The sequence below is a fragment of the Lutjanus erythropterus genome, chromosome 16, assembly GCF_056507025.1.
Source record: "Lutjanus erythropterus isolate fLutEry1 chromosome 16, fLutEry1.hap2, whole genome shotgun sequence".
In the NCBI taxonomy this organism is placed as follows: Eukaryota; Metazoa; Chordata; class Actinopteri; order Lutjaniformes; family Lutjanidae; genus Lutjanus; species Lutjanus erythropterus.
Genome location: NC_139332.1, coordinates 2,870,694 through 3,014,872, shown reverse-complemented (window position 1 = coordinate 3,014,872; position 144,179 = coordinate 2,870,694). Strand labels below are relative to the sequence as shown.

Here is a 144,179-nt window from a genome sequence, read left to right as displayed (position 1 = left end):
GTAGAAAGGGTTAGGAATAAGGTTTTGGTTTGCATATTGAGAAGAAGAATTGCAACTAAAAATGCTGAGGTGTTAGTCAAAGAGCCTATCTGGATGTGCAAGATGCCAGTTGTAGAAACGGCCGGAAGTCACCATGGAAAAGAGCAGGAAGCCCCAGTCATAACACTTCCATCTCTCTCTGCTGCTCCAGAGAGGCATAAATCAACACCGACACACTCAGCTATCCATGACCACATCCTCTCAGCTTAATGGGCCCTCACAGCAAGGGATGGCCCCCTACCACCGCTGTAGCCATTCCTGGAGAGCCCGTCAGGGGCAACAAGAGGGTCGTTCCAATGACCCTTCACAATGGATGGACAATCTCATATGAGAGTGATGTTTTTGATGTTTTTGACAGTGGAGAAAAGATGCAGTCAAGGATTTTTGCATCAGCCCATAACATTCAAACTGTGGCAGAGTTTTCCATTTGTATTGTAAACTCAGCACCACTTTCAAACTAATATGTTATCTACTGTTGTTCTCAGTCCACAGTAAAGTTAACAGTACTACATATACAGTGTCCAGTTATATTTCCAACATAAGGTCTTGGGTAAGTTTAGGTAAAAAACTACTTAGTTATTTTAACTTAACCATGATCTTTTCCTAAATCATACTACCTCCAGTCAACATTGACTAATTGGTTTCACACAGGAATCAAACTTGTGTGGTTGACAAATCCACTCCGACTGCCTCCTTACATGGACTTTCTTGCTCTTTCTACCACCATCATCCTCTTTACTTTGAAAGTTGTCCTGTCACAAAAAAATTTGACCATCCATGTCCATGTAAAAGAATCTTTAGATTACATTTCATGGCTGTTTCACAAACTGGTGTGACACTGGCCTGGATATGTAGAAGGAAGATTCACTGATGTGATTGTATTTAGGTATTGCTTCAAGGTTAACTTGCCAGTTTGCTCCAACCAAAGAGTTTCTAAGATGGTCGCAATGCTGTCAGCGACCCACAGCTTGCAAATATGCGAAGACTGTGCTTTTTGTGTTTCAAAACAAAGGGAAGTTCCTCCATGGTACCAAGAACAACCTGCCAAACCCTCTAATGGAACCACTTACAGTTAAGGGCCAGGAGGTGGAGTAAGTGAGCTCCATTAAGTACCTGAGGGCTGTTAGACCAGACTTTTACCTTTACAGATCATGTGGAATGCATTTAAAAAAAACACAGCGAAGACTGTTCCTGCTGAGTAAACTAAGAACATTTGAAGGCAGCCAATGCACTTTAAACAGAGACTACCTATCCCTAATTAAAGGTATACTCACTTTTAATATTGTGTCCTGGTTTGAGCATCTGAGTGTCAAAAGGAAGACAAAGATTTCCAAAATAGTTCAACTTGGCAGTACAATTACAGGCTGCAAACAAATCCAACTATCACCATGGCAAAGCAGTCCAACACCTAAGTCCTAGATGACCACCACCGTCCTCTAAATCAGTGGTTCCCAACCTTTATTCCCATACATGTATGGAAGAAAAGTTGAGTCCTCCCAGCCTGCACATATGCACTCACATCAAAAGAATAATGATTCGTTCCAAAGCTTTGTTGTCAAAAATGAATATCAAGTAAAACTGCAATTATAATCACAGAGCTTTTACCTTTAGTAAATGTCTCTTCTTTGGTATAAGCTTCACATTATTTCTTTTAACAACCCAACATAGTATGCTTATACACACTCACCCTTAGCAGAATAATTATCATTATCACAGAGCTTGACGTCACAGAGGTATAGCTTTCTAAGTAGCCTACTATGTATGGACCGAAAACAAAAGGATTCAGATAAACACTAAATATGACTAAGAACCCAGATAACAACTCTAGAAATGGTTAAGAACAGAGATGCCAAAAAAAACCCAGAAAGGACCCAGACGTGAATACGAAAACTGGCTAATAACCGAGATATCAAAGCTAAAAATGATTAAGACCCAGATATCAGTGCAATAAATCAGAAAGGACCCAGATATCAATGCTAAAAATGGTTAAGACAGGAGATGGCAATGCAAAAAATTGTAAAGGACTGATATATCAGCACTAAAATTGTCAAGAACCCAGATATCATTGCTAAAAATCATCTTTTTATACAAACATACAATGTACACAGACTTTGGTACAAATTGTGATTTTTTTAATATGTGCTATTCATATTTTGACATCCTCAGACCAGAAAAAGCCATGGGAACACTCACTGTGCAAAGAAAAACACCAACAGAAGGTATTTTCTATGACATTCTTCTATTCTGTGGTCAAAGCTTTTGTTTTAACATCAGAACTGGATTATGTCTGACAATTGTTGAGTTTCTCTCTCAGGCTTTTTTTAATCTTTACGCAACCAATTTTTTACTTTTTGTTTATACAAATGTATGCAACACTGTGAATGTGCATATCCCCATATTTGAGCTTGTCTTGCTCGTCTCTATGACAACAGCCTTTCTCCCTGTATTGAGCATGGCCACTTGGAACAGCTATAAACAAAGTTTGCCTCAAACATGGTCAGACAACATGACAGACACCCCCATACCCTTTACCCTTTTTCTTTCTTTGCTCATTATTGACAAATGCCTGGCAATGCCCAAAAACACATTTATCATCACTGAGAAGTTTTTTGTGTTTGGCCTGTGTTTGGCCTTCTCAGAGTCCGTCATTAACCTAAACACTCAGAGAGATGAGGTTGACTGATTCCCATAAGGCCGAACCACTGAAGGCATCATCCCTACGTTCTGCTCAATGAACTGAAGTGCTTTCTGTGAAAAACCTGACACTATTTTTCCTGGAAAGGAAACACTAGAGCCATTAATTGTGGTTTAACGTTTTTAGAGTTGTAATTAAACGGTGATGATATACAACCTTCAGAAGTATGCACAGGGGTAAAAAAAAAAAAAAAAAAACTGCCAGCAACACCATAAACAGAATGAAACAGCAACATGAGTTTAAGCTTTCCACATCCTGACACCCATTAGTCAAAACTGTGTGTCAGTTCGACCTGGAAAGGTGTGACATAAATCAGCTAATAGTTGCTTCAGATATAAACCAATTAATCATGGCCACTTAATTTAACAGCACCAGTCTGGGACTCGGGTCTGAAGGTCTTTACAAAGATTCTCAGGTTTCCTGGATAGCTTTGAATGGTCCTGTACAAGATTCCAGCAGATGCTTGAGTTGTGAAAGAGGCCTTCAGAGAATTCTAGAGGTCTTTGTAACTTTAAAAGGTCTTTGATCAGGTTTTAGGGGTGCTTGCAAGGCTTCCTAGGTGTTTGTGATCCTCAGACTGCTAACTGCAGCTCATGAAATAAAAAGTTTTATCTATAGGTTCCTGTACATGGACACAAATTTGCTATACATTGCTAATACATTTTCTGGTCTTCCTCACACCCTGCAGTGGCTCCACGCCCCAGGTTGAGTTCCACTGGGTTAAAGCAACTGCTTCCTTAAAGCAAAGGACTCTGACTAAGTGGTCTCACACAAGAACTGAACCCTGGTCTCCTGGGTGAAAGTCTTGTCGCTTTTTATTCTGTGTTCATCATTATTAGTTTAAAAGTTGTGCTATCACAAAAAAAGGACAATTCATGTCCATGTACCCAAACCTTTAAACTACATTCTGTAACTATTTCACAGACTGTCATGGCTGAGCTGAGCTGCTCAGATGATTCTATATTTCTATATTCTATATATATATATATATTCACAATTAATCATTATTATATGTTACCTTTCCGGATCTGCCACTCTGAACGATTTTGCTGTTGATGTTGTTTTAATTTCCTTAAGCCTGGCTCTTAACTAGCTTTTCACGGTCCGGATCTATCTGGGGTGAAGAACGCAGGAAGACACGATAAAAACTTGATTTTTCTCTTCTGTTACTATTATGCTACAACCTGCACACACTTCACAGCTGACCAAAGTAAACTACCCCTAATGTGCAGATGCTTCTTTCACACACTTCCCACAACAAACCTGCTAGACCACGTCACTCACACAGGTTACCCACAAGACCGGGGGGCAATGCATCATGTAAATTCCAAGTGTATGCTCTGACTTTATTTGTGGTTCATTCAAATGCAAATTGAATTTATTAATCTCTGGCAATATAACTGCCCTGCATTAGGATTGCGGCGGGCATCTACCTCATCTTTATTTTTGTTTAGATGGGGTGGGGGCGTTAACCTGACATGACAGATGGTTTGATAAACAGAAACATCCAGGAAGCCAACCATAGAAATGGTTTGGATGAGGGCGGGCACTTTTGAAAACACCTCTGGCATGTGATTGAATGAACCATCTGTCATGTCTAACACGGGCTACCTCAACCAATCAGATCAACTCATCGAACCAAAGCAGAAGTCGGCCAGGAGAAGAGTGAAGACTATAAGAACACTTAAGAGTTGTTGATAATTCTCTGGGCATCTGTCACTACAAACTACATCTATCAAACAAACAAATCTTCACATCACTTGACTTTGTGCAAAATTTTCACTACTATTATATCTGAACTTTAATCGGGCCTGAAAAAACAAGTCAGAAAAGGCCCAAGTCCAACAAAATTTTGTCTGAAACCAACCCGAACCTGTCTTTTGTTAGCCCCAACCCCAATTAAAGCCTGATGCTTTGCCTAACAAGCTTCCCTCCATGTACCAAACAGTGCAGCCCAAACCCGACATAAGACTGTGAAATATGTGAGAAATAAGGCCCTACCTGACCCAAACCCATCGGGTCCCGTCGGATTCAGGCACAGATCTATATAATAGAAAGTCAGGTCTAAAACCAAGTAATGAAAACATCTAGAATCTATTATTGGATTGTTTGGGGCTTACATAAAAGTATTTGAGATGTCCAGCCGTTAAGTGTCAGTATGAAAGGCAGGCAGGTGGGTTTTTATTGGCTCAGCTCCTTGTGGTGGTAGTGGTGGTGGTGACCTCACTGGTGGGACTCAGCCAGACACCATCAGCCTCACTGGGTAATTACTACAGGACGTGCTCAGCCATCAAATGTCCCACACCAGGCCAGGTGTTACATCATTACACACACATATATATAAACACAGTGCAGGCACACACACACACCTTCAACCACACATTCTGCACTTCCTCAATATTCATATCTGGAAGAGAACTAGTGAGATATTCATTTTAAACATATAAGAGAGCACATTTGACACATGAATGTTCCACCACTGTAATAATCCAGCACCAGATGTCTGTCACAGTTTTAACAGTCCAGACGCACAGCTTTCCTGAAGCAGACTGTTAAGTGGCCTACATCTAAAGACAGCTGTATGTTACTGTACATGAAGCAGCCATACATACAACATAAGAGCATGGAATTTATTCACCTTCCCACACTTTTCACTCTTTTTCCTGTATAATGAACAGCATTACATTCTGTTTTCTAAGTCTTAGCCACAGCTAGCTGGCAACTGATCAAAACACCCCCCATAAAGAAGGCGGTACCATACATAGATGATGGATTGGTACAAATTTTTGTCCAGACATTTATGATTCTTAGAGGATGTTTCCAAAATGACTTAAGTGGGCCTCTTACTTTTCTTCTCATGCCACTCTGAGGTCAATTTTTTTATGTTACACTCATATCTCAGGAGGAAATGTAACGCCTATGATGATCCTATGACTTTTCATCTAGCATCATGTCCAAGCTAAAATTTTAAGTTTTCTATTTTGTGTTCCAAAATGCATGTTACATTTTGTTAGCATTTTAATGTACATTTGCTACTAATGTGTTAACTATTAACAATTATATGTGCACAGCAGCATCTTTAAAAACCTTTAAATCTGCCTCACACATTTACCTCAGTCAACCTAAGTTACTACAGCATTCAAAGGAAAATCAGAGAATTGACAGAAATCAGTAGAAGTAGAAAGGACATTTGGTCTCACTGGTTTCAACAGGACATTAATGTATAAACCTGCTACAGGTGATGTGGACATTATGGACTACAAACAAATAAACATGAGACACTTTAAACTACACTAAAAATAAACTAAATGACACTAGACATTAGAGTATGATGAAGTCTGTCATGTGCAGGCTGGACAAACGCTTTAAATACAAATGTGAGCCCCAGTAATATTTGGGAAAGCTCCAAAAGTGAAATAAGTTGTCCTCCATTTGTCACCTCTAACATTAACACTGAAACATTTCATACAATAAATTAATTCTTGAACATACCTGTGAGTCCATAAAAAGTCTCTTTCATGGAGCAGCTGTCTCTGTGGCTGAGGAAGGAACACACTGTTGTGGAAGCAGCAGTGAACATATATAGTGACCAAGTCAAACCAAATAACACACAAGGGGAAAACAAGATGGACGCCAACTACAACTAATACAAGGCAAAAACTAACTAAAGCCTGATTCCCCCTCTGACTTGGCAGCACATGGTTTAGTCTGATGAACTGGCTTTCAGATTTAAGAGGCTCCACCCCTTAGACACACCTTTTGCTCAACCAGGAAGTGAACCACCCCCAACAACCACAGTAAGTCAAAGACGAAGAAACACCACTCATACAGAGCAACAAAATATTCTTTGCATCTCCAACCATGTACAGAACTAAACCATGAACTAAAAATGGTAAAACTCCTGGTGTTAAAATGTTTAAAGGGACATTGATCCTCAAGCCCATTTCTTTTCTCTCATCTGATTATCCATGTAGACAGTTTTGGTGAGTTACAGGGTTTTGGAAATGTCTGTCTTCTCTCTAATATAATGGAACTAACTTACACTTGACTTGTGGTAAAAAAAATAAAAACTAAGTTTAGCAGCAGTTTGTTAAAATACAATGCATGGAAAACACCAAAATTGACCACTAAATTAAAAATGGCCTACTTCCTGTTAGGTTTAGGCTGTGGGTCCCTACAGACCTTTTTGTACGTCTGGGCATGATACATGTATGTTCTGATTTTCATGCATGTTGGTGGAACGTGCTGCAGGGATTGCTGTTTAGAACAAAAGCTATATCAGACAAAATTTTTCACCATGCACCATCTAGCATGTTCAGCCCATCAAATATGCGACTGAAGAGGATGAAAAAGAAGAAGAATCAGAGCAAATCCTCACACCATTCAATGCTTGGGCCCTAATAATAATAACCCGATGAAATGTTCGAAAGGAACCAATTTTGGGTCAAAATAACCTGAATTTCAAAATAATGACTCAGCAGGTTGGGTCATTCTTTGCAACCCAGTTGTGCTGGATAAGAAAGACTAAGTGCTGGGTAGGTTCCAGACCGACCCAGCGTTGGTTTTCCCACATAACCCAAACTGGGTCTGTTTTGACACAGTATTTTTTAGTGTCTAGAAAGGCATTATGCTAGAGGAGGACAAACATCGGCCAAGGATATTTTCACAACCAGATAACCCAATAGCATAAATGCTTAACTGGTTGATTATTAAGCATTAATAAAACCTTTAAACTTTTCTCTGCTCAGGCATGGATCTTTAAAATCACATTTCAAAATAAAAGACCAGTAGACTTTTTCCAGCCAGATGTTCTCCTATCTTTATTTGGCTGTATGTAATAATAATCCTGACAAGAGGGAGACTCCTCTCTGGTGAATTACCACCTGAGCTTGCAGATGTGCTGTGATGTAATAAGCGACGCCCTACACATGCACACGTGAATCCCATCAGCTCTCTCTAGTTAGCAGCAAACACTAAAATAGTTCCATATGGCTGATGGTAATGAAGGAGGCCGGGTAATTGCCTGCCCATGACCCACAGATGGCCGCCACCATCATGTCACTACAATGGCTTCTGCTTTATTCTTCGGGGACATAAACCCTGGTCCTGTACAGAATTAATCTGAAATAAATAGCATTTTATTTGTCATTTTGACTCAACACTTCAATCCAGACAGTCCTATCAAATTAAGTTGCCAGTGGCTGCTGTTTTGCTCACTGATCAATGTACAGAACCGGGGGCAGTCTGCAGGAACAAATCAAGTCTTATCATTCAGTTTTGACCAGTGTTCACGTGCAGCTGTACAGCTGGACATTCAGTTCAAAGATTTAATGACTGATCCCATGTAGAAGCAGCTGGATAAACTGATCCAGAAGAATGAGTGAAATGTGCTAAGTGTACAGTTGGACAGTTGTGATGTGACATGATATGAATGAACAGGCAACTGTTTTAAAGTTGTACATTTATTTTGACTGTACTTGCTTAAGGTAATCCATATTTTACAGTGAAACAAATAGAACTGAACAGTGAGGTTCCTGAAGTGAAAATCCTATTCATATTTCGAAGAGAGTATTTAGATTACTAGTCGTAATTTTGTAATTATTCAAAACAGATTTACTGCGAGCTATGAGATTGTGAATTATTGACAGCGGCCATTTGTGAGATGGTTTACGCTCCTGCAGAAGTCACAAGTCTGTCTGATATCCATTTTGTTTTAAGAAAAATATGTTTTATTGGCAATTTCATGGTGAAGCACTGCAGTATCTTAAAGTTTAACAGCGACGTCTCTGATGGGCAGAGCTTGCTGTTACCATGGAAATGGACAGGTGGACTAGCAGGCTAGGTAGTGTGGTTATTAACATGAATCCAGATAGATAGATAGATAGATAGATAGATAGATAGATAGATAGATAGATAGATAGATAGATAGATAGATAGCTTTATTAATCCCTGGGAGGAAATTAAGTTGTCATAGCAGCAAGTACATGCAATAGATATAATAATAATAGAATATAATTTCTGTACACACAAGATGCAAACTACAACATCTTACATAACTGTTAACAACACTATTATATTTAAGTGGTATCATTAACAATGGTTTATGATGAATAATTCCTTCATTCTTAAAATAATTATGTACACAGTCTTGTACCTTTGCCTTTTTTTCCCATTTTCCAATCTTTTTTTTTTTCAAAATAAAATGTTTTGTGGTCATGATTTATGTCATAGTTGTTTGGCTTTAAACTCTTTAGATAAGGATTTTTTGAAACGTCTATGGAGTGAAAAAATTACTTTTGGAACCAGAGTCACTAAAAAAGTTTTCAGTCACTGTTGAGTTCTACTGTATAGCTCCGTTAAGTGTTGCTTAATATGATGATCCACAGGAGGATTATCGCCAAACTACAGATTTCCTCAGCTCCGCAGAGCAGTTTGGCATCTTTCAGCCCATAGTTTTTGGTCTTCACTCTGATAAACCCACTGTACACTACCAGACAAACACAAAACGGCAGACAGACAAAGTTACAGACTAGCTGGGGGACACAGTGGAGCATTTAGCAGCTAAAAGTCATACCAAATTTCATCAGTTAGACACAAACATGGCTGAAAGTGAATGCTAATGCCAGTGTTGTGTGATTGTTCTACAGCTAAGTGGACTAAAAATGACTGGGGGAGAAACCAGGCAGCTGATGCCGGAGAGTAAAAAAAAAAAAAAGTTTAAAAACGAAGGAAAACAAAATAAAATAAAACAATATTATGTTATTATCTATTGTCTGTATCTTAACAGATACAGCAGCAACAAGATGGTTTTGATAATATGGTCGACATTTTCACATAAAAAAACATTATCCAGCCATCACCTGGTCCTGCTGGAGACCAGAACTAATCCGCCAAAGTGCAACAGCTTGATCCAGGATGCTGTTGAGCAGGTCGCTGTAAGATGTGAGTACAATGGTCTCTGATTTCCCATCGCTCAGCCATCCTGAGTCCCATTCTGTCTGTAGCCAGTTCTAGCTGGGTTAGCAGGGCTTTATCCAACGTGCCAGATGTACTTGGATTATCTTATATTGCTGATGCTATACCAGCAACTTATAACGACAGCCATGCTTTCTTTGTGAACAACCCTGAAGTCATGAAGTTTTCTGTCAGAATTTTGAAATAAATTTGAGAAAGCATTGATGTAACTTTCTTCATCAACATCCTCAAGCCATATAAATTTCCTGTCAGCATTTGACATGAATCATCATGTAACTTGGCAGGCTAATGTTGGCTAACATTAGCACAGTGCAGATTTGTTGGACACAGTCAATGGATAAAACACAAGAAAAATAAACTTACCAATGGACCAATATGTTGGTTTGAACTTGATGTGTCCCCAGGACAAATGGCTTGAACAGCGTCGGGCTTCAATATCAGTATTGTGGGAACCCCATCTGTTTTTGTGTAAAATTTTCAAATCAGTTGTGTGAAAAACGCCGCCAGCAAGTTTGACTTGGTGTCCGAGTTTTCCAAGTAAACTACACCCATTTCTCTCGGCTTTTCAGATCAGAGATTTGGTAATACATTAAGGCTCACCATTTCCCCTTTTGCAACTTTGCAGTGAAGACAGACCACATCTGTGCCGTCATTTTGAAAATAGTCAAATTTAGCTTGCATGATACTAATGCATAGCTACTGCTTCTGCTCATTCCACCTCATACCACCTGTTACATGGAAAGACCCACCCACACTGCTGTCTACTCCGGCTGCCTGAGTCCATGTTTTTGACACTGTCATTGGTATACTTAAGTTCCAAAGCGGCCATGATGTGTTTTCTAGCACTGAAAAAACACCATGTGAACAAGTTAACAAGGTCAAGAATCATGAAATATCAGTGAAACCTGTTTGACTTGTTCACAGTGAAGTATCATTGAAAAAAGCAATTGATTTTTGATCCAACTCATTTTGACTAACTTAAGTACCATAGAATTATATGGGTCATATTGAGGGGAAGTGGGAAACATAATCGCCAATCACACAAGAAGCGATTTTCTCTTGCTCTAAACCAACATAATCACCTTCAAACTACTGCAAAGAAACTAATGATGCACTCGTTACATAATACAACCTTAACATTGATAGTATTTATACACCATCGCAGTAAAATTTTACTGGCTGACTAGCAACCAATGTCGAAATATATTAGTTAATTTATTTCCATTATGAACCACGGCGGGAGCAACTCGACAAACCCCCAAAATGCTTCTCAGTAGCAGATTATGGAGAACATATCTATTGTGCCAGCTTTATAGTTTTTCCCGACTCTACCATACACCTGGAATAAGAATGATTTAGGAATTATACCAGCTAAACATTTCATAATCACAACATTACATCCATAATTGAAAATACAGGAAAACATAAATTTTATCCAGTAAACTTCTCAACTACTGCAGTTATGATTAATATTATGAAAAGCATCTTGCATGATAAAGCTCAGGCAGTAAATCCTAAGCAGCTCTCTGAGCCAAGAAACAAAGTGTAAAAACAGATACAGACACCCACTTAAAGGAAAGAGTACACTCAACTTCTCTGTGTAACAATAAAAGCCTTATTGTGTTAATGTTACCAGAGACACTGGTCTCACCACAGCCCAGTGGCTGTTGAGACTCCCAGCAGATTCATTCAGGGGTGTTCACTTCCAAACCTCTGCTTCCCAACTATCCACACAGGAAATGTCTGCAACTCTAGCTGTGGCCTTTAAACATGGATGTGTTGAGGGATATTTGGACTGCAGTGCTCTGATAAAAATTCTGCAATTTCATAATATCTATTAATTCTGTATATTTCCTGTCATGCCACATTGGCCTTATGGCAGCTTTTTATGATCTTTACATATAATTTGCTGATATACATTACAAAATCTGTTAGTCGAAATATGTGGATTATATTCCCTTTTATCAAAGATCACAAGAGGCCACTGTGTTATTTACCTCCAAAGCTGACGATATATATAATCCTGGATTAAAAATAGTTTTTGCACTCTGATAACATTATGGTCATGATTAAGGTATTAACAAATTCAAAAGTCTAAAGCCATGCTGGAAGTAAAAGCTGGCAGCAAAGTGGAGACATCAGTAGAGACTGGAGAGAGACCTCATCCAAAGATACATGGCAGGCGATCCAGAACATCACTGGCTTCTAAAGTTGGAGGGCCTCCATCATGTGTAAAGTTATGTTGACAGATGAACTAAACACATTTTATGCTTGCTTTGAGCGCCTTGACAAAGAATCAGCAGTAAAGTGGTCATGTACTAAAAACATGTAAAAAAAAAAAAAATAGCATCCCATTCAGCCTGGACCCTCACCAGTTTGCATTCGCAACCAACAGATCCACACTGAATGCCATCTCTCACCATGCGGAAAACAACGTCCAGATCAGAATGCTGTCTGGTGATTTCAACTCAGCATTGAACATAAATACAAACATAAAACTGAACCCTCTGGCCTTGGGTACCGCACTGTGCAACTGGATATTGGACTTCTTCACAAACAGACCCAAGGCAGTTTGGAATTGGTGGTCACACCTCCTCCACTCAGTCTGCTCAATACAGGAGCCCCCTGAGCTGTGTGCTCAGCCCACCCTGTTCACACTGTACAATGCCGCAGTCCCCAACATGGAGACTTCCAGAAAGCACTCAGAAATTCAAATAAGTGTAAGAAGGTGCTCCTTAATAGGGAACAAGACAAAAGATCCAAGGCAATCTTCTGGCAAAATGCTCAAACACCTTCATTCAGATGGCTATTTCATAGTGAAATTCTAAAAACAAGACAGTGCTTGTACATATTAAAAATATAGCTGGGTCACAACCCATGTGTAGAGGCAAAAACAGCCTTCTTCCCTAAGGAAGGAAAAGTGCCTTGGATCTTTTTTTCTTTTATAGAGAGAACACTGTTATGAAGTTGATGGATGACACCACCATCATCAGCCAGATTTTAGGTTCCTGGGATTCAACATCCTAGAGAACTTGCCTGGTTGAGAAAGCTCAGTATTTCTTAAAGAAATGTAAGAAGGCATAATTTCCATGCATAGCTCTTGTTAAATTTTACAGTGACTGGAAACTTGCTACACACTGACCAAGCATCAGTGATGTCTAGGAAGCACGGTGCCTGAGCAGAGCCCAAAGGATACTAAACGGCAATACCCACCCTCAATATCCACAAATTGGTTGACTTAACTGTATGTGATGTGTCAAGGAAGCTGAAATTATTTTGTTGATGATCAAGGGTCTACTATTTTAACCTCTAGGGGACTGCTAGCAGAGCATTAGCCTTGTTCTCTAGGTGATACTAGTAGTAAAATTAGATTTAAACTGGACAGCATTAACTGGCTTAGCATTGTGGCTTTTATCCTTCTCTGTAGCGTCATGATGCAAACATCCTGGCAGGCTCGCTGCACCCTCAGGATGGCCATAGAATTGAAGAAAATGATGGATTCAGACCACCCATTCATCTCTCTGCAGCAGCTCTGGCAGCTGCACATCCCATGCAGCACCAACAGGTTATCTCGTCACCAGGCCACACACACAAGAGGCTGAGCTCTGTTTAAAGTCATCTGCGGTTAAAGTCAACGTATTCAGCTTTTATTTTGATTATAACATAAGTGCAGAATTTATGTCATTGTTGAAATTATTTCACTCCTCTGACAGGGTGTTTCAGTCGGAGAAGGATGGAAGGTCGCGTGCCAAGTGAAATACACAGCGGAGTGGCTGCCAACCAAACAGAGCGGCAGTATGTGAAAGTGTATTTGAAATATGTTTGCTGAGTGTTGTGTAAGTTGGCTGCCTTAAATGTTTTATGGGGCAGGAAAAGCCTTAATACTGCAGGAAAAACATTGTCTTCAGTGGTTTTATCATTTGTGTTACTGACATGCTAATGATATCTTTGCTTTATCAGATGTGATCTTGAGCTTCCATTAGGCCTGTAGTCAGACATTGTTTTTGTTTTATAATCACTCCTCTATTTGGAAGTCTGTCTTGACACTAGGGTTGAGGTCTGAATGCATTTTATTGAAGCCAAATCCAGTAATGAATCTGAATTCTTTTGAATCCCTTGCTGATCCCTTATAGCTTTCCATATTTGCAAAGGACTTAAGTAATAAATAACTTAAGACAAATATCTGTAATCACACTGTTTAAAGTAAAAAAAATTGCAGTTTTTAGTGGTATCCTATTTAATGCTGACAAACTGTGGCTACAACCTCAAAATTCTTCTTCTTTCTATGAATAATGGGGTTATACAACACATAATACTTATGTGCCGAAGGTTAGAGGTGGAAAAGTCCACACATTCTTTAATTGAGTAGAAGTACAGTACTTGTTTAAAAGAGACTCTAGTGAAACTACTCTGAAATGGTACCAAAAATATAGAAGTAAAAAGTCGTCCTCTGAAGAACATTTCTACTGACTGTCTCTGTGTCTCTCTAACCGTCTTTGTCCACAGCCAAGTGTCCCTCTCTGTCTGTCTCTGTCGTTTTTCATCAATGATTTTGTCTTGTTGCATCTTTTATGCCTTTCACATCTTTTTTGCCTTGTCTTACACTTCTTACATCATTTTATCTTTTACGTTGTTTTCATCTTGTTACACATTTTTTGCTGTTTTTGTCTTGTCTTTTTTTCTTCATCTCGTTACATCTCATTATGTCATTTTCAACGAAATGCACTGATAGATAGATCATCTTTCATATGTATTATTGTCCCATCCATTTAGGTTGAAATCAGTTGATGTTGGGACAGCAGCCCAAAATGATGCTCAGTAAAAAATAATCAATAATTCCCCTTAAATGAATTAAATTTAAAGTAATGAGTCTGTTTTTATCATGTAAGAAGCAGAAAGTACACATTTGTTCAAATGGAGGGAGTAAAATTAAAAAAAAAAGTAAAGTAGAGATACCTGAAAACTCTACTTAAGTACAGTAACTATTTGTACTTAGTTACTTCCCCCCATGCCAAAGACAAAACAGTTTTTGTTATCTCACATAAGAGATGACACATACCTGTACTAACATGTTCTCACTCCCAGAAACTAGAGCATTTATTCCTGTATGACAGCACATGCTACTATAATACTGATATGAGACAGTGGACATGGCTGTTGATAAGAGACCTGCAGTCTTTGTGTAGCAACATCCTGTCAGCCATTAACTACAGCAGACTATGCTTCAAACTATCATGCTGTAAGTACAACTCCATTGTCAGCTTTGCGCGTGCAGGGCTTCACAGTCAAGTTAGCAAAAGTATGCAAAGCCTTAGACTTTCAAAATAAAAGCACAAAATTACTTGTTTACATATAGGTTAGGTACAGAAACTGCTTGGTTAGAAAACGTAACATACATAAATTAAGCTGTGTATCATACATAAATTAGGTTATTTAATAACTGACACACTTATTTTAACCCAAACTTTTAACATTACATAATACTATGGGTTAAAATAAGTACATTAAGTGAACATATGAAATGCTAACTTTCGGCAGGTGCGTAACTTAAAAGAAGTCAATGTGGACTATCAATTTCAGATGTAATACAATTCTTGGCAATTCCACCCCACCACCACCTGATGTGGACTTCGCTTTTTATACTACATCACCTGACCTGTTGGCACATCAAAACATAATGCTAACCATGACCTAACTAAAGCCCTCATCACATTTGAGGGTATGGGAAATACATTGAGTAACAGTCTTTGAAAGGGAAACAGACTTTGATACAAGACTTGGAATTATTGTCAGTTATATACAGTTTATATAATCTGCTGTCTGTGATGTTTGTCATCAAAACTGGCCAAAGCATCACTCAATGCCAACTAAAAATCAGAAGCCTGGTAACATTACTTGAATGTGTTGAAGAATTCTCTTCGCTAATAAACATAAGTAGAGTTTTGAGGGTTAATAAGAGATTTATTAGCATTGTGTGTAGCAAACCTGGATATTTTTTCCAGCCAGTCACTGGATCAAAGGAGCAAATGCTTAATCTCTGAACCCAGCACCACTTGAAACCAAGGAAACCTGCTGCTAGGTTCAAACATCAATGACAGGAAGTTTGAGTCATTGCTGATTTTCTTTTTTCCTGTTTCTTTAGAGGGTTTTGAACAAATGATTGATGTGGAGTGTCACAGAGTGGTAAAGTCATAGCTCTGCATGTCATTTTGTCTGCGATACTGCACAGCACCGCACAGTATGGCTACAGATAACATGGATGGGTGAGCAGGAGGAATTCACTGCCGCAGGAATATGATGAAATATGCTGAACCGCTCACCAGGACTCACATTTGTGTCCAGTCATACACACACACACACACACACACACACACACACACATAAAGGCAGTAAGAACATACAGTATCTGCAAGTGACAGAAATGAAGCGTACTCACTAATCATGGTAAGATGTGGCCCTTCTGCAGCCATCAGTGGTGTCAAACGAGGCATTGATTTGCAGTGTGCACAGTAACTGGATGCCCTGTCAGTCACGTTATCGATGGGGTGTGAGAGGTTTTGGTATTTGGCACATGAGATCTTCTCACAGGACGCCAAGTCAAACAGCAGCTTAAGCCCCAGGACGCAGGACAAACCGTTCTCTGTCATCACAATACTTGACACTGCTCAGTCCCAGGCTCTCATCGCAAAAAGCCAACAAGCTGCTCTGAGGTTCCAGACAGAAGGAGGATCTACGTTATTAATCAGAATGATGGACCACTTAAGCTAAAAAGGATAAAATGGGCTTTTGATTCTTTTGAGAATTTATTAGGACAAAATAAAGCAAATTGGTTTCAGTAAAGATACACTGGGCTTGTTCAGCAGTCTTAAAGAATCCACTAGGATTTAGTGGCATCTAGTGGTTGCAGATTACAACCAACTGACCACCCCTGACCTCATCCTCCAATGTGGCTATGACAATCACCAAAATGCAAAAAGCCTTAGAGCTACTGTTTGGTTTGCCTGTTTTAGGCTACTGTAGAAACATGGTGGTGTAACTCTGTGGAAGAGGACCCAATCCCTCTGTATGGCAATGAAAACGCAATCATTTTTTTTTGTTGTTCAAGTGATTATACATTAATGAAAATGTATTCATGAAACTTAGAGTCAGTTTCTGCCAGTAGATCCTTAGAGAAGGACTTTTAGCCATTTCAGTTATCTTTTTTCTTTTCTTTTTAAATGAACCAAAAGCTTACAAAAGGTAGATAATATTATAGGCTACTTTAAACACTAGATATGAGACAAAAAGTAGCAAAAGTCCAAAAATAAGTCTCTTCACACAAATATCACTAGATGGCAAATCAACTTTCAATACTCACTTTGACCTTGTTTAAATGAATGGAAGGTGCAACTTTATGTGCAAATTTCACTGCCAGAGGCTTGTTTTTGAACAATAACCTAAAGAAACTATGGGCAGTTTTCTTGTCAGTTATGCACAGAGCTGGACTCAGGATGTAGTTAGCCTAGCTTAGCATAAAGGCTGGAATCAGGGGAAAACAGCTTCTCTGGCCCTGTGCAGAATTCAAAAATATACCAATAAACAACTTTGAAATAACACGTCCTGTATGTTTAATCTCTACATAAACAGAAATTATAATTTCTTGTGTTAGGTATGTCCTGCAACTTTTTTTTAAGGGACAACAGTACTTCAGCCCGTCCAATCCCAGTATGTCTGTGTTCCTGGCTATATTACGGGTTGCCAGATACAGTCTATGAATACAGATTTTTGTTTTGGTTATTGAAAAGGAATGATGGGACCAAACCTGGCAACTTCACCATAGCTGCTAATTGTCAGTGCACAGTGATTGTTGTTTGCCAAGAAATGCCCATACATATCCATCGGTCAATTTTACATTTCTGTTGTGTGTACACATTTAATGAGATACAGCATGTTAATTAGTGTGCTTTAGAGGTGGTGGTTGGCATACTTTTCAGTGGATAGATTAAGTGCTTACATTAGATGTAACTCCCCCTAAAATTAGAAATTGTTGTTTTTACTCTAAGAATAAAAGTTCATGTAAAGCAACAATAAATGTGTGTTTGTCACACCATAGACATGTTATTAACCACCCAGCTAAATTTGAATGATTAAAGAAAGACATTAGGTCTCAAAATCATTAAAAAATCATTGGGCATCTCCACTCTGTCCCAATGTCAAACTACACTATGACCTGAAAAGACCTGCAACATGGACAGTCCAACAGCAGCTTTATTGGACATGTCCAGACATGTCTGAGCCACCAGAGCCAGAGGACGATGAGAGGATGTATTTTTTATTCTTCTCTGTCAGGTTGTTGGAACTGTAGTAAGCTGAAGCGAACTGCTGGACTGATTTGGATAAACAGAGTTGCTGAAGGTACATTCATAACTGACTGTTAGGGATGGTGAGCGGTCCAGTGGTGTTGTTCGTGTGTAAGTTCATGTGGGCTTATTTTTACTTTTGGGGTGTCATGGCTTCTGCATGTCACAGAGCTATGTTTCAGGTCTGCCCAAAAAATCCTGAACACAGAAGTCATGAAAAAAACACAAATTTTATGTATCTTTGAGCTTTGAAGTCTAGACTAGTTGTTTCCCTCTGCTTCCAGTCTTTATCCTAAGTTAGGCTAACCACCTCCTCAATCCAACTCTGTACTTAACAAACAAACATAGCTGATATGTCTATATGTTAATACTGACCTATTGATATTGATCTTCATCGTTTCACTCTTGGCTGAATACGTATATTTCACAAAATATAAAACAAACTATTGTTTTTGGTTTCAGTTGAAATTCCAGCAAGAACATTAGGCTCGAGTAGCTCTGATGATCCTCTTTCCATTTTCAGTGCAACATTACTTGGAAAAGCTGCTGCTTTGGCTCAATCCACTGAATTACGCCGGCCAATGTTACCTCTGAGACCTGTTTGTAGAACTAAAAGTCCAGTCAGCTGTGGATCTACCATCAGCAGCACACCACAGTATAGTCACACAGACAGACAGCAGCATGTTTCATTTTTCACACCGTCCCATCCATGTCATCCACACATGTCACACCACCCCTCCTGACCTCTTTGGCCCCCGTGGCCGAGGCCAGTGTTGATGTTATTTTACGTCCCCTCGGGTGCAGCTGCAGTGCAGTTTCCTGAGCATTTTGGTGCTTTTGTCCGCCCTCCAACCTGCACAGCCAGGAACTTCCAGTCACAGTGAAGATTTATGAAGCCCTCGCTGTCGGGGGTGAACCTCCTGAGCAGCGCGCAAAGGGTTTGTTCTTTAAACAATAACATCCAGAGGCAGAGCATCAGCTCCACTGCTCTGGATCAGAGTACAGTGTGGAGCCTGGCACTGGTTTTCCTTGAATGGCAGCTGCCAGTAAACATTCACATTCACACATGCATGCTTTCCTGAAATTCCAAATAACAAATTCTAAAGTATTTAGCGTTCAAATAGTTCTTAATCGTTAGACTGTGGACCACAGTACTGTAAGATACAAACTCTTCCTTCAGCAGTAACTACTATATACCTAGTGGAAGAAGTATTAAAAAAATGTATACTTCAAGATTGTTTAACCAAAGCAAAGGAAAATTACTCTGTCACAGTTTAAGTCATTCAAAATTTGACCATTGTAAAGATGAAGATTGAGACTGAACCAGAAAGTAAACTTGTGGCCCAATAAACCAAAACAAAGAGCTGAAAGAGGTTAAAATGCTTCACTCTCTCTTTGGAAAAGGGCAGGCGCTTTTGAGAAAACCTCTAGTAGGTCATTGGATGAACCACCTGTCATGTCTGACATGGGCTAACTTCAACCAACCAACCTTCAACTCCCCAAATCGAAGCCAAAGCTGGTTGGAAGAAAAGCGAAAACTTTTCCATCAATAAAAGCCTTCCGTGCCATTCTTTGCTCTTCTTTCATTCAAGAAACACTGTCCAGTTCTGATATAACTGATGCTATCACAGTATCTATGCTAACCTTTTCAGGAGCCGCCATTGCTTGTTCGAGATGGGTCATTTCCATGGAAGCTTCTCACTGTCCGCACACCTAAAACCATGCCCCTGGCTGCCAGTAGTCCCTCCGAGGACGCTGATTGGCTCGCACCACTTCTGGTGCAGACACAAACAGATTGCTTGGAGGCTGGCAAGATGGATTCTCGTGTGATCTCGTTATGTCGCAAATCCAGCTGCCTCACAAGGCAAGTGGAATGCAGAGTTGGTCCTAATTATCTGTGGGTCTGAACAACACCTTTCACATTTTATACAGTCATTTGAGTCAACCACTTTACCTCTGTGGCTAACCGTTCATTGACAATATGAAGGGGGCGTGGCTAAGGTTTTGGAGATGGGCAAAACATCACCAATAAAAAATTAACTCTGCTTAGTCCAATAATGACACACACAAATATCTGAAACAAACAGGCAAGTTATGGAGGGGGCGTGGCTAAAGTATTTGAGCAGGACAAACTTGCACCATTGAAATACTCTCTGCTGAGACCAATGATGCCTCCCACAAGAGTCTACAACAAACAGTTCATTAGATATGAAAGACGGTGGGACGGTGGGAAATAGGAACTCTGCAGATTGCAACAATGCCACTGACAGGAGTCTGATAATTAATGAGAAATGAAAGGTACGGTGGCCGACAAGTGCAAACGCGCTGCATATACAGACAGGCGCTACAAATACAGAAACGCGCTGCATATAAGAAAACAGATGCAAAAGGAAATCGCTGCAAATACAGAAACGCGCTGCATAAACAGAAACGTGCTGCAAATACAGAAACGCGCTGCATATAGGAAAACAGATGCAAAACGAAATCGCTGCAAATACAGAAACGCGCTGCATAAACAGAAACGTGCTGCAAATACAGAAACGCGCTGCATAAACAGAAACGTGCTGCAAATACAGAAACGCGCTGCATATAGGAAAACAGATGCAAAACGAAATCGCTGCAAATACAGAAACGCGCTGCATAAACAGAAACGTGCTGCAAATACAGAAACGCGCTGCATAAACAGAAACGTGCTGCAAATACAGAAACGCGCTGCATATAGGAAAACAGATGCAAAACGAAAACGCTGCAAATACAGAAACGCGCTGCAAATGAGAAAACAAATGCAAAAAGAAAACGCTGCATATACAGTCACACAACAGAAGTGCTCCAGGCCTCTAGGGGCAGTGCTGAGCTTTCCCCCGAGAGACAGAAAACGGACGAATCAACCTGCGGAGGAGTTTTCCTATATGCAGCGCGTTTCTGTATTTGCAGCACGTTTCTGTTTATGCAGCGCGTTTCTGTATTTGCAGCGATTTCCTTTTGCATCTGTTTTCTTATATGCAGCGTTTCTGTATTTGTAGCACGTTTGCACTTGTCGGCCACCGTAGAAAGGGGATTGGCTAACATGTAGGGGACAGGGCATAACTCACTATTAAAATAGGAACTCCCTGCTGAGTGCAACGATGCCTTCCACAAGAATCTAAGACAAATGGTTCATTAGTCTGGATATGTTTCATCAATCCACTCCTTTGGCTCATGACCAACTTTCACACAAAATCTTGTGTTAGTCTGTCAATTTATTTTAAAGTTATGCACCTTTTTGTGATAGGACACTCCCATTGCCATGCTGTTTTAGCAAACTGGCATCAGCACAAACACACACACATTTAACATCTATGCCAAATTTAACCTCCTAGGATTAAAATTGTGGTCACCAGGAGCTGGGGATCTTTGGTGGACTGAACAAAAAACTTAAAAAAATAAAAAATCAAGAATAGCACAGCTGTAAGTAATCAACCAAAAAACAAGCGGACATATTTTTCCTCCTCCCTGTAGTACTATTAATCCATCTAGGTAGTTTTGATACGAGTTACTGTAGAGATGTCTGCCTTCTCTCCAACATAATGGAACTAGATGACACTCAGCTTGTGGTGCTCAAACTGCCAAAAATACATTTTAAAAGCTCAACAGCAGTCTCTCTTTCCAGAAATCATGAACCAGTTACTCAGGGTAATCCACAGACCTTGTTGTGAGACAGTTCCATGTAGGAACTACTTTCTTTCCACTGAATTACACCCACAACCTCATAGAGGAGGCATGCATCTGCTTGTGGATGAGGGGCTCATGTGATGTAAACATTGATGGCATCCTCCTCCACTGAGCTGTCATGTTAGAACCACTGAGGTAGTTGGTGCAGTAATATAGATGGGAAGTGTAGTAGATTTCATGTTTAATAGTAGCCATTGTAGTCCAGAACAGATGAACGAACACTGACTCCAGACACAGCCTTTAGCATTTTTCACATTTCAAGGTCAGAGTACATTCTCCTTGATCATTTTAAGGGGAGAGTGAGGTGAGGTGTTTGCAGTCTGCAAGCTCACCACTAGATGCAACTCAATCCAACACACTGGTGCTTTACTCTGTAAGTGAAATGTGTAGTTGAGTAGAAGCATAAAGAAGCATAATATGGACATTACTGGCAAAACTTTATATTAATGTGCTTGTAATCAGTGTTAGTTAATAGGTAATAAGGCCCTTATAAGATGCTTATTAACAAATATATCAATTAATAAAACTATATAAGTATTAATAATTGCATAATAAGCATGGCTACTGTAAGCTTACATTTTAGTTAGAAGAAACTTGTTAATAGTTCATAGACTGCTTAAGAATGTTAAGAAAAGCCTTATGAGTTTCTTATAATAGCATAACAATACATTTATTGAGTTTAACTAATTTACCTACTATGTCACTGTTAAAACTTTAGTAAGAATTATGCACTCTGTTATGCAATGCATTTTGGGGTTGACAGATCTAAAGAGTGAACAATGCTTATTGAGGTTAATTAATTCTTTATTATACACTTATTGACAGGTAATTATGAATTTTGGGGGTATCAGATTTTAAGTTTGAATAATGTTTATTAGGGTTAATTATTCTTAACTATTCTATTCTTACAGCAGGAGAGTTAGAGGTGCAGTCCCAAGTTGGATCTGAACCCAGCTCGAATCCATGCTATTTTACTATTGACATTGATTAAGTATTAATGTTAATAAGCATCTCATAAGGGTCTTATTACCTATTACCTATTAACTGACGCTTATTACAGTCATCTTTATATAGAGTTTTGCCACCTGTGTCTAATCTTCTAACTGTAAGCATTGAGAATAAAATGTGGGACCAGGATCAGTTAGTCTATTTAACATGGCTAATTTTTGATCCACCTTGAATATCCATCCAGTCTGAATGGGTCTTGACTAAAGTCTTAACAGACAACATGGGTCTTAATTTCCTTGGCAAAGTTCTTGTAATGAATTTGTCCTCAAAGCCCAGCTGTAATCACAGCATCCTAACCCAGCAGAGCAACCCCTGCAACCACACACACCTACGAGCATGCGGGCTCCAACCCTGACACTCTTTGTAGTTTATTATCCTCTGTTGACCATGGCGTTTGAATACAGGCTTCAAAGTGAGCGCAATACTTTGACTAACACTGGGAAGGTTTTATTAATGCTGCTTTAATCTGTATGTGCTTTCTCTGCCTCCCGTTTCTTCTTTCTTCTCCAGCCTCCCACCCACCATGGGCCACATTCACTCTCTCCTCCTCGTATTCTGGACAGCTTAACACATGCCAGACCTCTTCTGAAATGTGTACAGGGGAAAAAAGAGGCGGTGATGAAAGACGGGTTTAAACATGTGCAAGAGACAGCTGTTGGCACATGTGCTTCTCGCGTATATATTTTCTATTTGGGTTTTCGATATTAAAATTTGAGAGGAAGGGCCTCAGTTTATTTAATCATCAGCTGTGGCTCTCGAAGGTTGAGGACATTGTGGAGAAAGTTTGTTTTGGACCGGATTGATATTAATGTTTGGTCATAATTTGTTTGGAACTTGTGGTATATTTGAAAGTAGGTAAACGCAGACTTGCAAGGTTAGCGGTTTGAATATGGAGACAAAAAGACGGCTACATGGGTCAATTGTTCAAATGCTGAAAAGAACAACGGTTGAAAATGTTCTAGATGTATTGGCTATCAAGAGAGTGGCCTCACAAGGTCATGAAGAAGGATTGGAAGGACCATGGACGTTGGTGAATAACTTAAGTCAAGTCTGAGACAAATCCAGGTTCAAGATTGAGCCAAATAGTGTCAAGTCCAAGTCAAGTCAAATGGGCTTGAGACAGTCCAGAGTGAGACCAGATAATCAAAACCTTATTCATTTGATATTCATACAATATTATCTTATTGTCAGCTTGTCAAATATGGCAGCTTGGTCAGTGACTCTGTGCTTCAAACTAGGTACCACTCTAGTGTCAGTTTTGCATTTGCATGACTGCAGTCCAGTGAGCCAGAATAAATAAAGACAAAACAAAAATAATTTTATTATGTTCAAAAGTACTTGGTTAGGTTTAGGAGAAGATCATGGTTTGAGCTAAAAGACGCAGAAGGTTCATGTACAGAACGTAAAAAGATGTTGACTATTGGCTTCACATATGACACAAACTTAGGTCTCCTGTGTGAAAGTCCTGCATTTGTTTGAGTCATCCATCCAGCTCCTCTACATGCAGATTTTCTTGCTCTTTCTACTATGACACCTGATTTTGACGGCACATCAGAGGATTGTGCTCATAGAGCACCTCCAGGAATGATGCTAGCACTTACAGCTAGGGATATTCCGATACCACTTTTTACCAAACCGAGTACAACAACTTACATTTAGGTACTTGCAGATACCAAGTACAGATATGAGTACTTAACAATTCCATTAAAGTTCTTACAAAAACTTTTAAAAACGTTTTATTTTAATTAGATGGTCACGTTCTAAATGTAAAAATCATCTAAATCATTGTTGCTGTTTCGTGCTACGAGTGTAACCATAGTTTACTGTGCGCATTACATTTTTAGGTTATTTGTAGTAAGTTACTTTACTGATTTTGTGTTCCTTATTAAGCTGTGCAGTTTACTGTCTATATTTCAGTATAATAATTTCACATTATTCTTGACTTGCAGAATTAAGTTTACTATTAAAAATGATGTTACGTATGATAATTATTTCAACTATTTTATACCCGCTAGGACTTATTGGACAGCGGCTGGCTGCGGTCTACAGCTGCACTATGTGCAGTATTTCAGTTTTATATGGATTTACATGGAATTTGACGTACAGTTTCCAAGGTGGTCATTAGTGGATGATGTTGAGGACAGTGAGTCTCTCGCTGATGATGACGACGCATCCAAAAAGAGGGTAAGCATCAGAAAACGTCTTGAACTCTGCATCATGGTGGTTCTTTAGATGTTTACTTGTATCAAGCAGCTACTTTTCATGACGTGGTATCGGGTGTGGGGTATCAGAGTTAGAAATGAACATAATTTCCTGTATCAGTACTTTGTACGCACCCATTCCCCAACACAGAAGCAATTTCTATACCCTAAAATGCCTTTAAATACGGTTTCTGCAGGTTTCAATGAGTTACATGCATAGCTAGCATTAGTGGTTACAGGTTCTGCATTGGTTTCATTTTGTAGTTGTTACAGCTTGAACAATAGCCTACAATTTTTTCCCAAAAACCACTACAAAGCAAGACTCATTCATTGCCATTACAGGAACTTAAAATATAACTTTTTAAGACCTGTCAAAATCATATTCAAAACATTTTGAGGATTTTTTTCAGATTATTGGATTTTAGATTGTTCCTCCTGGATCCAAGGTTTGACTATCGGCTGAGGTGGCTTGGGCATCTATATCGGATGCCTCCTGGGCATGCCCCACTGGGAGGAGGCCCCGGGGAAGACCCAGGACACGCTGGAGTGACTATGTCGCTCAGCTGGCCTGGGAACGCCTTGGGGTCCCTCCGGAACACCTGGAGGAAGTGTCCAGGGAGAGGGAAGTCTGGGTGTCCCTGCTCAGACTGCTGCCCCCGCGACCCGGCCCCGGATAAGCGGAAGATAATGGATGGATGGATGGATTTTAGATTTTTTTAAGAATTTTTATGGACCTGTAGAAACACTTTTTTCATTGTTGATTGATGCCTAATTGCCTAGTAAGCTACCCATTGCCTTCATTGTGTGACACTCAGCTAAAATTACACACAGGCAAACTTCAATGACGAAGCAAACAGTCAGTGTGGGTCAAAATGCTGTAACAGGCTATTTTATTATGGTGGAGGGTCGCCAACATCAATTTAAAAAGGTTAAAAAGTCAAATATCTTGCTGCAGGTGGTGGTGGCACACCGGTCAGTAGGCTGGTGCACTGGCAGTATACTACATGTGAACAAAACAAAGACATAATTAAATGCCGAAACTAGAAAACAAAATAAACCCTCTTTACCCCAACAGAAACACACCCAAACTAATACCAGTGCCACAGCAAACCTTAAAGGATAACACCACAAATCAACAGGTGAACTTCCACTGCACCAGCTACTCCTGTGACCAAAGGCCAACACCAGCTGCAGCACTACAACAGAAAAACAGAGCTACAAGTTAGCCATGTACTAATAGTAGGCCGTAAATGGCAACCAGCACTTTCCCTTGCCCCTGGCACTACTGTAGGATTGTTAAGACCCAGAGGAGCATGTGCACCGGAGTGATTTCAGGAGCATGGGTGAGGCTTACACACCTGTGCTTCATGGGCCTCTTAACAACTGCAGTGCTCTCCTCCTGATTGGCCCATTGTACCTGACTCCAGTGCTCTCCTCCTGATTGGCCAATTGTGCCTGACTCTCTCTATTCCCCCTGCTACAATTGTTTGGTTGGTTAATGAGGCTATTTTAAATGAATGTAGGTGTGCCTTGTGATTTTGGCTTACTTTTTGGTGTGCCTTGGACACAATAAGTTTGCAAGCCACAGGTTTACAGAGTCAGAAAGAGAAGAGAAGCCAAGAATGTACAAGAATGTACAAGAATGGCACAATTCCAAGTCAAAATACCCATGAGACCAAGACTAGACTAGTGGTCTGTCTGAAACAAAGGTTGAAGTGTAGCATCGGTATCAGTGCCACAAAACCTTCTTTGGAGGAAGCTGTGGTGGATGGATGTGATTTAATAAAGCATATTAACCCATTCTTTCCAACTTTCTTGTGGTGATTTGTCCCTAACTTTAACCAAGTCAGTGGCAGACTCTGTATGAGGGACAGAGGTGAAAAAAAATATAATTCGTTCTGCAACTTAAAGTACAACTAACAAGTTGTGTCACTGAAAGGGCACACTAGAGGGAGCATTAACCACTTTTGTCTACTTGAAGGTGCCCTAGAGGACATTTAAATGCATTTTGTCCACTTGAAGGGCACCCTAGGACACTTTAGAGGACACTTTAACAAGTTTTGTTGACTGGAAGGCACCCTAGAGGACACTTTAACAGTTTATTTGTTTTCAGATGGAATGGCATGTTAGAGAACAACAAGTTTTGTCCACTGGAAGGGCACCCTAGAGGACACTTTATGAAGTTTTGTACAGTGGAAGGCATCATAGAGGACACTTTAACAACTTTTGTCTACTGGATGGCACCCTAGAGGACACGTTATCATGTTTTATCTATCATAGGAGCAACCAAGAGGACACTTAAATGAGTTTTGTCCAGTGGATTGCGCCCTATAGGACACATTAACAAATTCTGTCTACTGAAAGGCAATGTAGAGGACACTTTATCATGTCATAGGAGCAACCAAGAGAGCAAATTTGCTACTTTTTTCAAACATGGGGAAGCAATTGCCTCCTTTGCTCTCTATTCACCAGTGAACCAAGTAGTTTAATAAGTCTTTGTTCTACTAGTTCTACTTCCAGCATTTTCTCTTGTTAAACTACTCATGAGGTCAAAATTAATGTTAAAGTGTTTTTACCATGTGTATTATGCTGTACGTCACCTATACACCAGCATCTGACCCAACAATGACAAAAAAGTCATTTTTGTAGATATTGTCGGGTATTTAAGAGTTTGTCATTTCCTGGAAAGCTATTAAAACTGCTGATGACTCTTCCTGCACTCTGGAGCGAACACTAAATTTGTGTCCTATGAAATGCTTTCTCACTTATGGCGCCTGAGCTTATGAGCATGGAGCAAGGATACATCCTTTCACCAAAGTGGACTGGAGTGTTTCTGGGGGGCAAACCTCTTTAACAAGAGAAAAACTTCATAACTTGTTTTACTGCTAGCCATTTCTTGGAAATTATAAAACCACAATTTGTCAAATTTAAATCAGTCAGTCTTTATGCTAAGCTAGGCTCAATATGTCCTGATTCCAGCTCTGTACTTAACACACTGACATGAGACTGATCTCCATCTTCTCACCTCACTCTGAAAGTAAATAAGCCTGTTTCCCAAAACGTTGAACTATTCCTTTGTGTCGACTATTCCTAGTCCTCTTTTTCTTGAAAGGAAAAATAGATACTCTATCGGTCTTTGGAATCAGTATAGCTCATGCTGCAGTGAGACACTTGGAGATTTGGATCTCTGGCGGGACTCTAGACTCCCCAGGATGGTGATGGCCAGAATGAAGGTTCATCTGTCAACAACCTGCTCTCTTTCACTTCCCTCCTTTTCCTTCTTCAGCTTTATTTAGCCCCCAAGGACCAGCCAGCACCTCACCGCAAGTCTCCACTTCAGCAAAAGCCTTTTATTTAGCCTTTCTGTCAGTCCCCTCTCTCTGCGTCTCATGTTCCTTTTGCTTTTTTCTGCTATTTCTGTACATTTCCTGAACGTTCTACTGAGATCAGTTCTATTAATTAGGTGCCGTGCACCTTCACCATAAGAAGAAAAAGGGAAAAAGGAGGAAATGTCCTCTTCCATGCAGTCTGGTTATTTGTGGTTGCGTGGAACGTTGACTGAAGCTCCAGAGCAGGAGGTTTAATGAAGGACTGGTGTGGTGTCAGGAGCCAGCGGTTGGAAAAAGCCAGCAGGGCAATGACAGCATGTGGCACTTTGGCAGCCGAGGAGACTGGATCAGTAGTGGTAAAACGTCCTGATGACTGGAAAACAAAACCCTGGAAAATTGCACAGAAGAACAGAGTGAGCTGAATGAAGGATGGAGGAGAAATTAGATCTCTGGAAGAGGGAAGACCCTGGAAATCCCCAGGAAAATAACAGCAGAGACAGAACCAAAGGAAAATGTGGATGACATAGTTGTCTATAACTATGTCACAGTTCATTGAAATGACACTCACTTATACTCAGCTGCACCACATTTCTGTCTGAAGACCATAAAGAAGCTGGTTTTTGATTTTAAAAATAAATGATAGTATGGTTTGTACACAGATAGCAACACAGTTACTGCTGCATTTTTCAGAACCACTAACCATTATATTAATGTATCAGTTCTTCAGCTCCTGTCTGTAATGTGGTGCAGGTATAGCAGGGATATGCAACTTACTTTGACCTGGGCCCACTTTTGCAAAATGACGGGAGGCCAGAGGCCAGGTAATAAAGGATATGAAGGATGTAAGGATTAACTGATAAATCAGAGATTGTACTGTATATAAGAACTGCAACTGCATTTTAGTTGTAAATGCTTTGGTTACATTTGAAAACAATTTATGCAACATTAAACAGCTGAACCCTTTTATTAAATTGAAAATCAACTAAAATGATCTTTCAGTTTCAATAATCAAATCCAAAAGGTACAATCAGTTTAGCTTGGAGCTCATGCAAGAATCCATCTTCCCAGGCTTTAAGTTATCTGTTTGTCATGCCAATCAGTACCGAGGAGGGACTACTGCCAGCTACAGACATGACTTTTGGTGTGACAACAGCGAGACGCTTCCATGGCAGCAACTCATCTTCAACAAACAATGGCAGCTCCTGCAGAGGTCAGCATAGATACAGTGATAGCATCAGTTATAGCAGAACTGGAGAATATTTCTCCATTGAAAAAAGAGCAAAGAACAGTACTGAAGGCTTTCCTTCATGGAAAAGATGTTTTCATTCCTGTCCTGACCAGCTTTGGTTACAGAGAACTGAAGGATTCTCATGTGATCTCGCAAATCCAGCGCGCTTGATACCAAATCTTTTTAAAGAAGGATTTGAAAATGTAAATTGCAGTTGTCAGAGCACAAGACCAATGATCTGTTGATCTTTACAAATCAAGACTCTGTACACTGTAAGAATATAAAAGTGGATAAAAGTCAAAATTTCAAGTTTGCGCATTTTTGAGTTTAACACCCAATTGAAAGTCTGAAGTTTTCAAAAAGTTACCAACTACTAATCTTTTGTTGAGACGATTTACTTTTCTGAAAGTGAATAATGATTACAATTTTAATAATTTAATTAAAAACATTTAATTTTCAGGCACCAAAATAATGACAAATCAGGTCAACAGCTAAATTTTTTAAATACAGTTTTCAAGTTTATCTACATAAATTATCTCAACTAAAAATTTTAGATTGGCAAAACCTTTTCAGGTTTATTTCAAAACTTCCTAGTTTGAGTTTGGCTCAAAACTCAAACATCTATCTACAGTTCATTGTCTTGAAATTTTGAGTTGTCTCAACTATCTTTCACAGTGTAGTCTAACAATGGCATAGCCATCTATGCTAAAGAATATGTTTGCGTCAAAAACGAATAATGACCCACAAAAATAAATAGCTCCTACCAGGAAGAGAATGAACAGCAAATTCAATCTCTTTTCATATGAATTACACGTTAATGAGATCTTTTTTTTCATATTTTGGGGGGCTTTTAATACCTTTAATTTATAGGACAGCTGAAGTGAGGAAAAGAAAGAAGAAGAGGTAGTGGGTGGATGATGATATATGACAAAAGGCTACAGGTGGGAGTCCAACCCACAGCGGCTACAGAGGACTACCTGGACATCTCTGTGATTATAATTAAAATCATATGACTTTTGCTCCTCTTCATCTAACAGTTGTCTTCCCCTGCAGAGCTCACTGTCTGATCCTCTTGCACTCTACATAGCCTGATAGATGGACAGTATAATTTATCCCACCACATAAAATGTCCATATCTGTCCACCTTCCTGGAAAAAAAAGCAGTTAATTTATTTTATTGTGAATTAGAAAATGGTCATAGTCCCACCCAGCACCCTATCAGAGACCGTATCTGGTCCATGGGCCACAGGTTGAGTATCACTGAGGTAGAGCAACAGTGCAAACACTCACAAGACAGCATCAGGAGCCTCTAAACCAGCTGCTTAAGGCCTATAAATCTGTTTCCTTTAGTAAATCCATACATTTTCCTCTTGAGAGCGTTCAGCTTACAGACCGAGGCTCTCTGCCAAAGCACGGCTGCACTTGCACGGCTGTGATCAGCCTGTGATATTGAAGGTGAGAGTGGAGTTTGAAGGTCACACAAACATTTTAGGTGGAATAACAGAGGATGGACCTCACCCGCTCTAGCTGCCACATGCAGCTCTCAGGTGTGTAATCTACTGCACACACACACACACACACACACAGATCTTTGATTGTCGAGCAAAGCTAAAAATCACATGTGAGGTAAAAGCTTTTTTCAGGTGTTCCTATTTTATTTTAGGAAATGTAAATTGCTGAATCTGATTCATCATTGTCAACTGACTATTGCAGTTGGGGAAACCTCATCTAAAATTCAAAAATCTCAAATGTTCATTCAACCTAATTATCCCTGCTAGGCCTACGCCAGGAGGAGATCATGTTATTGCTTCCATGAGTGCGTGCATAATCAACAAGCCTGCATTCTGACCAGAGCTAATCTCAAATACCACTGGACCATTTGTGGGCAGTCATGACTGAATGCTGAAGGACCTCTGTGGATCTTTATTTTCACTTTTATGCCTTTATGTTTTTATGGCTAGAGACGTTATGTTTTTAGGTCACCCCATTCTTGTGAACGTGATATCTCAAGAATGCCTTGAGGGAATTTCTTCAAACTTTGCACAAATATTCACTTGGACTCCAAGATGAACTGGATTTAGGATTTTGGTCAAAGGTCACAGTGACCTCATTAAACACATTTTTTGCCATTACTCAAGATTTGATGCACTAATTGTGACAGGATAAAATGATGAGGTGATGACATTTTATATCAAAATGGTGGAGGATCAACTTCACTGTGATATCATAATGTTCAGCTCTCTAGCAGTCTTCCTGTGTAAAGTTCCTGTGTAGTCCCTAAGTGAAGACAGAATGTTTCTACCTGGAAAATATTCACTGGAATCACACATGTATGGTGAAAACTTCCATTTTGCCAAAAAATACACTTAACATCCTTTATCAAAATCTTCACTACAGCCATTATATGAGTGTGGACAGACATGGATGTAAACTGTAACTTGACTGGTTGGTGAAGACAAACAACTGTAAGGCAGTAATTCTATTTGTTGACTCCACTGTTTTATACGACCATTGACAGCTGACTTCTCACTCTTCTTAACCGACCACTAGAGGCCGCAAGTGACCAACAACTGCTTCAGTCTGAAATTTTGTTTCAGTTCTGGAGGTCATGTTAATGTTGGTGGAACTTTACAAATCTTCACTGGTTGCATCTGGCAGTTGTGGTGACATTGCAGTAGGTGCTTCACCATCTGTTGCCTACTATTCTTGTTGTTACCCATCTACATACCACGACAAATTCCTTGAATGTGAAAATGTAGTTGGCAATAAAACCAAATTTGATTATGAGAGCGGATTCTTGAAGCCACTGGTGTTTCGTCACCTGAGAGAGTTGCAGCCAGCTGCCTTATTGTCCTGCCTGCTCTCTGTAGAGAAACATGGACATGGAAGGAATTATTAAAAATCCTTTCACAAACAGCTCATCAGTCATGCGACACTTAAGTTGCTCAACATCCTCCCAGATCCATATGTTACACAATCCACTTTTGTATTTAATTTTGTCATTCTGATTTTCCACACAGAAATTTTACTATATGTGTTTATTCTCTATATGCAACATCTGTTGCATGTCTGTCCAGCCTGAAGATTTTTCTTTATTAAAGAGGAGTTTTGGGGAGTTTTTCCTCATCGAGGGACTAAGGACAGAGGGTGTCATATGTTGATCATATTGTAAAGCCCCTTGATTTGTGATTTGTGATACTGAGCTGTATAAATAACACTGACACAACCTGACAGGGGATACAGTCAGTGATACAACAGGAACAGAGAGTGCAGGTGTGTGGGCACTCAGCCCAGATATGGGAGGACTGATCTGCACTGTAAAGGTCATCTCTGACCACAGAGTGTATGGACACACTGTTTTCACTGTGATTTGTGCAATGAGGAAAATATGTGCAACTCCTGACCACACAGATCAGTCAGAATTTGAGAGAAAAGAAAGACAATCAGGTCTGAGTTAACTGTATAATTATGTGTTTTAATTTTGCCATGTTGGTGTTAGGGGCCTGAAGATGATGCCAGTCCAAATCTGAATACATGTTTTGGGAAAGTACAAATAACGCATGCATGATTTCCTCTATTTGAATTGGATTTTGTATACTTACTGTAAAAAGTCTGGATTTCCATTGCAAAACAAAATTTTTCAGTTCATGAAACATTCTTTTCAGTTTCCTGTTCAGTTCATAAAACTTAGTTTAGTTAAAAACAAAAATAAAACAGAGAGAGATGAAAAGTACAATAAGAGAAATAAGGGGGTCAGGGGAGAAATAAAGAGTCAAACAAAGCTGAATTAATATGATCTATGTAGGGGAAATAAACAAACAACAGTTGCCTGCTAACCCTTATTTCTTTGAAATTCAACTTTTGATTCCTTTTTTATCAGCTCCATCTCCTATTATTGTTAATGACTGATAAAAAAAAATGTGGAATGGGGGGGTGCTACTGTGCTACACAATAGGCATTTCTTATAGCAGACATGCTGACATGTTACATTAGGAATAGCACTGGCTGAATGGTATTGTGCTGTCACACTCTCATGGTTTACTGGTATACTGCTATTAACTACATGAAGTATGTATGTTTTAGTGTCAAAATGCTATTTTCCAAAGTGCACTATGACAGTGTCATATTTTGCCCTGCCTATGCATGAAAAGTACATGTGTTCTCATTGTGCATAAAAGTTAACAGTAACACATACACCGATCAGGCATTACATTATGACCACCTGCCTAATATTGTGTTGGTCCCCCTTTTGCTGCCAAAACAGTCCTGACCCGTCGAGGCATGGACTCCACTAGACCCCTGAAGGTGTGCTGTGGTATCTGACACCAAGATGTTAGCAGCAGATCCTTTAAGTCCTGTAAGTTGTGAGGTGGGGCCTCCATGGATCAGACTTGTTTGTTCAGCACATCCCACAGATGCTCAATTGGATTGAGATCTGGTGAATTTGGAGGCCAAGTCAACACCTCAAACTCACTGACATATTTTTGCTTTGTGGCACAGAGCATTATCCTGCTGAAAGAGTCCACAGCCATCAGGGAAAACTGTTTCCATGAAAGGGTGTACATGGTTTGCAACAATGCTTAGGTAGGTGGTACAAGTCAAAGTAACATCTACATGGATGGCAGGACCCAAGGTTTCCCAGCAGAACATTGTCCAAAGCATCACACTGCCTTCCCATAGTGCATCCTGGTGCCATGTGTTCCCCAGGTAAGTGACTCACACACACCCAGCCATCCACATGATGTAAAAGAAAACGTGATTCATCAGACCAGGCCACCTTCTTCCATTGCTCTGTGGTCCAGTTCTGATGCTTTCAGTGGTGCACAGGGGTCAACATGGACACCCTGACTGTTCTGCAGCTATGCAGCTCCATACACAACAAACTGTTGATGCACTGTGTATTCTGACACCTTTCTATCAGAACCAGCATTAACTTCTTCAGCAATTTGAGCAACAGTAGCTTGTCTGTTGGATCAGATCACACGGACCGGCCTTCACTCCCCATGTGCATCAGTGCACCATGATCCTGTCACCAGTTCACCACTGTTCCTTCCTTGGACCACTTTTGATAGATACTGACCACTGCAGACCATGAACACCCCACAAGAGCTGCAGGAGATGCTCTGACCCCTTGTCAAACTCGCTCAATCCTTTCCTGCTCCTAAAACATCAACTTTGAGAACAAAATGTTCACTTGCTGCCTAATATATCCCAACCACTAACAGGTGCCATGATGAAGAGATAATCAGTGTTATTCACTTCACCTGTCAGGTCAGAATGTGCAGCATCTGGTTAAACTTTGAAAATAAAGCTTGCTGAGAAAAATTTCAGATGACAGTAAAAGAAGTTTGGTCAGAAAACCACTTGGTTAGATTTAGGAAAACTTAATATCTTCATGAATGTAAAGTTGAGTGGTAAGTAAATTTTACTTGATACTGGCAAGTGAGTTGTACTTAACATTTTACAGCAGTAAAATTTAAAATGTGAGTACGAATTGTTACAGGGATTTTTAGAAGTTTTAGCAGAAAACCCTCTGAGTGTGTTGAACTGAGCAATTTTTATTTTATTGCTTAAGAATTTAACGTTTTACTTGTAAAGGGAGAATGTGTGAGAATGTGTTTTTTGCTTCCTTAAAAAGTTACCTACTTGTAGTAAATACATTTAATAGTATTTACAATATAGCCTTCTCTCTTAAAGTTACTACACACTCACTCTTTGTTTCTACTGACCTGTTATTTTCCACCAAACCCTGTTGCAGTTACCATTTATTTTTTGTCACTTTCTCACTTGGCCAACTTAGACAGGAAGAGAAATCGTGAAATTAAATGATTGTTTGAAAAAAGACAGTGATTTAGTCTACTCTTTATTCATTTTAATTCAGAAATTTCACTTGTGTTTGTGGAAAAAAAGATCATTCACCAATTTATTTCACGCAGTTTTAATGAACACTTGTTCAGTATGAAATATGTCTCAGTATTTGAGCCTTCCAGGTGTGGAGTCACTTTGTGTTTGTGCACCTTCGTTTCTCAGTCCCGGCGGCCAATTCCCTCGCACCACAAATAGTCAAAGTGGATCTCAGTCCAACAACTGGAGCTCTAAATGGGTAAAACAGCTGTCAGTCAGGGTCCCCTGCCAGTTTATTGGAGGGCTTGTGGTTTCCTGTGTTTCGTCATTCGGTCTCATTCAGCCATAATCTGCAGAATCTGAACAACTTCCTGAGCACAAGAGAATTCCTTGGCCCCACATCCCTCTTTCCACTGTCACACTGTGGTATAAGACTGACAAAGGTTACCATCACATTATTACACACATTTAACCAGAACTGAACAAATAACAATCTGAATGATTTTGACTGTTCTCTCTCAGTTTCTATGGAGGATTGGATTCTTTTTTCTCTTCCATTAAAAGACAATGAGATCCACAACCTGCCTTAAAAGATTCAACATGACCTTCCAGTTCTGATAATTATTTGAATAAACATGTAGATTTTTCACAGATGGTCATTTTTAATATTTTTCAGATGAACAGCATGGAAACATCCCAAAGTATCTGTCAAATCTATGAGAAATCCAGTGCAGACACATCCACAGTCAGAGCTGAGTCACTGAGGAAAATTTGAGACTCTGCTTTAAATTTCAATATCTCTTCATTTTCTGCCCTCACGAAAGATCACATTTCTCAGCCTTGCAGCTCGGACTCACCAGCTTCGTTGAAACATTCACAAAAGTTTGAAGAATCCCACCTCAGTGTGCAGCGCCTATCAACACCAGTGCCGTGCTGTAAATCTCACTAAATGGTTTGGTTGGGAAACCGAAGCAGGCACTCCAGTGGAGTGAGGAAAAGTCTTCAGCTGGCTGTGTTGATCTTGGCATGGCACGCTGTAATGACAACATGACCCTTCCTGCTGAAGGAAAGCTGCTCCCTCAGGGGTCAAGGTACGAGGTTCATCCAAGATCAGGCGTGACACTGGCCAGATGCATTCCACAATCCCCAGCTTTTATCCTCCTCTGAGGGAAAACACAAACCTGGATCATCATTCAGATGGAAATATAACAGGAGCAGAGCTAGTTTTCATCTGGAGCAACTTTTCTCACCGGCTAATTTAAGAGGGCATCCTGAAATCTAAGATGCTGTATGATTGCAGCCTTACTTCCACTTGTCATTTCAAGTCTTTTGTATCTACTTGTGAGGAAGCTTCACAGGAATCCTTCTTGCCTGGCTTCAGGTTTTCTGCTTGTATCCACACCAAAAGTGGTGTCCTAGGAAGGACTACTGGGAGCTACGGGTGTGGTTTTAGGTGTGACAACAGTGAGAAGCATCCATGGAACCAACAATGTCAGCTCCTGAAAAGTTTAGTGTAGATACAGTGAAACACTGAAGTTTTTTCTCAATGTCTTCATTTTTTCTCTCAACTGGCTTTGGTGAGAGTTTGATCTGAATGGTTGATGTTAGCCCATGATAGACAGATGGTTCATCCAATCACCTGCCAAGTGCCTGCCCTTTTCCAAATAGTTTCTAAGGACGACTTTGGTTGTGTAGCAAACCATCTGGTATGTCAGGTTCATCTGAATGATGATCCAGATGAGATTTAAGAGACTTTGATTTACACTTAGCTACACATCTGCATCTCTGCTGGTCAGATCACAAATCTGATCGCAATCCATCTTTGTTTTCCCAGCTACACTAAATCAGAATCTGCTCTCCTCCAGTCCAGAGGGAGGTGATCGTGCACCTAAAACACAAGAAGGGGCTTTTCATGCTGAATATTCCCAGCCCAGGGCTATTCTTAAGACTTAACCCTGGGATAATTTAGCCCCTTTTCACACACACATTGTTAACCCAGGGCTGTACAATTAATACTTCACTTTTACTATCCCTGAGTTATGTGTCCATTACAACAGCAACTAATGTGAACATTAGAAAATTTCGTGAGTACTCCACTGAGCTGTTAGTCTTGTTTCACATTGGCACCTTTAAGCCCTGGATTCGTAGATTTTCAGGGAATAACCCTGCAAACTTCCACAGCAGGGTCAGCAAGCCCTGACTAAAGATGGGGTTAGCCTACTTTGTAATGTGCCAGGATTGTGTCAGTGTCAGTGAATGTTTTCATAGCCCCAGGCTAACAGCCTAGGTGCAGTGTGAAAACCCCTATTGAAGAACTTCTACACTCATCTCTTTAGTACCTAGTGATGAAAAGACTGATGCTTTTTAGTAACCTGGTTTGCTGTGTTCATCGACTGCTAGCAAACCAACCCATGGTCTGCACATGTGGTTCTGTTTGTTAATACCACCCCTCCCCCTCAGACAGTTCCACCCAGCGACTCATTCTTTGGCTCAGTGGGTGCATGCTTTGTGCTTGATAGCTCACTGACCTAGAGTCTGTTGCTGACAGCGTTGCCAGGTTTGTGTGACAAAGCCAATAAAACTGGCGCCGGCAGACAGAGAACGAAAGCCTGTCGTATTTGTGTGTTTATGTGGGTGTGCATGTGCCGTGCGCCAGGCCCATGAGTATATCCTGATCTGGAGTAAGTTTGGTAGGATTTAAGTATATATAAATCATTTCACTTTAAATATGAATGTGTATTTATAGATATTATTAATGTAAGCTTCATGTAAAATGGGTCCACCCAACCAGCAGACAAAAAATTCATCCCGCAGGCAGCGCTTCAAAAATAGCTCAATTCCATGAGAAAAGCACAGACCTGGCAACCCTGGTCACTGAGCAGCAGCTCTCACTCATTATTTTCCTCGGGGGATGTGTCCAGAATGAATGACTTCACCTGGCTCTTGAGGACAACTGCATATGCATCATACAGAATCAAGATTCTGGAATATCTTCCCCATGTGAATCTCATTCAAAAAGACATAAGATGAAAAAAAGAAAAAATGATTCAGACATGAATCTAACATCACTATTAGTTAAAAGAATAACAGTTTAACTAACATTAGTTACCAACAGGTGTTGTCAAAAATATTTATATATTGATAAATATCAATACTGAATATTTAAAATGCTTTCATTACTCATTTTTTTTGCAGCATCTGTTACCAGCTGTACTTTCCTGCTCGTCTTTCCAAAAGCGAGTTGACACACATACACACACACAGCTACAGTGTTCCCATAACCCAGCCTCCTCTCACGGATTGTCTTCTTTTATCACTTGACTTTTTTCCTCCTGTTAAATGACTGTCATGTTATAGCTTTGTTATATTTATCTTAAAGTAAATAAAGATAGTAGATATAGATCAAAAGTTTTATATCAAAATGCTGAGTCAGTTTGTCTGCATGGCATCAAAAATGGTATTAAATAACTATGGTTTTCAAGTTATTGCATTGCTAACAACTATCTAAGTTGGATGCTTGTGGCTAACATGCTGATCCACAGCTAAGTAGTTAATGCTACATTCCTGCAGGGATGATTGGAAATAACGCCTTCCTGAGTCAAGTTAAATTTATTTTTATAACTTTAGCTCAAACATATTTTGCATCCAGGTGCTCTCAGGTTCATGTCATGTCACTAGAGCAAGAGTCAAGGGCTACAAAGACAGCTTAAATTTTAAACACTGAGCACAAAAATTAAACAGTATTGAGTCAGAAAAATATGAAATATCATTAAATGCCAAAATACACTGGAGTGAGGGTTTAAAGACTGAAGGAATATTATTGATGTATTCCAAAAGTTGTCCAGATAGTGAGTTAGAGTCGTAGACTGTATATTAAATAGGTTGTAATCCTGTTCTGATCTATATGATCTGTGGTTGAAGCGAGTTGCTTCTCCTGCCGCCTCCCCTGACACAGCAGAGACAGGCGGACTGCAGGAGCTCTGCAGAAGTGCAGGCTGTACACAACCTTGCAAAACAGACAATAATAATAAGCAACAATGAATCCACCACTGTAAGTTGATCAGCTGTTTATAACTGTCAGTTGTCCATTAAACTAAACTTAACTAAAGTTAAGCCTGTTATCCTGAAAACAAAAGCCCACTGCTCTGAAATAACACACTCTGGATGATGAGTTCAGTGGCTGCCAAATTCCATTCACATTTTGCCCAATTTAATGGTTATAAACATCTATGCCTCCAAAAAGATTAATTAATGATTTCTTACACATAACTCATTTGATGAAAATTCAGCATTAATTTGAACTTTGATTAATGTGAAACATACATACAAAACAGTTACTCCAGTCCTGAAAAGAAAAATCAAAGGGGGGCACCGTGGCTGCAGCGTTCATGTCAAGTGAAACCAGTATTTCAACTTAACATGTTGCCTTGATCTCTGATGACACATCGTGGTCATTTCATGATTTGTTATAGATTTCTCCTTTAATAAAATAGATTTACAGTAAATTTAAAAATCACTTTGACTTTAAAAGGGAAGTTTGTTGTTTTTGATTAAAGACATGATTGTAAGTTGGCTCTGTAATATTCACATTTTGGACAGCAGTAGTTTAACCATGCCTCCAGATGGGACAAACAGCCCTCATGAATGAACATCTCTTATTCATTCCCATACGAGGAGCCGTGTCGTGTACTGCTTCTATCAAACAATGACACGCAGTAATGAAACACATGCACAGAGAGAAAACACTGGGTACAACATTCAACCACAAGTCAGCTCCAAGACGCGTCTGAGGGAAGTGGAAGCCGCAGAGCAGCTGAAGGCCTGAGCTGAATCAAGTGAGTGAATCACCAGCTGCTTTTTCATGGCCACATGAATTAGAATGCACACTCACATACTGCAGACGACACAAAAATACACTCATCAATCAAGACATCTTCTCATGGACTCATATCCAGGGGCGAATTTGGTGATTTGGAGCCGACAGACTCAGGCATGGGACCTCATAGTGCCTTATTTTTACTTCTTTAATTGATAATATTACTATTGGCAGTGATAAAAGGACTATTCCCATTAAAGTAAAACAATTAATTCCATTCTGAGAAAACTGTGTTTTTACAAAAGCCCTGTGTTCAAAAAGAAGAATTATTACCAACAAAATGCACTTATATTTACCTAAAGGGATAGTTCAGCCAAAAATGAAAATTCAGTCGTTCTTTACTCACACTAATGAAGGTTGGTTTTAGTTCTTTAGTGTGTAAAGTTTGACAGGAAAACAGTGTTGTAGAATCTCCCAAACAATGGAAGTGAATGGTGACCAGTTTTCAAACATAAAAAACAACAGAATAAAAACATAAAATGCCTCCATACTGCTCATCTGGTGTAATCCAAATCTCCTAAAGTCCCAACATACCAAGTTCACTAAAAAATGTTCTTTACACCATGTTTCTATGCTGAATCTTAACTGTAGATCCTTAACTTGGAGCTACGTTCACATGCACACTGTCTGAACTGGGTGTGTGTGGTGTGATGGTGTGTAAATGGTATGTCGGGACTTTAGGAGACTTGGATAGGACCAGACAAGTAATATGTAGGAATTATTATTTATTATTTTTTCCTTTTTTTCCCCAGTTCTTTTTTAAGTTTGAAAACTGGTCACCATTCACTGCAATGCAGTTATCTTGTGAAACTCCAGCAGTGTTTTGTGGACTAACAAGATAAACCCAACCTTCAATCAGCATGAGGGTGAGTAGATATGAACTGAATTGTCATTTATGGATGAATTATCCCTTTAAGACTGAAGAAGAGATGTTGGACTTCTCTCCAATATAATAGAACTAATGGGGCACTACTCCTGTGGTGCCGAAAGCACCAAAGAATACATACATTTCCATCAGTCATGACCTGGTTACATAGAACAAAGGAACACTTAGCACATCTGTTAGATGAGACAGGTATGTAGGCGAGACGTGTATGGACCAAAAAGTTGCAAAAGGACTCCTTGCAATATAACATTTATTTCCAACATTTTAGTACTAGACCTTCACCAGGCACAGTTGTCCCATCTTAAATAGGGAGTGACTGTCAGTCTGCAACCAATGATTATCCTCATGTGCAAAAAAAGGGAAAATATTATCAATTGGTTACTAAAACATACTAAAATATCCAAAACAGCTGTAAAAATGCGTACTCAAGTTTTCTGTTCATATGACATGTTGTCAACTTCTTTCTTTCTTCAAATTAAAACAAATTAATTGTGTTCACGCAACATTAGCGTTATTACAGCATTATTACAGCAAGAATTGCAGTGTCATGCTGAACACATTTCTTAAGCTGAATTTATGCTTGTCATGGTGTGTCCAGCACATGACAAAAATGACATCATATCCTGTGTGGGACTGGGCACAAGGGCTCCAAAGAGTGTCATGTCGCTTGGTCATGCACGTCTGTATCTTTGTAACGTGTCGACCCTGGCGCGAGCCGCAACTCTCATTTCAACATGGAGGAAGACTGGGAAGGATCGCATGTACAAATATCATATTTAAGACCACTATGACTGGACACTGTGTCTCAGCTACAGAAAGATTTAGATGTCTGCACTCTTACATATAGTGTTAAATCTACATCTGTTTGAACAAGATAGATCACAAAACACCTGTGATGTATTAAGTCCCCTCCTCAAAAATCATTATTATCATGAAATAGTCCATTATTCAATCTGTTTTACGTGTCTTTAGTCTTCACCAATTCATCCTTATAAAATTATAAAGCTTTCTAGCTGTTTCATGTAGCTGTAGCTGCATTTCCTTGTCGATAGGGTGCATTGGCCTCAAAATACAGCTGTGTTCTCCACTGAAACATGTCTCTGCATGTAAGTAAGTCAGAGCATGTCATTTTGCATGGACTTAGTCATTTTTTAACAGTTCTAAGCAGATAAATTCTTCTCAGCCGTGAGAATTTTTTGTTCCTTTGAGCACCACAAGCCAAGTGCCATTTAGTGCCATTCAACTGGAGTGAAGACAGACATCTGTATGGCCGATATCTCCAAAACTCTGCAACCCACACCTGAAAATTTAGATGGATAAACAGCACTACACATGAGAGAAAATATATATATTTATATTTGCTTTTGGCGTGAATTATCCTTTTAAGTAAAGTACAGTACCTCATAATTCACCACAAACCCACCCTCATCCACACAAATGTCAAAAAGACATGAAAACTCAAATTTCACTAGAAACAAACACACTGTGAATTTGACATTTTTGATGTGAAATCAACAAGTTTTGATTTTTGAGTTCATTTTACTAAAATGTATAATATATAGTGTAATTATTTAAAGAATTAACAGCACATACATTGAGCACTTATCATATATTTTGATAGCTGAATGAACTAAAGAATGTTATAAAGGTATGTACCCTGTGTTTTTTTCTATCTTTATATAACATGCAGTTACTTGACTTGCAGTGTTACGCTGAATAGAAAAATGTTTTCGCCTTTCTTTACACAAAACTGCATCAATTTCCTGTTTTTCACCAACTTGCCTGAGTGTTTTGTACACATGCTAATAAACTGCCATAAACACATTCAGATTTTTGCAATTTATTTGCATTGTAAATCCAGGTTTTTGCAGGTAAAAGCATGTAAACTTTCAGAAGGGAGAAGCAAAACAAGAGAATAAGCATATTTTTACCAGTTACATTATTTTAGAATGCAAAAAATAACTTGAGAAGTTTGGGTTTATGGTGGTTGCAGTCTTGGAACCTCCTTGATTTTTGATAAATTATTAAAATTGAAAAAGCATGAGTGCTTTCACTTCAGTTCATTGTACACACAACATAAACATTTCCATACTGATTGCTCAAAGAAGTACAGTAGAATTTGACTGAAACAAATCCTCGACAGTGCAAAATCCAAATGCAAAGCATCTCTGGAATGTTCTCTGAGTCTCTTTTGATTGTCTGTTGGGAGGCTTTGCTCACAGCAAGCTGTACGCATGTGGTTTTATAAACATCTCACCCGTGGGTCTGGTTTGTGTCCTGTCATAGGTGAGGGTGCTCCGAGCTCTGGTCGCTGTCGTGGCTGTCCTCTTCGGTCGCCGGCCGCGGCGAGCTGGCAGAGCGCTGCAGTCCTACTATCCCTGAATACTCTGACGGCAGTAGCATCCCCTTTTTCACATTCACCAGTTCTTTCTCCCGAGCTGCTGCACCCTGCTGGCCTCCCTTCACACGCTTCCACTTCATCCTCCTGTTCTGGAACCACACCTTCACCTGAGAGCAGACACACAGCAGTGAGACACTGAGGCGGACTCTTCAGACTCTACAGAGCAAACCAGCAGGAAAAGGACAAAGTCTGTCCTCGACTGCACAACTTACACACAATATCCTCTCTTACACAGCTATAGGACAGATTTGTATTTTTTCATAGGTACTTTAATAGAATACTCCAGTGCTGGACTCAAGCTGTCTGAGAAGCATGGGGCAAAAGAAGGTGAAAAAGTTCCACCTCCTGGTTTGGATCAAAATTGTTCTATTGTACAACAACTACTACAATTCTGTAATTAAAAGAACCACAGAGAACTACTGAAATATTTAGTATACAGGGCGGCCTAGATAGCACTTCATCACAACTTCTGGATGTGCACCTTAGAGAGCACTTTACCCCATTTTGTCCACTGGAATGGACTCCACAGAGGACATTTTGTCATGTTTTGTCCCCTAGAAGAACACTCTAGGGGGTACTTCATCACTTTTTATCAACCAGAGGGGCATCCCTGACAGTACGTTTGTGTTGTTTTTTAGAACATGGGGGCATCAGGGGAACAAACTCCACCATCAACAGTCTGACTTAGCTGAAGTGAGGTTATCTTTGTCCTGGCAATCACATGTAGTTTTTTTTTTTTTTTTTTTTTTACCAGTGCTGTCTCAATATAGAACAACAGAACAATCCTGAAAATGAATCCTGAAAATGTCATGGTGATGAGAAGACGAATCCTGATAACTTTGGAAACCTTGGAGCCACCATCAGGAAAACAAATTTCTCCTTGATTATAAGTTATACTTAAAGTTAGTTAAGCTGAGCATATTCTGTACAATTTGAGCCCATTCTGACCTGACGTTTGGACTCATTTTAGAGTCAGACAGAATTTAAACTTTGTCAGCCATCATTTGATCTGCAGTGTATTTGTGGGAGCGAGGACAGATCAGCTGCTCCCAAACGGCCATCGGACTTTTGAATGAATTTCTGAAATGAAATGTTGGTCAGTTGTTGTCACTCTCATACAGTTGAAGCAGAGCCACGAGTCGATTCCCCAAGGTCAGAGCTTTTTTTTTTTCTCACTGCATCTGCACAATGTGGCAAATATAGCATCTCAAAGTGCCATGGCGACTATGCATCATGTGGATGGAAAATACGGACGGTATAGATGATTTTTTTTTTTTTTAAGGCAGAGAAGATGGCACAGATGATCATTTCTGCCATGTTAGCATTATTGCTAGCAAACAAACTTCTTCCCACCTCAGAGCTTTGAGACAGATCTTTATTGCAACTCACTGTCATACCTAAATGCCAGAATAGGTTGACTGTCGATTACTTGCAAAATGACACATATTATCGGTGAACAGTACAGGCAGCAACAGGTTTAACAGAACATAACTACATTACGTGACACACCTTACATAACATCACGAATGTGGTTTACCAAAACAACTTGGTTAGATTTAGGCACAAAAACTACTTGGTTAGGTTTAGGAAAAGATTGTGGTTTGGATTAAAATAACTTTGTTATGTATAGCACATAATAGAAGTGACATCACTCGCGCAACAGATGTAACACAATGACCATCAAGACCACAATGATATTTTAGGTTACGCAAAACTCTGAATAACTCTGCTTTTGTTTGTTATTTCACACAGGACTGGAATCTTGGTCTCCTGGGTGAAGGTTTTGTACTTGTTTGATCCATCCATCCATCCATCCGCCCCACCTCCTCCCTCCAAATGCAGACTTTCTCACTCCTTATGCCTCTCCTGTCATACTTACTATGTCCACTAGGGGGCGCCACCTCATAATAAACAGGGCCCGACAGGCCGTTTTATTTTCTATTTTACACATAGGGTGTGAGCGCATAAATCATGAACTTTGGCTTTACATCACAGATGATTGATTCGTGCAGTAGGAGCTAAAATTAAAAAACACACATTTCTAAAATTGTAGCCTACAGTGTAAGCCCAGCTTTACTGATCACAACCACGAGGCTAACAGACAATTTTTTTTTTTTTTTGGTATGGACATTCATAGTCTCCTAGGAGGACATATAATGATTCTCATGACTTCCTGACCTTTCCTCTGGCACCATCATCTGTTCACTAGATATTGTATATCAGCATCTACTGGGCAGATTTTCAAGAAATACACTGAGTACATTTATGCTCCCTGGATAAACCCTTTACACGTGCAGAGAAGGTTTGCCAATTAGGGGACACACACAGAGACAGAAACCTTTAGTTACCCCTGCGAACATTCAAGAATGAAGAATATTAAGACAAAGATGCAGAGAAAAAGCAGGTACAGTCCTGTCAGCACCACTGAAATGGAGCAGAAATGTGAAGACATAGTTGTGAGTGTAGCTGGCAGCCATCTTGGCTAATTTTTATTGTCCTCTGGGTGTGAGTGTAATGGTGCGAGCCAGTGATTGGAGTGTTGCGGTTCATATCACAGCGCCGTACTGTATTTCCACATATGCAGATATTTGCTGATGCATGAGTCACGCTGGTCTGCTGGCTCGCTCCTCCCTGACTCCACAGCTTATTGAGTATCTGCGTCTCTCATAGTGATGAATAAGCTGCTGCCTTAAACGGGGACATCCAATCTGGACCAATGAGGTGCACCCCCCAGTCCTCTCCTGACTCCCTGTCCTGTCCCGCCTCCTGTTACCCTCTCCCTGCAGCCCCTCCAGCACCCACCAGTCTGCACCCATTGCACCCCCACTCTCATATATTAACAGACATAAACACACACACAGACACACACACATCTTTTAACTCCCGCTGGGCATTTTGCTCTCCCAGCAGTCTTTTCCTGTAGGATTTATTTTAGGTGGTGCAGTGTAGTGACCAGCCACTTAGTCACTGGGAGTTAAGTTTACAGAGTAAACACTCGTACGTACGGCTCATTCTCTCATAAACAGCTTGGTGCTGACCCAAACACCCATATAGTCTGCAGTTTTTAAGAGGCATTTAGGCAATTTATATCCTATCTGTCACCAAGAAACTGCAAGGTCACCGCTCAGCTTACAGAGGCCTGGAAGTGACGTCACAAAATAAAGAAATATCATTTAGTAAAAAATAGTAGGCTAAGAGAAAATCCTATTTTCATAATGAGAAGCTAGTTTATGAGATCAGATCAATGCTCCACATCCACAAAATGTATTGCCTATACACCAGATATTTTTTTTTTTTAATATTTTGTGAACTGGACGTGTTTTCCTTTAAATTTTGATGGTGGCTAGTCTTGAGTTTCTCAGGACTAGCTGTGGATGCCAAATCCCAAAAAGAAAAAGTCTCAGAGCAGAGGAAAATAGAGAATTTAATGGGCAATGTACCGATATTATATTTTATTGCAATTTGAGACTAGATATTGTGATAGATTTTGGATATTGTTACATTGTGATATGGAATAAAAGTGTTGTCTTTTCCTGATGTTAAAGGCTGCATTACAGTAAAATAATGTTATTTTCTCAACTTACCGGACTTTTCTAGCTGTTTTATTATTTCCCTTTATCCAGTAAGTCCACCCTCCTGATGATTATTTATCAAGAAATCTCATTGGGTAATATTCTTTGAAAGTACCAAACATCCTTACAATATTGTCATAGTATCGAGGTATTTGGTAAAAAATATTGTGATTTTTACTAATTTTATCATCTTAGCCGCTTCCACCCCTTGAATTACACAACATGTCATCATTCACAACCTACATGATCAATAATTATCAATATCGACCGATTTGAAACTTCACTGTTGTTAAAGTTTTTTCAGCTATATATTGTCCAGGCTTGGCTGGGGGGAGGTAACAGAAGTTCAACTCAAATGTACATGAAGCATGTGCAGAGATGGGAAGTATTTTAATTAAATGTATTTAAAATATGTATTTAATTACTTTTGAGTATTATGTCAATTGAATTTTGCTGAGCAGAAAATAATGAGATGTAATTTGTAATAACATGATATCAAATAAAGAGCTGGTATTTATTGATTTTAAATATTTATCATATATTGTTAAATATGCCATTTTATTCTCAGGCTTATTTATGTGCAGTTTTCTCCTAAACCTAAAAGAAATATTATTGAAAATGTATCTTATTTAACTACAATTGAATCACTGTCAGGTCAGGCAACATGCTCACTGTAAACTAGTGTATTTACTGTTTACCAGCAGTCTGAGATAAGAGGCTGCACTGGTGCAAAACTCCCCTTAGATCAGGGTCTGGAATCGGTGTATGTATCGTGATACATGCTGTGATGTATGTGTGGCGATATATGATATATATGTTACTATGATACTATATATATGTATATATATATATATATATATATATATATATATATATACATATATATATGTGTGTGTGTGTGTGTGTGTGTGTGTATTGTGCCTTCCATGTCTCATGTATTGTGGTTTTATGATGTTTGAAGCTTTATATTTTAATAAGACTGTGGGTCTACGTATAAAAGCCCAGTTAGGGATAAGAGTTGAAAATAAACAATAGTTATAAACTCTCTGTGCAACACATCAATGTCATATTGTGTGGGAATGATGTCAAATTGCATTGTCTCTATCAATTAAAACAAAATACATATTGCAGCCAAGGCAGACTTACTAAATGACACTGAAATAACAGAGGAAAAGAGCAACTATCAAACATGTGCTCTAGAACTGGTAAATATACTGACTGGTTAGAAACCACCCAGCATGCACCCCCGAATTCACAGCCTCCCACCTGATTGGCCAGCCTGTTCCACTGCCACCAAGCCAAAAGAAAGCTGCTTAATGCTCAACTATTTTTATCATATAGTCCTGACTATTACTATTTTATGTTTTGTTTTACCGTCTGATGTTAGGCAGATAGTGTAGAGTATCAAAGCTTTGACAACTCCAGATGCACCAGACTTTCCTAACCACATAAACCTGCTCAGCCCAGATGTGCCGACTGATGAATCCCACTTGATCATGAATTGGAGGGTGTGGTCTGTTGTTTGTTATTAGCATAGGTAATGTCCCCTAAACTCTATATAAAGACAGGCATTTTGTCTTCTGAAGCAGTAAAGACATGTCGTATCAGCAGAGAGACACACGGTAACTGAAGTGAGAGAATGAAGGAATTTAAAAGTAAGATAATTTGTTTTATTATTTACTTTTTATCAAATGCTTGGTGAAGGAAAAGAAATTAAGTGTTTTTTTAGTCAGTAAAAACAAACAATTTCTTTTCATCAGATCAGATCAGATTACATCAGAGCTTTAAAAAAGCTGTATATATTCTTTTTACACTTTTATTTAAAATATAAAAAAAACACATTATTAAATTATGAATGTGGTTATATTTTTGACATAACTGATAACTTTGTATTACATTTTGTCAGTTTAGTGGCTCCATAGACTTTTACTTGTTTTGTCCGACCAACCCTCAAACTATTGTACACCAGATGATATAAAATAGATAAAAGCAGTATATTTCTGAGGCAGGAAAAAAAATGTGAGAAGACAATTAAAGACATTTCACCAGGTGAAACACTGAATATTTTTTGATTACTATATAACTATAGATATGTTAATTATAACATATAATTATGAACAATAATTTACACTATTATAATTCATAATTAGAAATATTAAGTTAACTAATAACAGATACTCAAATTACTTTAATTAAATAGCTTTTTTGGGTATTTGTACTTTTCTGAGTAGATTTTTAAGTCTTTACTTTTACTTGTACTTAGGTATATGTTACACTATTTATTCTACTTAGTTACTTTTAAAATCAAGATTAAGTACTGAGTGAAATTTGAATGAATATCCAAACCATTCATTTTGTATTTTTGTAGCCAATGAGGTGATCTGATCACAAACAGACCAATGAAAACCAGGATATATGGACAATAAACTAAACAGTGCAGCAGTACAGGTTTGATAGAAGGATGTTAATGATTAACTATTAATCAATGAATCGCCCATACGAATTTAATCAATTCAAAATGTGTTGGTCAATATTTAATTAATAGGCTAGAAATAGCAGTATTTCAATGATGTACTCTCGTAAAATGTTCTCTACCTAAGAGGACCAAAATAAGAAGACCATGGTGAAGCCAAAAAATCAGAGTACTAACAAAATAAAAAGAAACTGTGGATATGAACAAAAATAAGAGAAAATATCTGTCAGTAGTTTGTAGCATGCGGTCCATTATTTTGTTCAAATACAAAAACTATGAGATGGTCAACAAAAAATGAATTATAGCACATTTGGTCAAGAGTTCAAACTCAGTTTAGGATGAAGAAGTTTAGTCTTGAGACTTGCTTGTGACTTGCAAAGCACTAACTTAGTCCCACCTCTGCCTTTCACATTACAAATATTCATTTCATCAACTGTTTACATAAACTTGCAGCTTTAAGGTTTGGTCATGAACAGGCCATATGAAGAGGATGTATTTTATGACAATAATAGTCTGTTGTTAAAGAAACAAGCCAATTTAACAGAGGTATAAATCAGTACAGTAGGTGGGAAGCAGAAGCTTTAGGATGACAGCAAAGACGTTGAGCATCCAGAATCAACTCTCTCATGAACAGATTTATTGGACCACTGTTGGGGGCGTTTGGAGAAGCAGCCAACATGAGGGGGAGTGTTGAGGGACTTGGCTCCAGACAGGAAGACCTAAATCCTGGGTGAGTTGTCCTGGCTGCTGCCCGAGCCAAAACACTGATTGGTTCTAGCCAGCAGACCTCCACATGCACTGTACTTGTGGGGGTGCTAAGACTGCGGGGTTGTTGTTGGACAGAAGTGCTGGACTGTCTTCAGACCTATACAAAGACATTTACAGGACAATGTAAAGCTGAAGCAGTTACAATTTAGATAACAGCCTACTCATCCTTTCAAGTCACTGGAAGTGACAAATCTTCACTTTAAAAGATTTTTCCATACAGATCCAGCCAGACTGAATAACAGAGTGAGGCAGGGATAATGAGGTCTGATCATCTGTCACTGACTAACCACATTCTCTATATTCCCACACAATTAAACAACCATAGTAGTATTTTTTTTGCATGTATTTTTTATATTAGAATCCAGTTTTTGCCAGTGGAGTTTGGTTGGTTTGAAGAGAGTGATATTTGAGATATACAACAGCAGTTTCCCAGCAGAGAAATCTGTCTGACAGTAAGGTAAAGCTGTGATATACAGTATTCTAAATGCAGCGTACAGGTACCTCATATAACCTCACTTAAGAAAATACAAACCATCCCTTTAAAATCTTGTTCATTCTCACACGAGACACAGTGCTGCAGGCACCAGCAGATGACGTGTGACCAATGTGCAGACAGGCAACATGCAATCAAAGTTATTATGAAGAGCGGGTAAAATTAAGTGACAATATTTCTGTGGGTATAAAATAATTTGTAATTTTATTTATGACAATTTAGATGTGATGATAAAGGCTTTGAGAATCTGGAAATTTTTGGTGTAGGTACCTTTAAGTGTTTTTTTATGCTTAAAAAGCTGTGTGAACATGCGTGTTGGTATTTCATCATAATAATTATTTTTAATTGCTGGTGTTTTGTGATTTATCTTGCTTGAACACATGCAGTTTTAACACTCCATCCTGTGGGCAAGAGTGCATGTGTTTTCAAATCTTTCTTTAGCCTTCACTTAGTGTCCACTCACCACACAATGGTCTTTATGAATAATATTCGTACAGGCGATCCCGGGCTTGTGTCAGGGTCAAATTCAGAGGTATGCAGCCAAGAGCCGCAACAGCTTTCACAGCCTTTGCGCTCAACGCAACACAGGATATGGTGCTTTTAGTCACGTGCTGAGCGCACTAAGTCAAGCATAAATCCAGCTTCAGTTGCAGTTGTTTAGGAATCATCCACTGCCATATATAAAGCACTAGTGTCAGTCCTTCAGGTATCCATTGCCTGAATATGAGCAGTATTACTGTTAAGCTGAATGTGAAAAGCTAAGCCTGCACTGCTGACAGTTGATTTCAGATAAATACACTACCCTGGCTGTAGTCGTACTGAACCATTTTATTGACTTTACGTTATGTGTCAGAATCTTTTATAAAAATGCATCACTGACACACTGACTTTGTTTTACTGACTGTCTGCCAATGTTTGAGGCATAGTTTACAGTATGAACATGGCATCCAAAATATCATCTTATTTTCTTCTTTTGTTGTCAGTGCTGTCCCAAAAAAGTACTAAACCATGTTCTGTACTACAGATGATAACAATCAATTGATGAAGAATTTATCGGTTGTTGAGAATTTGGTCAATCAAATAAAACTGAATCAATCTAAACTATCGAATAAAGATCTGAAATATAATATAAGGTAAATATAAGATTATTTTTATGAACACCCTCCACAAATCATCCAGTATTAAAGTGTGTACATTCAATATGTTGGCCTTTATGTCTTTATATATTTCATAAATTGTAATGCTGTCAGAGAATAAGCAGTATGGAGCTGTGGAAATATAAAGCTAGAGGAGGAAAAAAACACATATTATAGTATATAAGCAATTTTTTAAAATAATGATTAACTGATTAATTGATTATTGATGTTACCAATGATTGATTAAGGACAGTGCTTGCAATTGACAACTCTAGTATGTACTGTTGTGTACCATCACACAACTACTACGTATACCAGTGGTTCCCAAAAAATTTTTCAGCTCGAGACCCAAAAGAGAAATTTGGTGTCTCCCCGGGACCCCAACTTAAAACAACACATCATGAACTCCCAAAACATCTACATTTCTGAAAATGCAACAGACCATGAATTTAAAATGTATCTGAAATATATTGTGTAGATCACAGCAACAATCAGATTTGCTGAGTGTAATGTTAAGTTTCTCACCATCTCATTAATGAACTCGCATTTGTCCACTGAAACTCTAGAGAGCTTTTAATTTGAATCAGATGAAGGAAGTGTTGTATTTACAGTGTAATGCAGTCATCTTAATGAGGCAAACAGGGGCCACATTTCCCATCATGTCAAGCACTGGACTGAGCGGTTTGTTAAGTTTGCTGTTTTATGTTACGAAATGCAAACCACAATATTTATGTGACACATGAATGCCCACCTCAGAGTCTACTTCAAATGAAGGCCTGTATATGATGTGTGTACTCTGCTAATTGGTGAGCCAATGAAAACAGGTACATGGAGTTGCACTTTTTAGCACACACACATTTCGTACACTAATGGCAGAGGCTGCCATGTAAAGCAGCTCAGCTCAGAACCGATGACTGTGTGGTTCTGTGTCTTTCCCCAAAGACAATTCAACATGCAGACTTTAGGGAGCCAGGGATCTTCCAATTAGCAAACAAACCACTCTGCCCACTGAGCCACAGCTGGCCGTCTGTGACCCATTTGGGGTTGTGACCTTAAGTTTGGGAAACACTGCCATACACAACAATGGTTTTCTGGAAGATGAGTAAAATACATTTAAAATCTAAAACAGTGTGGTTTTTACAAATTGGTCAGCACTGAACCGTGTGCTTGCAGAAACACTGGTGTGACCTTTTCCATTCTGTTGCCTAAATACAATAAACTGATGCTCTATTCAGAGGAAGAAGTTCATCATCCTTTCCTATTTTTTCAATTCATATTTTTTTCTGTAAAGCATGACAGCCTGCTCAGGGTTCAACTAATAAGACTTGATCAAGTCCTTAGAATTCAATGTGTAATAATAATCAGTGTTGTGCATAAACATGCTAAAAGAGCAGCATTCATTGAACAGGCTCATATTTTAGGTGAACTGAACTGAATGGATCAGTTTGCAATGAATGAACAATGAAGACAGAGTGTTACTATTGCCCTCTTCATGGGGCAGTTGAAACACTAATCACTAATAAAAGCACACTTCAAAGTAATCACATTACTGCTGTATCTAATAATGTTACTTAAAGTTGTTGTTTTTTTCTATGTGGTTTGAATTCTCTTCAATGTCAGATTAGGTGACCATTCCAAGATTTTAATTCTTTGAATTGAGTTAAAATAATTTTACATTTACAAATAAAATGAATTTAAATTGTGTCCTTGGCAGGAGGAAGCTCTATGAAGAAGGAAGATAGGAATGAAAGGACTTTAAGGACTGTGAACTTAGTTCAAAATAAAAAGAAAAGTGAACATGAACCAGTTTTAATCTCTGTGAACTGAACTTTGAGTTTTTATTACTGTGGTCCACGCCTGTGGAACAGCCTGAAGACCTGAGAGCCACAGAGAGTGTTGATATTTTTAAAAGCAAACTAAATACCCACCTAACTGAGCTTAATTGACTTATTTTTTGTGTTTATTATTATTGCTTATTCATTTAATTTATAATAATATTAATATTTTATTCACCCTGTTTTCCTCGCTGGCACATCCTTGTATTTTATCCACTGATTATTATTATCTTATGTATTTACTTATTTGTTGATTGATTTTTAGTTATTTGCTATTTTGAGTTTTTATCCTGCCAGTGTTGTTTCCTTACCTATGATAGTGTTTCCTCAGTTCCTGTTTTTAATGAGCACAGTTCTTATTTTAATCTTTACCATTTCAAAGTCTTTTCTTTGTGTGTGTGTGTTTATGTTTATTAGGGAGGGGTCATGATTTTCGAATAGTCATTAAATGATAAAAAAAAATTGAAGAGTTCATGTGACTATTGTCTTTTAAAATCTATTTCCACTGGTTTGTTTCCCTTATTTTACCAGAGCCTGGAAATAATGCACTACTACCAGCTCTCACATTATTACAGGCCCAGGTTGTATCTACAGATGGTGATGTATTTCATTTCAGTGACAGGCTGTTTACTGAACATTTACATGCTGAAATCTAACTGAAACCATGTCAGAGAAGCAGCATAAATTGTTACATCTGCCCCCAGCCTCAGAGGACAGAAGACTTGGGTGGACAACGTGTGGATTTTACTCCAACTGACTGCTTTCTTAATAAAGACCTGCAAGTATCAGTTCAAGCTCAGTGATGGATAAATACTGTAACTTATCCTGTTGAATTTGGTGCTACTATGTTGCTAAAATGGTTATTGCCAGAGGCTTGGGTACTGTTGGACTAAATTGTGTAATAAATAATAAATAAAGCCTGATTGATTGAGCATGACAGCCTGCTCAGGGTTCGTCTTATGAATCTTAGAATTCAAATAATGACCACATGTAATTGCAGTGACTTGTCTGTCATCATTTCCCTACAAACTAAACAATATCAGTATCAATGAGTAATATCTCCCCTATGTCATATCAGCTCAGTGTGCTAAGACTACGAGCAGAAACCCATGCAGTGGACACCCTGTTCCTTCTACTCGCCAGAAATACTCTGAAGCAGCCATCTGACTCTTTTCACAATAACTGTTCACACACAACTGTTTCCAAACACTTTTATCCCCCAGAATGATGATCAGCAGCAGCAGCAGCAGCAGCAGGCCGTGCTGATGTCCACATCACAGCACCGCTAACTTCATACAAATGTTTCTTTGTGAGCGTTAAGAAAACCATCTGGACTGTGACACACAGCATCACACAGTCACTTCACACACACTGAGAGCAGCACGCTGACATTTCAAAGAGTCTGTGCGGTTTGGAATCGATTAGCCTCAGAGCATTAGTATGACATGTCCAACCGTTTGCTAATGTCAAAACACTGAGGGATTTTTTTTTTTTTCTCCTGTGAAGTCTTGTACAGTTCTTTAATGGGAGCCATATATCAACTGCCTTCATCCACAGGGTGATGGATGTCTGTGTGTTTGAGGAGTCTTTTAGATTACTGTTGGAACATTTATTATTACTCTTAGTGTTTGACATTATGCATGAAAAGGTTTTTGAAATATTTAGATTTTTTTTTTTCTTTTTTGAAGTTTCCACTCATTTTGTTCCATGCACAAATTAAAAATGCATGTAAAAACAGGTGTATGGAAGTGACATTTTCCATTAGCCCTCTGGTAACTGTATTGGACCTTTAAGGGTGGCATAACTTGTACCTGTATGATCTTGGGTTCATGAATTTTGGTCTCAAAAAATTTCCGACCTAAATCTCCCTCAATTTCAACCAGAAGAAGAATTAAGAATAACTGCAAACACCAGTGTGGGTGTGCAGGAGCTTTAAACAAGCAGGCAAACAGTTTACAGTAAGAAGTATTTATTTGTTGTCTTAGCCAGAGTCAGGTCAGTGTTATGTTTGTGTGTACAGAGATATGTCCAGGATGGATTTAGTCTAGCTTAATGCAAAGTTTGGACAAAGACTGCTAGCCTGACTGTAGGGCTGTACCGAATGTATTCAATTCTCAAAGCTGTGTTTGTTGCCATGGTATTCTGGTGTACTATTCAACTATACGTTTATGTTTGTTATTCTTCACTGGCCACCTCTGTGTTGCTCATGCTGCCCATATTTTGCCAGTCAAGCTTGTGCTGAAGTTGCTGTTGCTGCTGCTGCACCGGCGCACCTGCTTCTCTGTCTGTCCCTAATGGAGAGACAGAGACATGAAGTGCTGCTGCTGCAGTAGCTTCAGCACAAGCTGGACACACTACACCTTCTTCAGACTCTTACTCTCCCACTGCCTCGTCCTCTCAGACCACAGCTTCTCAGACAGAGAGCGACGGCAGCTTCAGGGTGAGGTGGATGCAGATCGATAAAACCCCAGAAGCACAAGTGACACAGAGGCAGACAGACTGAGAGAGGAGGAGGCACACTCACCATGACTTGTTCTTCCCTGGTGCATCCACTGTCTCTTGGACAAACTCCTCTATGGCCTTTATGAAACCTAGCAATGATGTTTCCTATCAACTGTTTTGGTTTAAAAAGTCATCTGTAGGCTTAACAGACTTGCATGTTGGGCAATTTGAGTAATTAGCATAATAAGCTAATTAACCACACAAAACTCAGTACATAGACTATAATTTTGCTCCTTGTTAACATAACTCTTTTCCTGCCATTGACAAGATATTCCATCTATTGTTGTTTTCACTGCCGGTGGTGGGGGGCATTGTGACGGATCAACTGACAAAAAACTGTCACTTGAGGAAGAAGAAAACAACCAGCAGATAAAGAGGATGATGTGAGTATGAAAACATCGGTGCTCTGCTGGACACAGCCCGGGCAAATAGCAGGTTTGCTCACCCTGTGTCCCCAGATGTCCACAGCAGCTGGGACACAGAAACACACCACAGCCCCTGGGACTCACACTGCAGCTGGGGCAGAGAGAGCACACTGGCTCCTGCACCTCTCAGACAGTGTTTTGGTGACAGTGATGTCACACACGTAATATTAAGTGATAAAAAAAAAACAAAATAAAAATCTCTCCCACACAAAAATGCTGTTTTCTCAGGTTTTTTTGTCTGAAAAGTGGATTTTTTGCTGCAACCAACCAAGATTCAAGTGCTTATAAAATGACGGAAGCTAAGATATGTAATATATATATATATATATATATATATATATATATATATATATATATATATATATTTTACTTTTGTAAAAAGTGCTGGAGGGAAAAGAGTTAAAATGTTCACAAGAGTCTAAGTCCATGTCCATGCCATTGGTTGATAACATGTTGTAAAAAAAAAATAAATAAAAAATAAACATTTTACGAGCAATGATGTGCACCCCTAGGATAAAGGTAAGGAACTGTATGTCAGTTAATTTAAGTGCAGCCTAGATAATGTTAGCTACCTGATGTGTTTTCCATTGGGAATCACTTGGGTTTGTTACTAATTGCTTACGTATGATTGCAACTGCAAGAATCATTGAACCTCAATGCACTGCAGTTCATTAACATTAAAATAAACTTACTCTGGGAAGTCTGTTTATCTTTTGTTTATTTTACCTAATAATAAGCTACTTATGCTAATTATGCAAATGCCCCAACATGCAACTCTTAGCAACCAAGTCGTATTTTATCCACTAGCCCTATAGATGACACTTCAGTCATAAAAACCATAGGAAACACTATTACCGGTCCAATAGATTATAGTGAAGTTTCCAATGGGACAGGCCTACCTGGCTGTATCTTTAATCACCAGTACTTTCACAAGCCTCATCAACTTGGTTTCTACTCGGCTTATGATATTGTTCACACTTTGCAAAGCAGTCACTGGTTAAGAAACAACTTAGAAACTATATATTTTTTGCATTTTTATATCTCCAAGCAAAATGCTCAGCTTTCAGACTTTTTGAGGTGAACTGTTAATACGTTTTCATGGAGTAACGCAGTGGTTTCTCTATGCTCTGCTCACCTAAACACAACCCAGACACACACGTCTGTACTGGACACACAGAGATGAAACTGATATTAATCATTTCATCTGACCCTGAGTAAGACAGCAATTTTCCATGAGTCCAAATGTAGGCCTGCTGCCTGAAGAGATTAATGGAACAAGGACTCAAAGCCAAAAACTATAGGCTTCTGCTGCCTTTAATGTAACTCTACATTTACTTAAAGTTTTAAAAAACAAATTTCCCTCTTATGATAATCTTAAAGTAAAGAAACTTTTTTTTTTACATAACAAGATTAGGAAAGTGCTTTCTTTCCCTTTTCTTTTCTTATGAAGACTAAAAGTGTGAAATCAATGAGACAAAGAGTGATTGCAGTATTACAGTGGTGATTTATCACCTCCCTAGATGTGTCTTTTGGATCTTTGCTTAAAAAAATAATTTTCAGTGTCAAACTATGATTCAAGTGTTTATCAGCAAGACTTGTCGATTTTGTTGCAGAACCTAATGAATGCCAGTGGATGTTAATAAAAGTCATGGCCCATTTATTTCCCCTTTATTGTGTTTCATGACTTGGATCACATTAGCTAGTAAGATTTTGATGACTGTTTATGGTGCTGCTCCTGTTTCGTCCCTCTCTCTGCCCTCACACTGATCCACAGCCATGCAGCAGGTACCGTACTTGTCGTTCCGTGAGGTCGAGGTTGACAGCTATTTCGTAGCGTCTCAGTCTGGTCAAATAGTTGTGGTGTGCAAACTCGGACTCCAGTTCCCGGATCTGTTCTTTGGTGAAGGCTGTGCGCTCCTTCCTGGGCTTGCTGTTCATGTCTGACTTATAGCTCCCGTCCTGGGACTCTGAAATGAAAAACAGAACATTTTCCAGCCACAGCTGAGTCTCCAAAAGAGAGAGGGGGAGGAAGAACAAAAAAGGGGGTTGAAAAAAAATTAAAGGGGGTTTGATAAAGTGCAGGGGCCCGTCTGAAACCAAAATAAAATGAAAGCGAGACGATTAAGAGTGCCAATCACCTTTTATTGTGCAGATATTGGTGTTGCATCTGTGTTATTTAACCCAGGCAGGGAGTTTGCTCCCACATGGCTCCATTCAGTATTTTATGGTCACTTAAAACTCAGACTATTTAGTCACACCAGTGTTTGGGATTAACACTTTCATTTTAATGCCTACAGTACAAATAAAAACAAATAGGAGGGATTTTCAGAGGAAATATTCAGTAGAGGAAAATTCCAGTTTACTACAACTAGGATCTAATTTTTGTAGTTTTAAGCCTCATTTTGATTGGATATCATACCTCTGTATTCATCAAGGTAATTGCTAAGATCTGGGAGTGCAAAGCAACTGCAATGAAGTCAAACAAGACAAGAAATACAAGCAGTCAGATGAGCAAACAGTCAGCCAGGTTTACATATAAGTTTACAAGTACTCAACCCCAGTACTTGAGTCAAAGTATAAATACTCCAGGTCAAATATTACTCAACTCAAGTGAAAGTTGCTCAGTCCAAATTTTACTGAAGTTAAAGTACTACAGTACGTGCTTTTAAAAACACTTAAGTATTCAAAAGTACAAATTACAAAGTACATTTTCTAAAATCAATACATTTCTGTATTGAAACTGTAACTCTGAAACCACCTGATGATGCACTGACTTACATTTAGAACCACTTTGCTACACAAAGTCTATAGAAACACCTATAAAAACTTCAACATAGAAATACAATCAAAAACAAAAAGGACAGCCATTGTCAATTTCTGATGTAACCATATTGATATCACTGCATAAAATTAGATTGAAGCTGACTGTAAGGAGTTCTCCAAGTCTGTTAAATAATTTCTGTCTTCAGAGGCAGTATATACATTAATTATGCTGTATTTTTCACTCCAATAAAAACAATTTAACTTTAAAAGCCTCCCTGAAATAATGAATAATTATAATAACATCTTGAGATTTAATTTTGTCTTTATCCTGCCATCAACATTGCCACTTTTGTTAGAATGAAAGAGGGAGAGCTTGTTTGTTCTTGTTACAGAGCACACCTGGATAACTATTTCTGCTTTTACATCAGTCCCAGTTGAAAGCGGGTATTGTGATTGGTTCTCTTCTGTGAGGAACACAGCATGTGACCAATTGCATAGAAAAAACAGCAACAGCTGACTTGAAAGCTGTGCTTACGAGTAACAACAACCTTCCTAGCAATGTAGTGGAGTACAGATACTCAAAAAATGTACTTAAGTACAATACTCAAGTAAATCTACTTCATTACTGTCCACCACTGGTTATCTAAACCATTAAAGGAGAAATCTGTAATATATTTACTGTAATTTATCATAAAATGACCATGTTAAGTTGAAATACTCACTTCACTTGATATGAATGCTACAGCAACAGAGCCTCCTTTGACATTTGTATGTCTGTTTCCCATTTGTCAGAGTTCAAATTAATGTTGAATTTTCTCCAAAATGAGTAAGTTTGTGTTTATGAGTCATAAGAAATCGTTAATAAACTTGTTGAAGGCATAGTTGTTTATAAAAGTTAAATTGAGCAAAATGTTAATGGAGTTTGTTATTTCAGAGCAGTGGGCTTTTGTTTTCAGGACAACAGGCTTTACTTTACAATGGCAGACAAGTGACAGTTAAAAACAGCTGATCAACTTACAGTGGAGGGATAGTCCTCACTTGTTATTCTCAGTTTATGAGGATGAGCACATAAGTTCTATACCACAATAAGAATGAGTGAAAGTTTTTCCCAATGCCATCAATTAGCTCACATTAAAGAGGCAGGCTAGAAACCAATGTCATGAGAATTCCTGCAGCATTATTTTGTAGAACAGTGTCGACAACATTAAGCTAATTGATGAACGACCACATTTCCCATCCAAGGCAATGCAGTAAGTGGATGACTGGATTGATTTTGATTGGCTGTCAGTGTTTCCAACATTCATCAATCAAACTATATAGTTTGCCACTGTCATTGTTGCAATAGTTGTGGTGGGGATGAACAATATTTCAAAAAGCCACTGTGATTTTTTTTTATTAGGAGTAAACAACATGTTTCACCTGTGGCTTCTTCAGATTCACTCAACACGATCTGTTGATTCTACCTAAGATGTACCTGCGACCGACCGGCACCTGATCCCTGAGACTGGTTGTGCAGAGGGAGCTCTATTTATTTTAAAAAATATATGTATAGTTATAGTTATCATACTCAGTGTGGATGACCCTTTACATGTAGTGCTAACATGGAGGCATTCAGGGGACTGTGATAGCAAGTGAAGTGTTCATGTCACAATATAACAGTTAAAGCTGCTTGTGAAAGCACTTTTGGATTGATTTGAGTCATGTTTTGTAGTTAGCTGTCTTCTTCTTCTTGACTATTGTTGGTGTGTTGCTATTTGCATTAGTGCCACCTATTGAGCAGTATAATATATGAAATAATACATTTAATATTAAGTTGAAAACCAATCAGAATGAGATTTCAATTTCAAGAATTGAATCAAAAGGCAGACTCAACAATTCTCCCCTTATTTTTGTTTCCCACCCCCACCTAACTGTAGCTTTCTATGCATCAAAGACAAAACAGTGTAGCTGACTGGCTGTTTTATTAAACTTGATACCATCTAGACTTTTTAACGAATTTATAAAACGTAAATGACAGTTGCTGGGGCATAAAATTCAATAATCTGTTTCACAAATCAAGACCTGATATTCTGACACTGGTATAACCATCAGTGCAAAATGAAAAAATGTTAAAATCAGAAAATCAAAAAATCAAAAGTCATGTCGAAATGTAGATTTGGAGAATCGTGACAACAAGAGATCAGAATCCTACAAAACAGTCTCACAGCAGTTTGTGAAATACAGCTCTGCAGAAATGAACCTTAAAACCATTTTTTTTAGTGGGCTATTAGTTAGATGCCTGAAATAAGTTCTGTGGTTAAACACGAGCTTTAGAAATGTTCACTTTTTTTCTAGGTCATAAAATACACCAGTATTTACAGTATTTTCACCAGTACAGTCGCACCAATTAATTCTGAACCTTTTACATGTCTTTATAAAGGCAGTTGCTAACAAGTGGCTAAATGAGACTACAGAGGTTGTTGGGGACATTAAATCATCACATGGGTGGCCTGGTAGTAATTTGAAGAGCATTTGCTCGCTGCACCGAGGCTGTGAGTCATCTGCACTGGCCCCCACTCTGTCCCCCTATCCTGTCTTCACTTTAGCTGTGCTGACTAAAATAAAGGCATTAAAGAAAAGATGTTTTTAAAAAATCATATATAAAATATCATCACGTCAAACACTGGTCACTTATTGGTTGTGACATGAATTCCAGTGACTGTGGTGTAATTGTTTATAGCCTAATGTTAGCTTTTTACTTCTGGCGATTGCATTTATGCTCTAGAAATCATAAAAGTGGTGTTCACTTATGAATATTATCTTATTGAGCAAAGTGTTTCAGAATCATAAACTTTTATTTGCCACAGTACATCTGCCAAAAATCCAATGGAAAATCTTTTTGACTTTAACGGAGAGAACCGAGGTGATGCTAACTTCTGGGTTGGACTATAAAAATACATCATCCCTGCAGCACCCCATACTCAAGAATTTTGAACAATAGATTTGTGTACGCCATCGTTTCATACTGTGGTCAAGTTAGCAATGATAAACATCCAATGTCTGTATAGACTTTCAAAATAAAACTTGCTGAGAAACAATTCACCGGTGCTTAGGTTTAGGTTTAGGCACCAAAACTATTTGGTTGGGTTTAGATGGATTAAAGTAGCTACTTCCTTAAAGCAATCAATGTTTGCTATTGGTTTCTCATAGGAAACAAATCTTGCTGTCCTGTATTAAAGTGCTTGACCCACCCATCCACCTCGTCCTCCTCCACACACGTATCTTCTTGCTTATTATACTACATTCGTCCTTTAGTTTAAAAGTCATTACTTTGCGAGGCACGCAAGAATCCAGCTACAGGCATGGTTTTAAGTGTAACGACAGCGAGAAGCGCCCATGTAAGGGTTGATCTGATGGTTGAAGTTAGCCTGTGTTACACGTGTTAGACAGATGGTTTATCCAATCACTTGCCAAGTAATTGAAAGTGCCTGCCCTTTTCCAAACAGTTTCTGAGGACAACTTCCCAGATGGTTCTGTGTAACAAACCATCTGACATGTCAGGTTAGAAAAAAAAGAAGAAAATTTGTGTCCACTTGTGACTATTTCATAAACCGCCATGACTCTTAGATTAAATTCCACAGGGTACCTTTAATGTTTGGTTTTCTTCCCCTAACCTTAAGGGTTTCAGTTGCCTCACCTTAATTACATCATAACATTTTTTTTGCCACAACCATCTGTTCTCATTCTCATCCAAACTGTAGTGTCAGTGCACCGATATTGTAGAAATAAAGAATTTTAAAAACATTGGTTTTGGATGTAATTCAGTAACTTGATGAGTACAGTCCTGTTATTATTGGTGAGAATGAAAGTAAGAGAACTATATATTATATCTTTTAGGTGACATATACGAAGGCCTTATAGAAAACCAAGAAAATATTCTCATCTGGATGTTTCAGAATAAAGGGAAAAGCCACATGTTAATATAAAATTTAAGAGTCCTACTCGACAATACTTATTGCATATAAACACTAAGCTTTTCCCCGATTTGTTCGTGCTTTCAGGGTGAAATCATCTGTTCCCCACTTATACTGTCTGTCAGTACAAGCATATTTCAAGTATGCCTTTTATGTATTTGTGGTCAGTGAATGGTGAAAATGAACGGAGCATTTTGAAAGTAATCTTTCATAGTGAGAAAACTCTGAATAATAATTTCTACGCTGTTCTCCAGTCGGCACTGCATAAATCCAGCTGACATTTCATTAGTTGTGTAAATGTGGGATGTGCTGACAAACCACAGTGTGCCAGGAAAGAGACACTGTCTGTGCTGTAATGTGAGACTACAAACACCCAACCAAAGACACTGGACGCTGGCAGTTTTTTGTGTCATATTTTCCTTTTGTCATGTTATTTCATTTAGAATAATTAATTATTTTAAGATTTTATTGAGCCCTGAAGCCTTTAATTTGCAAGATTTATTTTCTGACTGTTCAAATCAGTGCCGTTGTTAAATAGAGAGCTCAATTTATTTCTGCTTCACCGTCCACACATGCAGACTGCTCCATGAAGGGTTGTAGGTCAATCACTGTGCATATTTCATCATCACTGGATCCTTTTTTAAGAACACCGCGTCCAGAAAAAACTCTTAAAAGTGCTGTGGCTTCTATGAGTGCCAATGAAGTTAGAGTTAGGAAATTGGATTTGGGTTAGGCCGCTGGCAGCTTCAGCGTATCCTTTCGAAGTGTTCAATCTGTCAGTCAAAGCGCCCTCTCTCCTGGCCGGGACGTCCACTCCGGGGAGTTGGAAAGTTCTCGACTTGGCACGCGCTGCGAGCCGCTCGTCAGCCCAGCTAAATAATGCAGATACGGTGGCTGCCTTTAAATCTTGTGGATATATCCTGCTTGTCTGTGTCCTTTTTATCGTTCATATGAAGCATATGTGTGCAGATGTAGAACTGTAAAATTTATGCCAGGAAGTTAAGTTTTATGCCGCTGATACGTGACCTGCTTTTTCACCATCACCTTAACTGTTTCACTATTTCACCAGCACAGATGAATCTGTTCAGAGCCACAGCTACCATGGAAGACACTGAGGTCATGACCTCTGGGTTTTGTCTGGGAGTGTAAGAATTTTAACAATCTGGAAGCAGTTAACATTCGGCTATCAAAAACAGTTAGACGGTGGTGGATGCTCAACAAGTTCATTTTAGTATTCTGAGAAAACAGTCTCGCCACAAGGTCCATTTACAGCCAGAAAAACAGGCATATAGGCTGTCTGTCCAAGTAGCAGGTGCCAAAAATACACACATTCTGTACTTTAGTAGAAGTACAGATACTTGTTTAAAAACAGACTCTTGTAAAAGTAGAAATTCAACTTCTTTACTGCAGTAAAAGTGAAAAAGTACAGGCTCTGAAATGTACTCCAAGTACAAAGGTAAAAAGTTTCTACTGAGTGTTTCTGTGCAAAGTGTCTTTTTTGTTATGTCTTTTGTCTTGTTGCATCATTTACATCGTTTTTGTCTCGTTGTGAATTGTTACATCGTTTTCATCCTGTAAGGGACTTTTCGAAATTTATGGGAGCGGTCCACTGGATGAAAACAGGCAAGGGCCATGCTGTTTTTAATTTTAATCTGAGGGAGGGTAAGGCAAATTTATATATATATTTATTTGGTAGAGAGGCTTTTCAGAATCCGGCTACTACACTGAGTCCCTTCAACGCCTCGCCTCTTAGCCAAACTGGCTGCCCTGTCTGTTGATCTTTGTGCTTGGCCTGTGCAGACAGAGAGCAGGTACAGTATCTGGCAAATCAGTGGCGTTGGTGACTGAGTAGATTTCAACCATGTAGAATGTAGCAGAAACAGACATTATCCTCTCCCAGCTCATAATTGTTACATACGGAGCAGTTCAGGGACTTATCCCTCATCGCATCGCGCCTGTCCTTCATTACGTTAACGCTGTGTTACTGCTGCTGCTCTGGTGCCAGTATGAAAACTGCCATGAGCCAAATTTGGATGGACAGATTGCAATGTAGCGCCATCTAGAGGATGAAATTAATGTCCCAAATACACAGCGATGGTTCAGTCCCTAACATTGTTATGTTTTATATTATTTACATTGGTTTATTGTGTTTGTCTTGTTATATATTATTACGTTGTTGTCGTTGTGTTTTATCTTTTCTATAAGTTTTGTTTTGCTGTGTAACGTTTTTGTCATGATAACATGAAAGTTATGTCATTTAGTCTTGTTACATCATTTTTGTCTTTCTATGTGCTTTATGTCATGTTCACTTCAGCAAATTTGTTTTGTTGCATCCTTTATGTTATTTTCTTCTTGTTATGTATTGTTAAGTTGTTGGTCTTGTAATTTTCATTTTGTCACTTCATATTTGTCATGTTGCATCTTTTGCTTTATTTTTTTATCTTGTTATGTATTGTTTCCTTGTTTTTGTTGTTACATTGTTTTCATCTTGTCATGCCCTTTAAACCTTTTTTGTCTTGTTACGTATTATGTTGTTTTTGCCTTTTGTATTGTTCTATCTTGTTATGTTGTTTTCATCTTGTCATGCCTTTTTGGGTTGGTAAAACTAAAATAATCAGTATCTCCCCTAAAATGCATTAAAACTAAAGTAACAAACTTGTCACTGGAAAGTACAGATATTTGTGTTAATGTATGAGGGGAGTAAAAGTAGAAAGATGTCAAAATAAAAAATCTACTGAAGCACAATAATTTGTACTTAGTTACTTCCCATCTTCAAAACCAGTGTCTCTTTTCAAAAATCATGACCTAATTACTCAACATCATCACAGACCTTGTCGTGAGCAGCTGAGAAGTTGAAGCTGAAGTACTTTCAGTAGATTCTAAAGTAGTTCTGGTAGATTCTGCTGCAGAAAGAAAGTAGTTCCTCCATGAAACTGCTCACAACAGATTACTTGGGGGTGTGGATTATTTTGAGCAACCTGGTCATGATTTCTGGAAAGACACATTGCTGTTGAGATTTTCAGATGCTTTGTTTGTGCTTTGAACACCGCAGAACTTGTGCCATCAAGTCCAGTTATATTGGAGAAAAGGCAGACATCTCTACAGCCCATATCTCCAAAACTCTGCAGCTCACACCAAAACAGTATATTCACTTATTTGAGTTTAAATTCTGTTACATGCATCACATCCATCACGTGACATATGTAATGTGCTTGTTTTAACTGAAACCGTGATCTTTACCTAAACCTTACCATGTAGTTCTGTTACCTAAATCTAAAAAGAATTGCTGCTTAATTTCACATGATTTATGGAGCATTCTTTAGGTCCTGTGCTGCCTGTCACTGGTACTCTGCAGTGGTCATTTTGGAGGTCACTGGAAATCAACCTATTCTGTTTTTTTTTCATTTCCATCCATTTTTTCTAATTCCTTTAAGGTTGTCTTCTTTGTAATGACTTAAAAGTTGCACATTAAAAGCCACTGGTTCAAAGCCTGTGGGTTTCCAAAGCCTCACTGGGGGTTGCGAGGCCTTCGTGATTTTAAGGTGTATGAAAACTTTTTAATTTTCTGTTAAGAAGAATGGAATTAAATTGTTATTTTTAAAGTTTGGATTTTTATAAATGTAAAATAATCTGGTCTGATAAGGACACAGTGATGACCTGAAGACGAACTGTATTCATGGAGCCTTCACTGTCTGCTGAACAGCCTCGTCCTGCATTAGAAAAGCACATAACCAAAAAGCTAATAAAGCAATGGCCAAACATCAGGGAGAAAAAAAATACTGAATTTGTCAAAAAAAAATTAAGCCTATTAAACATACATGATTGTTAAAAAGATGACAGAGAATTTTTTTATAAATTCTTATAATCTCTGATGCCACTCGCTCTGCCTACACAGGAAATAATCTGCTCACAATTCATTCAGATCGCTCCTTTTACACAAACACCCTACAGTTATTGCAAAAGTTAAAGGTCAATTTTATTCTCACTTATACAAAATATAACATACAGTGAGACTTCATCTCTAATTTAACTGATCTGAGTACAGAAGCAGTGGGCAGCTGCCGGCCAGCCTGGGGATCAACTCCAGTCCTAAAGCCAGTGCGTTGGTCAGGGGGACTGACTGAAGAGCAAATAGAAAGCTCTTTCACAAGATTCAATCAGGACCTTCTTACTGTGAGGCTGAACAGTCTACCACCGTGCCAACATGTTCACTATTTGACTGAATTGTACAGTTTATCAGTTGTTCTGCACTGATATTGTTATGCACTGAATACAATATGAAATATCCATAAAATATGTCATTTAATCAGGTGCCACCAATTTATTTAAAGAAAGAAAAGGGGTCCCTTAAGGAAAAGGGTTGGGAACCACTATTACTGTTTAAGCTACATAAATTATTTTAGACTCAATCTGTTAGCATAAATGAATAAATAAATAAACAAATAAACACAAACAAACAAACAAACAAATAAATAAATAAAAGGAGTCTGCATCTCCCCACCAAGTTTTTTTCCCTGGCAGTCTGGAGAAGGCTTGGAAACTGCATTTTCAGGCCTTAATGCTGGCAAATTAAATTTGCAGAAAACTGAATAAAATACTGTTTTTTAAAATAAAAATCATATGATGGAAATTTTTGCGTTTGGATGACGGGCAACTCGGTCTCCATTTCAAATCCTGGCTACGGCCCTAAATTGTTGATTCAGTTTCAGAAACAAACTTTAAAATTTATCTTTTTAAAAATCACAGCAATAGACTGGTGTTCATCTAAAACCAATACTCTGCTATTCATACTTAATATGTTGACCCACAAAAAAAAAATTGCCCCATGAATGTGACAAAGATCAGGTCCTCTTCATCTTTTCTATCGCACAAACGTCTTTATAGGGCCTAGACTGGATCATTAGAAAGTTGTCAAGTCAGTCTGAGCATAGAATATTATTTTGTACACTCTTGTATTCCCATAACAAATGACGATTCAACTAAATTATTTTTTTAAAAGATGCATCCAATTTCAGACTAAGACTGACACACTCTTCTCTAGACCAGCTGCCACACAACCAGTTGTGCTTGTGTAATAAATGATTATTTTCTTTATTGATTAATCTGTCGATCATTTTCTCGGTTAATCAATTTGTTTTATGATCCATAAAATGTCAGAAAAAGATGAGAACCTTAATGACTGTTTCTCAAAGTCCTCAAATGTCTTGTTTTGTCTACAACCAAAAGATATTCAGTTTACTTCATAGAGGACTAAATAAACCAGAAAATATTCACATTTAAAAAGCTGAAATCAGAGAATTTTAACTTTTTTTAGCATAAATAAATAAAGTTTTCTTAATTAACTAATTGTTTCTGCTCTAAAACATTTTATTACTGCAAATCTTCACCATTAAGAATCAACCATTATTAGCACTGGCAAATAGAGTTTGGTGGCACAAAATTTATGTCACAATTCATTGTCATCTTCATACTAGTTAATCTGTATCTGTAACTGTCTTTATCTAAAATACAGTGTAAATGCATCTGTAGAGGTCACATGATCTCTGGGAAAATGCCACTAAATAGTACACCTCAGACGATTTTATAACAAACATGTAATTTTCTGTCTTATACAATAGATGGTTAGAGTACTGAATCCTTATCCTCATGATAAAATTGTACTCTAATTGTCCTAAAGTTTCAAGTTTAAAGTTTAAGAGGGAAGTTAAAGATGGATTTAAAATAACACAACATTAACTTTTATACTCCAACATGCAGAAAATATGAAATGATTGTTTTATACAAGGCATATGAACACTGGATCCTTCTTTTTTATTGCTGTTTATTATAAAACTCTTTTGCATATTTAATTCAGCTGATGTCCATTATGTAATTCAGAATTAAACACTAATATTTTATTTTTAAAATTATTATAAACATTTTTATTAAAAATGAAATAATATATTTTCTTTAGATTTAAATTTTACTCTAAACAATGTTTGGTCTCTATCATCAGTATTAAAAGTGATCAGAAAATCTGTTGTCTAAATATGTAAAGAAATTACTTAGAATAAATATAAAAGAATTATTGCATGAGCATGGTTGTTAGTATTAGTAATGTGCTGAAAAAAAATTATAAATATCTCTAAAGGGCCCAAGAATTAAAAAAAATTAATCAGTTTTTTGGGAAACTGGCCTTCCTGATCTTACCTAAGCTATCATTCTTGCCTTTACTCCTCCTGTCCACGTCCTCTGAGGACAGACTCTGCCGGCTGTATTCTCCAGAGACACATGATGCCCCCGTTGGGTCACCACTGCCCAGACTGGGGTTGCTGCTGCACAGGTTCGGGCCCCCGGAGCACAGTTCGGGGTCCGTGGCCTCAAGCGGCGGCAGGCAGACACTTTGCCGAGCATTAGGCGAGGGCATCTGCAGGGGGACGGGCCAACCAGGCGGGTGCTGAGGGTGGAGGGGGTGCTGCTGCTGCTGCTGGGGCAGGTGGCCTCTGTGGGCTGGACTGCCAAACGCTCCATTGTCTTCTCCAGAGTAGCCGTAGGGGGGCGAGGAGCTGGGTAGATCCAGGTAGGAGACGTGGTCGCTCCGACCGTGCAGGGTCAGTGGCGATTGGGTGATGGCGGGGTGCAGGCCCTGTGGCGGGGCGTGAGGACTGCGTAGACAACTAAACAGAGAGTGATCCATGGTGTGGGGAGTCCTCCAAACCCCCACTCCTGCCTGTCAGATTCAACCAAAACTCCCCAAACAGCAAGCAAGAAGAGAGGAGACAGAGTCAGGGATGTGGGCAGCCTCAGTCCCAGCTCTCCTCTGCAGCTCCTCTCAGTCCAGACCTCCAGACCCCCCTAATTCCCAAAGAAAGCCGGCTGAAGGAAGGCAGAGATGGTGGCGTTGAAAGAAAAGGCCTCTGGTAATCCTGAGCACGCAGACGGTTGCCAGGCGGATGGTGGGTAAACAGTGAGAGGCGGAGGAGGATCTCGGATGACAGTGGAGGACGCCAGGACCAGTGTGGAAGGAGAGGGAGCTTCCAGGGAAGTTGTGCCGGAGAGGGAGGGAGGGGGCGGAGGGAGAGGGGGGGTGTTATATATAGGTTGTAACCTGAGAGGTAGGTTGGGTCACTGGCTCACTGCTACTGACCACATGCATGTGATCATCCTCCAAACTGCAACGCACAATAAATCTGAACCATTCCTATAGCACTGCCTCAGGAAAAGTGGGTAATTTATTTTGGAGCGGAGCTATTTGACCCTGCTGAAACTTTTCTAAGAACTGCGTTGCATCAGCTGTTGGTTTTCGGATGTGGAGCCGCAGAACTTTGTTTTCATGCTCTGTTCCTCTGTTGATGCTTGGATGTGAGTTAAAAGTGATAAAAGATTTACTCTGCAATAGTTGAAATGAATGCAAGCACACTAACAGTAGTTTCATACTTTCAGCTGGCTTTTTGAAGTCCATTTCCAATTTTTCTGGATCCTTGCTGTCCATGTATTTTGCAGGAAAAGTCAACATCAGAAAATGATGAAGATGTTCTCTTGCAGAGCTACAGACTTTAGACTTTGACTTGACTCAGACATAAGTCATAAAAACAGTGCTTGACTAGAATTGTTATGAAAATTGACTGATTTACTTAAGATGACTTGAGACTTTTCAGCCCTAAGACTTAACTAGGAGTGCTTGATATTTGATTTCGACTTGACTTCCTAAAGACTTGACTGCCTAAAGACTTCACTTTGATTCAAGTTAGATTTAAGTCAGGGAGAAATACTTGATGCTTTACATGGACTTGACTTGTCACACATGTGACTCACCTTACTAGAGACTTGAACTGACTCAAAACTGAAGACTCAACTTAACTGGACACTTGTCAACTTGTCAAAACTGTTTTTCCTACAGACTCAGCTCAGAACTTGTCTCCCTTAAGAGTGGACTAGGATTAAGACTTGGGCCTGAGTCAGACTTAAGTCACAAATAAGTACTTGACTTCGACTTGACTGCTGTGGACTTCAAAACATGTCTCCTTAAAGACTTGATGTGACTAGACATTAGTCTTCTTAAAGATTTGACCTTGACTCATGACTCATTTCAAATTCAAGTTGACTTGTGATATGTCAATACAGACTATCTCCCTAAACACTCAAACTGACTTGTGAGTCAATTTAGATTCAGGTTAGATTTAAAGTAGGGAGAAGTAATTGATACTTGACAGCTGTGAGACTCACCCCATTAAAGACTTAACTCAAACCTTGTCTCCTTAAAGACTCAGCTTGACTGGAAACTTGTTAACTTGACTTGGAACTTGTCTTCCTGACGATTTCACTAAACTCTTGGCTTTAAACTTCACTTGTGATTTGTCTCTCTAAGAATGGACTTGTCTACTTAAAAATCTGAAGAAAGATCTTGAAATCTGCACAAAGTAGGAGAGGCTTTGGTTTCAGTCCTGAGCACAGTTCAGAGAATAGCTGGTTTGATCTGCCTAAGGTCAGTCCACCTTAATTGAGGCTGGATTGACGTTGTTGCTAACTTCAGTAAGCACGACACTGGATCTCTGCTTGGGTCACTTCACTGCTACATTCCCAGCTATAACGTCTCACACAACTTATGCACTAAGTTATTCCTGAAAGTAGTTTGCTGCTTGTATAACACAGTTTAATTGAAAAAACTACTTTTAAAACCCATCCTGATACAAAGCTCTGGCAAGGAGGCAACATAAGCCTGGGCCGTCTGGCTTGCAATACACTTGTGGAAACCCTGGTCTGGACTTAAACCTTGGCTCCTACAAGACTTGACCCAACTCAAGGTGTGTCTCATAAAAGATTTGATTTGTCTTGACTTGAGGCTTGTGAGTCGACCAGACTTGCAGCCCTGGAGGCTTGACTTGATTTGAAACTTCACTCCTTAGAGACCAAACCTGCGTTGACTTGGACTTGCCCTGAAGGACTTTAGACATAGCAAAAAAACTAGCCACTATATGTAGAATTTGACCATTTCCTACACCCTTAAGGCAAACAGTGAAGAAAAGCTGGATACAGCACATGGACTGAACCCATTTTCAGACTTTTTTTTCTTCAAAGAATGTTGAGAACTCTCAAAAATCAAGACTTTGAGCACATACATGACACTTTGTCATAGAAGAACAGCACCATTCAAAGCCAACCACTATTTAGGATTGAAAGACATTGAATATGGGTGAAAAAGAAGGCTCTAGTCTACTGTTTGATTGCCTCCAGTCTTATTTTTCCAACAGCTCCAGAGGCCTTTACTGGACACATTTGAGCAGGATATATATCGATATCTGTGAGGTTTCCTTTAACCCTGAAAACGACAGCTGCAGATAAACCACACACAAGAAGCCGTGCAAAGAGGGAGGAAATGAGATTCATTTTGATAGAAATTGCTGTAACAAATCACCATAAAGCTGCAGCAGGGGTGTTTGGGGTTCACTCAGTCCTAGCAAATGCACCACATCCGGTGGTCCTGTTTAAGGTCCCGCAGCAAAAACACTGTGTTTACCTAACAATTAGGATAATTAGTAGCTCTGTAAAGTAATCCTTCAGCGTGGGCCCACGGTGCGTATTAATGTTCATATGGTTTCATTTTAAAGCGGCTCAGCTGCGGCTTGACTGGGCCTTCAGAGGTGTATGTGTTTCTCCTCGCTGTATGTCAGCACCCCGAGGCTCCAATAATACCCCACCTCTAATTTGACAGCTCCCATGGGGGAGGAAGTTTTTCACAAATGACTTCACTTCATACTACAGTCATTTGTACTTGTGTGTTTGTGCGTGCTGTGGATGTGTGCTCAAATGCTACATGGTGTATTTTTAAGATTTTTTTTTTACTTTAACTGCAGTTGACATCCGTTAATCTGGCTTTACAATGGAGTGTGATTCAAACCATATGGGATTATGAAAGCTAATGCCAGTTCCAGTATTGTCAGATCAGATTTGAAAAATAACCAGCAGTGTTTTTTTCTATGCCAAAAGATTCCAGATATTCATTGTTTATCCAGAATCTTATCATGCTGATTATTGTTGTCACATTACCATTTAGACAGTCTGTATATAAGGATTGAATGTACTTTACTGTTCTGTACAAACAGGGATCAAACTGCAACTATATTACTATATTCTTCCACTTTTTTCTCTTTTTTATATGTGTTGCTATTGTTTGACTGAAAGTATGATATATTTTTACACTGATGTGAGTTTCATATTTACAGTAAATGAATAAAATCATTTCTGCTTGGTTGTTCTGTTTTATTTGTTTCATTTTTGTGTTGTGGAACAGGATATCAACACTACAGAAGTATTAATATCAAGTGGAAAAATGAGAGGAAGATGATTGTTTTTTAACTTTGCATTTCAAGAATAAAGATGAACTCCAGAGAATTAAGTAGAATTTTCATTTATTCTCAATATTTTCACTTTATTCTAAAAATGAAAATGAATTAATAAATCCTGATTTATTTTTTCTTTTGTTTTTCTAATACTGAAAGTTTATTCTCAACATTTCAATTTTACCGTTAACATTTCAACTTTATTTTTGACATTTAGGCTTTGTTCTCAACATTTTGATTTATTCTCAATATTTCAACTTTACTCTCACCATTTTGACTTTATTCTTTAGATTTCAACTCTATTCTCAGTATTCTGACTTTATTCTCATCATTTCGTTACACGTTCTTGACATTTGGATTTTTTTCTCAACATTTCAACTTTGATCTAAAAATTTTAACTTTATTCTTGACTTTTTGACTTTATTCTCAACATTTTGACTTTATTCTCACATCTCAACTTCATTTTCAACATTTCAACTCAACATTTCAACATACCTGGCTGAACAACATAACATAACATTTGACAAGTTATCAACATTTTGACTGGATTTTTGAAATGCAAAATAAAAAAAAATCTTGCTCATTCCTGACATCAGGACTTTTTACTCAACATTTCAACTTTATTCTCAACATTTTAACTTTATTCTTGACATCTGAATAACATAACATTTGACATGTTATCATTTGGACTGGATTTTTGAAATGCACATTTAAAAATAAATCTTCCTTCTAAGATTTTTTTTTATTATTATTATTTTTATTTATTTATTTATTTATTTTGTCTTTTTATGTGGTGTCATTTTCCCTTCAGTTTTGGTCTGAAATGTTGTAATCTTTCCTGAGTGAATGCATTCAAAACATTGCAAGTTTACATGGAGTGAACTCTGAGTCACACCTCAACACTCATAAGTTCCCCTCCTCTAACTGTGCAGACTGATCTTTGTGCTGTTTGTCTTTCTTTTCATGCTGATCTGCTGAAGAGGAAAAGTTTCTATGAGCTAATTTAGTGGCATCTAGTGGTGAGCTTCCAGATTGCAAACACCTCACCTCACTCTCAACATAACAATTCTTATTTTCATGTGATTATACACTAATGAAAAAAAACTTATGAATATTATATTCCGTTTCTGTCATATTTTGCCAACACATCACCCTAAATTTTACGTACTGGACCTTTAAATTTAAGTTTCTACATGAATGTGCCAGCATGATTTGTTCATTGTAGATAATTTAGAAGTCATCTGGTTATCCTCACTACTATGATGTAGAAACTTGAATCCTCCAGTTTCATAAACTGAGAAGTGAAGCAGGAGAAATCTTGTGTTCAGCAGACAAACTTTTGAAATATTCACATATATTCATAGATGTTATATACTTTATAAGTGAGGAAGGGCTAAGGAGTTAAAATTTTAATAATTTGTTAGTAGTTTAGACTTTATGTAAAAAATCTCAGGGATCAGGGAGTATAAAGAATAACAATCTGAAGAATGATTAAGGACACATCTGATATGATCTGATTTTCTTTCTTTTATTTTATTTTCTGAAGTTTTATTTTCCTCTAATGATCCAAGTACACAAGTATCAAGATGACCCGAGTCTTTCCAGTTTCCTTCCACGATCCAACTGATGTAAGTGATTCTGACTGAAACGAAGCAGGCGGAGCACTGAGGTAACGCTTGCATTGGCTGATTGGCATTGGCTGTTTGCAGTATGCTGCACAAAGATTGGCTCGTGTGCAAACGTGTGGCTAGTAACATCCAGTCATATTCCTGCAGGTGTACACGGTTGACATAGTAACCTGACACGCTGTGACTCTGCTGATCATACCCATGCCAATGCCATTTGCACCCAAAACTGCCTCCACCACCCATGTCTCTGACAATGAGAGCAGAAGATGAAAAGCTAAAATGTTGAACTATTCCTTTAAAGACTTTGTGGGAAACACCACAGTAATATAGAGTTGACACCAGTGTTTCTTGGTGGCCTATCTGACCCTATCAAAATGTTCCATGACCCAGCCAAACCCTCCTGGAAATCATAATAAAGGCCTTCACATTTGCATTCATAGGAACAAAATAGTAAAACTTATAATTTTGGCAGATTATTTTTGAAAAATATATAAAGTATATATTGGATGCTCTCATAAAGTTACAGAGTATAATAAAACAAAACTGGAATATCAATAAAAATGTATGAAGTGATTTCTTTTATACTGCACGTTGGTTCTTGCTGTTATTGAAGTTTTGGGGATGTTGTTATTGGAATAAGTTTTCAGCAGCCTGTGTCTGGTTCATGAAGCTTATTATAGACGGCTGGCTTTTGTTTAATACATGTTTTGCTTATAAAGCGGCACTTCTGCATGATCTTTTATGGCTGCATGCTTCTTTAATGAGTTTTGAAATGTCAAATTTCCAAATGAAGAATAGCAATAAAGAGCAGACTCTGGCCTCTGTTGTGGTGCACTGTGTGGTCTCAACACGATATTTCTCACTTTATTTCAAACGCTGCCTGTTGCTATATGAGAGAATGGAGACAGCTTATTAATATCACAAAAAACAATATTTTAGGATTAATTTCAGCAATTGTCCTGATCAGCTGGTTCCATTAGTACAAAGTAAATTCATCCTTTTTACTGTAACAATGAAGCTGTAATGGAACAATGAATTTTAAGATATATATATATATTTATTTCCTTGTAATACTATCTTTCTTGTAATGCTATGACATTTTTCTCATGTTGTCATGACACATTGAAAGTATCAATGTAATTTCTAAGTGAAACAACACAATAATAATATGGTCAGCATCTTCACAGTACTGTAATATTTTGTCTATCAACTTGGTGTTACAGCATGAAGCATCACTGAGTCCTTATCTGTCTGACAAGTGCAACAGTCTGATCCACGATGCTGTGGAGCGGGTCTCTCTGTGGGCACAACAATCTCTTTTTTACCGTTGTTTGGTGGCCAGTTTTGTCCATTTCATTTTCCTGACTGAAGATCCAAACTCTCACTCACCTCCACTCCACAGCAGAGTGTTCTGCTGATCTGGTTGCGTGTTGAATGAAGCCATGATCATCTCAGCGTCCTCTGCTCTTTAATCCAAATCCCACGCTTCATTTTTCACTCTTTCCAAAGTGTATTTCTGTCACAACTGATACTGAAATTGAGAATATTGTGACTTTTTTATTGTAAAAATACAACTTTATTCTTGCATTTTTTCAACTTTTCTTCTCTCAGAGTATTATTTATCCTGTAAAAATGAGATTAGAAAAATTTAATTATTATATATAAAAACTCTTATTAAAATTATAATTCTAACTTTATTCTCTAACTTCTTAGCTTTCATTTTGCAACTCTTTCTTGTAAATTTATAACTTAATCACAAATTCTAAAACTTTTTGACATTTTTCTTTTTCTCTTTATTATAATTGTATGACTTCTTCTCATAACATTACAATCTAATTATTATTTTATATTCCACTATTCTTGTAAATACATGGCTGTTAAAAAATGACTTTATGTAGTCATATATACTTTTAACATATAACTTTTTACAAAACTGTTTTACTCCCGAAACACTACAACTTTGTCTATAATACAACATTTACATTTACTGATATTACTTTATTTTAATAGCATACTGTTTTTTTAAGTAATTAGTTTATTCTCAAAACCTCAGATTATTTTCATATATTGTTTTCTTTATTCAACTAATTTCCCCTCTGCAACATTCATGATAGAGTACACTACATTTACAATAAAAAAAAAATGCACTCACTCACATCTGTTTAAATAATGAAAGGAAGAATGAAATATCCTTTTATTTTGATTTGCATCATTCATAACGGGGAAAGTCCAAATCTGAATAAAACATATGTTTTTTTGTAAATGTTTGATTCATGTATTTAGACTGTATGTAGATCCAGTTTTGGAAGATGAAATGACATGGCATAATGTAAAATGTAAATAAGCGTCTGTCGTCTGTTCAGTCTCTCCCATCAGCTCTGTGCTTTTCCAGGCTCTCGCTGAGCCGTCAGCCTCTTCAAAAACAATGCGTGTTCCAAACTTTGCAGCCAGGGTCCAGATCATGGATTGGAAGAGAAAAATATCTCAGACTCATTTTATCTCCAGCACACTGTGTTGTTATAATTTTGATAAAATATCAGAAAAGTGAATTTGACATCTGAGGGTCTAATCGCTTCCTTCTCCTCCCAGGCTCCTCTGGCTGGACTCAGACTTCTATGGGATCAATTTTCAATGTGATGCTAACTTATACAAAAAAGTCAAATGATCCATTTCTGTTTTATAATTTTTTTTTTTCTACATTTTCTACACATAGACACATTTGCTCTATTGTAAATATAGTTCAATATTATTTTTGTGGTGTTTTTCCCTCTCTTTGTACTTTATATTTAAGGATATTTTGAAGATTATGTTTGATTTTAACTTGTCTAAACGTTAAAAAGTGTAAAATAAAAAGAAAACAAATTCCATGACCCTTCATTAGCCTTGAGAAGTCATTTCTGAATGTACACACTGCCCCCTGCTGCCGTGTTCACATAACACCAGGGAAATGAAGGACAACAGCAGTAAAGAAATGTATGAATGATGGTGAGACACCAGCAGGGAAAAGTCAGCAGTTGCATATGATGACTTGTGATTTTCTGATGACGTAAAATCAGCAGGTTATCCTGGAATCCTGGAAGGCTGTAAACATTTGATTTTTGCACCAGGAGCAGCAGCAGTCACTGTTGATCTGCACTGGATTTCCATGAAATTAACTGTAGATATTCAGACTCCACAGGAGATTCCTGTCATGTTTGTTCACACTTTGATGTTTTGTGCAGCACCATCATCAGACCAAATGTTCTAATCAAACACTAGAAAATCCAATATCTAGACCAGCTGTGGGCAAAAGGTGGTCCAGGGTCTGGATGCAGCCCGCTGAAAGGTTTCACGTGGCCTGCAAATCATTGAAACACCAAAAATTAAAACATCTAGCAAAGAAATTCAATAGCATTTTGCTTACCATTAAACTGTTGTCAGACCTTTATTTTGAAAGGGCTCAGTGCTGCGTTCATTGGTAATGATAATGAACTGTATCTTTTATATTAAACTGTAACTTTATTCACTCAGTGTTGTACATCCATGTTGTTTATGTTGTTCTTCTTCTTTTGCTGCTACTATCATTACAACCTGTATACAGTCTGCATGGTTCACTGTAAAACATCAAGTTCAGACATTGACAACAAAATATTATTCCACAGTTCATCACATGGCAATTCAGAAAGGCTGACCAACAGTAGAAGTGTCCTATATAGAACACTTCTGACCATTTCATTATTAGAGATTATTAGGAGGTTATATCATTTGTGTCTGGTCCACAGCAGCCTGATGAGTTTCTCATGTATAAAATTTATGGAAGTCATTCACAATGAACCACTGAACACTTTTTTTTACACAAAGTCAAAGTGTTTATACCCAAATGCATAGCAGAGATCCAAATTAATTAGTTCCCAGCACACTTGGAGGGAATGTGCATCAAAATTCAATATATATATTTTTTAAATGTATAAAACTAAAATAAATAAAAGAGCCGGAAATCTGTCATGGAAAGGGCACACAAAGTTGAAGAGACAAATAAACACAGATGCTGCACAACTTTAAGAAGTCCAAGGCTTGTCCAAAGACAGTTGTTCTGCGTAAACTGTTTTTTTTCCAGAACAGAGGTTAAATATTCTCTGATAGCTATTGTATTTTAATGCAGCAAACCTTTTAAAGACATATTATCTTGTCTTTCTTGTCTCTAGCCTCCTTTTTTTCTTTAGTCTTTCCTGCACATAAAAAAATGCTAAAATAGCGGCAGCAATTTGAAGAAGAACTCTGCATGATTGTCTGCATGTAACTAAACAATTGCTGATGCTGACACACTTGGTGCCTGGGGATTTTATTTATTGAATATGAAAATAATGCAAATCATGCATTTTGCCATCGCCAGATATCAAAATTTAACAGCTAGCCAAAAAGTGCAAAATAAGGAAATATAGTTTGAAGAATCATGATTCTTCCTCCTGTAGAGGTCCAGAAATGATAAATACCAAGGAGCACTGAAGCTGCTAATTCAACACCACTGTCAACTGACAACACACTATATGTCCTGGACACTAGTGTTAATATTGTACAATAGGGAAAATATTGGGAGCAATTTGTCAAAATGCTAAGATTCAATTTGCTCTCATTTAACACTAGAACAGCCAAGGAGGTCATTTTGACCATTTTCAAATTCATAAGCAAAATAACTGCTGAATTTAAAACCATGTATTTTTGTATCTGTATGTTTATTTAAAATAAATGAAAACATTTTTACCTATTTCAGCCACAGGCGGTCATACTGACCAGAAATTGCCACTGATTGTCATTGTCTCTGTAAATAAAACTTCACAAGTGGTCTCAATTAAAATACAAATTATTAATTAATTAATTGGAGTCAAGTAAAAATAAAGTAGGGGAGACTAGGGACAGTTGTAACACTTTTTGTCTCAGCACTTATAACTCATTGAATTTTTGTGTTAAAGTTCTAAAATTTTTAGAAACAGCAGTGTTTCCAGCTTTATTTGGTTTTATTTTCCTACTCGTTTCCAGCCTTTTCCTATAGGCTACAATTCTTTTGTGATGGTTCAATTTGCTGTTATTTATGTTAAAATAACATGAATGGATGAACGGACGGACGGACGGACGGACGGACGGACGGACGGACAGATAGATAGATAGATAGATAGAAAGATAGATAGATAGATATTTGAAACTTAAAAAAGTTTTGCCAACCAAACCTTTTAGTTGAGATAATTAACTACTCTTCTTTAGATAAACTTGACACTTCAAGTTTTAAAGACTCAAAGAAAAAAAATGTATGTCCACATTTGGTCGCAGTTAACTGTGAACCTGAAAATTAAACAGTTGAAAATGTTAAAATTTCACTTTCACTTGAATGAATTTGCACAATTGTTTTATATATGTGTGTATATATACATATATATATATACACACACACACACACACACACACACACACACATACAATTTCTCAATTTTCAAAACTCAGAGATTTGAGTTTGTCTAAAGAAGAAAAGTAAATCATCTCAACAATTGGTAAAACTGTTTTAAGAATTTGAGTTGGGCTCAAACATAAAAAATCTACTACAGTACATTGCCTTGAAATTTTGAGTTGTCTCGACTTTTTCATAGACCTACAACAATGATAAATGTAAATGAACATGTTAAAGAATTATTCATTTCCATATATTTTTTTTTCCAAAGTCACAAGGAGCCACTGGAGAGGAGCTAAAGAGCCACATGTAGCGCCGGAGCTGCAGGTTGCAGACCCCCAGTCTAGATGGTGCAACCAGTGTAACTATTCGGCTGGACTTAAAATGCCAAGTTAAGACCAACATAGTTTAAGGGTATAAATCCTGTTGGTCTAACCGGCCCCAGATCTTTAACAATTAGAGTAAATTAAATGCTTCACAGGGTAAAATGGCATTTGGGCTAGACTATCTTGGGACACTAAACCTCTCCACTGAAACTCAGAATGATGAAGTTCTTTGAGAGCAGCTATATTGGTGTAACTCTAAGTGAAAGCAATGAGGTTGAAGGGTTTAATTCAGACTATAAATGCCGGCCACATGTCGCTCTGTGTTGTTCTGTAATCAGGACTCAGCTCAGTATTCCTGCTGTGGGGATAGTAATTGTGTGGGAGGAGCTGTAAACACTGGGAGCAGACTGCAACAGGCTGCCAGGCCTGCGGTCAGACTTGTACACACTTGAAAAAAACCTCACTATGGAGTACCCAGAATGCCCGGTTTTCTTTGCAAATGAGGCATGCCGTGTTTACATGGGACCAGATTGACCTCTTTTAAAAGCTGATTAATCAAAAGCGTGCTAATCAGGGAAAACTCAACAAGTAACACCCTGTCCTGCCCACACACATCAGCACATACTGTAAACATGGCGGCCCAGCCTGCAGTTAGCCATCATGTATTTGTCTGTACAGAAACAGGTTTAGAGCGCCTGCTGATGGTTATGATCATCTGTAAAAAGCAACATCCCTGCTGCTGATAATGTCCTCCTGGATGTGTATGGAAGTAAATCCACTCTTTGGATCCCTTCAGGCTCAATGTAAACACAGCTCGCCTTTCAGTGGGTGCTGCCAGTTTCCAGCCTGGCTGAGACAAAAGCTGATAGTGCCAACAGAGCCAGTCCTGATCCTGGAAACAGGAAACATGATCTACTGACTGCAGAGGAGTGTCAGCTCAGTGTGGCACAGGTCCTGGATCTGACATCATTTACCAGCCAAACACCCAAACACTGCTGCTGGAGACAAAGAAAAGAATAACAACTGACAAGTTATTCTTATTTGGTAAATGTAACATTAGCTAAATAATTCATAAAATCAGCTTTGATGGAACATTAGTCAACACTTCCCCTGATATGACTTGTTAGCTATCATTTGTCAATTGGAGATTTTGGAGGTGTTAGATTCTACTATTAAAAACACTTAGCGTTTATACTTTATATGAATTCCACTATTTTAAATATAGATGCACAAGGAACCCAAAACTATATAATAGCTGCCTTTTAGTCAGCAGGCAAAACACAAAAGTGTTAATCACAAAAAGGCTGGAGGATTTGCAGTGAGTGAAGTGTCTCTGCATGACCACTGGAAATGAGGCCATTTCTTTTGTAGAAAGAAATCTTCAGGCTGGGAGAGAAACAGATTACATGTTACAGGATTACATAATCTGGATACATATTATAGTAACAGGAAAAAAGGATTTTTATCAGATTACACATACATTTGGTAAAAATGAGGACTATTAGTGGGATTATAATTTTAAAATAAAGAACCATATCCTACCATGCACAGTGTGCACACAGCTGCCAATTCATCATCATGGGCTTTAGTGAAAAAATGCTTCTCTGGGTGGAACTTAAGCCATTTTTTGTCTTTAAATCAATCAATCAATTAATCAGTTGCACTCAGCAAAGGAAGGAACAGCTGAACAAACTAATGAACCTAGCAATGAACATAAAACTGTAGTGATTTATCTAATATTAATTGACTATTAAATTAATCTGTGTCTATGTTGATAGTCTATTAATTGTTTTACTCATTTCTAATACTTCCTTTAAAAAAAGTCACAATTCTTTATGTTTACCTTCTTAAATGTGAATATTTTTTGGTTTATTTACTCAGTAAATTTCAGTAAAGTGAATATTTTTTAAATTAATGCTCATTAGTTTTATCTAAAACAAGCAGTTGCAAATTATGTTGTCCTTTCTGCTGTTCTAGTAATGATATTGTGGCCTTCCAGTGTTTGTACACATGAATCATTGATTTGTAACCCACAGATTTGCAAGCCTCAACCTCAGAAAAGGTGAGCAGAGTGGCGCAGCAGAAACATGCTGGGCCCATAACCCAGAGATTGATGAATCGAGACCATCCTCTGCTAATTAGAAGTTCTCTGAATTAGAATTAATACTTTCTCTTCCTATCCATACGTACTTTGACACGGGCTAAAGTGGACATCATACAATCGTCCCAACCAGCATATTCAAATATATATATATATATGGTTCCATCACTTTTGTCAGAAAAAAGAAACTGTCAATCTGGTTGTCCTTTATATGGCTCCACTTGACTGGACTAGTACAGTCCTAGGAGAAAACCTCAACATCTCTTACTGAAATCAGAGTGGCATAGCAGACATTTGTTGTACCCTTAACCCAGGTGGGGATGGATTGAAACTAACCACCCTCAGCTAAGTGCCAACTCCCATCTGTGATGGCTATTTTACTGTCTTCTTAAGAACAAGAACTCATTGTCACAAGTATCTAAAGTTAGGTGTCTCTCCTCAGTGCTGTACACCCATGCAACTCATGCCATTGTCTAATACCAACAGAGTCCCACAGTGCTGTAACTGTGCTGGTTACTGAGACAGAGAGAGGTCTGATCCTCAAGTTCCGCCAAGCAATCAGCAGGTTTTTCCATGTGTTGGTGTCCAGGAACGTTTTCATCACCAACAGCTTGCAGAAGATCAAACAGTTGAGAAAATATAGTAAAAGATTAACTGACAGAGGCCCTTAATGAAATAAAAAGAAAATAAAATGTGAGCATATGTGCTCAAACAATAGCTCATATCTATATACCTCCGCATCCCACATCACACTGACACTTATTAGGGTCAGGGTGGATGTGCTGATCACCAGGAAACACTGCAGATGCTGAAGGACAGACAGAATGTGTTGTGAGTCAGGGAGCCAAGACCAGATGTAATGGGGGATGGACAATGAGTCCAACAAGCTAGAGCCTAAAGGATGTCCAGGCCCAGCACTGTGTGGTCACCTGTGATGTCAGAGAAGCTGTCAGATTTCATTGCTTATCCTAATGTTCCTGCCCAGTCTGCAAGAACAGATACAAATATGTGCAATCCTGAAACAGAGCACTAAAGTGATTCATTAAAAAATGCAATAAAGTTAGCATTAGTAGAGGAGTAGCATTAGAGCAGAATTCAAGCACCACTAAATATGTGTAGAAAATATAATAAAGAATAGTGAGAAGCTAGTGGTTGCTTTGCTGCATTCACAAAACCTCATAGAGACAGGAACATGCAGCACATAACAATACCAGGCCATCACTTCACATTAAGTGATGGCTAACATTGTCAAAATGCAAGTGGTGGGTGTTGAATCCATGCCTCCTGAAGGACTAGAGCCTTAATCCAGCACAACTGAGACCTTAATTTCAGCGTTCCACAAATGCAGCCACCCCAGCTTTAAGTCTTTTCTCTGGTTTGGTCACTTGTATTTCATAAACTATACCCAAAAGGGCAAGTGTTACACAAACTGACAAGTGCTGCCATCCAGTGCCTCTGAAGACTCAGTTACTTAAAGCCCATGCTCAAAGTTCCTCTGGTGGGCATGTTTCAAAGTCATGACAAGTGATCGTGTCCTTTCGTCACCTTCATACAGTTAACCTTGCTCAGACGAACACACAACACAGAACTATACCAGGCCATCACATTAACACATGGCTTACATCGTCAAATGGCAGTGGTGGGATTTGAACCCACGCCTCCTGAGAGACTGGAGCCTTAATCCAGCGCCTTAGACCACTCGGCCACACTACCTGAAAACAATCAGCCCACCTTCCCGCACTCTGCCATCTCGAAGATAAACAGGTAGGCTAACTTGACATGTTTTAACAACGACTAAGAACCACCACTGGAAGGTATCTGACAATGACATGAGTTGCATGGAACGTGACAATATTGTCTGCAGCACTGAAGAAAGACACCTAGCTTTAGACACGTGTAACAATGAATTCTTCTCCTTCTTGCCTCCAAGAATCTTGAGAGTAGTTCCAGAAAAGTGCCCCGATAATCAAAGGAGGTTCAGGGAAAGAATAGAGTTTTCACAGACTGGTACAGCAACAATATTTGAATGTGCCAGTTGGGACAGTTGTAAGGTGTCCACAAAAGCCACTTGTGGAAATGATTGTTTTGCCATGTGAGAACCTGGCAAAGCTGGTACAGTGAGGGAAAGCTTGGAGCTCTACTGATTCAGAGCAACCACAAGTAGCAGAGGATGGTTTCGATCCATCGACCTCTGGGTTATGGGCCCAGCACGCTTCCGCTGCGCCACTCTGCTCACCTTTTCCCAAACACGAGCTCGCAAATGTGTGGGTTACAAATCAGTTATTCATGTGTACAGACACTGGAAGGCCACAATGTCTTAACTGGAATGGCAGAAGGGACATCATCATTTGCAATTGCTTGTTGCAACTGCCTTAATTTCAGCGTTCCACAAATGCAGCCACCTCAGCTTTAAGTGTTTTCCCTGGTTTGGTCATTTGTATTTCATAAACTATACCCAAAAGGGCAACTGTTTCACAAACTGACAAGTGCTGCCATCCAGTGTCTCTGGAGAATCAGTTACTTCAAGCCCATCCTCAAAGTTCCTCTCGTGGGCATGTTTCAAAGTCATGACAAATGATCATGTCCTTCAGCAACCTTCATATAGTTAACCTTGCTGAGAGGAACATTGGAAACTTGTTGCTCTGATCTGCTGCTGCTGGCTTTCTGAACTGAGCAGCTATCTCAGAAAGCAAACTATTGAGCTGCAGCTCAGGTCTTGTTTAGACAACCTTATTACAGTTGGGACACTGACACTGGACATTAATATTCCAGTGTTCAGTGATGCAAGTTTTACAGAAGTTGTGTCTACATGGTGTGGTGACTGGATCAGTGAAGACATCCAGACAGATGGAGCACAGAAACTGATCTTCAGTCAGCAGACAGCTGGCAGCAGACACATCTACTTTCAAAAAGTGTGAAAAAAAAGAATTAATTACAAGGGTCAAAAGAAAACCAAAATCTCACAACAAAAAGTTCACAATATGATATTTATCCTAATGTTAAAAAATGAAAAATTTGACTAAAAATGTTAATTAATGTTGTTTTCTTTAAACTGAAACTGCCTTTTTTATTCAAATAAAAGTCGTCAGGCATGACCTAAGCGTGTGCAAACAGTTGGCATGAATTGTCTTTTCAAAGCAGCAGTCAGTAGCAGCAGGAGGTTTCTTATTCATAATGTGGTGCAAGAGCAAACCTAGGATTAGTTTTTATCCATGCAACTTAAAAAAAAACACAGCAAGGCAATGAAATATATACAATTCAAACACAACAATCTAAAATATAACCACAAGAACTAAGGCCACATGCACAAATTTGTGTTTTTTGTTTAATTTGTACCTCACAAACGGTAGCTGACATCAAGTCCTTTTGATCCAACGGCTTCAAACTAGAATCACTTAGTGCAGATCAGCTTCTTAACTGTATCGGATGTGATGAGGTATTGGAGTTTGTCATCTGAAGTTGGTCTGAAAACTGCTGATGTTGTTTTTAATCACATGATTTGGTGGTTATTAGAAAGACCATAAGCTTTAATATCAATCAAAAACAAAATAACTTAATGAGACACAATAAAAAATTCATTTGTTTTCGTTTATTTAAAAAGAAGAGAGAAAAGAAAATGACTTTTGTCTCATCTATGGCTAATTTGTGACAATATGCAACACTTCATATACATGATCAGACAATAAAAAGGTTTGAATTTTGTCATCCAGACATTTAATGAACACAAACACACAAATGCGGCTTATTATTGAGTACATTGTTCTCTGATGATTTAACATTGGTGAAAGCAGGTAATGCAGTTATCAGAATATATTAGGCTGGATTATATATTATCAATCAATACAGGAAAATTGGGTGTTGTAAAAGTTACTCACAACTACACAAAGAAAAACTGTGGAAAAAAACCCTGCTTTGATCAGAATGGTGAATCTTTCTGTTGAAAATCTGATGGTTGTTCCACTCAGTGTGACTGACAGGAAAGATGAGTTTTTAACTATTATCATTTGGATCAGGACAGAAATATGGGTAGAGTTTCTCAATGAAGATTATTTACAATTTATGGTTTTATTTCTCTGTCTTTATTTTGTCAAGTACCTTCAGCTCTGATTTTGAGAGGCACAAGACAAATAAATTTTATTATTATGTAAAGAAATAAGAGAGAAACATTAGGAATTGGAAATGAAGAATTCAGAGTACTGTATAATGCAACATTTAGAGATCGGCTCTGACTTCACCTGAAACTGCATGTTCATATAATAATATAATATAGCATAACAATATAGTTTTATATTATCTGTCTAACTTATTAAAAAAGTCCTGGTGACAACATACACTGACGGTTAACTGGTGACGAGTTAACAAGTAGTCTTCTTGTTTTTATGTAAATGATGTAAATTTCACAGAGTATCTAAATAACCACAGACCACAAAACTAACAGCAATGGAAGCAGAGAGGAGTGATAGAAACAGGAGAGAGAGTGGCCGAATGACACAGATAACTAAGAAAGACATTATAATGTGACTCATAAAATGCACTCTAGTTGGCAAATATTTAAATTTTGTGTGGTGAGAAATCCCCCCACAACAGGTACAGTGAGTTTACTCTGCTCATTAGTGCCTGCATGTTGAAACATTAAGCTTAAAATCTTTACACATTTTAGTGAGCATAATTAATATTTTCCTCATCAATTATATATTTTTTCATTAATCCAAGCCCACACGGCATTTATCCAATATGTTAATTTTTATGACCCGCCCCACCCGGTCTACAGTTTATGGGCATTTGTGGGTGTAACTGTAGCCTGCACATCTTTCACCACACTGAACTTTGTCTTCATACACATCCAGTGTTTCTTATAGTAATACACAATCCGATGTGTGGCTCATAATACCATCATTTGGACAGGGACTAAAGTATGGGTAGAGCCTCTCAGTGAAGGAGCAGCCAGAAACTGAGTAAATAAGAGCTGCAGCATCAGTATCGTAAAAGCAGACCAGACCCTCCTCATAATCCACAAACACCCCCACCTTCTCAGGCTTCGACTTCAGAAAGAGAAAGAGAGGGTCAGCAAGAGCTTTGTACCCTCCCCGTGTACGACATACAGTCCAATAACCATTTCTGGGGCTCAGTGTGTTTTTTTGCCTCACGTTGGTCAACTTTGTGGCCACCCCTAAAGTCCATGTAGACCACTTTTTAACCTGAACTTCAAAGTAAAATCTTCCTGAGGTGAAACCCTGCGTTGACAAGACACATCTACATTTATCATCCTGATTTCCCTGCTTGGTTGATATAGGATGTACTATATCAGGATCAAGTGTCACACCCACTACATACTTCTGGATCCTCTTCAGCTCAGCCTTACACAACATCTTCATCTTTTTAGTGAGCGTCTCCTCCAGCTGATTCACAGCTCTCACCATAGTCCCCTCATATGAAGGTGGATGGACACTGACTTTGGTCCAGTCCTTGGAGGGTGGAGCAGTGTTCAGAGAGGGGAAGCTTTGGAGGAGGTGGAGGTGGTCTTCAGAGTGTGAGAGCTGCTCCAGCTCAGTGCTTCTCTTCTTCAGCTCAGAGATTTCCTGTTCCAGCTCTTTGATGAAGCCTTCAGCCTGTTTCTTTGTCTTTCTCTGCTTCTCATTGATCGTGTCGATGAACTCGGCCTGCCTTCTCTCAACAGACTCCTTCAGAGCGGTGAAAACCTGAACTCCATTTGCTATCTCTCTGTCTGCATCTTCCTTACTGAGCTTCATTGAGCATTTGATCTCCTGAATCTTCAGTTGTTTCCTCTGGATCCTCTGCTGAATTTCAGCTTCTGTCTTCACCAGCTCAGCCTTCTTTCCTTCATATTCTTCTTTCAGAGGAACAACATCATGTGTCTTGTGGTCTCGAAATGTGCAGTGTGTGCAGACACACATCTGGTCAGTCTTACAGAATAGCTCCAGTAGTTTATCGTGCTCTGTACACATCCTGCCTTCCAGGTTCTCCACAGGGGCGATCAGCTGATGTTTTTTCAGGCCTGACATCGTCAGATGAGGCTCCAGGTGAGTCTCACAGTATGAGACCAGACACACCAGGCAGGACTTCAGGGCCTTCAGTTTGGTTCCAGAGCAGACGTCACAGGGAACTTCTCCTGGTTTGGAAATTTGTTGCTCTGATCTGCTGCTGCTGGCTTTCTGTTGAGCTGACTGTCTGAACTGAGCAGCCATCTCAGAGATGAAAGTATTGACATGCAGCTCAGGTCTTGTGTTGAAAACCTTTTTACAGTTGGGACACTGACACTGGACATTAATATTCCAGTGTTCAGTGATGCAGGTTTTACAGAAGTTGTGTCCACATGGTATGGCAACTGGATCAGTGAAGATATCCAGACAGATGGAGCACAGAAACTGATCTTCAGTCAGCAGACAGCTGGCAGCAGACATATCTACACTCTGAGGACAAAAAGGTTGGAAAAAAAAAATAATTAATGTAATGCATTAACTTTGGTTAATTTGTTTAATAGATTCTAACTATGGTTAGTGGAATGTAAGGGCTTCCATCCTTAATTCTGTCCCTAACCCTTTACATTGAACCCAACTGAGGTCTAAAGTTAACAACAAAATGGTGCAACAGAAATACAAGCTGTGGATGTCAATGAATATGTAGCTGCAATCTGCATGTATTCATCATCTGAGACAAGTCAGTACACAGTCAGGTCCTGGACTATGCTGGACTACTGTCAGTGTACTGTTTACTGTGCAGTTCAGTGGTATGTCAATAAAATCACTAAGATCAGAAAATAAGCAATAACACTGATCTTCATTCTATCTCTTATCTCTATCTAATGAAAAATACTATTTCTCAAAATATTATTCAAAATATATTATATATTGTAATCCTGAAGCACAATTTAATTGTTAATGCATTAGCTAGCATTAGCGTACACATGTTCATAGGAGATATAAATGAATCAGAGACAAGACAGATAAAATATACAGATGGCATCACAACAGTTGGAAACAGAGAAGCAGGTGAAAGTCTAGATGGTCTTGATGTGGATGTTAATATTGATGTAAATGAGCCAAAATCACATGTTGTTGCAGTTTGTAGTGACTTGAATCGATTGTTATTTTTGTTCAAGTTCTAATTTAAGTTTGATAAACACAAACCAAAACTCCTCAGCCACCATTTGTTTGAAAGAGTAATCAGATATTTTGTTCATTAATAACTTATTGCTCCGTTTTTCTTTCTAATAATATTTTTTCACGGATATATAAATCTGTATTTAATTTACATTTATTTCCCACACTACAACCTTGCATGTGGCTCCTGTAAATCCCTTCTGCACTATCTTTACAGTGAGTTACATAAACATGATGAATATGGTGTTTGTGCAGGTCTGCCTAGTAATAGAATAACTGCAAGGATAACTGCATTCCCCCAGTGGTGATTTGGGCTGCATTAATTAGTTGTCATGGTAACCAGCCACAATTAAATGTATCAATGTACAAAAAACTGCTTCCATCACAGGTAGTTTTGTGGTCTGTGGTGATTTAGAGACTCGTTTGTAAAGTTTACAGTCTCCCAGTGCATTTCTGTGAGATTATATCTGTTTTATCATGTTACTGTAATTTATACAGATTGAGGAAAGGGAAAAAACAATCACACAAGATATCACTGGCCATTGAGAAGGCCTAAAGCAGGGTTGTCAAACTCAATCACAGAAGGGGCCAAAATTTAAAACACAGTCTCAGTCGCAGGCCAAACAGGATTAACATTTATTAAAACTGACTATGTTTTATTCAGAAATATGAATTTGAACAGCCAGACTGCAACAACTTTTTCCTCAATAAAATATAATAATAATATAATATAATATATAAAATATTTTTTTCTTCAACAATAGCAAAGGAAAACGAGCATATTTCAGATCAGAATATTTAAGCTCACATATCCAGGTGGGGGTTACATTTGAAAATGCTTAATTTTTGTCTGGACACATGATATCGCACACTTTAATCATGCAAACCCTCAGTGGCACTGCATTTGACATAAAAATATGTTCATATAATAATATTACAAACCCATCAGCCCATCAGGTACAGATGAACATATTGACCTGCTCAATTTAACATTAAGGCCAAAACACACTGAAAACTTCAATAGATAATTCAACTGTAGCTTCTATGGTTCACTGCAGGCTTCAGATTTAAAATGTAACACCACAGAACCAGCAGTATTTTAGGAAAAGGTTAAACTACTCACTGACACACACTGAGGAGATGAAGAGGAGAGACAGAGTCTGGACTCTTCATCATCACTTACAATAATGCAGCAATTAAGTATTTAAAAGTACAGAAGTCAGACTTGGAGTAAATAAAAAAAATCACGCACCACAGAAGTGTAAATTAATATTATGATTCATGATCATAAAAAGTTTTCTTTCTCTCTCTCTCTCTCTCTCTCTCTCTCTCTCTCTCTCTCTCTCTCTCTCTGTTGTGGGTCAGTCTTATTTTTATTTTTACCTCCAGGTGGAGCTGCAGTTCATCTCCCTCCTCATATACTTGTGTCTCTTTGCACTGAGTCAGTTGTCTAAACAGACAAACCTGTTTACATTGTCCTTTGACAGAAACTCGCGTCTTCGCGACTGCGAGCTGATTTAATTCTCGAGTTGCGCGGCAGCTGACGCAGTGCATTGTGGGACTTGTAGTATGGGTGGTAGGAGTGCTATTTAGCAACGGGCCATTTATAATAGACACATGAAATTATCTCGCGGGCCGGATGTGGCATTGAGTTTGACACATGTGGCCTAAAGGGATGATTTCTGGTCCCACGTGATTGGTTAATTCGCCTGTCACTTTCTAAACAAACACACAAGCTGTGGCCTTCTGTCCCAGTGACGAAGTTCTAACCAATGGGTGAACCTGCTCTAATCTTTCTCTGCCTAGAGATAACAACAAACACCTGATTGGATAAATCTGTTTCGCTGTTGTCAGGACTACAATCCTTTCACTTCTGAAACAAAGTTGATGGAAAATTAGGATTAGAAGAGAAAAGTCTGATAATTAAATTAAATAAATCAAATATAGTATTTTTAACTATAACACTTGAAATACTGATACCGTCCCTCAGGGTTCCCCTCTGCACTGAAGAGTTAAAAGCTTTCCATTATAACTTCCTGTGTTTTGATACAGGGTGAGGTCAAAAAGTGCTGTAGTAGGCTAAGGCTGAACTAAACCTTGACCAAATATTTAGTTAGTACATTTTGTCTGTGTAGGACAGTAAGTGTACTCACCAGTGTTTGGCAAAGATTGCGCTGATGGATTCAATTGAATTTTTCTCCAGACAGAAGCAGGGAGACGTGTCTTGACTGCAGCTCAGACAAACTTTCACTTTCATTTCTGTAAATGTCAGTTGACGTTTCTCCTCTTTCAGTGTTGCTCCTCCTCTCACTGTAGCTCTGCATGGGGGATTTTATTCTCTCATTGAGAAATATCTTACTGTAAAGAAAACAAGGTTTTACTTGTAGTTTCTTCTTATATTTTCAATAACGGACGCATAAAACAGACAACAGGCTCCAGTACTGCCTTTACAGTTCCTCTACCATCCCACAAACACTCCAATGTTCAGCTCACTGTTTAGTCTGTGATTAAACTTTTCTGCCACTTTTTCCAAACTGTTGACCACTTTTCCTTTATGTGACAGATTTCTCACTGATCACATTACAGGGAAAAAAGTAAAGAAAAACTGAGATGGAAAACTTTTATCACTGGAGACTTCTCTGTGATTTTGAGGTGTCAGAAGCTGTAAATTAAAATATTTATTTCAAAGCCCTCTTAACTTAAATTAAAATAGAAAAATCTCCTCAGTTAGAGAGAGCCTTGATTACTTTCTTTACTTTAAATATTCAAGTCCTGCTTGTAGCTGTGTTCTTTGTTTTCAAAACTTAAGACTTGAACAGTTTTACTTTCAGGGGAGTTGATGGAGTTAAGTCTCAAAGTCCTGTTTTTCCCTCTCCTTCTTAAAAAAACAAACAAACAAACTCAGACCGATCAGAGTCAGAGCTGAGTTGGTGAGTTATAAATAACATGTTAATGTTTTTAGTAAGGATAAAGGCCTTTTCCCAAGGCATGGAAAGGAAACAGAGGCACAAAACGGGAAAAGAAAATGTACTGAATAGCCCTTTTCACATGGACAAGAAAGGAAGGTGGTGAAGGGAGGAGATGAATCAGACACACCTGATTTAGGCAGCATGGAGGAGGACAGAAAGAGGAGTGAGAGGAGCAACATGAGGAGATCAAAAGAAAAACAGTGATGTATATAAAAGTAAACAGAAACAGTTGTTCTAGAAAACAGCTGGATTTATTGAACTCTCCTGGTCAACAAGGTGCTGCTGGAAATGAGCTGATCCCTGCAGTGAGTTTGGATGAAACTGGTTCAACTTCGACCTGCTCAGATACAGCAGTGGACTTGTTTGTGTATGTTGGACCTACAAAAGTTAAGATAAGTGTCCTTTTCTGCAGCTCTTCAGGCTTCTACTGTTCTCTGGATTCAGATGAATGTACAATAACCCTCATCTTCTATTCTTCTATCATTGTGAAGCGTCCCTTTATTATATCAGTATTTATTATATTATGGAGGGAGTTAAATGCGTCATGTTGTTGGTGTCAACTGGAAAACTTCCATCTTCAGTTTTTGTCATCTGTCATCAGATGAGATGATGGATTACATGAAGTCCCTCTGTGGGTTTAGAATATTTTTTGTGAAAAATGTGATGACATTACCCGAAACAAAGCTTCAAATTACAAAATTACAGAACAGTTATATGAGTTTAATTGAATGTAAAATGTGAATCTGCAGAGTAACCAGCAAGTCCAGCTGTTAGACAGATCTAAGGAATAGTACAATATTTCTGCCTCAGCTCAAATACAACAACCTGATTTTTGTACTTTTGGTAAATCAGTGAATGTACTTTGTTCCTTCCTCCCTCTGTAAACGTTTCATTCTGACTGTAACATTTCAGTCTGTGATCCATCATAGCAACTGATCCCTCTGCACTTCACTGCTGTTCTCCAAAGTGTTGAGCAGCTACCTGAAAGATTTCTCACAGATTAAATTAGAAGGAGGAAAATAAGAGATCTCAACTGAAATGGAGAATCCTTCTGATTAGTTCTCAGCAGGAGATAAATGAATGATCTTGCCTTAGTAGGAGTTGAAAAATAATATTTTTTACATAAAAGTGTTAAGTAAAAGTTGCTGATTTTGTAACAAGCAATAAAAAAAATAAAACACATGAAAAAGCTCCTCACTGATATTAGACAGACCACTTGCACCAATTAGATTTCAGCATCAGACTGTAGTTTATTTATTAAGAGCATGTCCTCATGTGTCCACAGGCCGCAGTTTGTTTTGATCTCCACTAGAGGGCGTCATCAGATGTCATTTATTCTCTACAAACTAGAAGCACTGGTTCAATGTTCATATTAGCTGCTCAAACACAACTTTAACCTTCAATAACATGACATCAGCTTACACTACCAACTGTCTCAGATGTGATGGACTATTGAAGCTCGTCACATCTAAGAACAGCTGATGGTGTTTTTAATCTCAATTTTTTAAAGCTTTGATACCAAAATAACAGATACATAAAAAAAATCTGTTATTTTTGGTCTATTTAAAAAAAAACAGAAAAGTAAATTACTTTTGTCTAATTTATAAAAGGCACACATTTCTTATGCAGGAATGATCAGACAATAAATAGGATTGAATTTGGCAGGCCAGACATTTAAGGAAAATGTAAACATTTCTTATTTTTGAATGCAATGTTTTCTGATGAACAGTCTCAAAGTAAGTTGCAATGTGACACATAAAAAAACATTTACACAGAAAACAGAAAAACAAGTGTTCATCAGAATCTGGAAAGACAACAGTGCATACACCATACATCACGAATAAACTTGCATTTAACATAAATTATGACAGAAATTATGGTGAATCTGTCTGTTGAAAATCAAATGTTTTTTCTACTCAGTGTGATTGACAGGAGAGATGATCAGAGGGGCAGAGTTTTTACCAACATAATTAGAACAAGGACCAAAATATGGGTAGAGTTTGTTAGTGAAGGTGCAGCCAGTAAAGGAGTAGATAAGAGCGGCAGCATCAACGTCATAAAAGCAGACCAGACCCTCCTCATAATCCACAAACACTCCCACCTTCTCAGGCTGAGACTTCAGAGAGAGGCAGACTCCAGGGCCAGCAAGAGCTTTGTACTCATTTTCATTCCTCAACCATATCGTCCAGTAACCATTCTGAGGATTCAGTGAGATTTTTCCCTTCCTGTTAATCGACTCTCTGGCCACTCCTAAATCCCACTTAGTCTTTCCTTTAACCTGAATCTCGTAGTAAAATCTTCCTGAAGAAAAACTCTCCTTTGCTAAGACACAAGTAGAACCATCAAATCTCTCTGGATTGTCTGGGAGATTCTTCTTTACATCATCATATTTAACTTGTTTTCCATCATCAGACAGGATTAGTTTCGGATGTGCTGTATCAGGATCAAGTGTTACATCCACTTCATACTGCTGGACCCTCTTCAGCTCAACCTCAAACAGCTTCTTCATCTGTTTACTAAACGTCTCCTCCATCTGATTCACAGCTCTCACCACAGTCCCCTTATATGAAGGTGGATGGACACTGACTTTTGTCCAGTCCTTGGAGGGTGGAGCAGTGTTCAGGGACAGGAAGTTTTGGAGGAGGTGGAGGTGGTCTTCAGAGTGTAAGAGCTGCTCCAGCTCAGTGCTTCTCTTCTTCAGCTCAGAGATTTCCTGTTCCAGCTCTTTGATGAAGCCTTCAGCCTGTTTCTCTGTCTTTCTCTGCTTCTCATTGATCGTGTCGATGAACTCGGCCTGCCTTCTCTCAACAGACTCCTTCAGAGTGGTGAAGACCTGAACTCCATCTGCTATCTCTCTGTCTCCATCGTTATTACTGAGCTTCACTGACTGTTTGATCTCCTGAATCTTCAGTCGTCTCTTCTGGATCATCTGCTGAATTTCAGCTTCTCTCTTCACCAGCCGAGCCTTCTTTCCTTCATATTCTTCTTTCAGAGGAACAACATCATGTGTCTTGTGGTCTAAAACTGTGCAGAGCATGCAGACACACATCTGATCAGTCTTACAGAACAGCTCCAGCAGTTTATCGTGTTCTGTACACATCCTGCCTTCCAGGTTCTCCACAGGGGCGATCAGCTGATGTTTTTTCAGGCCTGACATCGTCAGATGAGGCTTCAGGTGAGTCTCACAGTATGAGACCAGACATACCAGGCAGGACTTCAGGGCCTTCAGTTTGGTTCCAGAGCAGACGTCACAGGGAACTTCTCCTGGTTTGGAAACTTGTTGCTCTGATCTGCTGCTGCTGGCTTTCTGTTGAGCTGACTGTCTGAACTGAGCAGCCATCTCAGAGATGAAAGTATTGACCTGCAGCTCAGGTCTTGTGTTAAAAACCTTATTACAGTTGGGACACTGACACTGGATTTTAATATTCCAGTGTTCAGTGATGCAGGTTTTACAGAAGTTGTGTCCACATGGTGTGGTGACTGGATCAGTGAAGACATCCAGACAGATGGAGCACAGAAACTGATCTTCAGACAGCAGACAGCTGGCAGCAGCCATATCTACACTTTGAGGACAAGAAATGAAACTGTGATGAAATAATATGCCATCTGCAAAAGTCTTGATTAGTAATAAAGAAATAATAAGTCAGGTTTTAGAAGAAATATGTAACAATTTGACATGCAAAAATTAATACTGCAGTCAAAATAGTGAATTTGAGTCATAGACTTTATATTAATTATGTTGAAATTCCATTTAATATACAATCTATGGTTGAAATGAATTGTTGTTTCCTCCCTGCCTCGTCCTCCACAGACTCAGAGAAGCTCAGACAGGCTGTAGGAGCACTGCAGGAGCAGAGAGTGTGTGCAATGTCATAAACAATAACAAGCAATGACAAGTCCTACACTGTCAGCTGATCAGCTGTTTATACTGTCTCATAACTGTCAGTTGTCAGTCAATGTTAAATTAAACTCATTAATCTGAAAACAGAAGACCGCTGCTCTGGAAATTCAAACTCTGGAGTTTAAGTCAGATGACTGCTGGTCTTACTACCTGTCAGACTTCATTAACATATTGTCCAGTTAACACTTCACTTAACATCTACGCCCTCCACAAGATTATTAATGACTCTCAAACAGACACTCACTTATTCAGCAAACTTTCAGCATTAATTTGAAGTCTAATCAATGTGAAACAGGCATACAAATACTATTCTGGTCTGGAAGAGAATTTTCAAGGGGAATACAGAGCATAGAGCATTGCTGTCAGAGCAGAAAGCATTTTAACTTAACATATTTCCTTAATTTTTGATGACATTACAGTAAATATATAACAGATTTATTCTTTAACTGGAAAAATACACATCATAGAATATCTTGTCTGAGTAGAGCTGAAGTTTTGTCTCAATATTGTTTGTGTATAACTAGTGTACTCACCAGTGTTTGGCAGAGACTCTGCTGTGTTGAAAGAAAGGCCTGATGAAGTCGACTGTTTCTTTTGAGAGAAACAGACTTGTTGTGACTGCAGGTTTGCCTTCACACAGATGAAAGTTTTGATTCATCAGAAGGATGTGTCATTAAAACTGATGTGTTGCGTTTCCAGTGTACTCCACCTCTTTCTGCTCTGCAGATGAGGTTTTGTTGCCCTTCAGGTTTGACCTGATTAGTGACCTACTTTTGGCACAATTACTTTAGTTTGCAGCACCAAGGACTTGTAAAGGCACCTTGTAGTTATTGGAAACTATAATTCTCAATAATCCCACTATCAATAAAATGTTAACCTTTACTTTTTCACATGTTTACATCACTTGTAACTAATGGAAAAGTTTCCACAGTGACATAATTGCTCTTTGGTGTTCTTGTACCTTTAATGTTTTTGTTGGCAAAAAACAAAACAAAACTAAACGGATTACATAATAATAATGGTGATATTGAGTGGAGCATATCTGCTTTCAGGCAGAATGAAATGTACAAAACACAGAAAATGTGTAGAAGAAAAAAATCATGTCCTCATGCGGCCACAGGCTGCAGTTTTCTTATAAACTCCACTAGAGGGCGTCCAAAGACGTCACTAAATCTTAACTAGTAGCACTGGTTTAAGGTTCGTATCAGCTGCTGAACCACAACTCAAACCTTAAATAAGACTTCATTATCTCATGTGGTCATTAGAAACACCATCAATTGTTCTTTCAGCTGTGATAATAATAACAATATTACATGTATCATATTAAATGATGGTGAATCTTTATGTAGAAAATGGTTGATCCACTGTTTCTTTTAGGTTTAAATAATATCAGACTCATAAATTATTTTCAGTTATATATGCCAGTATCAAACACCTTTTGATCTATATAACAATCAAATTTTTGGATTTACTTCCTAGACCGACTTTGGTAAAAGATTTGCCCTTTAACTACATTTTCCTCATGTTTTGACAGCAGAAATAATACAAACAGATACAGAGAGAAATTGACTGCATTAGACTAATCGCATATTATTTACAAATGTGACTTAAACAAACAAGAGAAAAGCATTTAGATTTAGAAATGAAGAAACTGAGCATGGCATAATGACACATTATACGACACTGAACTTTTTTGTTAATGCATATAAAGTGTTCCTAGTCATTGTGTTACACAACTTGGATGGTTGTGGATTTTGATGCCATCATTCCAACAGGGACGTATGGGTAGAGTCTGTCAGTGAAGGAGCAGCCAGTAAAGGAGTAAATAAGAGCTGCAGCATCAACGTCATAAAAAGAGACCAGACCCTCCTCATAATCCACAAACACCCATAACTTCTCAGGCTGAGATTTCATAGAGAGACGGACTTCAGGGCCAGCAAGAGCTTTGTAACTGGGCAATGTATGACATAAAGTCCAGTAACCATATCTGGGGCTAAGTGTGTTTTTCCCTCATGTTGGCCAACTTTTGGGTCACTACTAAAGTCCATGTAGACCACTTTCTAGCCTGAACCTCAAAGTAAAATCTTCCTGACTTGAACCCCTGGTCTGATAAGACACATCTACAGTTATCACCCTGATTTACCTGTTGGGTGGGTATGTACCACATCAGGATCAAGTGTCACATCCACCTCATACTGCTGGACCCTCTTCAGCTTGACCTCAAACAGCTTCTTCATCTGTTTACTGAGTGTCTCCTCCAGCTGATTCACAGCTCTCACCACAGTCCCCTCATATGAAGGTGGACGGACACTGATTTCTGTCCAGTCCTTGGTGGGTGGAGCAGTGTTCACGGACGGGAAGTTTTGGAGGAGGTGGAGGTGGTCTTCAGAGTGTGAGAGCTGCTCCAGCTCAGTGCTTCTCTTCTTCAGCTCAGAGATTTCCTGTTCCAGCTCTTTGATTAAGTTTTCAGCCTGTTTCTCTGTCTTTCTCTGCTTTATGTATATATGCTATTATGTCGGTATTTGTTATATTATTTAGGCAGTTGCATGCACCTTGGACCACAGCAGCAGATTGAGTTTATCTGTGATTCTACTTTTTTAAAGTAGTTCATGTACAATATGTGTGAGTATAATTTTTCTGAAGTGAAAGTACAGATGCTGATTTTCTGAATGAACAAAAAAGAGAGGGACCTGGCTGCAGACCTCCGACCTCATAGGTTGACAGGAACCACATGACCTCAGCAGCAAAAGATGTTCTTCTTGTCATTTTTTTTCGTGTGAAGGAGGCATTTATGCGTCATCACTATTTAATTCTTAAAATTGGCACATTAAAATATTAGCACACGAACTAAAAAAATACACACAAAGTTTATTCATTAAATATTTCAAAAGTCAATTGACTCTAAAGGCTTCATACAATAATTTACATTAATGATATGAAGTTAATTCAATAAGTCTTTTTTTAAATGCTGTAACGTTTACATAAAATGTATTTATTAAACATGAAGAATACACCAATAAAAGTAAAAAATAAAAATACACAACATGATGGACGTCTGCAAGAGAGCACCTCCTCAGTTAGCGGGTCACCGTGAGCAAGGGTGTAGAGAGGCGAATGCATAGTGCCTGTCAGCGTCCTGTCTGCCTGGTATACAAACAGCTGAGCTAAGGTTAGCATTGGCTTTAGCTTAGCTCGCAAACTGTGATTCACAAATCCCATAGCCCGATCTGACGGTTGACATTTCGCCATGCATTGCGTTAACGAGTCAGATCATGGCATGTTTTTAATGTAATGTTAGAAAACACAGACTGATTAATAGACTAGTGAGATCATTCACAGGTCTGGGGTTACCTTCGAGACTCGGTCATCAGTCTCTCCCTCCTCTGTTAGTCTCATTTAATTTCCATTCATGAATAAAAATAACAGTGAATTGTAGTGAAGTGTCTTAATGATGGAAGTGGGTCACACTCACTTCTCCAAACTAGGGCTGCAAATGTTCAGTTTTCCAGTTACTTTATAAAATGGAATCCAGTACATGTTACCTGTTAAAAATGTAATTAGTAACTTGCTCAAAATATCACAATATTAAAGTAATGTACCTGTATACTTTTAGTTACTTTTGGATTATTTCAATTACAAACATGCAAATAAAGACATATATATATATATATATATATATATATATGTATATGTATATGAAAAAGGTGAGTCAGGTATTAACATGCTCCAAAGTTACCTCTACATGTAATTTACCTGCTCTGGTGTCTGCATTGCCTGTGACATGAAATGCACAGGTGCTGACTTTAATTACAGGTGTGACAAACATGATCATCTGCCGAAACTGATTTCCTTTGCACACAGAAGCAGTTAGCCTTAATGGTGTTGTGCCAATAGCCCTTTCTGGCAGAAATCTTGCTACTTTCACTAAAAACATGATTTGTTCCCCCCTCTAAACCCAAGAAGGGCTTTTAAAGTGTTAAAAAGAGATTGGATGGTTATAATTTACAGCACGGAGCAGGTAAAATAATGCAGATGATAAGCAAGAATATAAGACCAAACACATATACAACAGGACATGACATTATGTTTACTGCACATTATGACTGTTTGATCCAGATTAATGCAGCTGTTATGATATTAGATGTATATACACTGGTTGATTCAGTTTTTGGCAGACTAACGTTATCACTTTTTGGCATGATACAAGTCAGCATCAGAAATGTTTTCCAGTAGTAGTTATACAGTACAGTAGTAGCACGAGCAGCAGTATTGACAGGTTATTGATTTTAAAATGTAATCCTGCTAAATAATCCCCATTTTATCAAATATACCAATAATCTAATTACATTTTTTTCTGTACTGTAATGGATTACATATACCTCTTTTAGTATCCTAATTATGTAATGCCGTTACATGTAATCCGTTACTCCCCAAGCCTGCTGACAGTTGAAAATTCTAACAATCAATTCAACATTATTAATGTATAAGATGCAAAACACATTTTTTATTTTCATTTTTTTTCTCATTTTAAGATTTTGTTTTCTTATTCAACAAATGGCTCCATCAGACAAAACAAAGTCAAATGAGGTGCAATTACTGCCATTTCTAGACTGCTGATTAAATATTTGTGGATACAGTTTTAATTGGTTAAAATCTTATGCCTATTAATCAATCATCATTAACATCCTTCCTCTAAACCTGTGTCAACATAAATTTTTAGTTTTGTCCATATGTCCTGGTTTTCATTAGCCTACTTGTGATCAGATCACCTTATTGGATACTAAAATGCAGGTGAAAGTTTCGATTATTAATTCAACTTGTACTCAGTACTCAACTATAATTTTGAAAGTAACTAAGTAGATTAAATGGTGTAATGAATACTTAATTACAAGTAAAAGTACAGACTTGAAAATCTACTCATAAAAGTACCCAAAAAACTACTTAATTACAGTAACTTGAGTATTTGTTATTAGTTACTTCCACCTCTGATTACATGTCAAAACCCTGTTTTCTAGTCATTTTGTGCTTTTCCATGTAATTTGATTGTGAGATTGTTGTTTTTTTACTTGTATGTGGCACCTCACATTCACTCTTGTTAGTGTTTTCTTATAATACTTGCACTTATTTTAGTTTCACTGATGGTTGTCCAACTAGTTTGATAGTTGACGAGTTTGTTATTGCACATTATTTACTAAGGATATTATATGTGGAATTACAATCATATACAGTATATGATTGTATTGTATAAGTTCCCAAATCATACAAGTTTCATATTGTACAACTTTGACTGTCTTATGCATAACTTACAAGTTTCAGATAAAGGAGGTACAAACTTTATAAAATTTATCAATGTCTTTTCTATATGGGATGGTGGTGACGGTGGGGAGGTGGAGGGGGCTGCTGACTTCCCCTGGTGGGAGGAGGTGGAGGAGGCGGGGCATGCAGAGTTCCTGGTCTGGAGGAAGGTGGAGGAGGAGGAGCTGAGATGGGAACTCTGGACGGAGGATGGGGAGGCGGGGCATGCAGAGTTCTTGGTCTGGGGGAAGGCGGGGGAGGAGGAGCTGGAATGGGAACTCTGGACAGAGGTGGGGGAGGAGGGGCCTGCCGGCCGCCTCTGGACAGGGGAGCACGAGGGGCTGGAGCTGAGCTGCGGGGAGATGGACGAGGACGAGGGGGACCGCCATGAGAGGGAGGTGGAGGGGGTGCTGCAGGGGGGGAAACAACAGACACGATCAGGTTGTATTAATGCACCTTCAGATGACATCACACAAATGTCACCATCACCTGTTGCAATAAAGTCATTGTTGTCATGGATACAGGCTGGTATAGATTCTTAACACAGATACAGCAGAACAAATTGGTTCTGTAATAAGAAGACATGTCTTTGAAACTTCACAGAAGACACATAGTTATATATACATAGTTTCTGTAATGAGGCCGATGCACAGTATGAGGACTGAGCAGGACTCATCTGAGACAGTGTTTAAGTTTGTTCAGCTCTCTTCTGCAGCTTCATCTCTACATTTCTGATCTAACAAACAAAAACCTCTCTGATGCTGGGTCCCAAACAGGCGCACTGGACATTTATGGGCACTATTTGAGCACACACATAATTTTTTGTTTTCATATAATTCTTTACTGCCCAGTAGCACCCTTTTGGATTCAGGTCTGGACAATTATTTTAGCATCATAATGCTATTTTACAAAGTCTTTCTAAAAATGTTTACCTATGTGAACTGATGTAGGTTTCTGCATGACAACATTGGTACATATAAACCCTCTCGGTTGAGGAAGGGATGGCATCAGTGCTGTAACCCAGCGTTTCCCAAACAGTTTTTTTTTTTCAAGTGATGCACTTTTTTAAAAAACATAGCGACCCAGTTTAAAATAGGCCCCAACAATACATTTTGGGAAGAGTTTATTTGTGCATAAATGAACGCATATTACCAGGAGGAGAAGTGAACCACAGTGAGGTGTTGGGGAGGTGAGCTGGAGACTCTTCCTGTGGTTTTTAAGAACCAGCACATCTCTAACATGTCACCAGGGCAATAACAGTAATAATAACTTTAACAGTTATAATGCACAGTGGGGCTCAGTGTGGACATCACCTGCCCTACAGAGAAACACAATTAATACCAATATTCAGTTTAATACCTCAAGCTCGTGACAGCAAGTGGGTCCAACCAGGGGTCAGTTTCTTACTAAACTGTTCAGTAGGGACCATACTGTGTGACTTTAGTATGTTCAGGTGCTTTTAAATTGATTTCTAAATCATTTGTATGAGTTTTATGCAGTGGCAGATGCATTTTTCTCATTTTATGATTTTTCTTTCCAGATATGAAAACTGAACATCTTTGGTCAGTCAGAAAAAACAAGCAGTTTGAACATTTTGACTTAGGCTTTAAGAAACTGTGATGGACATTCTTTACTATTTCCTAATATCATTAGATGAAAAAAATGAAACCACCTGGAAAAATTTAACTCTTGTATGTTGCAGCCCCAGACTGCAGATATGAAAAATAAAGTCAGCTCTGTAGAAGAAAAGCATTTCCCATCAAACTGAAGTCAGATCATTGCCAGAGAAAAATTAAGAGAACCTCAACAACCACTAAGATTCCAGTACTGGTTTTTGAAATTACATATTTTTTAAATCAGTGGGACAGCAAAAGAAAATCCTGCATCTTTTGAAATCAGACCAGTGATATCTGACACTCTCACACACACTCGCACACTTGCATCACCCTACAGTCAGATTCAGATCACTCTACACTCCTCTCAGTGCAGTTTAACATGAATAAAACATGGAGAAAAACTGTTTTACGCTTCGACTGTTTTACACTGTTCTCAGTTTTACACTTAAGCTTTTGCACAGATTAAATAAATGAGATGTCAAATGACAGTAGTCGAATTTACAGGTTTGATGGGTAGATTCTGTAACCACTGCACAGAGTTAGGCTAGTTGTTTCCCCTTGTTTGTATGCTAAGCTAACCTACCCAGCTGCTCTCTGCAAGTGCAGTGGTATTGCTCTTGTAACCTAATTCTCAGTTACTCTTTATGTGAACACTCCACCTTTTAAAATAAATAATATAACAAATATGCAAATTTTTTCCAAAATGTCAAACTACTTCATGAATATGTGTTGCACAGGCTTTTTAATTTTGGCAAAGAAAAAGTCAGCTCTTGGTGAAAACTGAACTGAATATATTTCAGGGCTACATATCACTTATCTGTTGAATCAGTTTACAAGTAAAATCAGCATCCATCACAATTTCCCCGAGTTTAAGCTGACAACAGTTTAAAAATCCAAGGATATACAGTCAATATCTAGTGACAGAAAATGATTGAATGGTTGGTGTTGATTCATGATTCATCAACATCAAAACAGTAATTTTCTGCCAAACAACTCATAAATTAATTAACTTCATCTGTTTAGCTTAAAAAAGAAGTGTTTATGTTATAAAAAAACATAGATTGTTAAAATTTTAATTTAAAAACATCAACAAGAAGTTGTGAACATGTCAACAGCGTTTTGCAAATTTAGTTGTCGTGTTTGAAAATCCTGATGAAACTGTGGAGCTTTATTCTTCAACAAATGCTGCACTGCTTCATTATTATTGAAGATGAGTTTGACACATCAAAAGTGTGTGTGTGTGTGTGTGTGTGTGTGTGTGTGTGTGTGTGTGTGTGTGTGTGTGTGTGTGCACATTCCTACCCTGCCTCCTCAGCTCATTCTTGACGGCCTCCATCCCTCCCTTCTTCTTGATGAAGTCGTAGATGACCTTGGACGTCTCTCTGTCCTTCAGCTGAGCCTCAGAGATGCCGCACATGTCAAACAGTTTCTTGAGCTCAGGGTCCAAGTTGTTCAGCTGCAACAATCAACAGAGAACACTTTAAAAACACACAGTAGGGTCTATAGCTGCTCCATTTGATTTGTTTATGATTTGATGTGATAGAAATTTTCTTGACTTAACACTTCAGAGAGCATCTCATCAGCTAAATATATTGTTTACTAATGAATCCAGGTGGTCAAACTTAAATTATGTACAAATATATAATTAATTTGTATGCATGTATGATAGGCTGGACAAGAAAAGGTGCATCATCTAGACATGAGTAATGAGACCCAAAACTTTCTGAGAGGTGCAGTTAGAGAGCTAAAATGCAAACATCCTCAGCTTTGCAAGTATTTGATCATAAACCAAAGTACTGGACAAGGAGAAGATTTATTTTGACCTGATGATGGCACAAGATGAAAGGAGGAAAGTTTTTACAGATCATCCTTTAGGGACATAAATAATGTCTGCACCAAATTTCATGGCAGTACATCCAGTGGTTTAGATGAGCTGAGGTTAAGGTTGCAACTAACGATTATTTTCATAGTTGATTAATTGGCCAATTTTTTTCTCAATTAATGATTAATAGTTGTTTATTTTAAAATGTGGGTTAGGGTTAAAATGGTGAACAGTATCAATCAGTGTTTCCTGTTTAGAAAAAAATCCCATTAGATATTGTGGTGAAAGAAACATAAAAAAAAAGATGCTCTGGGTACAGGATAATTTGATATTTAAAACCCTTCTTATATTTTTGTAAAGACACCTTACTTTATTATGATACATGTTCTGTTCAATTTTAATATTGTTTTTATTTGTTATTTTTAATTATTTTACTATTTTTTTCCATTATAAGTTTCTACATTTTTGGCTTTTTCCTTTTCTTTGTTTATTTTGGGGTTTTGTCTGACTGTTAATTATGTTGTTTTGTGCTAATTTGTCTGGCACCTCTATTCTCCTCCATCAACTAATGAGAAATACGATCAGACTTCTTGCAGGAACGTGACGTGCTCACTGAGGCTTGTTAAATAAAATAGTTTACTGTCCCTCTTTGATTGCCTCTGTTTAACATGAATTCATTTTGTCCATAGTACAGAGACAGAGACACGCATTCTTCCTCTGCAGTGAAGACAAACACTGCAGTCAGTCACAGCGTCAGAGTGACACCTAGTGGTGTCAGGTAGAATTACAATCAGCCTTAAGCCTGACAGACAAACCAAACAAAAACACCTGGCTGCTTTCCATCGAATCAAACATTAACCTGCAGTTCCAAATAGAGGAAATATTCAATCTTGATGATTGATGCGCATCAGCAGCTCCGGCCGCTATGAGGAACCAGTCAGAAATCATAAACAGGCCTTTTTCTTTTCTTTCTTTTTTTTTTTTTAAGTGAGAACTCTGATCATACAGCCTGTTGAAAGTTATTTCAAAAACTGTGTCACAGGTTCTTCACTTGGATGTTTGACTTTCACTGAACAGACTGATGCTTGTACAGTTTGTCACTAGATTTCACATTTTCACATTTCCTCTGTTAAATGTTTCTCTTTGCTTCCCTGAAAACTGAGTTTAACATCAGAGCTAGTGTAGAAACCAGTAAAGTTTAGTTTTGCATTCAGCTTTCTTTTAAGTGCCACAATTATACATAAAACGAGGCTTTTTGAGGTTGTGGAAGAAGATGAGAGGAGTGCTTTGAATGTAATCTGTTTATTCATTAATTTTTGCAGTTGTCTCATGAGTTAATGAGGCTGCAGCCTGGTTTTCTCTGGTACATTGTGTGTCTGTGTGCAGCTTCTGAGACGCACTGAGATGTTTGTGAATATGAGTTTTGTGTGATTTCATCATGCAGCCACCACACAGGTCACAACTGTGCTCTTGTGTGTGATTGAAGGGGGGGGGTACTCACATCAAAACCTGTGTTTGGATCCCAGCCCGTGTGAGCGATGTGCCTGAGGAAGACAGGATAGATATATGGTGAGATTACTCATATGTCTGCACACGCACATAAATATGCAGAAATACATCAACTATTTAGCCTGTGCACGTGGGCGAACATGTGCACATGCTAAATAGTGAGCCCATACACACACACACACACACACTCATACATCACAGAGACAGTGTGGTCTTTGGGGACTCTCAGACGATAGTCACGGGGAACTTCTCCTGGTTTGGAAACTTGTTGCTTTGATCTGCTGCTGCTGGCTTTCCGTTGAGCTGCCTGTCTGAACTGAGCAGCCATCTCAGAGATGAAAATATTGACCTGCAGCTCAGGTCTTGTGTTGAACACCTTTTTACAGTTGGGACACTGACACTGGACATTAATATTCCAGTATTCAGAGATGCAGGTTTTACAGAAGTTGTGTCCACATGGTGTGGTGACTGGATCAGTGAAGACATCCAGACAGATGGAGCACAGAAACTGATCTTCAGTTAGCAGACATCTGGCAGCAGCCATATCTACACTCTGAGAACAGAAAGTGTGAAAAAACAACAAATGTAATTACATTTCTTTAGTTAATTTGTTTAATAAAGTCTAACTACTGTATGATTAATGGAATATGAGGATATTCATTCTTAATTCTGTTTTTACATTGAACCCAACTGAGCACAAACTTTACCAAGAAGATGGTGCAACAGAAATATGAGCTGTGGATGTCAATGAATTTGCAGCTGAATGTATTCATCATCTGATTAACTAAGACAGGCCATGACACAGTCAGGTCCTGAACTATGCTGTGAGTGAAGGAAAGCTCAGCTGTGCAGTTAAGTGGTGATATTTCAATGGGATCACTAAGAAATTCACAAAACATTTAAGTTGGCGGTCTGAAAAATAATATAATTTAATAAAATCATTTTTAATTATGAATACATTAGCCAGAATTAACCTTTACATTTTTACGAAAAAAAGAGATTTAAGTAAATCAAAGACAGATAAAATATACAGATGACATCACAACAGTTGGAAACAGAGAAGCAGGTGAAGGTTGTAGTGGTAAAATATATGCTGAACTATATTTTATTCCTTATAGTCAGTTCTCAGTTCTCATGATTTGTCAGACACCAATTGGTTACTTGTCCTTGAACACGCAGCTGCTTCTTCGGAAGAACACCACCTGATATCAACAGCACATCCTGACCCTTTTGGTAAGCACTTCATAATCATCCTGTTTCAACCCTTCTTTGTTTTCCTTATTCCATAAGACAGAGGTGCACTTGTGATTCTTTGTCAGTTCCTTTTACACTCTGTGTGACTGTGTACTGATCCTTTGCAAAGCTCTATTAAAACACCACAAAGACAATCTTGGTCTTCGTGCCTGTTTTCATTTTCAGATTTTCCACCACAAGATCTAGATGGTCTTGATGTGGATGTTAATATTGATGTAAATGAGCCAAAATCATGTTGTTGCAGTTTGTAGTGACTTGAATCGATTGTTATTTTTGTTCAAGTTCTAATTTAAGTTTGATAAACACAAACCATTGTTATGGTAATCAGATAGACAGTTACATTCATTAATAACTTATTGCTCCGTTTTTCTTTCTAATAATATTTTTTCACTGATATATAAATCTGTATTTAATTCACATTTATTTCCCACACTACAACCTTGCATGTGGCTCCTGTAAATCCCTTCTGCACTATCTTTACAGTGAGTAACATAAACATGATGAAGATGGTGTTTGTGCAGGTCTGCCTAGTAATAGAATAACTGCAAGGATAACTGCATTCCCCCAGTGGTGATTTGGGCTGCATTAATTAGTTGTCATGGTAACCAGCCACAATTAAATGTATCAATGTACAAAAAACTGCTTCCATCACAGGTAGTTTTGTGGTCTGTGGTGATTTAGAGACTCGTTTGTAAAGTTTGCAGTCTCCATGTGTATTTCTGCAAGATTATATCTGCTTAACGCTGTTACTGTAATGCACACTGACTGACAAAAGGAAAAAAAAAAAAAATCACACAAGATATCGCTGGCCACTGAGAAGGCCTAAAGGGCTGATTTTTGGTCCCACCCACTGTAAATCAAAATGTGATTGGTTAAGTCACCTGTCACTTTCTAAACAAACACACAGGCTGTGGCCTTCTGTCCCAGTGACAAAGTCCTAACCAATGGGTGAACCTGCTCTAATCTTTCTCTGCCTAGAGATAACAACAAAATATCTGACTGGATAAGGTTTAGAGAAGGTTTAAAGGTAAGGTAAAACAAAAAAAAGAATTAGAAGATAATAGCCTAATAATTAAATGGAATAAATCAAATATATTTAACTATAACACTTGAAATACTGATTCAGGCCCTCAGGGTTCCCTCTGCACTCAAGAGTTAAAAGTTCAGACAGTGCTGTAGTAGCCTAAGCTATAATGATATAATATTTCGTTAGTACATTTTGTCTGTGTAGGGCAGTGAGTGTACTCACCAGTGTTTGACAGAGATTCTGATGTTTTGTTGAGAAAAACCTGATGGATTCAGTTGAATTTTTCTTCAGACAGAAACAGAGATTTCTCTCAGCTGCACTTTCACTTTCATTTCTGGAAATGTGAGTTGAAGCCTCTCCTTTTTCAGTGTTGCTCCTCCTCTCACTGTAGCTCTGAAAAAGAGGTTTTATTCTCTCATTGGGAAATAACTGAGCATAGTTTTTAAAGAAAATGACTTTACTTTTTTTCCTTCTCATATTTTTAACAATGGAAGTATAAAAGAACATACAATTACAGACAACAGGCTCCAATACTTCCTTCACAGTCATTCTACAATCCCACAAACAGTCCAATGTTCAGCTCACTGTTAAGTCTGTAATTGAACTTTTCTGACACTTTTCCAAACTGGTGACTACTTTTTTCTTCATGTGACAGATTTCTCACTGATCACATTACAGGGAAAAAAGTAAAGAAAAACTGAGATGAAAAACTTTTATTTCTGGGTCACAAGTAGACCTCTCTGTGATGTTGAGGTGTCAGAAGCTGTAAATTTAAATATTTATTTCAAAGCCCTCTTAAGTTAAATCAAAATAGAAAAATCTCCTCAGTTAGAGAGAGCCTTGATTACTTTCTTTACTTTAAATATTCAAGTCCTGCTTGTAGCTGTCTTCTTTGTTTCTCATTATTAAAGATTTTATCAGGTCAAAGGGTAGTTGATGAAGTCTCAGAGTCCTGTTTTTCTTTCTTCCTCTTTAAAAAAATATGACATGTGTGGTTCAACTTTGACCTGCTCAGAAACAGCAGTTGACTTGTTTGTGTATGTTGGACCTACAAACGTTAATATAAGTGTCCTTTTCTGCAGCTCTTCAGGCTTCTACTGTTCTCTGGATTCAGATGAATGTACAATAACCCTCATCTTCTATTCTTATATAATTGTGAAGTGTCCATTTATTATATCATTGTGGGAGTTAAATGCACCTTGGACCACAGCAGCAGATTAATGAGTGTATCTGTGACGATTGATGTACAATATGTGTGAGTATAATTCCTCTGAAGTGAAAAGGCTGATTTTGTGAATGAACAAAAAAAGTGCCTCATTGACATTAGACAGAGGTCTTATACCAATTAGATTTCATTGTTCATTGTGGATTGTGCTGACAGTGCTGGAAGGGGGAGAGAGAAAAGAGAAATTACATATATGGTGTGATACAAAATGAGACATTCTATGAGAAGCATAACAATACAAATTATTCAAACACATTTTAAAATTTTCCGATACAAAGTAATTTATCATATTAGATAAACTTTCATGTATCATAATGGATAAGATAATAAAAAAACATAAGATAGGAAAACTCCTCTTCAAGGGATAATAAAGTGAGGTGAAATGAAACCAGACACTATGAGATTCACAGAATTTGGAAGAGATACACAACAGCAGATCCTAGTTTTTCTTTAAGTATTGTAAATAACATTAGAAAATGGTTACCACATTCATAAGCAATATATGGAATCGTACCTGAGGTTTCCGGCAAGACTGAGGTTAGGCTTGAGTGCAGCACTCTGTGACTTGACAAACTGGAGAATGATAAAATATCACAAATTAAACAACCACTAAGGTGTACAGGTCAAAGCTATATACATGTATTTAAAAAGTGGAACTTAATCATTGTGTAAGCTTCTGATTTTTATTTTGACTAGATTTTTCAGAGAAGAGCAGGGTGCAGCATTATATGGAGAAACTGCAGCAGAGCCCACAGCTACTGAAGGAGCTGGACCAGCAGCAGCAGCTTTGACCGTGTGCTCCTGAGGTGTCTGAAAAAATAACAAACAAACCCACATCCATGAATACAAGGCAATCTTAATTACATATATTATGGTATTTTCTGATTTCTTTACTCCTCTCTAACAGTAAACTTAATATCTTTGAGTTGTGGACAAAACAAGACATTTGAAGATGTCATCTTGGACTTTTGGAAACACTGATCAATATTTTTCACCATCATTCTTCATGGCATGGTGCTGCTTGGGTTGGGATGCCATCTGAGGCAATAGGAGGTGCTCCTCTCCAAAGACATAAAACTTATGTATAACATTATATAATAAAATTAAAATAAATAGAATTACCATAAATTAGTCATTTCTATCATCTACAAATTGCTTAACAGGAAGCACCTTATTATGAATGCATTATAATGAAGTAGAGTGGTGCTGCAGAGATGCTCCTTGTACAGACTCCAAAAATGTCACATCATCATGACTGAAACTTTTTTTTCTGAAAATGAAAATTGTCATGCAAAAAAGATTAACACTGATAATGAGTCATATCACAACATCTGTCAAGATAATTGCAATATGATTTTTGTTTGTGATGTATCCTTCAGCCCCTCCTATTATAATCATTGTTGTTTTTCTCAACATAATACTGCATTGTAGGGTCAAAGTTGAAATGCTAGCATATAAGTCATATATAAGTCATAAGGTTAATAGCTATCCATTTCTTTCAAATAAAAATTTACATTTACTTATACTGCCAAAGCAGTCTAGGAAATTAACATCAAGAGATGATTAGCTATAAGTACTCTATATAATACTAAAATATCTCATTCAATATAATGCAGGTATTGCATACTAAGTTACATTTCTCTCTGGCCCCTTCTCTCAACTAAGGAAAGTGATGCACGCCATAATCTTGGGCAAATAAATAATAAATTAAATTAAATTATAACAAGTTTAATACATGAGACGTTCGTGAAAAATGCCAGGAAGAGAGCGTGTCTTTGTTAAATCATATTACAACTACTGTAGCTGGTTACTGACAGCGTTACTGTACAGACAGTTACATCTTTATGTTCTTAGCCAGCAAAGTGAACCACCAAGCTTAGCTTAATAAATGAGACGTTCAGGTACTGTCTAGCTGGCTACTGACAGCGTTATTGTAACGGTACAGTCAGCTACTGTACAGACTTTAGGTTGACAGTAAGCAACATCTTCATGTTCACGGATAGCAGAGCGAACCACAAGTAAGACTGTGGGCGAATATGAGTTAAATCAACATTTTACAAGTTAAACATATGAGATTTGCTTCAGATAAACAGCAGCAGACACGTGAAAAAGTTTCAATGAACTTACCGTGACAGATGCCAGCGAAGAGCTTTTTTTCTGCCAGCTTCGACTTAGCAACAGCGCACCCAACAGGGACTGTGACTGGTCAAAGCAGCGGGGGGAGTGCGAAGCGTTTGGATTGGTAAGAGATGGACAGTGGTGGAAAGAGTACTGAAAATCTGTACTCAAGTACAAGTACTATTACATTGCTAAAATATTACTCAGTTACAAGTAAAAGTACTAGTGTTAGAAAAATACTTAAGTAAAATTACAAAGTATTCATCAAAAAAACTACTCAGAGTATTAGTTACTTTTAACCGATGATGTCACCATCACCTCTCCAGACTAGGGCTCTAAATTTTGTGTGTTTTGCTCTACCAATAGTTAAAACGCAAACAATCAATTTTGATTGGCTGTTTTTTTTCTTTCTTTCTTTTTTTCTCTCATTTCAAGGTTTTATTTCCTTATTCATCAAATGTCTCCAGCAAACAAAACAAAGCTAGATGAGGTGTAGTTACGGCCACGACTATTGATTAAATATCCATGAATACATTTTTAACTGAATAAATACTTATGAAAAATCAATTAAAGATCAGTCATTAACATACTTTTGGTGTTTTTGTTTTCACTGGCTTTTTTGCTATCAAATCATTTTATTGGCTACAAAAAGGCAGATAAAAGGTCTGGATATTAATTGAAATTGTACTCAGTACTCAACTATGATTTTAAATGTAAATAAGTAGATTACATGGCGTAATGAATACTTAAGTACAAGTAAAAGTACAGACTTGAAAATCTACTCATAAAAGTACAAGTACCCCCAAAAACTACTTAATTACAGTAATCTCAGTATTTGTAATTAATTACTTCCATGCCTGGAGATGGAGAGGAGGTGGCTTTTGTGGTCCAAAAATGGACCGGGGGTTTTATTTGATTGGAAAGAAATGGAGACGGGGGATTTTTGAATTGGTAAGAAATGGAGAAAAGGAAGTGTTTGAACAGGCTTTAGGTGACGCCACTCTGCTCACCTTTTCCCAAACATGAGCTCGCAAATGTGTGGGTTACAAATCAGTTATTCATGTGTACAGACACTGGAAGGCCACAATGTCTTAACTGGAATGGCAGAAGGGACATCATCATTTGTCCTGAATTTCCTGTTGATCTGAATTTCACCATATTCTGTCTTGCACAGTGACTTGTCCAGGGTGTACCCCGCCTCTCGCCCAATGTCAGCTGGGATAGGCTCCAGCAGCCCGCGACCCTTAGGGAATAAGCGGTTACACAAAATGAATGAATGAATGAATGTCTTGCACAGTCCAAATTTAAGCATTTAGTGGACCTTGCACTGATTCTTTCTACTGAGTTTTCCCAATTGCCTCCAAGAATCTTGAGAGTAGTTCCAGAAAAGTGCCCCGATAGTCAAAAGAGCTTCAGGGAAAGCACAGAGTTTTCACAGACTGGTACAGCAACAATATTTGAATGTGCCAGTCGGGACAGTTGTAAGGCGTCCACAAAGGCCACTTGTGGAAATGGCTGTTTTGCCATGTGAGAACCTGGCAAAGCTGGTAGAGTGAGGGAAAGCTTGGAGCTCTACTGATTCAGAGCAACCACAATTAGCAGAGGATGGTTTCGATCTATCGACCTCTGGGTTATGGGCCCAGCACGCTTCCGCTGCGCCACTCTGCTCACCTTTTCCCAAACACGAGCTCGCAAATGTGTGGGTTACAAATCAGTTATTCATGTGTACAGACACTGGAAGGCCACAATGTCTTAACTGGAATGGCAGAAGGGACATCATCATTTGCAATTGCTTGTTGCAACTGCCTTAATTTCAGCGTTCCACAAATGCAGCCACCTCAGCTTTAAGTCTTTTCTCTGGTTTGGTCACTTGTATTTCATAAACTATACCCAAAAGGACAACTGTTACACAAACTGACAAGTGCTGCCATCCAGTGCCTCTGAAGACTCAGTTACTTAAAGCCCATGCTCAAAGTTCCTCTGGTGGGCATGTTTCAAAGTCACGACAAGTGATCGTGTCCTTTTGTCACCTTCATACAGTTAACCTTGCTCAGACGAACACACACCGCAGAACTGTACCAGGCCATCACATTAACACATGGCTTACATCGTCAAATGGCAGTGGTGGGATTTGAACCCACGCCTCCTGAAAGACTGGAGCCTTAATCCAGCGCCTTAGACCACTCGGCCACACTACCTGAAAACAATCAGCCCACCTTCCCGCACTCTGCCATCTCGAAGATAAACAGGTAGGCTAACTTGACATGTCTTAACAACGACTAAGAACCACCACTGGAAGGTATCTGACAATGACATGAGTTGCATGGAATGTGACTATATTGTCTGCAGCACTGAAGAAAGACACCTAGCTTTAGACACGTGTAACAATGAATTCTTCTCCTTCTTGTCCTGAATTTCCTGTTGATCTGAATTTCACCATATTCTGTCTTGCACAGTGACTTGTCCAGGGTGTACCCCGCCTCTCGCCCAATGTCAGCTGGGATAGGCTCCAGCAGCCCGCGACCCTTAGGGAATAAGCGGTTACACAAAATGAATGAATGAATGAATGTCTTGCACAGTCCAAATTTAAGCATTTAGTGGACCTTGCACTGATTCTTTCTACTGAGTTTTCCCAATTGCCTCCAAGAATCTTGAGAGTAGTTCCAGAAAAGTGCCCCGATAGTCAAAAGAGCTTCAGGGAAAGCACAGAGTTTTCACAGACTGGTACAGCAACAATATTTGAATGTGCCAGTCGGGACAGTTGTAAGGCGTCCACAAAGGCCACTTGTGGAAATGGCAGTTTTGCCATGTGAGAACCTGGCAAAACTGGTAGAGTGAGGGAAAGCTTGGAGCTCTACTGATTCAGAGCAACCACAATTAGCAGAGGATGGTTTCGATCCATCGACCTCTGGGTTATGGGCCCAGCACGCTTCCGCTGCGCCACTCTGCTCACCTTTTCCCAAACACGAGCTCGCAAATGTGTGGGTTACAAATCAGTTATTCATGTGTACAGACACTGGAAGGCCACAATGTCTTAACTGCAATGGCAGAAGGGACATCATCATTTGCAATTGCTTGTTGCAACTGCCTTAATTTCAGCGTTCCACAAATGCAGCCACCTCAGCTTTAAGTCTTTTCTCTGGTTTGGTCACTTGTATTTCATAAACTATACCCAAAAGGACAACTGTTACACAAACTGACAAGTGCTGCCATCCAGTGCCTCTGAAGACTCAGTTACTTAAAGCCCATGCTCAAAGTTCCTCTGGTGGGCATGTTTCAAAGTCACGACAAGTGATCGTGTCCTTTCGTCACCTTCATACAGTTAACCTTGCTCAGACGAACACGCACCGCAGAACTGTACCAGGCCATCACATTAACACATGGCTTACATCGTCAAATGGCAGTGGTGGGATTTGAACCCACGCCTCCTGAGAGACTGGAGCCTTAATCCAGCGCCTTAGACCACTCGGCCACACTACCTGAAAACAATCAGCCCACCTTCCCGCACTCTGCCATCTCGAAGATAAACAGGTAGGCTAACTTGACATGTCTTAACAACGACTAAGAACCACCACTGGAAGGTATCTGACAATGACATGAGTTGCATGGAATGTGACTATATTGTCTGCAGCACTGAAGAAAGACACCTAGCTTTAGACACGTGTAACAATGAATTCTTCTCCTTCTTGTCCTGAATTTCCTGTTGATCTGAATTTCACCATATTCTGTCTTGCACAGTGACTTGTCCAGGGTGTACCCCGCCTCTCGCCCAATGTCAGCTGGGATAGGCTCCAGCAGCCCGCGACCCTTAGGGAATAAGCGGTTACACAAAATGAATGAATGAATGAATGAATGTCTTGCACAGTCCAAATTTAAGCATTTAGTGGACCTTGCACTGATTCTTTCTACTGAGTTTTCCCAATTGCCTCCAAGAATCTTGAGAGTAGTTCCAGAAAAGTGCCCCGATAGTCAAAAGAGCTTCAGGGAAAGCACAGAGTTTTCACAGACTGGTACAGCAACAATATTTGAATGTGCCAGTTGGGACAGTTGTAAGGCGTCCACAAAAGCCACTTGTGGAAATGGCTGTTTTGCCATGTGAGAACCTGGCAAAGCTGGTAGAGTGAGGGAAAGCTTGGAGCTCTACTGATTCAGAGCAACCACAATTAGCAGAGGATGGTTTCGATCCATCGACCTCTGGGTTATGGGCCCAGCACGCTTCCGCTGCGCCACTCTGCTCACCTTTTCCCAAACACGAGCTCGCAAATGTGTGGGTTACAAATCAGTTATTCATGTGTACAGACACTGGAAGGCCACAATGTCTTAACTGGAATGGCAGAAGGGACATCATCATTTGCAATTGCTTGTTGCAACTGCCTTAATTTCAGCGTTCCACAAATGCAGCCACCTCAGCTTTAAGTCTTTTCTCTGGTTTGGTCACTTGTATTTCATAAACTATACCCAAAAGGACAACTGTTACACAAACTGACAAGTGCTGCCATCCAGTGCCTCTGAAGACTCAGTTACTTAAAGCCCATGCTCAAAGTTCCTCTGGTGGGCATGTTTCAAAGTCACGACAAGTGATCGTGTCCTTTCGTCACCTTCATACAGTTAACCTTGCTCAGACGAACACGCACCGCAGAACTGTACCAGGCCATCACATTAACACATGGCTTACATCGTCAAATGGCAGTGGTGGGATTTGAACCCACGCCTCCTGAGAGACTGGAGCCTTAATCCAGCGCCTTAGACCACTCGGCCACACTACCTGAAAACAATCAGCCCACCTTCCCGCACTCTGCCATCTCGAAGATAAACAGGTAGGCTAACTTGACATGTCTTAACAACGACTAAGAACCACCACTGGAAGGTATCTGACAATGACATGAGTTGCATGGAATGTGACTATATTGTCTGCAGCACTGAAGAAAGACACCTAGCTTTAGACACGTGTAACAATGAATTCTTCTCCTTCTTGTCCTGAATTTCCTGTTGATCTGAATTTCACCATATTCTGTCTTGCACAGTGACTTGTCCAGGGTGTACCCCGCCTCTCGCCCAATGTCAGCTGGGATAGGCTCCAGCAGCCCGCGACCCTTAGGGAATAAGCGGTTACACAAAATGAATGAATGAATGAATGTCTTGCACAGTCCAAATTTAAGCATTTAGTGGACCTTGCACTGATTCTTTCTACTGAGTTTTCCCAATTGCCTCCAAGAATCTTGAGAGTAGTTCCAGAAAAGTGCCCCGATAGTCAAAAGAGCTTCAGGGAAAGCACAGAGTTTTCACAGACTGGTACAGCAACAATATTTGAATGTGCCAGTCGGGACAGTTGTAAGGCGTCCACAAAAGCCACTTGTGGAAATGGCTGTTTTGCCATGTGAGAACCTGGCAAAACTGGTAGAGTGAGGGAAAGCTTGGAGCTCTACTGATTCAGAGCAACCACAATTAGCAGAGGATGGTTTCGATCCATCGACCTCTGGGTTATGGGCCCAGCACGCTTCCGCTGCGCCACTCTGCTCACCTTTTCCCAAACACGAGCTCGCAAATGTGTGGGTTACAAATCAGTTATTCATGTGTACAGACACTGGAAGGCCACAATGTCTTAACTGGAATGGCAGAAGGGACATCATCATTTGTCCTGAATTTCCTGTTGATCTGAATTTCACCATATTCTGTCTTGCACAGTGACTTGTCCAGGGTGTACCCCGCCTCTCGCCCAATGTCAGCTGGGATAGGCTCCAGCAGCCCGCGACCCTTAGGGAATAAGCGGTTACACAAAATGAATGAATGAATGAATGAATGTCTTGCACAGTCCAAATTTAAGCATTTAGTGGACCTTGCACTGATTCTTTCTACTGAGTTTTCCCAATTGCCTCCAAGAATCTTGAGAGTAGTTCCAGAAAAGTGCCCTGATAGTCAAAAGAGCTTCAGGGAAAGCACAGAGTTTTCACAGACTGGTACAGCAACAATATTTGAATGTGCCAGTTGGGACAGTTGTAAGGCGTCCACAAAAGCCACTTGTGGAAATGGCTGTTTTGCCATGTGAGAACCTGGCAAAGCTGGTAGAGTGAGGGAAAGCTTGGAGCTCTACTGATTCAGAGCAACCACAATTAGCAGAGGATGGTTTCGATCCATCGACCTCTGGGTTATGGGCCCAGCACGCTTCCGCTGCGCCACTCTGCTCACCTTTTCCCAAACACGAGCTCGCAAATGTGTGGGTTACAAATCAGTTATTCATGTGTACAGACACTGGAAGGCCACAATGTCTTAACTGGAATGGCAGAAGGGACATCATCATTTGCAATTGCTTGTTGCAACTGCCTTAATTTCAGCGTTCCACAAATGCAGCCACCTCAGCTTTAAGTCTTTTCTCTGGTTTGGTCACTTGTATTTCATAAACTATACCCAAAAGGACAACTGTTACACAAACTGACGAGTGCTGCCATCCAGTGCCTCTGAAGACTCAGTTACTTAAAGCCCATGCTCAAAGTTCCTCTGGTGGGCATGTTTCAAAGTCACGACAAGTGATCGTGTCCTTTCGTCACCTTCATACAGTTAACCTTGCTCAGACGAACACGCACCGCAGAACTGTACCAGGCCATCACATTAACACATGGCTTACATCGTCAAATGGCAGTGGTGGGATTTGAACCCACGCCTCCTGAGAGACTGGAGCCTTAATCCAGCGCCTTAGACCACTCGGCCACACTACCTGAAAACAATCAGCCCACCTTCCCGCACTCTGCCATCTCGAAGATAAACAGGTAGGCTAACTTGACATGTCTTAACAACGACTAAGAACCACCACTGGAAGGTATCTGACAATGACATGAGTTGCATGGAATGTGACTATATTGTCTGCAGCACTGAAGAAAGACACCTAGCTTTAGACACGTGTAACAATGAATTCTTCTCCTTCTTGTCCTGAATTTCCTGTTGATCTGAATTTCACCATATTCTGTCTTGCACAGTGACTTGTCCAGGGTGTACCCCGCCTCTCGCCCAATGTCAGCTGGGATAGGCTCCAGCAGCCCGCGACCCTTAGGGAATAAGCGGTTACACAAAATGAATGAATGAATGAATGTCTTGCACAGTCCAAATTTAAGCATTTAGTGGACCTTGCACTGATTCTTTCTACTGAGTTTTCCCAATTGCCTCCAAGAATCTTGAGAGTAGTTCCAGAAAAGTGCCCCGATAGTCAAAAGAGCTTCAGGGAAAGCACAGAGTTTTCACAGACTGGTACAGCAACAATATTTGAATGTGCCAGTCGGGACAGTTGTAAGGCGTCCACAAAGGCCACTTGTGGAAATGGCTGTTTTGCCATGTGAGAACCTGGCAAAGCTGGTAGAGTGAGGGAAAGCTTGGAGCTCTACTGATTCAGAGCAACCACAATTAGCAGAGGATGGTTTCGATCCATCGACCTCTGGGTTATGGGCCCAGCACGCTTCCGCTGCGCCACTCTGCTCACCTTTTCCCAAACACGAGCTCGCAAATGTGTGGGTTACAAATCAGTTATTCATGTGTACAGACACTGGAAGGCCACAATGTCTTAACTGGAATGGCAGAAGGGACATCATCATTTGTCCTGAATTTCCTGTTGATCTGAATTTCACCATATTCTGTCTTGCACAGTGACTTGTCCAGGGTGTACCCCGCCTCTCGCCCAATGTCAGCTGGGATAGGCTCCAGCAGCCCGCGACCCTTAGGGAATAAGCGGTTACACAAAATGAATGAATGAATGAATGAATGTCTTGCACAGTCCAAATTTAAGCATTTAGTGGACCTTGCACTGATTCTTTCTACTGAGTTTTCCCAATTGCCTCCAAGAATCTTGAGAGTAGTTCCAGAAAAGTGCCCTGATAGTCAAAAGAGCTTCAGGGAAAGCACAGAGTTTTCACAGACTGGTACAGCAACAATATTTGAATGTGCCAGTTGGGACAGTTGTAAGGCGTCCACAAAAGCCACTTGTGGAAATGGCTGTTTTGCCATGTGAGAACCTGGCAAAGCTGGTAGAGTGAGGGAAAGCTTGGAGCTCTACTGATTCAGAGCAACCACAATTAGCAGAGGATGGTTTCGATCCATCGACCTCTGGGTTATGGGCCCAGCACGCTTCCGCTGCGCCACTCTGCTCACCTTTTCCCAAACACGAGCTCGCAAATGTGTGGGTTACAAATCAGTTATTCATGTGTACAGACACTGGAAGGCCACAATGTCTTAACTGGAATGGCAGAAGGGACATCATCATTTGCAATTGCTTGTTGCAACTGCCTTAATTTCAGCGTTCCACAAATGCAGCCACCTCAGCTTTAAGTCTTTTCTCTGGTTTGGTCACTTGTATTTCATAAACTATACCCAAAAGGACAACTGTTACACAAACTGACGAGTGCTGCCATCCAGTGCCTCTGAAGACTCAGTTACTTAAAGCCCATGCTCAAAGTTCCTCTGGTGGGCATGTTTCAAAGTCACGACAAGTGATCGTGTCCTTTCGTCACCTTCATACAGTTAACCTTGCTCAGACGAACACGCACCGCAGAACTGTACCAGGCCATCACATTAACACATGGCTTACATCGTCAAATGGCAGTGGTGGGATTTGAACCCACGCCTCCTGAGAGACTGGAGCCTTAATCCAGCGCCTTAGACCACTCGGCCACACTACCTGAAAACAATCAGCCCACCTTCCCGCACTCTGCCATCTCGAAGATAAACAGGTAGGCTAACTTGACATGTCTTAACAACGACTAAGAACCACCACTGGAAGGTATCTGACAATGACATGAGTTGCATGGAATGTGACTATATTGTCTGCAGCACTGAAGAAAGACACCTAGCTTTAGACACGTGTAACAATGAATTCTTCTCCTTCTTGTCCTGAATTTCCTGTTGATCTGAATTTCACCATATTCTGTCTTGCACAGTGACTTGTCCAGGGTGTACCCCGCCTCTCGCCCAATGTCAGCTGGGATAGGCTCCAGCAGCCCGCGACCCTTAGGGAATAAGCGGTTACACAAAATGAATGAATGAATGAATGTCTTGCACAGTCCAAATTTAAGCATTTAGTGGACCTTGCACTGATTCTTTCTACTGAGTTTTCCCAATTGCCTCCAAGAATCTTGAGAGTAGTTCCAGAAAAGTGCCCCGATAGTCAAAAGAGCTTCAGGGAAAGCACAGAGTTTTCACAGACTGGTACAGCAACAATATTTGAATGTGCCAGTCGGGACAGTTGTAAGGCGTCCACAAAAGCCACTTGTGGAAATGGCTGTTTTGCCATGTGAGAACCTGGCAAAACTGGTAGAGTGAGGGAAAGCTTGGAGCTCTACTGATTCAGAGCAACCACAATTAGCAGAGGATGGTTTCGATCTATCGACCTCTGGGTTATGGGCCCAGCACGCTTCCGCTGCGCCACTCTGCTCACCTTTTCCCAAACACGAGCTCGCAAATGTGTGGGTTACAAATCAGTTATTCATGTGTACAGACACTGGAAGGCCACAATGTCTTAACTGGAATGGCAGAAGGGACATCATCATTTGTCCTGAATTTCCTGTTGATCTGAATTTCACCATATTCTGTCTTGCACAGTGACTTGTCCAGGGTGTACCCCGCCTCTCGCCCAATGTCAGCTGGGATAGGCTCCAGCAGCCCGCGACCCTTAGGGAATAAGCGGTTACACAAAATGAATGAATGAATGAATGTCTTGCACAGTCCAAATTTAAGCATTTAGTGGACCTTGTACTGATTCTTTCTACTGAGTTTTCCCAATTGCCTCCAAGAATCTTGAGAGTAGTTCCAGAAAAGTGCCCTGATAGTCAAAAGAGCTTCAGGGAAAGCACAGAGTTTTCACAGACTGGTACAGCAACAATATTTGAATGTGCCAGTTGGGACAGTTGTAAGGCGTCCACAAAAGCCACTTGTGGAAATGGCTGTTTTGCCATGTGAGAACCTGGCAAAGCTGGTAGAGTGAGGGAAAGCTTGGAGCTCTACTGATTCAGAGCAACCACAATTAGCAGAGGATGGTTTCGATCCATCGACCTCTGGGTTATGGGCCCAGCACGCTTCCGCTGCGCCACTCTGCTCACCTTTTCCCAAACACGAGCTCGCAAATGTGTGGGTTACAAATCAGTTATTCATGTGTACAGACACTGGAAGGCCACAATGTCTTAACTGGAATGGCAGAAGGGACATCATCATTTGCAATTGCTTGTTGCAACTGCCTTAATTTCAGCAAATGCAGCCACCTCAGCTTTAAGTCTTTTCTCTGGTTTGGTCATTTGTATTTCATAAACTATACCCAAAAGGGCAACTGTTACACAAACTGACAAGTGCTGCCATCCAGTGCCTCTGACGACTCAGTTACTTAAAGCCCATGCTCAAAGTTCCTCTGGTGGGCATGTTTCAAAGTCTCGACAAGTGATCGTGTCCTTTCGTCACCTTCATACAGTTAACCTTGCTCAGACGAACACGCACCGCAGAACTGTACCAGGCCATCACATTAACACAGGGCTTACATCGTCAAATGGCAGTGGTGGGATTTGAACCCACGCCTCCTGAAAGACTGGAGCCTTAATCCAGCGCCTTAGACCACTCGGCTGCACTACTAACCTAATATTTGAGTTATCATAATAGCTTTTTCCCCTCCTAGTTGTCCTTAATATAGTGAAGAACCCCCCCAAAACACACAAAAATGGTTTGGCCATCAAAGTTTGACGTTGTCTTTTTTTTGTTCAGTATGCTCTATGTGCGGTCGGTAGAAGTCCGATGCACAGAGAAGAAAATAAAAGAGAAGAAGAGAAGAAGAAAATAGAGGCTTTAGAGATTTATTAAATATTTTTTAAAAAGGTGATGACCATAAAGCTGAGACCTTTACAGTCTATGGCTGAGACGAGCAAAGTCAACATAGCGCAGGGTAAAAAAAACTAACAAAACAAAAACAAACAGTGAAGCTATATATTTACCAGCCACTGTCCAGCTCTAATGTTAACATCCATAGGTATAAAAGCCACGACACGTCATGTTTTTGACAGGAACAGCTGACTGACTGTCAGAGAGGAGGCAGAGAGAGGAGGAGAGCAGAGCGCTGCGGTCAGGTTAGGGCTGGGCGATATGGACCAAAAGTCATATCCCGATATATTTAGGCTGAATATCGATATACGATATATATCCCGATATTTTTTCCGCAAAGTGAGAGCAAATGTTCAGTCAAGGTCAAAGCTAAATATGACATGTCACAAGTAGTTTTATTGAAACTGGCTATTTCAGTGAACAGTGGCAAAATCAAATGAATAAATAATAAACAGGTTTCTTCACCTGGTTCATGAAAAAAAATGCTCAGTTGTTCAAATAATAAAATTTAAACATAAATACTGTACCTTTTTTGAAATTAAAGCTCCGTGCACATTTAAATAAAAATATATCTTAAATAAAAATAGCCTATAAAATAAAATAGGCCAATCTTTTTCTGAAATAAATCTATTCATGAGAAAAGTACAATAAACATTTTTTTTAGTTTGACAACAATAAATGGCTTATTGAAATTGAATCCGACTTGTTCCACAGTTGCAACAGGGACCATATCTTTTGCAATGTGATAGGACACCGCTTTCGTTATAGTACACCACTTGTCACTTTTCTTTTCATAAGGCACACTGCGGGAAATGAGGCTCGCAGTGGGCTTTGTTTCGGGGCTGGAGCTTTTTCGGGTTGTGGATGGCTTGCAGCTGGGGCTTCTGCAGCGCGCAGCTTCTCACACTCTTCGTACTGCAGTTTTGCCACTGTTTTAGGTGGTGAAAAAGATTTGTAGTGCTTCCACCCCTGGCTGTAACTTGTTTAGCGCATTCCCTACATATAACGTGATTTTGTTGCTCATCTGATACTTTAAAACCAAACCATCTCCAAATTACTGAGCCACTGCTTATTCGTTTACTAACCAATTCCTCCTTCGCGCGCTCTGCAGCCGTTGTTGCTTCCTCCGTGCTTGTTGAAGAGTGCCGGAGTGTCTCTCCCTGCCCCTCTCCCCTCTGTGCACGAAAGAGGAGGGGCGCGCGGAGCAGTGCAGAGAGCTCCGGGTTATCAGCGCAGCAGAGCAAGGATCACAGCGCAAATTTGAACTATATCGATATATACGATATAGTCTAATTCCATATCACATTTAAAAATATATCGATATAATTTTTATATCGATATATCGCCCAGCCCTAGGTCAGGTGAAGGAGGGGCTCGTTGCACCGTGGTGAAGCGGGCGCGCGCGGGGGGAGGAGAGAGAGGAGAGAGCAGCAGTCAGGTGAAAGAGTGATGCGGGAGGGGCTCGTTTGTCGTTTCCCCGTTGTGGAGCGGGGGTTGGGGACGGCAGTCATCTTGTCTCAAGTCGAGTCGAGTCATCTTGTCTCAAGTTGAGTCAAGTCTCGAGTCTCTGACCCTCCAAGTCCAAGTCGAGTTGCAAGTCGTCAAATTTGCGACTCGAGTCGACTCGAGTCCAAGTCCCTATGACTCGAGTCCAATTGTCTGGTTCTGTCCACCCTCACGTTATACCGGTAAGCATTTGTGAACACATCTGTTATTCAGCTGTGAATAATAACAAATGTGATTAATAGCACACAAGAATCTGTTTCTGAAATTGTATCAAACTGTCTTATAACTATGTTGCACCAATTCAAGTTCATGCACAGGTCAAGTAGACACATTGCAATAATTAGAACATAACAGGATATGGGGACAATACAAAAGGTCACAAAAAGATCATAACTGATAGACACTTATGCAAAAGAGGAACTAGTACTTATAACTTCCACATAGACAGGCCCCCACCATGCATGCACCCACATAGTCTGATAATTTTCAAGGAAAACACCTACACACATAAGATGCATGCGTTGATCACGCAACACATAGGCCAATGAGACACTCCAAAACAAATAAACAACCTATCAGAAGATGACACAACTCTAAAGAGAAGAGTACAAAAGATACAGGATCCCTAGACACGAGTCAGATCTCTCTCGGTACTCGTACTTGACCTGTGCTGAACTGATCTCCACGCTCTGCAGACCGTGAATAAATGCTGTTGCTTCAATCCTCGATTCTCTGACTGTTTTCTTCACCACATCAACGGACTCGGTGAGGCAACCAGTAGCAGTTCCCTGCCTCAACAGTTTTGGGGGCTCGTCCGGGATGTGGTGAGGAGGCGGACGGAGCATTCGGCCTAAAGATTGCTTCACGAACCATGGTGTGAGGACACAAGCCGGCACACAAAAAAGGTAAGCAGAACCTGTTATAACAAATTCTGCAAAATTGAACACGTTAAAACTGCGTCCTCCTCTGTGAAGTAGTGCGAGTAAATCAACCAAAACGAGGAAAAGAAGTAACTGTCGCAAAAAAAAAAAAAAAAAAAACGACAATGAAGTGTGAATGAACTGCAGTTGAAAGTTTTTATAATAACGTTATTGTGTTTATGAAATATAGATGAAAAACTGTCGGTAGTGGCTTACCCACCTAGTTCCTGACGAGGGCTAGGACCCGTAGGACGGGGGTAGCTGGGTTGGAAGCCCTGGAGTCCATGGACAACTCTTAAAGTCCCCTGGTGAATCCTGATTAGTACATGTGACTCACTGGATAGTGAAAGTCAAGAGTCTCGACGAGTCCTGCAAGATAATTTCAGTGGACTCCAATAAGGCCGGAGACTCGCTGGGTTCCATAAACTCGGGACTCGGTAAACCAGAGATTCAGCGTGTTCTGCAAGATAATTTCAGTGAGCTCCGATAATCTGAATCTTGGTGGACCCTGCAAGATAATTTCAGTGGGTCCGTTGGAGAGAATTCTGGAAGATAACGTCAGTGAATTCTAAAACACAAAACTAAGAAAAATAATAAACAGTGGTGGAGGTGAGAACCCTCTAAAAGGAGTTGAAGGGAGAAACTGTGTGGTATAAGTGTCTGACTTTGTTCTGTGTTTTGTGTTGTGAGTCAAAAGAGATAGGAAGAAGTGGGTGTGGGAAGAATAAAACTCTGAGGTGTCAGAGGAAGGAACTCAGAGTGTTGAAAAAAACAGTGTCTTGAGTTGACTGAGCGGTGGAAACCTAACGGTGTCAACACAAATCGCTCGGTCAGCTCAACAGGGGCAGTTGCTCGGGTGTACTCCATACAAACTGCCTGGCTGTTAAACACTCAGACGAACTTCTCTCTATAAGGCTTGTTGCTCGGGTGTATTCCATACAAACCGGCTGGCCTCAGAGTTAAGAAAAGTAGAAAATGGATGGGGAATTTGACAGAGAATTAGATGATGAGGGGTGGGGTCCAGTAAATCCACCAGATGAGTGGAGACCCTTAGGTGCCCAAGCCAATAACACTCTCTCAGCAGCCAAAGAAGTCATGTTGCACAAGCACAATAAAGATAAACAAAATAAACAAGAAAAACAGATACAGGCAAAGCTGGGAGAGATGAAAGAAAAGATGGAACAATTAGTCAAAATTAAAGGGAAAAAGATGGGTGACAGGGAGCCACTGGGCAAATGGCTATGGGAAAAATGTCGAGAGTGCAAAGTAAGAATAGCTCAGCTGGAAGAGCAGGGAAAACAGGCAGGGCTTTTTCAGAAATCCAGACTAAAGAAGGACGCGGAGAACTTGGACGAGGAACGACGGGTCTGAACTGGCGGTCCTATGGCAAAGTATGAGACACCTCCACCAGGAGCCCAAATCCAAAGTAGGAAAACAGTTGGTAATTGCACCTGACACACCCACACGTCCACCTCCATATGCGCCAAATAGCCATGACACACCAGGTATATATCCCACAATGTGCATCACAGGGGGAACCCTCCAGATACAGGAAAGTGCAGATGGAGAAGACTCAACCTCACAGGCAAGCAGTCAAAGAATGAATCTGTCGCCAGGAAAACAGAGCAGAAGTGAAACTCCAGCTCCACTAGACAGACACCAACCGTTTCAGTTACGACAGTGGAGGGAGAAAGAGGGAGAGAGTAAGTCAGCTAGAGGACAGGAACAGGAAATACAGGACCAGTTGAGAAAAAGATTGATTGAAGTGGAGGAAGAAGAAAGGGAGTTGCGTAGACAGCAAAAACAGGATAGAGCACAGGGAAGAGATGAGAAAAGTAAAAATGAACGTGAACTATCAGACTGGGAAGACGGGGACGCGAGAGTAACTTTCAATGGCAGTGGTAGGTGGCAAGACACAGATGTAGAGGCCGAAGTAAGAATGGAAATGAACGGAACCTGGCAAGCAGAGGACAATGGGGAAGTAGAGTTGGATGAGTTGGAATTACGAAAGATAGGAAGAGAACAGAACGAACTAATGACCTCCCTGAGCCAAAGTATGATTAAATCAGCGGAAAAATCAATGCAAGCTGCGGAGCGCGTCGCACAGTTTCTGAACGGTCGAGACGGCAGGTTAAGACAACAACCGCGCGTGAACTACATAATGCCGCTCACTCGAGTTCCAGGTGGAGGCGATAAGTATAAACCATTTAACATAGGGGATGTACAGTCGATCGTAGATAAACTGCCACCAGTCGTAGAGGGAGGAAACATGTGGTTGGGAAAACTAGACACGTTAACGGCAGGGCACCGTCTAGCCATGGGAGACTTCAGGGCGATCGGAGCGCGTTGCATGACCAACAGCGATTTGAGAGAAATTGAAATAGACGCCCGCACCGCGCGCACGCCCGACAGCGACCCATTCACCCGTCACAGCACTGATATAGGAGAAGCAATGAGGGCTAAATTCCCATTACCAAATGCGGCCGTAATGCCCAAAATGAGGTGGGATCCTAAGAAAAATCCCAGAGAATACATCAATGAAAGTAAAGAACTCTGGACAAGACACACGGGATGTCACCCTGGTAAAGAAGGGTCCCAGAGAGAATGGTTCCGACAGGCTGTCCTGGAAGGCGTACCTGTCAGCGTTAAAGCTATCATGGTCAGCAATCCAGACATGCAAGGGTGTGCCGCTCATGTGTGGGAAAAACATCTGATACACCATTTAACCTCGGCCCAAGATAAAACACACCAGGAACAAAAAGAGTTAGAAGACTTACAGGCGCAACTGCTAAAACTTCAACTTAGTGAAGCCAGGCAAAAGGTAAACGATAAAAAACAAAAGAACAAAACTGAGGTCTCTAAGGTCATGGTAGCCTCCGCTCAGCAACCCCAGCCCCCAGATTTATTTCCCGTTCCACCATGGGTACCCTCACCACCGCATCATCACGGTCCCACAGCGCCAACCAATTATAGAGGGAGGGGATTTCAGAGGGGAGGGCCAGGGGGTCAGAGATGGGGATTAAGGGGTGGTACAGGACGGGGTGGCCAGAGGAACCCGCAGGGCTGTTTTGTCTGTAACGACCCCAGCCACTGGGTAAAAGACTGCCCATACCTCCCGCAGAACCAAAAGGGAGTTCCTCCACAACCACCAGGTACGGGCAGAGGTATGAGACCTCCCACACAAGGGCCAAATACACCAGCTGTGACTCAGTTCCCGGTGTGGGACGATGGGTACACTTACTCAGACTGACACGCCCCACAGAGACGCTCTGACAGCACTAACACGGCAGAACCAGTGCTGTCCATCGGAGTAGAGAATCGATCTCTGCCATTTTTAGTGGATACAGGAGCTACTGTGTCCACTATGAAAGAAGTGCCTAAAGACTCTCTCACATCAGACTCTATTACTGTAATGGGCTTCTCTGGGGAAAGGATTACTCTGCCATTTACAAAACCGCTGCATACCACTATAGGGCAACAAACTGTGTCACACTCGTTTGTACACTCACCCGCGGCACCAACCAACCTGCTGGGGCGAGACCTATTAACACAGCTCGGCGCTACAATACTCTGCTCGCCCGATGGCCTCGAAGTACGCCTCCCAGATGGGTCCAGATTGCCCTGCCTAGGCAGTGGGCTGCTGACGACTGGACAATATCTCATACAACCGGTGGTAGAACCATGTGCTGACATCTACTGGGGATTGTTGCAACCTGACACCTCAGCTCACAAGGGTATCCTCTCGGCTTACCTCCAGTGGAAACCCTGGATCTCTCAGATCCATCCCCTGATCTCGCCTCCTGACCCTCCACATGTAACACTGTTTTATGACAGAGCCCAAACAGAGTGGTACCAAGAGCAATTCCAGGACCACCTACAAGGCCATGAATGGCAGATTCAGTCACAAAATATCTATGTAGCTCCAGAAGGGGTAGCTGCTGGGGTCTGCCTGACCGAGGAACAACAGTTATGGTATATGATGAAAGATGAAGCAGCACCGCATGTGTCACTAGCCTTACATCCAGAACATCAGGCGAAAGAACTAGGGAGTATTGTAAAAAAGGCATTAACTCAAACAGACTGGGTACAGACACAGATTCCACAGGTTTGTTATTCTCCACAGACCGAGATCTACCGAATATCACTCTCAGCGTCCGATACTGCCACTTTAGAACACCTCCAAATTTCTAGACACCATGGTAGGGAACGTTCTGATCACCCGGATGCAGGGCCCATGATAGACAAACTGCCTGACTCACTGTGGGCCCAAGGACCCACCGATGTAGGTTTGGTGTCATGTGAACCCGTTACGTTCAAACTACTATCTAACGTTCCAATCTGGAAACGGCAATACACACACAAGGCTCAGGCCGAGGAAGGTATCAGGGATACGATAACTGGGCTACTGGAAAAGGGGGTGTTAGAACCCTCCAGGTCAAACTGGAATACGCCAATTCTCCCAGTAGAAAAGAAAGGTACAGGAAAGTATAGAATGGCACACGATCTGCGAGCAATTAATGACGCTCTTAGCACTAACACAGTTCCCGTACCCAATCCGTACGTAGCTCTTACCAATCTGGCTCCCACACATGAATGGTTCACCTGTATAGACTTGGCTAACGCATTTTTCTGCCTTCCCTTAGCTCAGGAATGCAGAGACATCTTCTCATTCACGTATCAGGGACAGCAACTCCGATACACCCGTCTTCCACAAGGGTTCGCACTATCGCCAGGTATTTTTAATCAGGCTCTAAAAAAAGTCCTCTCTCGGTGCTCTCTCCCGGAAGGCGTCACTATGATACAGTACGTTGATGATCTCCTACTAGCCGCACCCACAGCTGCACAATGCCTGGCAGCAACGCAGGCAGTTCTACGTCACCTGGCAGACTCAGGGTTCAAAGTTAGCAAGTCCAAACTGCAAGCCGTACGAAAACAGGTCTCTTTCCTAGGCAGACAGATATCTCAGAAAGGTTCAGGCCTCTCACCTCAGCACAAATCTACCATCCTCCACCACCCTAAACCGAACACGGTCAAAGAAATGCTATCGTTTTTGGGTCTCACCGGCTACAGCCGGCACTATGTACCTAACTATACGGGTATGACCAGACCGCTCCGCGAGTTAGTCAAAGAACACGGTATGAGAAACCTGTCGGCCACGCTAACCTGGACGCGAGAGGCTGAAGAAATGTTCATCAGCCTTAAACAAGCACTATCCGCGGCCGCCGAACTCGCGATTCCAGACTACACGCTGCCCTTTTACTTAGATGTCTCTGGAACAGAACTATGCACCAACGGGGTTCTGTTCCAGAGAAAAGGGGGAATGAGAACAGTACTCATGTACGTTAGTGTGATGTTAGACAACATGGAGAAACGACACCCCACATGCACGCAACACGTAGCAGGAGTAGCCAAACTGATTCAAAAAACGGCTCATATAGTCATGGAACACCAACTACACGTGCTGACGACACATAGTGTGGTAGCATACGTGAACTCACAAACATTCACACTCACCGCGCTAAGGCAAAGACGGTTGAGCAAGATTCTGGAAGCACCAAATCTGACATTTACACATGAAGGGCTCAACATGGCAGAACAGATAGGAACAGGCGATCCACATGAGTGCGTAGAAAGAGTACTCAAGGAAGAAAAGGTGAGACCAGACTTACAGACAGACCCTATATCGGGGGCCAGGCAGCTCTACACAGATGGGTGTTGCTACAGACATGAGAAAGAGGGACTGATAGCAGCATATGCAGTAGTAGAACAGACCTCAGAAGGGATAGTCGAAATCCAAGCCAAAAGGCTAACAGGACAACAGTCAGCACAACGAGCAGAGATAATGGCAGTAATTGCAGCCCTACAGATAGGAGAGGGACAGGAGGTAAATATTTACACCGACTCGGCGTACGCAGCTAGCGCAGTACATGTAGAGCTTAAGCAGTGGATGAGGACAGGGTTTCTGACAGCAGCTAACAAGCCGATAAAACATGAGACAGAAATGAAACAACTAGCAGAAGCTCTCCTCCTGCCCAGCAAGGTAGCCGTAATTAAATGTAAGGGACACGAAAAGAACGACTCAGACACAAAAAAAGGAAATGACGCAGCAGATGCAGCAGCCAAAGCGGCCGCAGGGTATACATCTAACATGATCATGATCTGCGCAGAATCAGAAATAGAAACAGACATGACAAAACTAGTTAAGGAACAAAACCAAGCCTCGCCACAAGAAAAAACACTGCTAAAAGCTAGAGGCTGTACAGTGGTAGAGGGACTCTGGAGGGGTCCAGATGGCAGACCCATACTTCCACCAGGTATCAGACTAACAGCAATCAAAGAGGCGCATGGGGTGGGACATGTGGGGGTGACACAAATGATGAAGAATCTCGAAAATTGGTGGCATCCCCACCTTAAAGACATGGCTAAACATTTTGTAAACACATGTGAACAATGTAATCAATACAACGCCAGACCAACGGTCAGACCACATCCGGGACGTTTCCCGTTAGAAACTAGGCCAGGAAAAGAAATCATTATTGACTATACAGATATGATCTCTCCAGTTCGAGGTTACAGGTATTTGTTGATGTGTGTTGATGCATACACTGGGTGGCCGGAAGCCTGTCCTACAAAGAAAGAGGACAGCCAGTCAGTAATTAAGTTTTTGATAAACCAATACATTCCACGACATGGGTTCCCTGAGAAAGTCAGATCTGACAATGGTACACATTTTAAAAATCAAGACCTACAAAAAGTGGAAGAAATGTTGGGACTGCAACATAAGTTTGGTACAGTGTATCACCCTCAATCACAAGGCAAAGTGGAAAGGATGAACCAAACGGTCAAAAGCAAATTGGGCAAAATCTGTGCACAGACAAAACTCAATTGGGTAGACGCACTACCCTTAGCACTGATGACTGTTAGAAGTTCAGTGAACCAGAGTACCACATTCACACCACATGAGTTGCAGACTGGAAGGGCGTTTCCAGGGCCCCATACCCGCTTACCAGGAGTAGGTAACCTCACGCAAGATTTAACCCATAAAATGTATTTTCATGAATTGCAAAGTCTCGTTGCAGCATTCGCCAGACAGGTGGAGGACCGCAGGGGAGAGGGAAGCACTGACGCAGCTCCCCAGGCAGAGTGGGTCCTCCTGAAGGTCATCAAACGAAAGTGGTCAGAACCCAGGTGGACGGGTCCATACCAGGTGACGGAAAGAACCACACATGCAGTACGTCTAAAAGGCAAAGGAGACACCTGGTATCATTGGAGCCAGTGCGCAGCCGCCGAGGAACCAACCCGGTCGCTGGAGGAAACACAGCAGGCGCTGTGTGAAACAACTGAGACACCGGCTGGTGTCGAAGAAAAGCCCACCGAACAACAAGGGGCAGAATAATCCCCTGGTGGCAAAAGGGGGTGAGGTAGTCTAACCAAAAACCCTAACGAGAAGGTGGTGAAATAGCGCACCTCTCCTACATGTAGCGTGCCAAGCTACCATCACGGGTAGGCGGTGAAATAAGCGCGCCACCCCATCACGTGACGTGCCAAGTCACCAACGCAAGCATCGGATCAAGAGACAGACGAGTGTCTGTCGGAGGACCGCAATGGCGCGGCGGAGGGTGATTCTCGAATATATGAGCTTTAGCTTCTTCGCTAGGTGCAGGGAATGATTCTGATGTTGATCTCGTAGTCGAGATCAAAAGGGGGAATTGTGAATAATAACAAATGTGATTAATAGCACACAAGAATCTGTTTCTGAAATTGTATCAAACTGTCTTATAACTATGTTGCACCAATTCAAGTTCATGCACAGGTCAAGTAGACACATTGCAATAATTAGAACATAACAGGATATGGGGACAATACAAAAGGTCACAAAAAGATCATAACTGATAGACACTTATGCAAAAGAGGAACTAGTACTTATAACTTCCACATAGACAGGCCCCCACCATGCATGCACCCACATAGTCTGATAATTTTCAAGGAAAACACCTACACACATAAGATGCATGCGTTGATCACGCAACACATAGGCCAATGAGACACTCCAAAACAAATAAACAACCTATCAGAAGATGACACAACTCTAAAGAGAAGAGTACAAAAGATACAGGATCCCTAGACACGAGTCAGATCTCTCTCGGTACTCGTACTTGACCTGTGCTGAACTGATCTCCACGCTCTGCAGACCGTGAATAAATGCTGTTGCTTCAATCCTCGATTCTCTGACTGTTTTCTTCACCACATCAACGGACTCGGTGAGGCAACCAGTAGCAGTTCCCTGCCTCAACACAGCTTGGTTTTTGAATCCTTTATTAACTTTTCTAAGTTATCCACTTCACCTCTTTTGTTTCAGGAGAGCTCATAGGGGTGCAGTATCTGTTCCAGCAGACTGTCCAGGCACTGCAAGATATGCACCCCAATTCAGAGGAGACCGCTCAATTAATTGAGGAACATGACGTGGAAGATGACATGGAGGAAGATGAGGGCTTCTCCGATATCACAGACCCCACAATGCTGGGCATGGAAGGTCTTCAGGCTCCAGTCTTCCCAGCACCCTCCAGCATTGCCACCACGGCTCCCTCCACATCGAATATATTTTTGACATATTATTGTGTTTTTACTGTTGATAGTTATATTTTGAAAAGGTGTTTGCTGTATTTTTTGTGGTGGGTTTTAATTAAAGCTATCAAAAGTGTTTCTTTGCTTCTTTTTTCTGTGAAGCAAAGCTGGTGAACAGCAAATACAGAAGTTGGTGTTTTTTGACAGATTGTTTAAAACAGCATAAACAATAATAATCACCATCATCATAACAACAATAATAATAATGAAATAACAGGTGATTGTTTTAGGAAAGCAGTCATTTTAATGATGAATTTAATACTTCTAATACCACTGATAATACCAATAACAACAACAATAATATCATCATAATCATGTTAGTTTTTAAGTTACTTACTTAAGTTACTTTAAGTTACTTAAAAAAAAACACACACACACCCTGCTATGAAACGTACCTACCTACTCAACCCATGTGATGTGCCCTTGGCAGGGGGCATTCTGATCCTGCAGGAAGGTGAGAAAAGAGAAAAAAGACTTTTTCACATGAAGAAATTGTTTATATAAATAACTATATTTTAGCAAGACATATATTTGCATATAAAAAAGATGCTAAACAATATAAATATAAGCATTCTTGTAAGATGCAGCAAAAAAACTTCAAAAGCTATTATTTCTGATGCATTTATCATTATTGCCTAATTATCTACAACCATTAAATATTACAGTTACACAGAAAATTTGTATTTTATACAACACGTGGTGTTTGTTGTCAAAATTAAGAGCCAATCAGAGCCTGTCAGCTTGTCGATCAGGTGACAGCCAGGCGTTTGCAGTCGGTGGAGAGCAGCTGCGGCGCTTGGCTCTACAAACTGTGGCCACCTCGATCTCGTGAGGTTATCGTTGCCTACGTATGCATGACGTCAGAGTAAATCGGGATCAAGTCGGACACAAATCTAACCAGCATGCATTATGCGCCAACCGCCGCTGATCGATTCTGCACAGGCTTGGCTCATCTCGAACACACCTAATCTTAATTCAAAAGTATAGTAAGCCCTGGCTATAACCTGGAGGACTTTGGAGAAGATTTAAATAGTATTTATGAATATTTAATAGTCAGTGTCTTATTATGAACATCTAATTTAATTTTCACAAGAACAGTTGCAAAAATGTTTGCAAATGCTGTCAATTATAGCTCTTAGAAAGACTGAAAACCAGAATCAGCCAAAATCGGAATCGGCTAAGAAAATTGCAATCGGTGCATTTCTAATATTAAACAGCACAATATACATATTCCTTTACCTAATTTTTTTGCATGTTGTCTGTGAACTGCTACATGATTCCCTGGACAAAGACTGAGTCAGTAGTCTGCTTCTGGAGCTGGCTGTAGAGAATGTCCACATGAGGCATGATGCGACTGAACAGTTCCAGGAAGAAGCTGAAATTTTCATCCTCCAGTAGCCTCACAAATCCTCCAGTTTCTCATATAGTGGTGGGATCAGTTCCTGATGATTTCAAAATACTGGAGCAGATCATCTTTGTGCTTGAGCACTGTGTTCACAGCACGGCTGTGGAAGTTCCATCTTACGGCACTTGCTCGTTGGAGTCTGTGGGTGCTTTTCATTCTGTAAGTTGGTCTCCTCGTCTCCTCCACTTGCTTCCTTTCCTCGCGTCTTAGCTCCACCCAGCAAGGAAATGAAAGAGGGATGTGAAGTAAAGATGCGAGGACAGAGGAGACGAAACTTCTAAATGAAAAATCCTTGTTCCTCGGCATCAGTCCAAAGCGGCGTCAGTTACTGATGCACTAATGACGTGATGCACAGCTGTACAGCTGCACAGCTGAATGCCCATAGAAGCCATTACTTATGAACAATTTCTAAAAACTCACAGTACTCTTTAATTTTGTAATTTGTTTTAGATATGTGAATCATTTAAACTTTCTTTTAAATCATCTAATATATGCATGGGTTTGTGTTCATTACTCTGTGATCACTCAAAAAAAGTTAGTCACCTTTATACCCTAAAGTGCCAGACACTTCACACACAGACTGACAGTGCATGATATTGCATTTCATCATGTAACTGTGAGAATAAACTGCGTAATTAAAATGATTTTATTGTGTTCAGGATAACGTGGAGTGCGTCATTTATACGACACACCCCTTAACTGATAAAAGACTTCTGCATAGGACACACCGGTGTATCCTCACTCTGAGCTCCTCCAGAAGCCTCCTCTCTCCTCACTCCTCAACTCCTCCAGGTGCATTAAAGCAATTGGAAAATCCTTCAACATGGCAGAGGGGAGACGACTTCCAGGTCAACGAAAGAGAGAGGAGACGAGGAGGCAAAATTAAGCTTAATGAAAAGCACCCCGTGTGCCACCTCTCTGTCCAGTGGTGGACAAAGTACTCAACCCCAGTACTTGAGTCAAGGTATAGATACTCCTGGTCAAATATTACTCAACTACAACTGAAAGTTGCTCAGTCAAAATTTTACTTGAGTTAAAGTACTAGAGTTCTTGCTTTTAAAAATATTTAAGTATTCAAAAGTACATATTTTTAAAAATACTTAAGTATTCAAAAGTACAAATTACAAAGTACATTTTCTAATATCAATACACGCTGTATTGTTTTCACGATGCATTTACAGAAGCTTATAACTCTAATGATGCACTGACTTGCTTGTAGAACCACTCTGTTACACAAAGCCTATAGAAATACCTATAAAAACTTCAGCATAGAAATACAATCAAAACCAAAACAGACAGTTATTGTCATTTTCTGATGTAACTGTATTAAAATCACATCATAAAATTAGATTGAAGATAACTGTAAGGAGTTCTCCAAGTCTGTTAAATAACAGATTTCTTTCTGTCTTCAGAGGCAGTATATACATGAATTATGTGGTATTTTTCACCACAATAAAACAATTCAACTTTAAAAGCTACCTGGAATGATGAATAATTATAATAACATCTTGAGATTTAATTTTGTCTTTCTCCTGCCATCACCATTACCGCTTTTTGTTTGAATGACAGAGGGAGAGCTTGCTTGTTCTTGTTACTGAGAGCGCCTAGATGACGTATTTCCACTTTTACATCAATCCCATTTGAGAGGAGCTACTGTGATTGGTTTCCTTTTGTGAGGAACACAGCATGTGACCAACTGCATTTTAGAAAAGAAAAAAACACCAACAACTGACTTCAAAGCTCAGTGAAAAAGTAACAACAACCTTCCTACAAATGTAGCAGAGTCAAAAGTAGAATATTTGTCTTTGAAATGTACTGGAGTGAAAGTCAGAGGTTTCCAAAAAAAAACAACAACAAATAGTAAAGTACAGACACACAAAGAATGTACTTCAATACAGTACTCAAGTAAATACACTTCACTACTGTCCACCACTGAGCAGGTCCCATCCTACCCTAAGACCCCCTTTGCAACCAGCCCTTGAACGTCATCCTGTAAGGGAACGGGTTGCGTTCAGCCAGAGGAAGGCTTAGACCTTCCTAGTGCAACAGGCCCCTATGAGTGTTCTACACGGAACACTCAGGCTACGAGTACGACCATCGTAGCCACGGGCCTGTTGGCAACCCGCCCCCAAAGTCATCCTGTAAGGGAGCGGGTTGGCTTGAACTTAATCTATAATCATCTGCTTGACCTATATATACTAACTTCTGCACCTGTGACATCACTGTGATGTCACAGCACATGCTGATGCTTTTGAACTGGTGAAATCATCTCTGAGCTCACATAACCTAAAAAATATATGTGAACTGTACCGTCATCAGTGAGATAATAAAACAGGCCAACCCTTTTATTTGGTTGGGCAACTTGTTCTGTATTAGGCACCCTGCAAAAAAAATAAAAAAATAAAAATAAATACATAAATAAATAACTATATAAATAAAAGCGGCCTGTATGGCTGTTTCTGACTGGGCATTGGATTCACGCCTGGTCTAAGTTAGAGGAAGGCTTCAACAGTGTTGGTGCAGCAGGTCCCATCTTACCCTAAGACCCCCCTTTGCAACCCGCCCTTGACCGTCATCCTGTAAGGGAACGGGTTGCGTTCAGCCAGAGGAAGGCTTAGACCTTCCTAGTGCAACAGGCCCCTATGAGTGTTCTACACGGAACACTCAGGCTACGAGTACGACCATCGTAGCCACGGGCCTGTTGGCAACCCGCCCCCCAAGTCATCCTGTAAGGGAGCGGGTTGGCTTGAACTTAGTCTATAATCATCTGCTTGACCTATATATACTAACTTCTGCACCTGTGACATCACTGTGACGTCATCATCTGTGACATCATCTGTGACGTCATCAGCTGTGACATCATCTGTGATGTCATCATCTGTGATGTCACAGCACATGCTGATGCTTTTGAACTGGTGAAATCATCTCTGAGCTCACATAACCTAAAAAAAATATGTGAACTGTACCATCATCAGTGAGATAATAAAACAGGCCAACCCTTTTATTTGGTTGGGCAACTTGTTCTGTATTAGGCACCCTGCAAAAAAAATAAATAAATTAAAATAAATAAATAAATATGTAAATAAAAACGGCCTGTATGGCTGTTTCTGACTGGGCGTAGGATTCACACCTGGTCTAAGTTAGAGGAAGGCTTCAACAGTGTTGGTGCAGCAGGTCCCATCTTACCCTAAGACCCCCCTTTGCAACCCAACTTTGACCGTCATCCTGTAAGGGAACGGATTGCGTTCAGCCAGAGGAAGGCTTAGACCTTCCTAGTGCAACAGGCCCCTATGAGTGTTCTACACGGAACACTCAGGCTACGAGTACGACCATCGTAGCCACGGGCCTGTTGGCAACCCGCCCCCCAAGTCATCCTGTAAGGGAGCGGGTTGGCTTGAACTTAGTCTATAATCATCTGCTTGACCTATATATACTAACTTCTGCACCTGTGACATCACTGTGACGTCATCAGCTGTGACATCATCTGTGACGTCATCAGCTGTGACATCATCTGTGATGTCATCATCTGTGATGTCACAGCACATGCTGATGCTTTTGAACTGGTGAAATCATCTCTGAGCTCACATAACCTAAAAAAAATATGTGAACTGTACCGTCATCAGTGAGATAATAAAACAGGCCAACCCTTTTATTTGGTTGGGCAACTTGTTCTGTATTAGGCACCCTGCAAAAAAAAAAAATAAATTAAAATAAATAAATATGTAAATAAAAACGGCCTGTATGGCTGTTTCTGACTGGGCGTAGGATTCACACCTGGTCTAAGTTAGAGGAAGGCTTCAACAGTGTTGGTGCAGCAGGTCCCATCTTACCCTAAGACCCCCCTTTGCAACCCAACTTTGACCGTCATCCTGTAAGGGAACGGATTGCGTTCAGCCAGAGGAAGGCTTAGACCTTCCTAGTGCAACAGGCCCCTATGAGTGTTCTACACGGAACACTCAGGCTACGATAATGACCATCGTAGCCACGGGCCTGTTGGCAACCCGCCCCCTAAGTCATCCTGTAAGGGAACGGGTTGGCTTGAACTTAATCTATAATCATCTGCTTGACCTATATATACTAAATTCTGCACTTGTGACATCATCTGTGACGTCATCAGCTGTCACATCATCTGTGATGTCATCATCTGTGATGTCACAGCACATGCTGATGCTTTTGAACTGGTGAAATCATCTCTGAGCTCACATAACCTAAAAAAAATATGTGAACTATACCGTCATCAGTGAGATAATAAAACAGGCCAACCCTTTTATTTGGTTGGGCAACTTGTTCTGTATTAGGCACCCTGCAAAAAAAAAAAAAAAAATTAAAATAAATAAAGAAATATATAAATAAAAGCGGCCTGTATGGCTGTTTCTGACTGGGCGTAGGATTCACACCTGGTCTAAGTTAGAGGAAGGCTTCAACAGTGTTGGTGCAGCAGGTCCCATCTTACCCTAAGACCCCCCTTTGCAACCCGCCCTTCACTGTCATCCTGTAAGGGAACGGGTTGCGTTCAGCCAGAGGAAGGCTTAGACCTTCCTAGGGCAACAGGCCCCTATGAGTGTTCTACACGGAACACTCAGGCTACGAGTACGACCATCGTAGCCACGGGCCTGTTGGCAACCCGCCCCCCAAGTCATCCTGTAAGGGAGCGGGTTGGCTTGAACTTAGTCTATAATCATCTGCTTGACCTATATATACTAACTTCTGCACTTGTGACATCACTGTGACGTCATCAGCTGTGACATCATCTGTGATGTCATCATCTGTGATGTCACAGCACATGCTGATGCTTTTGAACTGGTGAAATCATCTCTGAGCTCACATAACCTAAAAAAAATATGTGAACTGTACCGTCATCAGTGAGATAATAAAACAGGCCAACCCTTTTATTTGGTTGGGCAACTTGTTCTGTATTAGGCACCCTGCAAAAAAAATAAAAAAATAAAAATAAATACATAAATAAATAACTATATAAATAAAAGCGGCCTGTATGGTTGTTTCTGACTGGGCATAGGATTCACGCCTGGTCTAAGTTAGAGGAAGGCTTCAACAGTGTTAGTGCAGCAGGTCCCATCTTACCCTAAGACCCCCCTTTGCAACCCGCCCTTGACTGTCATCCTGTAAGGGAACGGGTTGCGTTCAGCCAGAGGAAGGCTTAGACCTTCCTAGTGCAACAGGCCCCTATGAGTGTTCTACACGGAACACTCAGGCTACGAGTACGACCATCGTAGCCACGGGCCTGTTGGCAACCCGCCCCCCAAGTCATCCTGTAAGGGAGCGGGTTGGCTTGAACTTAGTCTAAAATCATCTGCTTGACCTATATATACTAACTTCTGCACCTGTGAGATCACTGTGACGTCATCAGCTGTGACATCATCTGTGATGTCATCATCTGTGATGTCACAGCACATGCTGATGCTTTTGAACTGGTGAAATCATCTCTGAGCTCACATAACCTAAAAAAAATATGTGAACTGTACCGTCATCAGTAAGATAATAAAACAGGCCAACCCTTTTATTTGGTTGGGCAACTTGTTCTGTATTAGGCACCCTGCAAAAAAAAAAAAAAAAAAAATATATATATATATATATATATAAAAGCGGCCTGTATGGCTGTTTCTGACTGGGCGTAGGATTCACACCTGGTCTAAGTTAGAGGAAGGCTTCAACAGTGTTGGTGCAGCAGGTCCCATGTTACCCTAAGACGCCCCTTTGCAACCCGCCCTTGACCGTCATCCTGTAAGGGAACGGGTTGCGTTCAGCCAGAGGAAGGCTTAGACCTTCCTAGTGCAACAGGCCCCTATGAGTGTTCTACATGGAACACTCAGGCTACGAGTACGACCATCGTAGCCACGGGCCTGTTGGCAACCCGCCCCCCAAGTCATCCTGTAAGGGAGCGGGTTGGCTTGAACTTAGTCTATAATCATCTGCTTGACCTATATATACTAACTTCTGCACCTGTGACATCACTGTGACGTCATCAGCTGTGACATCATCTGTGATGTCATCAGCTGTGACATCATCTGTGATGTCATCATCTGTGATGTCACAGCACATGCTGATGCTTTTGAACTGGTGAAATCATCTCTGAGCTCACATAACCTAAAAATATATGTGAACTGTACCGTCATCGGTGAGATAATAAAACAGGCCAACCCTTTTATTTGGTTGGGCAACTTGTTCTGTATTAGGCACCTTGCAAAAAAAAAAAAAAAAATTAAAATAAATAAATAAATATATAAATAAAAGCGGCCTGTATGGCTGTTTCTGACTGGGCGTAGGATTCACACCTGGTCTAAGTTAGAGGAAGGCTTCAACAGTGTTGGTGCAGCAGGTCCCATCTTACCCTAAGACCCCCCTTTGCAACCCTTTCCTGTAAGGGAACGGATTGCGTTCAGCCAGAGGAAGGCTTAGACCTTCCTAGTGCAACAGGCCCCTATGAGTGTTCTACACGGAACACTCAGGCTACGATAATGACCATCGTAGCCACGGGCCTGTTGGCAACCCGCCCCCCAAGTCATCCTGTAAGGGAGCGGGTTGGCTTGAACTTAATCTATAATCATCTGCTTGACCTATATATACTAACTTCTGCACTTGTGACATCACTGTGACGTCATCAGCTGTGACATCATCTGTGATGTCATCATCAGTGATGTCACAGCACATGCTGATGCTTTTGAACTGGTGAAATCATCTCTGAGCTCACATAACCTAAAAAAAATATGTGAACTGTACCGTCATCAGTGAGATAATAAAACAGGCCAACCCTTTTATTTGGTTGGGCAACTTGTTCTGTATTAGGCACCCTGCAAAAAAATAAAAAAATAAAAAAAAATAAATAAATATATAAATAAAAGCGGCCTGTATGGCTGTTTCTGACTGGGCGTAGGATTCACGCCTGGTCTAAGTTAGAGGAAGGCTTCAACAGTGTTGGTGCAGCAGGTCCCATCTTACCCTAAGACCTCCCTTTGCAACCCACCCTTGACCGTCATCCTGTAAGGGAACGGGTTGCGTTCAGCCAGAAGAAGGCTTCGACCTTCCTAGTGCAACAGGCCCCTATGAGTGTTCTACACGGAACACTCAGGCTACGAGTACGACCATCGTAGCCACGGGCCTGTTGGCAACCCGCCCCCCAAGTCATCCTGTAAGGGAGCGGGTTGGCTTGAACTTAGTCTATAATCATCTGCTTGACCTATATATACTAACTTCTGCACCTGTGACATCACTGTGACGTCATCATCTGTGATGTCATCATCTGTTATGTCACAGCACATGCTGATGCTTTTGAACTGGTGACATCATCTCTGAGCTCACATAACCTAACAAAAATATGTGAACTGTACCGTCATCAGTGAGATAATAAAACAGGCCAACCCTTTTATTTGGTTGGGCAACTTGTTCTGTATTAGGCACACTGCAATAAAAATAAAAAAATAAAAATAAATAAATAAATAAAAGCAGCCTGTATGGCTTTCTCTGACTGGGTGTAGGATTCACACCTGGTCTAACTTAGAGGAAGGATCCAACCTGTGTTGGTGCAGCAGGTCCAAAGTACTCAACCCCAGTACTTTAGTCAAAGTATAGATACTCCTGGTCAAATATTACTTAACTACAACTGAAAGTTGCTTAGTCAAAATTTTATTTGAGTTAAAGTACTAGAGTACTTGGTTCTAAAAATACTTAAGTATTAAAAAGTAAATGTTTTTAATAATGCTTAAGTATTCAAAAGTACAAATTACAAAGTACATTTTCTAATATCAATACATGCTCTATTGTTTT

At 39.7% G+C, this 144,179-nt stretch overlaps 5 protein-coding genes and 7 non-coding genes across 24 annotated transcripts; all 12 read right to left on the bottom strand.

Moving 5' to 3' along the window:
* Positions 1-42,955: 42,955 nt before the first annotated feature.
* meox2b (mesenchyme homeobox 2b) lies at positions 42,956-70,457 on the bottom strand. The gene is made up of 3 exons (XM_084738946.1): positions 69,642-70,457; positions 58,531-58,703; positions 42,956-43,639 (listed from the first exon to the last, which is right to left on the bottom strand). The coding sequence occupies exons 1-3, from the start codon at positions 70,126-70,128 to the stop codon at positions 43,412-43,414; spliced, it is 888 nt and encodes a 295-aa protein (XP_084595072.1). The 5' UTR covers positions 70,129-70,457; the 3' UTR covers positions 42,956-43,411.
* Positions 70,458-84,876: 14,419 nt separating this feature from the next.
* Positions 84,877-84,958, bottom strand: trnal-aag (transfer RNA leucine (anticodon AAG)). The gene has a single exon. It is a non-coding gene; the product is annotated as a tRNA-Leu (tRNA).
* A 2,329-nt stretch (positions 84,959-87,287) lies between these two features.
* Positions 87,288-92,628, bottom strand: LOC146312622 (zinc-binding protein A33-like). Its single transcript, XM_084739779.1, has 2 exons — positions 92,520-92,628; positions 87,288-89,676 (listed from the first exon to the last, which is right to left on the bottom strand). Exon 2 carries the CDS (start codon positions 89,665-89,667, stop codon positions 88,099-88,101), a length of 1,569 nt encoding a protein of 522 aa, XP_084595905.1. The 5' UTR covers positions 89,668-89,676; positions 92,520-92,628; the 3' UTR covers positions 87,288-88,098.
* A 2,026-nt stretch (positions 92,629-94,654) lies between these two features.
* On the bottom strand, positions 94,655-96,927 carry LOC146312621 (zinc-binding protein A33-like). Of its 13 annotated transcripts, none has more exons than XM_084739775.1 (4): positions 96,636-96,894; positions 96,532-96,599; positions 96,002-96,384; positions 94,655-95,878 (listed from the first exon to the last, which is right to left on the bottom strand). In XM_084739775.1, the coding sequence occupies exons 1-4, from the start codon at positions 96,889-96,891 to the stop codon at positions 95,248-95,250; spliced, it is 1,338 nt and encodes a 445-aa protein (XP_084595901.1). In that variant the 5' UTR covers positions 96,892-96,894; the 3' UTR covers positions 94,655-95,247. The 13 variants fall into 13 exon arrangements, with proteins under 13 accessions (XP_084595901.1, XP_084595902.1, XP_084595899.1 ...); XM_084739776.1 differs by having other exon boundaries at positions 94,655-95,881; positions 96,008-96,384; XM_084739773.1 differs by having other exon boundaries at positions 96,532-96,894.
* Positions 96,928-98,964: 2,037 nt separating this feature from the next.
* On the bottom strand, positions 98,965-108,184 carry LOC146312619 (uncharacterized). The gene is made up of 4 exons (XM_084739419.1): positions 107,631-108,184; positions 100,306-100,435; positions 99,399-99,725; positions 98,965-99,138 (listed from the first exon to the last, which is right to left on the bottom strand). The coding sequence occupies exons 1-4, from the start codon at positions 108,020-108,022 to the stop codon at positions 98,965-98,967; spliced, it is 1,023 nt and encodes a 340-aa protein (XP_084595545.1). The 5' UTR covers positions 108,023-108,184.
* LOC146312620 (uncharacterized) lies at positions 102,591-107,622 on the bottom strand. The gene is made up of 3 exons (XM_084739780.1): positions 107,471-107,622; positions 105,450-105,603; positions 102,591-102,941 (listed from the first exon to the last, which is right to left on the bottom strand). Exons 2-3 carry the CDS (start codon positions 105,562-105,564, stop codon positions 102,595-102,597), a joined length of 462 nt encoding a protein of 153 aa, XP_084595906.1. The 5' UTR covers positions 105,565-105,603; positions 107,471-107,622; the 3' UTR covers positions 102,591-102,594.
* A 7,034-nt stretch (positions 108,185-115,218) lies between the features above and the next one.
* On the bottom strand, positions 115,219-115,300 carry trnal-aag (transfer RNA leucine (anticodon AAG)). The gene has a single exon. It is a non-coding gene; the product is annotated as a tRNA-Leu (tRNA).
* A 1,200-nt stretch (positions 115,301-116,500) lies between these two features.
* trnal-aag (transfer RNA leucine (anticodon AAG)) lies at positions 116,501-116,582 on the bottom strand. The gene has a single exon. It is a non-coding gene; the product is annotated as a tRNA-Leu (tRNA).
* A 1,204-nt stretch (positions 116,583-117,786) lies between these two features.
* trnal-aag (transfer RNA leucine (anticodon AAG)) lies at positions 117,787-117,868 on the bottom strand. The gene has a single exon. It is a non-coding gene; the product is annotated as a tRNA-Leu (tRNA).
* A 1,865-nt stretch (positions 117,869-119,733) lies between these two features.
* trnal-aag (transfer RNA leucine (anticodon AAG)) lies at positions 119,734-119,815 on the bottom strand. Its single transcript has one exon. It is a non-coding gene; the product is annotated as a tRNA-Leu (tRNA).
* Positions 119,816-121,680: 1,865 nt separating this feature from the next.
* Positions 121,681-121,762, bottom strand: trnal-aag (transfer RNA leucine (anticodon AAG)). The gene has a single exon. It is a non-coding gene; the product is annotated as a tRNA-Leu (tRNA).
* Positions 121,763-123,616: 1,854 nt separating this feature from the next.
* Positions 123,617-123,698, bottom strand: trnal-aag (transfer RNA leucine (anticodon AAG)). The gene has a single exon. It is a non-coding gene; the product is annotated as a tRNA-Leu (tRNA).
* Between the last annotated feature and the right edge of the window lie 20,481 nt (positions 123,699-144,179).

Excerpts from the sequence above, each read along its gene's own strand:
- meox2b (XM_084738946.1), bottom strand. The coding sequence starts at position 70,128 with ATGGATCACTCTCTGTTTAGTTGTCTACGCAGTCCTCACGCCCCGCCA. Across the intron at positions 58,704-69,641 it reads AGGCAAGAATGATAGCTTAG|AGTCCCAGGACGGGAGCTAT; the intron begins GTAAGATCAGGA and ends TTTTCATTTCAG. Across the intron at positions 43,640-58,530 it reads TCGACCTCACGGAACGACAA|GTGAAGGTGTGGTTCCAGAA; the intron begins GTACGGTACCTG and ends GTCTGCTCTCAG.
- LOC146312622 (XM_084739779.1), bottom strand. The coding sequence starts at position 89,667 with ATGTCTGCTGCCAGCTGTCTGCTGACTGAAGATCAGTTTCTGTGCTCC.
- LOC146312621 (XM_084739778.1), bottom strand. The coding sequence starts at position 96,891 with ATGGCTGCTGCCAGCTGTCTGCTGTCTGAAGATCAGTTTCTGTGCTCC.
- LOC146312620 (XM_084739780.1), bottom strand. The coding sequence starts at position 105,564 with ATGTGCGGCATCTCTGAGGCTCAGCTGAAGGACAGAGAGACGTCCAAG. Across the intron at positions 102,942-105,449 it reads GAATGAGCTGAGGAGGCAGG|CACCCCCTCCACCTCCCTCT; the intron begins GTAGGAATGTGC and ends CCCCCCCTGCAG.
- LOC146312619 (XM_084739419.1), bottom strand. The coding sequence starts at position 108,022 with ATGGCTGCTGCCAGATGTCTGCTAACTGAAGATCAGTTTCTGTGCTCC. Across the intron at positions 100,436-107,630 it reads GTGTATGGGCTCACTATTTA|TTTGCGAGCTAAGCTAAAGC; the intron begins GCATGTGCACAT and ends TGTGAATCACAG. Across the intron at positions 99,139-99,398 it reads TGACACTTGATCCTGATGTG|CCTGAGAAGTTATGGGTGTT; the intron begins GTACATACCCAC and ends ATGAAATCTCAG.